Genomic DNA, 142513 nt, shown 5'->3' with positions numbered 1-142513 from the left:
ATGAGCGCCACTCTGGGCCATCTCATCTGAATCCTGCTCTGTTGAGATAAAACAGGGCTTTGTACTAAGGACATGGAGAGGTGACTGCACTACAAGGAGGAAAGCAGGGCAAAGGTGGGAAAAGGTAGGAAAAGGAATGAAAGAAGAAAGGAGTAGGAAAAGAAGAAGAAGGCAAAAAAAAAGAAAAAAAGAGTTCCTAGAAGCCAGATCAGGTCGTGTTGAGCTTTGAGCATCCTTGGGGGGGGGAACTTACCTGAGTGTGTTAATCTAACTGACTGTCACACCATCCCCTAATGTAAATTATTCGCACTTAGGAATTCTGCATGATTTTTTACTTGAGATGGAAACAAAACTTGGGACCTGTGGTATTGAAAAATAAGGATCTAAAGAAGAGTTTCATGGCTGGTCTCAGTGGCTGATCTGTGGGCAGCCAACAGGCAAATGAACCTAGAAGGGCTTGAAATTAGTGAATTTGGCCCATCCTGAGCAGCTGGGAGTAAGCAGCCCTCTTGCTTTTTAGGCTAAGGCCCTCTGTCATAAAAACAGGATGGCTGAGCAAGTACAGAGACCTGGTAAAACTCTAGCTTCATTAATAAACATCCAGACCCAGAAGCAAAACTCAGGGTCCAGTGTTTGTTGTCCTCCCCCTTTCAGAAGCACAGCCTGGGCTGAAGTTTCTTGCTCATGATGGGTTTCCCAAGCCCTCCTGCTTCTGGCCCAGAGCATGGGTCTCCTCAGAGCCCCCAGTTCACACTATTACCGTTGTCATTTCTTTAACCAGACATAGGCATATGTGACATTTTACAAATATTGGTAGGGTCACCCTTTTGCCGAGTCCCTTACGTATATAGCATGCAGGCATGGGGCAATACAAAACGGAAAAGGGGCTCATGAAAACTAGAGATGGAAAAGAATTATGAGGTCCCATCTGTTCCCTTTTTCTCCTGGCATATGCTTATAAACTAAAGTATCTTTACTAGGGTTTTGCCTACTTTTAAATACTCCAGCTAGCAGGACTTACATGTCCCATGGGAGGCTTTTCCATCACCCAGTGCCTTTCAGACCCTCAGTACCCAGAACGGCAGACAGGTGCCTCATGAGACCTTCTCCATCACCCCACCCCGTGTCAGACCTGAAGAGGGCATGCATGCTCAAAAGCTTGTCTGATTTGTTACTACTTGAGCTATATCAGCCCGAAAAAGGCCATGGCATCACTCTAACACTCAGAAGCATTTCAGTACCATTCTGTTCCATTTCAGGTAACTATTTTGTTTCAGGGAGTGCTAGCAGGAGTGGTTTTCCCAGGAAGCTAATGAATTCTTACACCTGTCATTAGTAACACCATGCCACCATACTATGTGAGCCACCAGGGTCCTCCATTGACATCAGGCTGTGCCCACCACTCTTTCATGCATGGTGATTCACCACGCATGCCTGACCACCCACACGTTGGCAACCTCTGTCTTTAAGAGTCCAGTTCAGATTTTCTTACTGCTATGTCGTGTATGCTTTCTTGTTTTGTTCCTTACTGCACCCCCACAATACTTTCCTTGTACTTGTGAATAATTGCAGGCTGTGCTCTCCCTTGGTTGCTGCCTAGCCAAGCTAGGTACTCTTCCCACGCATACTCTTTCCTCAAAATAAAACCCTCTTGCCCCAATCCAGGGGCATTGCTATTGCTCTTCAGCTTCTCCCTTATAGTTTGTTCTTGTCTCTGTGGAAATCAGGTATTTACGATGAGCTCGCTAGGCAAAAAGGCCATTCTGGAGATCTTTAAATTGAATCTGTCCTTGTCCTGCTTTGTGAGCTGATGCCTTAGAGTTTGAGAGCCTGGGGTTGAAGTAAGAATATTTTTCTTGCCTTGTTGGTTAAATAAGACTTGGGAAAGCTCTGAGAAATTATTTGAAGGAGGAGTCACTCTTGGCATAGAGGAGGCTGGGATGGTCACAGTCTTTTAGGATAGCTGGGCTAAGTGTACAGGTGGAAACTGAGATGCAGGATGAGGAGGCAGGGTTGTGGGAAAAAATTGAGTTTGGCTGGAAACCAAAAAAAAAAGAAAAAAAATAGCGGAGGGTACGTTCCCTCCACTGAAGGGAAGGGAAGCCTTATGGCTCACAGACTGGCTAGTAGGACTCTTGGAAATGCGGACAGGTGATAACAGGCTGTAGGGAACTCCGTTCTCGTGAGAGAAATCTGCCACCTCTCCCAGTTAAGCCAGTGGGAAAAGAACCATTATCTAAAGAGCAAGAACAGTGAGCTCTGTTTGATGAAGGTCCATCATGGGTGTCATCTCAAGACAAATGCCACCAGCACTGTTAATTACCTATGCAAACACAGTGGCTTATATTCTTATACTTGAATGAATAAAATTAATCTCTCAGATGTACCATCTAAATAAAAATGTCATTTATTTTCTACAGCAGCTAAGGTTAGAGTGTTTATGGATGTCCAGGAGCAATGAAGATGAGGTCATATTTCTTTCAGTATCTCTTGATTTTTGGGAACTTAACTATGGTCTCCCAAATCAAAATGTTCTGCACTCTGTTCCTGAGGATATGGTCATGTAATCCACAACAATTAAGCCAAAACAGAGAAATCAACTACTCAAAATTTGTCACAGAAACCAAACATGCCAGTTTTCTTGTACTCCTGTGTTACATCGTTATGGGATATTGATTTCCATTATTGTGTATTTCAGAAAATTCCCTGAGTAACGCTCTGGTGATTTGCTCCAAACTGGGCTTCTCGGTTGTCTTTTGGCAGGCGGGAGAAAGAAACACAGCTTGCTTGTCAAGCAAAGCCCTGTCAGCCCAACAGACCAAATTCAGCCCATTGTCCAGTTCCTGTTCCTCTTGCAGTATCTCTGAGGTGGAATTGAGCCCATATTTGTATTTGTTTACTAATCAGGTGGGATTTGGAATCATTTGCTTAAAAATACCATATCACATGCTACCACCTCTTGACATGGTACTCTGGTGACAAAACACTGCAGCAATAATGTTGCCCTCCAGCCTTGAGGATAATGAATACTCAGTTCTGCTGGGAGATAGATGCACTGGTAATTAGCAAATGTTTGAACATGCTTCCACCCTGCCAACCTACACCCAACTTGATGCCAACTTAAAAAAAATACCCTTCTCACTAGGGCATACATCTATGCTTGCTGCTGGTGAGGTGCCCTGAAGCATCTCTTGCTGTGTGATCAATGTTGGTAAAGCCGTGGTCCCTCTCTTGGGCTCCATCAATTGGTACAACCGGGGAAAGGCTGTGGAGAGCAGGGAAGTTTGGTATGAGCCCCTGGTGGACTCTTAACAGAACCAGAACCACCAATTCTGTCACCTCTCTGTGAAGCCAGAAATTATTTGGGAGGTTTTGGGCCTGTCATCCCAGAAAAAAATGTCATGGGAGCTGGTCTTGAGTACTGAAGTTGCTTAAACACCAAACACTCATCAGCCTCTTCCCTCTGCAAGAGAACAGGAAGAGAAGAGTCTCAAGGCAGGCTGGGTCTGTGCCACACATTTCTGGATAACACAGGCCATATCCTTTATTTCCCCATGACCCCTCTGGCAGGAAAATCCAGAGAGGAAAATCTGAACCACAGAACAACTTGCTCTTGATTTCAAGGGAGCAGAATTTTACCCCCAGGCTGAGAAGTGGACGGGGACACTGATGTTTTGGGGGTTCTTTGTGCTGTGTAATACAGGTCATAGAACATTCCTTGGCTCCTTCTGCTTTTCAACTAGTACTCTACTTAATAAAACAAATTTTATCTGAAACAGTACTAGTCTTTAGACATGACACTGCTCTAATGGTCCTGGAATTCAGCACTTTCTGAATGCCTGATCCATTTCCCATTCATTTCAAGAATCACACACATGATAGTTAGACTCTCAGCCTTCTTAGACACTAATTAGCAACACTAATCCAGTGTCACTGGCTTATACTCAGAGAAGTGCAGGACGTTTTCCTGATGAAAGACTAAGGTTGAGTAGAATAACCAGTGTGGTCAAGTGGATTACATTAGACTTGATCAGACTGCTGTGAGAGGACTTGTCATGCTACCTTTTCAGTTTTTTCATTGCAAATCAAGAGTAACTTTCTGGCTGCAGAAAAATTCCACGTGACTTTTCAGAGGGGTAGCTGAGAATAGCAGATGACTTTGTGCCTTCATCTTCCTTGAAGGTATCTAGGAAAAAATGCTTTCAGGGGTGCAGTTCACCATCACCAACCTCTTCCTGGCTTTCTGATTCGTTTTCCTTCTATGCTTACTTAAGGATAGGTAAATGAAGCTGTCTTTTGGTAGAAGTGATTCAGAGAATAAATCAGGAAAATTGGAAATTCTGAAAATAAAGATGTGGGTTGTAGGCCATCCTGGGGATGTGCAGAACTATTCTCTGAATTCACTAATGTTCACGGTTTGTGTTCTTCACTCAGGTTTGGATTGCTCTGTCAACTAGGGTAAAGGTCAGTCTAAGAAGCAACCTTAGATATCACTGTAGGTAATATCCTGTTTTGAACATTTCAGGAAACCCCAGGAAAGGGGTTCAGGAAAGGATGATCCTCATTTTCCTATTTAAACTAGTTATGCTTAAATTTAGTGAATAGGTGCTGTCAGTTACTGAATTTTCAAGGTGTCCACTGTTTCTGAGAGCGATATTCAAACTCACCTGAGTCAATATGTTTTCAACGTGAACAATTTTCCTCACCTGGCAATGTTCTCATAGTGAAGGTATCATCCACACGGTGCCCACCATTCTTGACAGCATCCTGGGAAAGTATCCCCAGGGACCAGCTCCCATGTGCTGAGGTGTGATTGCGTATGCGTCTGTAAAAGGACGATGGTAAGGAGAAAGATGAGTTATCTATCTAGCAGGAGTCTTGGTGCCACTGGCACACCTGGAGTGAGATTTGTCTCAGTTAACTTCTTATGTCCCCACTTCATCTGAGATAGTTCTTTCTCTCTCTCTTTACTCTCACTGGAGAAAAGGAGACATTATGGTGGTGCGACTCATCTAGCCTTTTTTAGACATTTGTGGTAGGGTGAGGTGAAGTCCCTGCCAGAAGGATCTGTTTCTCCCCATTAAAGGGAGCCCAGACTGATGACCGCAGATGGAGATGCTCAGCACTGATCACATAAATTCCAGCCCTGGCTTCCAGAAGACGCCTGTGTAGTCACAGACGTAGGTCTGGCCTTCTCCTCAGTTGAGCTTCTGCTCCTTGCACCCTTGCTTCTCCACTCTGGGCCTGCTCATTTTCAAATCAGTTCATATTAAAAATGCATTTCTAATTCTCCAACTGACAGCAGCAGAAAAACGGTCCCCAGGACCATTGCCGTGAGAATTCAGAGACCAAAATACTGGTCTCATTTTGGTATCTCCCTACAGAGCGATGGTCCAAGCCCCAGTTTTTTTCCCAGACACTGTTGGGATCTCAGTCCAATCACTTGTTCTACAATTCCAAGATCCCTTTATGATTTATTTGGTTACTTGGCATTTCCACAGGACACTCCAGCAGGTGGAGGCACCCAGTTGTTGTAGGTGGTGTACAGACGTAGGAGTTTCTGCTGTGAAGGATTTCAGGCAGTTTTACTCCTGCCAGTCGCCTCCAGGCTAGTGACAGCGTGTCTGGTCAGACAACCCATGGGTCCTCAGAGGTGAGGTGCCGGTGAGGCGGCTTCTCTGGCTCCATCCCTCAGTGTGCAGATCCCGAGCGGGGTGACCCGAGCACAGCAGCGGTCCTCTTGGTGGCATGGAGCTAGTGCAGGAGCTCTCAGATTATACCCGCTCCGGCCTCGGCAGGGTGAGGAGCTCTGATCTCTGGACCCCTTAGAGAGACACCTTGTTCAGCCTGACCAGTTGCAGGGGGGGTTAGCTGTTGCAGGGGCAGAAGTGCGTAAAAACGCATTTACCGCACTTCCGCGGGCTTTCCCTTGGATTTGACCTGGTATTTTTATACTTTTCTCCTCTTTCCAGATCTCTCCCAGCCTCACTCCCCACCCTCAGAGCAAGACAGACTTGCAGGCAGTGTAAATGATCACTGCTCCATCCAAACAGGTCCCTCAGAAATCACACCAGCTGTGGACCCGCTCCCATCTCTCCCTCTTCCCTTTCTCTCTCCTGATCTCTTTGCTTCTTTGTCTCCCCTCTCCCCACTTTTTCTCTCTTTGTCTTTTTTTTCCCCTTTCCCTCATGATCTCCCTCCGCCTGTGTCTCTCAGTCCCTCTCCCCGGCTCACTCTCTCTGGAGACAGGTCTAGTGGCCTGGTTGCCATCTGCTGCCTGGTTGTTGGGGGTTTTTTGTTGGTTTTTTTTTTTTTTTTGGTGAGTGCGTGCACGTATGCGCGCGCGCGCGGGTGCACGTGGGGTTTTTTTTATGAGGTTGAGATCAGATGGCATCTAATCGATCGTCATGGTCTCCATGGTTACCCGGGTGACAGAGTAGTTGGGAGAGACGCATACTCCAGCCTGGGGCTGTCAGACCATTCCTGAGAGAAATAATAAATAAAAAAAAAGAAAGAAAGAAAGAAAAAAATCAAACCTCTTCCATCACATTTTACGCATTTACATCTTCCTCAGATCTAGGAAAACGTAGCCCGTGCTTCTGTTTTACACTGTTACCCCTTGACTTGGTTCCAGGAAGAACAAAGCAGACTCGTTTTCCTCTCTGCGCGGCGCAAGCACAAAGGTGAAGCACATCTTTGGGAAAGCAGGAGAAGCTCCCCTTTCCCCTTTCGCTTCTCTGAAAGGTTTGATTTTTTTACCTTCCCCCCCCTCCCCCCCCCCCCCACTGGTCACTGTTGTAACCATAATGATTATTTTTATTCTTCTAAATTGGATGGTTAGTCTCCTGAATTGGCTAAAGGCAACAGTATCCTCGGGGAAAAGAACTGCGATCTATTAGTATAAGCAGCATCTTTTTCTCCCTGGCCTCAGCCCCTAACACTAGACCATCTTTAGCCCTCATTGTGACAGATCAATCAATCTGTCTATGACTCCTGTTTGGAAGCAAGTGGAGTGTGATGCTAAGGATGAATTATAGAATTAGGTGAGTTTTTCGTCTTTAAAAGCAGATTGAGTTGGGCACGGCAACATCTCTGACCATGACAATTAGCGTGTCAGGGTCATAGGAACTGAAACGGCACAGCGCAGAATATGATCCTGCATGAATCGGGGGAGGAGGAGGAGGAAGAGGATGCTGCATTTCAGGCAATATCATTGTGGCAGCCGCCCCCCAGTAATCCAGGAATTTCACAAAGTTTGCCTACAGTGCACCACCCAGGTATACAGAGCCCTGCCTCGTTCCCTGCCAGCCGTATTCTGGCTGGGCAGACGTGAATTAGTCTTTGATTTGACCTCAGCACGGCCCCCAGAAGGCAGTGAGGTTACGTCTTCTGTCTTCTGGCTGCAGCTACAGCGTTAATGCTCATCAAAGCTCATCCGCTGTAGTGCTGTGGCTGGTGCTGCCCTGGCGGCGTTCCCGCTCGTGGTAGCACCCGGGGCTTTGGAAACGTCAAGTGTAAACACAGGCAAAGGGAGCTAATAGCATCAATGCACACGGCTGCCATGGGCTGAGAGGCTGGTGACCCAGCAGAGCTCTCCAGAGACCTAGAAGTGCTGACTTACCGCTGCTAACTATGAAAGGCATCAGATCAGAGCATCCCTGGACAACATCCACACCTGCAAGGAAAGGTGAGGCTGGGTGTGAGACGATACAGCGGGAAATGTGATGGGGCAGGAGGAGGCAGGGTGACATGTCAGGGGCTCTCCTCACCTTTGGAGAGGGGAGCAGCTTGCAGGGGGCTGTTTCAAGCTCACACCAGCTCAGAGCTCTGCACTAGCTGGCTGCTAAGGCTCTGAGAGAAGCAAGGGATTGTGAAGACGGGCTTTGTAGCCGAATCAGGTACTTCTTCCTCCCATGGGGACAGCAAACAGAGCTTTCGGTGTGGAAGGATGTGGTGTTTGTGCCACAAAAGCCCTCTCCCCAGTCTTGAAAAATATGTCACACAACCTCCCTCCACCCCAGTAAAAAGTGTCTTGATTAGAAATATTTCCTCATTTGTAGGCAGCCAGGGGTGATGTTTCAGTGTATCCTACTTTAAAAAAAAAAAATCTGTGATCCCGTCTATTTGAATTCTGATTCTGCTCCCTCCAAGCAGCGTAACATCGCTGTTTCTAACTGGCAGGGTGGGAAATCCTCTGCTCTTCAATATTCCCTAATGTTAAATACCATGGGCCTCCTAGATTTTCATACTGTACAAACACAAACTAATTAAAGTCGTACAAACACATCCCAGGCAGAGAATGAGAATCTGTTCACTTGAGGGAAGACCACTGGCTTCCCGTCCCAGTGAAAGCTCCCTCTCAGTTTACATTGTTCTTTTTGCAAGGAATAATTTACGGTAAAGCCGGTTTCCACTGAAACAGCAGACGTGCACACGGAGAGGAAAAAAAAAATGTAAACACAACAGCATCTTTGTGAATGCAGCAAGGTGCTGGTGCCTGCCTCTGCGTGCTCCATAATATATTAATACACACTGGCTGGCCAATCCCACTGGAGCATTCAATCATGCCATATTATAATAGAATTTAATGGAGTTGACAGCTAAGACCTAGTTGCTGGAGACATGCGAAAGACCTTTGCAACGAGGATCTACAATTAATAAAGGAAAGGGCCATAGATTTTTGGAGAACCTCATAAAAAAGTAAAATATCGACATTGATCACGGCATGCGAGGATATTAGACACGTAAATCTAGCTATTGCCTTTATTTATTTATTTGCACATCTTTAATATTATAGGCACAGGTTTCCCCGAGGCCAAAATGCAATTTCTCTCTCCATTTCTCAGCAGGAGCTTTTCATCTCCCTATTCACCAGGTTTTGAATTGCACATTTAATAAGCGATAAAGAATTCCTGTCTCTTTTCCTTGGGCTTTTAGCCCACAGTTTTCCCCTCCCTTCTGTTTTGTGATGGAAACAATGATCCCCTTTACCTGGCAGTGGGTTCCTTGGGGATGTGGGGGCTGTGCAAGAAGGGATCTGGAGCCCACGGGGAGTGTCTGGACTCGAGTGTCTGCCGATGTGCTTTGTGTGCCAGGATGAACTGGGGAAGGCAAAGAGTGCGTGGGACCAGCATAAAAAGAGGGAGAAAGGGTCTCCAACGCTGTAAACGTGGTTCCCCCAGTCTCCCTCCTCAGAAGTTTTTGGCAGGAGGAAGAGCTTATGGCTTCACTGCCTTCATCCTGCTGTCTGGGGAGAGAAGTCTTCACCCTTCGTGGAATATTTGTAGTAATTTTAAAGAATCGATCCTGTGGGTAAACTGCATCCACCTCTATCCTCTGCCCTGACAGAGGTGGCAAAAAACTTGTCACCCTCCAGCGGGGAGCATTGCTGGACTCCAACAGGCTCAAATCTCTCTGGATTTTCCTGGCTGTGCACGGTTAGCACACTCCTGAATCAGGGATGCTGTTTGACTCCTCGCCTCGGGGAAGTTCAGAACCGGATTTTCAAAAGTATTTAGGTGTGAACTGGTACCTGGTGGGATATTTAGAAACACCTAGGCTCCTCACTGGCCATGGGTGCTGTAGCACTCAGGCACCTGATGTTTACAGTCCCCGTAAATGTCCTGTAGCGCAGAAAAGCCCCTCACAGACTGACAGGCTTGAGCTCCTTCTGACTTCAGTTTTACACCACTGCAAGCCCACTCATCTCACTGGGCTTCCTCCTAACTCACACCAATGGACCATGAGGTCAGGATCAGACCCCAGTGAGCCCAAGCCCCCGGCAGTGTAAAGGTCTGGTTTCCAGCCGTGCGGCCTCAGGAGCTGGAGTTTGTGGCGTTCAGCTCACATCACAGCCGTTTGGAGCAGACGGGAAAAAATTTGAGGGGCCAAATCTATCCCTGGTTTAGGACTGTAGAGACTGATGGGGTTATAAGAGGGATGACTTTAGCGTCCTGTTTAGAAATGAAAGGCAACTGAATGGGTACCTTGTAAGCTGGTGAGGTACAACAGCAAAAATGGGACTGAATAATTAGATATTTCAGTTTTAAGACCAGCTGCAGTAGGTTACTTTCTTGTCAGGTAAATCAACCTTGTTTTTCTTTCACTTACCTATGTACAGACACGTTTCCCCAGGATAGGTGATGTCTTGTTTGGAACAAAAGAGGCCATTTGTCCATATCACAGCAACCGCGACTGCACGGTGTCATCTCACGCTCTCCTCCAGTAAATTGAGTTTGTCAGTGCTCAGCCACACAGCTGAGTGGAGTGCTGCGTGATGCCTCACCTCTCCTGGGAGAGAGAAGTTGGCATAAGCCATATCGTAATGGGATCCAGAAACAAAGAAGCGTGAATGAAGTGCTAATTGCATTCATAAAGACATTAACAAAGGAATTAAAATGGCAGAAGCTTCCTTTCCCCCTCAAGATTCATATAAACAACCAAAAATATATTAATAATCACTGAAGTTTACACTATTTTGAAGGGATTATACAGAGACAGGACATCAGGGTTTGGAAAGACCATTTATTTCAAGGGTTTTTTTAATTGGATTCTGTATCAGAGATGAGACACTTTACTGCTTCTGTTTATCCAAACTTGCTCTTTTCTTTCTGTCTTTTCTCCTATCCTTGTGCTTCCTCCAAAGAACAAAAGACTGTTCCTCATTCTCCCCCCAAAATTGTAAATTTTCCTAAAAAAAAAATAATAATCCCAAACCAAAATTACCCCAGAAGTTTGGCTAATGACACAATGGAAATTTCCTGTGTAAAATAGCCTGAAACATCCTGCCTAATTTTTTTAAGCTCATTCAGTTCTGCTTACTTTTTCCTGGAAAAAGGAAAAAAAGACACGCTTTCCGGTTTTTCCTCACTTGGTTTCTACACGATTTCATCGTTCCATTACTAAACCCCAGCACCGTGTCGTTATTTGCATTGCTAATACTGAGGGAAAACATTTCCGTGTTAAAAATCTCTCCAGTCAATGGGGTCTTTTTCCCCCCATGAGAATATTACTGTTAGTCTTAAGCTTAGAAAGAGCTTGTTTCACAGACCCTAAATTTTGAGGCTACTTTAACTTGCTTGTATCAGCAAAATGGCAGCTCTTTACTTTTTAGACTACTTGGCTGTATTTATCGCACCTCCCCGCCTCTTGCGCTCGCCTTCTTTCTGCCTGCTGACGTGGGCGTCGTGCTAGCGACAGCTACAGCTAAAGCCAGCTAAACATTTTTGTTCCGTTCGCCAATTTTCAGTCACTCACAACTTTCTAAAACGTTGATGCTGGGGACTGCAGCCTGCCAGTTCCTCGTGACCACTCAAAGGTGGATTTATCCGGGAAAGATGAGCCCAAGCCATGCAGCAGTTCGGTAGGAGATATTGCTATCACCTCGGTGACTAGCGGGACGAGGCTGAGAGGTGGCAGGAAAGCATCGCTTAGGGAGAAGAGGACTCTTAAGCTACACGAGGAGGTTGCCAGCCTCCTGCCCCTCGGCTTGCTCCATCCCCAAGCTGCGGTTCAGGACTCGGTGGGTCGCAGGATGGGTGTTTTTAGCTCTGCGGGCAAGAAGGTGGGGAGAGGGAGGGAGCACAAGCTGGGGAGATGGGATGTGCCACAAGTATCCGAAGGGATGAGGCTCAGATCTTCATGCATGTGGGAGCATGGGGATGGGGTCTCAGGTGGGGGTTGTGACAGGAGGGTGGGAAAGCCTGGGCCAAGGGGAAAGGGTTGTGTAAGGTGGGACAGGGTAGGCTGAGGGGGGAGAGGGGCAAAATCCCTCCAGCACGCTCCTGCCATCAGGAAGAGGGTCTTCTCCAAGCCATGTTGAGACGCGAGCAAACTAGGGAATCCTTACCCACAAACATTGTGAAGGAAGAAAGAGAAGAGAGCAAAGCCCTTTGTACTGCATGGAGTATGGCAGAGAGACTACGCACCTGCCTAATACCCCAATCCCTCTGAAAGAGCTGAAACACCCGGGGAAGCGTCCTTGGTTCAAGAGCACACCTCAGCTCTTCCCGTGAAAAACGGATTTGGGTTAGCGAGGACAATGAGGAATGTCTCAGTCCTTGCTTCCCCACTTTTGCTTTCCTTCTCTACTCTCAGGCACACCAAGATCTTCCAGACATGAACCCACAGCCCGTCCTTTCTCTTTTGCACCTTCTCTGCCCCCAAGAATGTCCCGCAAGCACCTCAGTGTGAATCCCATCCCTGGTGCTCCCCTGGCACTACCGCACCACTCCAAGAACTCCTGAAGCTGCGAGCTAAAAGCATCAGGGCAGGAGTGATGAGAAGAGACAGGACGAAGGAGCAATGCTCCTGCATTAAATGCAAAAACTAACATTAAAGCAATTTTCCGTGTTGCAGACAGCTATAGGAAAACTGGTTACCAGTTTGCAGCAGTAGGATTTCTCAGGTGATGTTGGGAGTGAGCACGGGGCTCAGCTGCCCTTCTCATCTCAGTATCCCCAGCTCAGGAAGGAAACATGCCCTGGCTGTCACTTAAGTGCAGGTGAATGAAGAGCAAGGGTAGCCTCAGCCCAGGTCTTGTTTCCGAATAAATGAAATGTGTATCTTCCACATGGTCAGCTGGGAGGGAGGAGGGAGAAGCCCATCTCAGGAGTGATGGCAGGTGCTGCTGAGCTATTTCCATTTTCCAGCTCTGCAACCTCCGGGACCTCTTTAATCCAAACCACCCGCCAAGCTCCATTCCCTGGCACTGAAGATCAGCCAGTGTTTTTGGATTCATTTTTAAGGCTGTCTTTAATTTTTTGAAGTATCTTGCCGGTGGATTGTTGGTCCCACCTGTGACTCAAGAAGAGATTTGCAAATCTCATTCTCACTTTTTCAGTCATTTAAAGGGACACATCACGCCAAGAATTTAGGCTCTGCTTCTAATAGAGGGAACGTGGGGGTAAAGGCATATGAAAAGAAAACCAGGAGGTACAGAAATGCTTTGGAGGATTTGTTAGAAATGAAAACATTCTTTATTTGATTTCTGCGTTCCCTGGGGCAGTGAGGGGAACCCATATGCAGTTGCATTGAAGTAATGTATGAGAATCAGAGAGCGAATTTGACAAGAAGCTCCGCCAAACTCACCTAGAAGCTTAGCAAAGTGCAAAATGTAAACCTAGCAGAGTAAAGAGTGGCATAGCTCAGGGGCAGGATTTCACTTACCACGTTTTAAGGCATTAGTAACAGGAACAGAGATAGGAAATCACAGAAGCTACACCCCAGCATGATTTTGCTTGGGGGTTATGTTCCACACTGTTGACAGCTATTGATAGATGTCAAAGGTAGATGAAAGTAATTTTTTTAGTCAATCATGCAATTTTTTAGTCAATCGTCCTGCTTCATGAGCAGATATGCACACACATACACATGGACGCACGTGCACGGCTACTGGTCCAAGTGCTTTTTGGTGTCTAGCTTGCTGAAATGCTTTCAATTAGGGTTTGGAAAAGGTTGACTCAGTCAGCCTATGTGACACTTGCCAAATACAAAATTAGTTTTAGTCATTGCTGTTTTCCTTCCAAAAAAACAAAGCCCCACTCTCCCTTTCTCTCTTTCCCTTATATTAAGTGGAGAGTATTTCTCAGATAGGTGTTTAGCTGATTTTTAATGTCATGGAAACGTCATCTGCAAATTCGTTAGAAACTCTGTAGTAAAGCAGCCTAGTAAAACAGATGATTAATATTGGTAAGCTCCTAATTTGCATATTAATTAGTCTCTGTACTCAACTAATTAAAACGGGGCTGCCTGTTTGTAGACTTTCTGAATTCCAGATTGTTGCTATTGCTCCCATGTAAGTGCATTTAGCACAGCTAAGGCAGGCCATTGATATTACAAACCAGCCACCCCAAGCAGCAGTAGCAACATTTTAAGGCATTTGAGGCCGTACGGGAGGTACTTTCAGCGTTTTCTTCAAAAAACCAAGACTGATGCTTGAAATGGCGGGATGTAATGACTAAGCAGTGCTCCTGCTTCCCTGTTATGCTCTCGAGGAGCAGGACAACTGCAGAAACCAGCCAAATCCAAGGCCAGAGGGAGAACATTGCAGGACACAAACAAGGCTGAGCTGCCCTTAAGCCTTGGGGTACTTGCTTTTGTCCAGACATGCAGCCCAAAATCAAAGCTCAGGCTAATGACTCGAGACATGAAAATTCAAGGTTAATTCTGACCTCTGTTGCTCTGGCAGACCTCTGTTCAGCCTTCCCAGGTTGGGCGTGGAACTGGGACATGGAGTCCCCTACACGTCCGCCAGCGTTGCACTTGCAACCCCACCTCATGCCCCCCCCCCCCCCCACCCCAGTGCAGAGATTTCATGGAGACCAGGCACCGGCTGAACTTTGATAGGTAAAGAGCTGCTCTCCCCCCATTTCCCTGCTGGCACTGGCTGGGTAGATGGATTACAAAGAAACTCCTCTGTCGGTTCCTTGCCTTCAAGCTTTAGCACTCAAAATGCAGCCCTCCCATCACACGCAAAGTCCTCCTCAATCACAGAGCCAGCCAGGGCTGCCCTTTCCAACAGGATCCTGCCTCCTCTTCCCTTTGCCTGGCTGAGGACACACCATTGCCCCCTCTTCCATCCCGGCCACGAGGCAGCCCCTTCATGTGCTTCTCAGCCAACACACCTGCTGGTGGCCATGACTCTCCCCCGTCCTCCTACCACCCCTTCTAGCTCCTCCTGCTGTTCTTGCTTCTGGACCTGCTTCTTGGCTCTTTTCCTTCTCGTTCCCCTCCCCATGCACCTGTTTTTTGTTCCTCCCAGCTGTTAGCATTCCCCACTTTGCCATCCCCACAGTAGCGCAGGATTCCTGTAGAAATTCGGGAACTGAGGATAAAACACCCTAGGCTGAGAGGCACCGGATGAGTGTGTATTTACTGCCATAAAATCTTTTGCACGGCAGTGACAAGTAGGTTTTCTCAAACTGTCTGTGCACAGAGAGTTTTTCCTCACCCTAGCTGCCAATAGCAGTTTGACAGGTTTTATTATACTCCATTATTCACAACAAGCCAGGTCGCTGTGCCATATGCTGTCCAGTCCTGCTAAAGCTAACCATGTGCCCATGTTGGCTGCAAACCAAGGCTGGTTAAAACCTGCTCCTTTTTTGCATGCTATTTGTTTTGAAAGAACTAGAGACAGGGGCTTCGGGTCAGGCGCTGCCGTGTGTCTTTATTGCACGGCTCTGCTCACCCTCAGCAGCCCAAAAGCCAATTCAATTGGAAAATCGGGGGTCCTGGTGTGGTTTGGACCTGAGGTTCTTCTAGAAACCTGCCCTGGCCTGGGGCTGATGCAGTTCAAGACAGGAGGAGAGACTTAAATCTCTCTGGGGCCACTGGTGAATTCAACCTGGAGTACAGCTTTTGAGATGATTTCATGCGCTGCGTAGTAGGACACACAGCAAGGAACAGTGCAATGTTCCTGAAACTAAACCTCTGCTTCACTGGCAACAGCTGTTTTAGAGGCATTGCTGCTACAGCAGGCGTTGTACCTGCGTGTGGCTGGACGGACTTCCTAGGACATCCTCCATACTCCAGCTGCCTCCAAGCCTGCACTCACTGCTCCATGGCCCATGGCATCTTGCTATTGCCTCCTTTTTAGCTGTTTTTGTTGCTCTGTTTTGTTTGAATGTTTGCTGACTTGCCATACCCTGCAATTACCAGTGTACAGCCCCGTCTAGAAAGAACGTTTATTAGTTTGCCAGACTTTGAATCCCTCTGTTACCCATTGTTTCTGCTGTTGCTGTTCTCAGGGGTACAATTTTCTTCCTCTTGCCACATCCATTTTGCTGCTCCTTCTTGCTGCTCCCACAGCTTTTTCTTCCCAACTCTCCTATGTCAGGCAAGCTGATGGCAGAGGCTACTCATAAGTGTTCCCATTTCTGGACATAGCGCTTGTTTCTTTGGGTGTGCTGTCTGCTGCTTCTCTTCCATTGCCTTTGGTGGTGTTTACCCCTCTCTCCTGAGACTGCAGCTACCTCAGCACTTACATCTCACGGCAGCTCAAATTGTTGCCTGCCACGCACCCTTTGTGTGACTACTCGATAGCTGAAGCAGACCTACTTCTGAGCGCAGTCTCAGACTCTTTTGCTGTAGTGGTGGCCTGCTGATTTTTATAGTCTTTTCAACGGTTCTGCGTCCCGCACATCATTCCTGCCATGGGTTGCAGGAAACTACTTCTTAGGTGAAGAAGTGTTGCTCTTCTGGCCAAGTCTTTACACTGGGAGATTCTGTTGCACGACGAGGTTGTCCTGTGATGGTCTGGCTTGGCATGCATCCCTTTCTACTCCCTTTGCTTTTGTCGTCTGTTGCTTGGCTGCTTCTGCTACTGACTATCTTCCCAAAGATTGCTGTGTTCAAAAGGGACAGCAGCTGGAGCAGAGGTTCCCAATTAGTGCTAATTAGTCATGTCCTGCAGTGCCCTCTGCTCTGTTGTGTGAGTAAGTTGGGTCTGGTATGCCAGCCCTTGCAAAACTCACTGTCAACTTCCTGATCACAGTCCTTGCTTGAGTAACTTCTCTTGATCCTGTCACTGAACAGTGAACAGCCCCTCTGGCCCTTTCTATAGATGGATTGGGTTTTTTAAATCTATGTAGAGTCTCTTCCTGTTACTAGTCGCTATACTCTTCATTCGATTCACACATCTCCCAGGCATGGCCATCCTGGATCAGATGAAATGTACTTCAAGCCCAGTGTCCTGCCTCCAGCAGTGGCCAGCAGCAGCTGGCTAGGGAAGAATGTATAAGCCAAGATAAACAGAGAGGGACCTTTTCCAGTGTCACTAGTTTAAGGATCGCTTAAATAAAAGTCCCAGAAATCATAGCATTTCAAGTTTGATTCCTTCCACATGGTTTCCTTTCAAAAGTCTTTTTGCAACTCCCTGGCTATTCTCACGCTGTTTTACTGGTTATGTCTACACACTTTTGGGAAATGCGCAATGTGGCGCATTGCCCTCACCATGCTCCATGCATGTACATCACCAGCCTGTGACTCCTCTGATCGCGCTGCTGTAAGGATATTCCAACCTTGGGCCACCTACGATTCCCAGGGACCCTTTGTAAGGACCAAACAGAGGTCTCATCTGCCCAACACTGTCCATGGGGTATCACTGTGACGGTACGTAGGGATCATGGTGGCAGTCTCAGGCTGGAAACAGCGTGTCTCCCATTGTCCACACTGAAAGCAGATGCTGCTTAGGTGTGTGCTGATGAGGAAAGTTTGATTTTAAGTTTACATCCAGATTTGCACTTGAAATACAGTAGATGTATTCACTATGTGTGGCTCAATTCAAGGCCTTGTACACTTCTTAGTGGTGTAGGCCGAATCTATTTGTGCCTTCTTATAAGTTCCTGGATTTCCATCACATCCTTAATGTATCTCAGTTTCTAAGGGACTGGCCATTTGCAGAAGTTATCATTTTAACACTGTATGATCATGAACTCTAGGTATGCCTGTGGCAGACTGCATACTTCTTTTTCACTATACAGCCAGGGCTTGTCTTGCCACTGGCTTTTCCTCTTCATGTTGTCATAAAAAGTCTATAGATGCAGATCTGTTCTTCACTGTTTGCTGGCTTGACAGTCAAGGCCAGCAGAAATCTATATTTCAGTAGTCTCACAGGTGGCACAAAGGGGTCAATATCTAACTGTATCTTAGCCTGGCAGGGCTTTCACCTCCTCGTAACATTTTGCTACAGTGCTGGGTAAGATTTACAATAACCTCTTCATCCTTGCACATGGTAAGGATGTTCTGGCATTCCACAATGATCCTATATCATAAACTAAGCAATAGCATCCCTTGTTTCCTGAGGTTTTCAAGCTGAAAAGTTGAACTACTCGCTACTTGAAAAGGGTGTTTCTAGGTGCTATTAAGACCTGAGGGCACCAATTGACTTTAATTGCCCTGCCCAGCCTTTATTAGGCTCTCCACCAACACACCCCCTTGCCCAAGGACTCCATATAAGCTCAGGGCACAGGTGCTTGGGTTTAGCCTGAGCTCTGCCTCATCCTGCCTTACTGGCTGGTTTTCAAGGCTGGACACCAGACCTATGTTGTAAGCAGCTTTGTTCCAAGTCCTGGCTTTGACCCTATCTCCTGCTGCTCTCGATGGGGTTCTCTGACCTGACACATCGCTTCACCTTGTCTGGGATTGTCAGTGGACTTGTCATGGCTCTGCCCTGCTCAGGTACTGTGAGACTGTTGGGGAAGGTGCTGTCCTGCCTGTGCTGGTCACCCTCAGCTCCCTGCCTGTCCTCCCTTGCAGAGTAGCCCTTATCACGCTGCTCCTGGACAGGTGTCATATTGGTACTGTCTGGTCAAATTCATGGCAATAAAAAGCAGTCAGTTTTCTGGTTGTTGTCAGGAGAAATGGCCCAATGTTGTTGTGGTAGATCCGGAGAGACAACGAAGTCATCATGCCTATAACCTTCAGGGAGATGTTGGCACCCAGATAAGCTTGCTTTAGTATGCTGCACACATTGATACCAAAATTCTTCCCACTGTTACGGTTTTGCTCCTGACTTTTCTAAGGCATGGTTGTGGCTTCCTTTGAATCCTTCCTGAGAGCAGGATGTGTTTAACTGTTTCGAGCACGTAATAGGTTGCCATTTCTTGTACGGAATAATGCATTTCCCACAACGAATTGCATTTGCCCGGCACTGGCCAAGGCATATCATCAGCACACGGATGTATTTCTCCCAGCTCATTTTCCTGCTTATCATTTTTGTTCGTATTACACGGCAGCTGGGTCTGCAGTCCAGCAGAAATCAAATTGGTCATTGATCTTAGAGCAGAGTTACTACAATGGTAGCTGAATGGCAGTCTTCAGAGATGTGCCTAGCATGTGTGAATCTCCCTGGCTCTGCTATCACATTACAGAAATCCTCTTCACTGGAAGTCTGTGTCAGGTACCTTACCATCCATTACACAGCTGTGCTTTCCTTCTGCAGAAGATACCCCACTGGGAGGTGAAATGATGCTGTTTCTCCAACTCCTTCCACACTTGCTCATGACCTGTATGTTATCCTCCTTGTCTCTTGAATTGTTTCTGTGGGGCGTGCACTCGATTATGATTTATTAGTCGGCTTTCCTGCTTCATGAAAACTGTTAGCTCTGGCAAATACACTTGTTCTACTGTTCTGTAGCAGCCATTGTTTTGATGCTGTCTTTGGCTTGGTTCAGCAGCCCTTGCTATTCTTTCCCTATGCCTGGGTCTGTGTCTCTGGACAAACTGGACTTAGTTCAGAGGTGGGAATGCTTGCAGTGATCTCAGTGAGTCTCAGTGTCAGTTTTGTTGTTGTTGTTGCTTTAAGTATATGTTTCTTCTTCTGTGTATGTTTCTTCTGCATTATATTTATATAAGCACCGATACATTGTAACTTTCCCAAAAGCAGCTCTCTGAACTCCAATTTCCCTGGGGTCACCCTATTCACCAAATACATTGCAGGCTTCCCTATATCATGTGGGTGTGGGGGTGTTTACCCACAAGAAAGGGGTAGCTCTAACTTTTGTGTCCATGTGCCCCTTGACCAAAGGTGTTGGCACCAAAGCACAAACACTGCCTTGCAGGCTTGGGCGCACCATTTTGAGACTGGAAACGGAGCATCCCTGCACCGTTTCTGCAAGTTACTTTCCTTCCATGTAAGTCTCATTTTTGCTGTGGATCTCGCAGGGCAGCAGGCAGTCATCCTTTTCCATAGTGCAACATGCTCACTGGGTAAGATCCAGAAAGGGCTCCATCTATAAAAGAGAAGAAGTCTCCTTAGGGATGAAGATGTCTTTTTACAATGATGTGGCAGCCAGCATTAAAATACATACGTGTATACTGACTTACCAGTTCCCCCAATATTTCCTCCCCGCTTTGACACAGACTGCTACATCAGAAAAGATGCCTTTTGTTGGATCCTCAAAATCGCTTCAAATGAGGCCCAAGGAACTGTGAACCCTGAGCCCCAAACAATAGGTGGATAGGTTTCAAAGGCTGGAGTCTCCACTTGGTTTAGTAGTTACTTTGTTAGTGCCAAGCAGATGTGTGTGCAAATCCCTCCTGCTGGAAGCAATGTTTTTGATCCCTGATATCCAAGTTATCCGCTGGTGGAAGGAGTCAACAGCCTGGGTCTAATAATGAATTATTGTTACCCATTTCTTCTTTGTTCCCTGGGTCCTCTCCGAGGTGAACCGATGGCTTTGGTATATTATTTGACAAACAGAAATAAGATGTTGGCAGCTTCTGGAAGACATCCTAGGCTACAGAAACTGAAATCTTCAACCTCTGCCCCTCAAAGACAGCCCCTGAGGATGAATGCTGCAGCGTGTTTTTGTAACAGGATCTGAAGATGAACTTGCTTATTAACAGATCATCAAAATGTGCCCTGAAACCTACTGATGCCTGACTTTTATCTGACCATAAATGCTGCCCCTCTTGCCCAGCCCTGGGAAGCAGCTTGTGAGAAGTGGCATGACTGACTTTCCCTGCTTACCCATCTGACACGGTGCACTTGCGTGAGCAGCACCACCAAAAGCTTCCAGGGGATTCTCGGCATGTGGCACCTCTTCTAGGCCAGAAGGAACCTTCTGTCGTGGCTGGTGTGACTCCAGAGTGGCAATTTGGACTCGGGGGCTGCTACCTCACCTCTGTTCTGCTTTGACAAGCAACGTTTACAGGATGTACGAGTCTCACACGTAGGTCAAGTGCCTTTGTTTAGATATTCAACACGCTTCTTCCAACTGCCTGGCAAAAGGAACGTGTTTGGAGGTGTAAATAATTTTGACAATTCAAGTGTTGTGTGTTAATACACTGATCAAAATGCTGAGAATTTTCAGGTCTGGGTGCATCTGTTCATCTCTGTGATCTTGTTAAGACGTAAGCCCTCATAGCCTGGGAGGCACTGAGGAAATGTTGCAGGATTTCTCTGTCTGGCAGGATTCTTTTCCAGTATTAACTAGTGCTGGATCTTCACCTAGAAAAATTCCTGTCAGGGTCTTAAGCACTAAACAGAGACCTCAGCAGCTCAGTGTTAAACCAAATGAGACCTAAAAGGCCAGAAGTGCCTCCACACTGTTTCCCAGCATCAGCACCGAAAAACGGCCAAAGCTGACAAACATTCATCAACACGACTAAATGAATGCAAGGAGTTAAGACAATGCTAAAAGAAGGAGCAGAGTCTTGGGGCCAATCTGCAGAGCTACTGTTGCTCAGGTGAGGTTTGGGTCGGTTCCCTGCCTATGCTACCGATTCTTTGGATAAAGCTGGGCACTTCTGAGGCTAATGGGAGGTTTCCTTCTGTCTGCCAGGAGCTTGGCTTTAAACTGTCACTGCCTTTTCTTCCCTACTTAGGAAATAAGGATAGTTCTGCTCGCTAGGGAAGCTCTCTTTGGGCTTGCACAGCCTAGGATGTAACAAAAAAGCTCGATCTCCCGGCCTGGGTGCAGTGCGTCTTGCCTATCAAGAAATGTCCCTGGGAATAAACACTTCTGGTGAGTTGCTACACTTCATTCTTAACAAAGCAGAACAATTTGCATTACAAGGCAGTTGTTTTAGAACACAATGGGTGAAATCTGGAGCTTGACACTTGGCTTTCGCTCGGTCTGTCTTCTGTGGGAATATTGCCAGCCAAAGAACTGACTGAAGACAGTGTAAGATGCAGTAGCACTAACAGTGCCTTTCTACGGTGCTATTTGTCCAGAGACTTCAGAGTATATTTATTAACTAAGGTAAAGCTCAGGGAAGTCAGCTGAAATCTTTGAAATGACCTTAAGTAGGTTTTGGATCAGTGCCAATATAAGGAAATATGCAGGTTCTGGAAAATCCTGGCATGTAGGCAAGGAGAATAATCTATTATTTTCTCTCTTTTTTTGGGGGGGTGGGTGGGGTGGAGACACAGAGGTGAAACAGCTTGTCTTGTGCTGCTTGGATAATCTGAGATTGACATTAGGTGAATACATATATTTTTAGGAAGTACTGTCCATGGGGTGAGGATGTTCAGTTGATGTGAAATGGGCTAAACTTCAAAGTGCAAATTAAATCACTTCAAGAAACTTTTCGATCTCAAAAAAATCCCAAAGCCTCATACAGATTTGGTATAGCATGAATTAAGGGCAAACTTCTTTTAATTGAATCCAAAAAGCTCCCTTGACTATTCTCTCTTCCATTTCTGCCTTCCCCCTCCTTTGGTGTCTGTGTAGCTGTTATGTATTATTTACAGATAACTGGAAATGGAATATAAACTCATTCAATGAGCCCAACTGGAACTCCAATGAAATCAGCAATTAATGAGTGTATACTTAAAACAGTCTCGCTTAGTGGCAATAACGATGGATGGATGGGGTGGCAGCAGGCACGTTCTGGCATGTGGGGTGAAAATACCTTAGGCTATCCAAATCTGACCCCAGCTTTTCCTGGTTTAGGGAAATCTTGATCCCCAACCTAAAACCTAGGAACTGACTTCCTCAGGTGCTGTGGTTTTTGCACAGGACTGACCTGGCTTTGATCACAGCTCTCAATTGACAAGTGTCTATTGACTTTCAAATAGCTGAAAAACTAGATCCCCATCCGAATTAGTGTGGTCCCTCTTTTTGTATTGGGAATATAACTTAACTAGTGGTCAAGATGGGCCAGAACATGCCAGAAGGGAACATAGGACTCTGCTCAGACTAGGAAAATCACAGCAGGTTTTGAAGAAGGGGCTGTTCAGTTCTACCTCAAGTGCTGCGTTCCCTTTCCCAGGAGCTGTATCATCCATGCTGGCTGATGGCTAGTTCTTTCCTCCCCATGGTCAAATCTGGGGGCCCCACCTCTTGACTGTTTGCTTGTAAGTCTAGCAGCACGTTCCTGCCAAAAAAAAGACTCTCCATTTCCATTTTGACTTTTTCCCTTTCAGTTTACATAGACATATATGCAATTTTTTTCACTTAACTTCTTTCTGCTGCTTTCTTTATTAGCAAATACTAAACTATAGACAAGTTTGGGTTGCAGTCCATATGGCACATATGATAAAGTCGTTCCAAGTGGCACTGTGGACTAATCACTTCCCAACTATGCTGCACTCATGAGGAGCAAAGGCAGCTCTGCCTGTATTCTTAGCAAATCTTCCCTTGCTTTTATTGGCAATGCTTCTGTTTTGGCAGCAACCTGTCAAGTTTAGAGCTGGCAACCACAGTTTTTTTTCACATTCTCAGATGAAACGTAGGCAACATGTTTTCTATGAAAACACCCTTCCTACTCTTCATTAGTGCTTCCAACATTATTGTTCTTCATACAGAAAGCAAATATTGGTAGCTTTCCCTCTCCCACCACTGTCACTTGAACTGACAGGGAGTTTTTGACTAGGAAAAATTATCCAGTGAAGAAATAACAAGCAAAGTCCTTCTCAGCAAGCCCAGAATGGCCGAGTCTGTTATACAAGTGAACGTCAAGGTTAAGAGTTGTAAGTTGGTTTTGAATGAGCTGGTAGGTCCACACTGTGCCATGTAAAGATACTTGATTCGTGGTACTGGAAATGCTATGGTGTGGTAGCATCACTGCACCACGCTCTGGTCATGTCCCATGCATCTCTTTCAGCTCCACAAACACATTATATGGGAAGCAAAGCAAGCCAAGTCCAAGAAGTCAGGTTTCTTTTTTTCACCAAGTATAAAAAAAACATGGCATGCATCTGAGGGCATCGACCAGATCAGCATTCTCTTTGCTTGAGCAATGAGCTTGTCCCTGCAATCCCTCTTTAAATCTCTTCTGGCTTCCTGTGCATCTCACAAATTATTTAAAATCCAAATCCCTGTTGAGACCTTATTTTATCCTCCTAAACCTCTGTTGTCCTACTGTGTCTACCCTTATTGGGATTTTTCTACCGTTGGCCCCCTCCCTGCAGGAAGGTTGCCAGCCCAGAGCATGCTGTGCTCTGGTCCTTCCTCATCAAATATCATATTTGTTTCTCTGTTCACTACACTCCCACTTTGCAACAAGACCAGGGATAGTAGTAGTCTATTTCACAGCTAAATGTGGAAAAATACCTCTTAACATCTTCCAGCACCGTTGCTGACTCCCTGTGCACCTTGTAAATCAGTTTAGCTCATGGCCTCCATTTCCCTAAGCCTCCTACACTGATTTCTGAATTCCTGCTCCACTCTACCCCTTAGGAGACCTGGTAATCTAGGGTGGGATTCGGTTCCCCATACCCCCACACAAGGATTTTAAAAATAAACTGTGAGGCAGTGAGGAAGTTAGTCTCTGCTGAGAAGCTTGGAGTGTTTTTTCTTGCTCACCCTGGGGTTAGGATGGATATCCCAGCCCCAGTGAAGAGTAACGCAGTTGTTCACACTTGTGCTTCCTTTATCCATCCTAATGGAGCCTCTGCCCCCTCGACACAACTCACTTCAGTGACTGCAATCATTAAAGGCGTTGGAAATAGGGTCTGAGACTCATGCAAACTCCTGCCTCAGGTGTCATGACCAACGAACCGATCAAAAATGCCAGCTCCTCTTAGAATGCCATCCCTGAATTCATACCCGATGGCAGATCTGTCACACAGTAGCCAAACATGTTAATACAGCTGAAGCCTTTAGGTGCACTCGTACCCTCAAAACTCAGCGGAGTTGCTGTCATCCTCCAACTGTTCAGTGGCCTAGATGAAATTAGTTAGCAGTCTAAATGCAGCTGCTAATAAAGATACTGTCTTTCCGCCTCAGAAAAAGCACCAGCTCCCTTTGCTACCACATGTCCTCTTTGGCAGTTCGAGTCAACGAGGAGCTAAGTGATGAAGAATGAACCCAGTCTCCAAGAGGAGGCCCCAGGCCCCGAGTGACAGCAGTGGCAACAGCAGAAGGGACATTCTCTATCGCTGCTGCCTGCTGGGGCCTGGAGTTGACGTCGGTTCCTACTAACGTTGCTTGTCACCAGAATCCGATAGAGCCGCTTGTGCGAACTGTCTCTTGCTCGGGAAACTTCTTCCCTTGGCTCCACACAGGTCTCCTGGAGATGGGTCTGGGGGTGGATGGGCAGAGCGATCCCTGGAAGAACTGCAGGGTCTGGGGTCAGCTGACAAGCACAGCTTGTGGCTGTCCACATTTTTGGGGGACGGCATGTGTATCCTACCTTCTCTGCTTGCTACTATCAGAAAGAATTCATCCGTGGAAAAGCAAACTCGGTTGGATAGACTATTCTCAAAATCCAGAGCTCCTAGAAGGAGGAAATGGAGCAGAAGCACTGCCTGCAACCTTCACTGAGACGTCTATAGATATGAAGGCTCGAATTCAACACCACCGCCACCTTTGGCAGCAAAAGTGCTCTCTACCTTTCATTTAGAGCAACAGTCCTAAATCGGATTGCTCCAACTGGCCAGCTCTGGGCTGAGCAAAGTGGTTTGGGAGCTGGTTACAGAAAATCACACATCTGAGAACCTTTTATGCACTTTCTCCCTGTGTTTCCAGCTAAGGAGCTTTCCCTGGGAAGTTCTTCCTTTGTGCGCTGTCCCAGAAGAATAGTGGGAGATCGAACAGTGCCCACCAAAGTTTATAAAACTACAAGTGGTATGGAGGATGTGAACTCTCCTCCGTTTCACCAAACGAAGAACACGGTGTTGGCAGGTGGTGGGTTTCAGGACAACAAAAGTTTTGTGTTTTGTGCTCTTTCACAAAACACGCAGTTACATGGTGGAAATCCTTGCCGCAGGGCACAGTGAACAAAAGAGTTGGTAGGACTTCCAAAGGGGATTGGGCAAGGCAGAAAACCTGTCCAGACCTACTAAGCATAAAGGCATCAGCTGTGGCTGAAGCAGCCACATGTTGCAAGAAGACTGGGAAAGGCGGCTGGGAAGTCTTGGGGTGTGCTTTCCCTCTTCCCTTCATATCCGCAACTGGTCGGTGGTGGAGAGAGTACTGGTCTTTGGTCAGACCCAGTACAGCTACTTTTAGATGAAGTGCATGCAATGGTACTCTAAGGGTTAACAGGACTAGGTAGATCCTAGAATGAGCTCATTTCAAAGTCAGATAGCCTACCCTGGCTGAATTAAGATCTCCCTTTCCTTTATCATACAAATCCAGAAAGACCAGAAATTTGGTTGCCTCTTGCTGAATGTATTTTAAATTCCTCTAGAAATCACTGTACCACTGTACCAGAAGAGCATGTATTTTTAATGTGGAGACATCCTTCTCTTCTTGGAGGACAAAAGGTGACTCTCAGATTTCAGCATCGTCCAGATTTTCTAAAAAGTCTTTGAATTTGCCGCACAAGACTTGGGTTCTACCATTTCAGTTTTCTGGAAGGATTTCCCCCATTCGGCCTAAGCTAACTCAAATTTGCTTCTGTGCTATAGGCTTAAATAGGTATAAAACCACTGCATGCATTTACATCCAGAAATTCAACTGTGTGATTCAGACTTGGAATCGCCACATTCTCTCTCTGCCCCTCTCCCAGGTTCTGCCACCATAAACAAATTTTGCAGCTATTCTGTACCTGTTATGGCAATTTAAAACTCCCCAGCAGTCTGGAAAATGTGACCATCACGGCCAAGTCGAGTAAGTCAATCCTCTAAGAGCAGCTGCTTCTCTCACCTCTGGTAGAAAAATGTTTTTTTGGCTTTCATTGTATATTATAGCTCCATGCCTGTATAGCGTGGTACGGTGATGGGTGCAATGATTGATAGTAACAGCAATTAAGAGCTACATCTTTACAAGTCTGGATGGCAAATTTGCGTATCTTTTGCCAGAAACATCCGACGAGACTGCCTTCATATTCTGAGGGAGATTAATCCAGGCTACGGCATTCAAACCCAGATTTCAGGCACGCCAGCGTGGTCGTATTTGAATAGCATAGTTAAGCAGCAAGACACGCAGGTTCTTGCAATGCCCGGCTCGACTCCTGCTTCGGGAGACGCGCCGAGGGGACCGATGCTCGAATGCCTCTCTGCCCAAGCAGTTTGCAACCTGCTTTTGCAGGCGATTAAATAAAACGCACGGCGACCTGGAGTTCCTCCCCGTTTCTTTTTCTTAACTTCAAGGCTGAACTCAAGCACATGCAGAAAACGTGCCGGCTGAAGGAGAAAAAAAACCCTACCACAGCATTACGGGGAGATTGACACAAGGCCGGGGGCCTGCTCCTGCTGTCGGCCCGGGCTCCGAGGACTGAGCCAGACCCAGGCTCCGAGGATTGAGCCCGACCCCGGCTCCGACCCCGACCCCGGCCCCGGCCCCGCGGCAGCGCTCGGCCGCTCCCTGCTGGCCCCGGCCGGCGCCGCAGGCACTCTTTGTTCCCAGCGCGGAAAAGAACCAGACACAACCGTTTATTTATTTATGGAGGGTTTTTTGGTGTCTGTGCGGTTTGTTTGGGTTTGGTTTTTTCTTTTTTTTTTTCCCTCCGGTTCTGAAAAGTGATTTCGGCATCTTTCTCCATTCTTTTGCCTCTCTCGCCTTTGTTCCGTCCGCGTCGGGCGAGTGTTGTGGGGCTCCTGGGGAGACTTGCCCTCACCTCAGAGGGGCACGCTTTGCTTTTCCTCCCAGCCGGTTCTTTTTCCAGCATTGTGGATTGCTGAGGATGGTGAGCAGGAACATGAGAAGCTGTGCCCTGGACAAAAAAAAAACAAAACCAAAAAGGACGCTAATCCTGCCCAGCTGAGTTGCAAAGCCCTATCTTAGGAATTACTTCAATGGTTAAGCTCAACTTTCATGTCTCAGTGATTTAAGCTTGTGCCAAAGCTGGTTTTAACTACATAGTAAAAAAGAGGTGAGACCAAAGTGTTTCCTTCCCAGGCTCGCCAAACGGCTACTAATGCTCAGACTGTGAGCGGTAGGACAGCCAGCCTTGGTACAGATCTGACCTTCTCCAAAATTCCCATGTAGCCACCTTGTTTCTTTGTACAGCCAGCTGAACGTTTTGACCCCAGCTGGATGTCCATCCTGTTGCAGTGGTTTGCAGGTTGTCCTGAACAAAATGTACGGGAAGGTCCTGGCTGAGACCTCCAGGCTTTCTGAGGTCCATAGCATATAGGCAGTCAAGCATCTTTCCTGCTGTCGGGGCACTGTAATATCAGCTATCGCACCGTTTGCACTTTCACATCCAGGATACATAACAGCCCCTGCCATTGCCTCTGCTGGAGAAACCCCATATAGTCCAAATCCACTCCATTTGAAAGCCTTCCTCAGGGCCTCTTTCTACCTGAGTGCCTATGGAAATCTGCCAGTACATATTAGCTGTAACGGGCAGTTCAGTGCCAGCGTATTTATCTCATTTATATTGTACCATTTACACTCAGTGGCAAAACCCATTGTCTCCATGTTTTCTGCATCCAGCTAACTTGTGTATTCATTTGGATTCACGTGACTGTCTCCCTGTTTCACTGTCCCTCATTTCTCTCATTGACTCCTGTCTTGCACCAGACCTTAAATCTCCGAGGCAACAATCAACCTGTTTGCTGGAGAAATGCCCTACTACTACCTATAGAAAACCTCTCTGTGGCATCCTTATTATTGACATAACGAGTATCCCCTACCTCCCACGTCCAGAGCTAAAAATGCAGAATCCTATCACCCATGGATGCTTTCTCTTTTTTCGTGCAGAAGCGTAAGGTATGTCTACGCAGTTCAGTAGATCATACTTCAGATAGCCCTGAGCTAGTGCCAGCCAGTGCCTGGCAGTCCCTATAGCACAGTCTGTGCCAACCCATTAGGTCAGACAAACAGGACCTCGTGACGCTTTGTATGTCCCTGCCACAGTGCTCTTAGGTCTTCAAACTTCTGCTAATTTTGACTGTGAGCTTCTACCTGACGCTCAGCAGCACCTGTCTGACGTCTGGCTGTCTTCACACCTTCATTTCTGAGGTGTTGTCCTAAGTTATCTCACTTCTTTTGCAAAGGCAAGACAGGACCAAAAGCCTTGCTTTGCAGTTTGGAGTTGCTGTTGAAGGACAAGTTACTCGTGATAACGTTCAGCAGCAGCGATTAAGAAATTTGATGGGGGACAAACATACTGAGCAGAATACCAGTACTGCACTACCTGGCACACCTGGGGTAGGAATAGGTGCTGAAATCCATGCGGTTGTCCTTGCTAAGGTCTTTTTGCGTTTTGAGGGCATTGTGAGGAAGCTACCACCTGCCAAGTGCCCCCTCTGCCTCCAAATCCAGAGTGCTGTTGCTTCTGCCAGACAAGCCACCTGTAAGTGCTTCTGTGGGATCTTCGGCAGTCTCCAGAGCGAGCGACACAGTGCAAACAAGTCTTCTGTACACTGGTGATAGGGCAGAGAACGAAGGGTATAAATGTCAAGATTATGAGCACTACTCCAGCCAAATGATGACTGCTTGGAAAGAAAAGAGCCTAGGAAGAACACATGGGTTCTCTCAAAGGCAGTGCGGCACAGCTTCGAGAGAACCATTTTGAGATACAAGCACTCAGCTTTATGTTCAACATTGTTAGCTCTGTCTCAGTCACAATGGCCAATCCTGCCTCTTAGGACTACATTGTTTTTCTTATTTATTTATTTTTTTTTTACATCTAATTTTTTAGTATGTTTAAGCACAAAAGTGTGGTTTGTTACCTCCTTTGCTCAGCCTGAAACCCCCGAAGGTGTCTGTGGTGAAACCAGAGCTCCCACCCCAGGGTAGACACTGCAGGTAATGTCTAAGTGATGGGAAACCGAGCAGGATCAGGACAGGAGTTACAGATGCCGTTGGCCAAGAAGGGTGTTGGATGCAGATGTGCGCCTTGGGACATGACCAGGGGAGACACCTTGAGAGCAACTCTCCACTGTCAGAGGTACGTGATGTGTGAGGAAGCTCAGATCCCTCTGGAACCTGAACTGGAGCGGGTTTGCAACAGACAACCGTCCATCTAGCAAGAGATGGGGAATCAGCTTGTAACATCATTCACAGTACAGCCAGAAATTCAGCAGCCCCAAGCCTCATCTAAAATTGAAAAGTGCCTCCAAAGGAACTGTTTGTTGCTTTGTTTGTAAAAAGTGCAAACGGCACATCAGAGAAGCAAAAATGCCTTGGTGGATTGTTTGGCTGAACACTTGGTCAGGGTATATTGTAATGAGCCATATGCTAGCTTTGCATAGTATTATGGGGTAAGCCAGCTGCAACGTGCAGCTGATTAGTCTGGTTGGAAAAATCTTCATTTTCCGTAACAGGAGGCCAGCAAAGGCAAGCATTCTGGCAGGTACCATCAACCCCTCTGACTGCTCCTGTCATCTTGCTGTGGATCAGATGAAGCTAAGAGAGCAAGAGAACCTCTGCTTTATTTCCATCCTAAAGGAGGGACCCTCCCTTAGCCCTAGGCTTGTTTAATAGTAACTGGTTTTATGAACCATAACCCTTTTATATTTTTATGGAAGAGGTTTCCACCACCTCTTCCCGCAGCTGCCATGCTCATTGCCTCAGTCAGAGCTCAGTCGTTCACCATTCTGCATGCAGCTCAGCTGATGTGGTGAAAAACCTCCTGTGAGTTAAGGGGATGGAGGTCAGGAGGGGATGGGAACCTGAGGAAGTGCGAGATCACAAAAGTGGCTGTGCAACAAGAAAGCAAATGTCCTTTTTGACCCAAATCCCACCTCCTGCTGTGGCCAAAAGCTGATGCCTAGGCAGGAGTATAAGAAGAGAGGGTAAGTATTTCCTCCAGATATCAGCTTTGAACAATTTGTCTCTCAGGGACTTTGCGGAGCCAGAGGTGTTTCCTCTTTGTATTAGATAAACCTTGGTGGACTTTCCTTCTGTGTACCTATCGAGCCTTCATTTGAACCTTCTTGACCTTCTGGCATCCACAGCAGCCTGGGCTAAGGAGTTTCACAGCTTAATCACAACATCCACTGGCGGAGGAGCTGAAAGTTCCTCCATCGGGAACAGATCTTCTTTAGATCTCAGCTGTGCTAAGTGCTGAATCAACAATTTGTGTGGCCACCCTTTGAATGGGCCAGAAATCCCCACCTAGAAAGTGGGAACATCAATAGTTCTTTTAAGGTCTTTTTTCAAACTACTGTTGGTTGCGTTTCCAAGGCAAAATTAACAGCCATGTCAGAATCTACTACAAATGAATACAACAAATCCGGAAACACAATGCCAATGAACCAGAATGAGTTTTTAGCTCTAAGATATCTGATTTAACTTTTTTTTTTGAGAGACGAACTTAGCTTAGGGTTATCCCTTTGCATTTACATATATCCAGTGCTTCGAATGCTTTGGGTCATCATTACATACAGGCAGAAAGGGGCTGAACATATATGGAACTATTATTTCAGAAAAGCTGAAAAAGAAGCCATACAGCTGTCTCAGATTTGGGGTGCCCACGTGAATATGACATGTAAGCCTCTAAAGACCAACAAAACCATGAAGATGTAGTAATGGGGGGGGGAGCGGTGTGGGAAAACCTAGGGGATACCATATTTATATCTGAGTAAGAAGCCTGAATTGCTCTCATTAAAAGAAAAATTCCCCACAGACAGGATTGTTAAGACTATTCTTATTTGACATGGTTATTAATGAGGAGGAGGAGGGAACAAATTACACATTAATGAACTTCACAGACAATAATACTCTGGGAAGATCTGAAGGCTCCAGTGAGGACAGATCATTGGCCAAGTGGAGTGCAACGCTATCATTATGTTGACAAAATGCTGAAACTTCTGAACAACGTATCCAATCCTTTCCAAAACCACTGACCTCACGGGGCAGACACCTTGCATTGTCAGTGAAAATCAGGAAGACAAAAAAGCCTGTTTTCCTCTAAATTCACCGCCTGGCCATTGCAGAACTTGACATGAGGTGACCTGCATGTCTGGGGTTTAGGGTGATGGTGAATGGGTATTTTACTTCACCCAGCCCGTTCTTCCTCTCCACCCTCTATGCTCTACCTGGGTTCCTTGCTTCATGCTTCTGGCCAGTGTCCCATGGATATGCTCCCACCGAGAACCATCCTTCAGGTGTCCTCCTAGACACCCCCCCCCCCTTTCTGCCAACACTCGGGTTTCACTGCAAAAAATGAAAAGCCAAATCCCTACTAAAATCAGGCATTTTGGTGGTGTGACCAAAATCTGTGAGGTGTAGAATGAAGTGGGAATACGAGAGGCTCAGTCATAGCTGAGACATGCAAACTACAGAATCATAAAATGGTTGAGGTTGGAAGTGACCTCTGGACATCATCCAGTCCAACCACTCTGCTCACGCAGGGTCAGCTAGAGCACGTCGTCCAGGACCATGTCCAGTTGGGTGTTGAATGTCTCCACAGATGGACACTCCATAACCTGTCTAGGCAACCTGTTCCAGTGTTTGACCACCCTCACAGTAAAACACAAATAATAAATAAATAAAATTATTGTATTCAGATTAAGTTCCATGTTTTTTTTAATTTGTGCCCATTGCCTCTTGTCCTGTTGGTAGGCACCACTGGGAAGAGCCTGGGCTCCTCTTCATTCCCTCCCATCAGGTATTTATACACACTGGGAAGTTCTTCCCGGAGCCTTCTCTGCTGCAGGTTGAAGAGTCCCGGCTCTCTCAGCCTCTCCTCACATGACAGATGCTCCAGTCCCTTCACCATCTTCACGGTCTTCTGCCGGACTCTGTTTGGGAAGCACCAGCACCAGAGGAGATGGCTCCCCGCCAGCTCTTTTCCCCCGGCGTAGGACATCGCTGCGTGGTATGGACACGCCTAAAGCCAACCCGGTGACTTTGGGACAGTCAGGACTGAAGGCTGCCGGAGTTGGAGGTTTTATCTCAGCAGAGCCGCGGCAGGAGCAGAGCAAGGGCACCGTCTGGAAGGCAGCACCATGCGGAGGTGAATACAGCAGAGAGCTCCCAGTTCTAACTGCTGCCCACGCACCAGGCAGAGCCTGTAGCTTGGGTGGCTGTAAGGAAGCAAGGAACATTGGAGGGAAAACTCCCAGGCAGGGGTGCTGGAGGTCCCAAGTGAGACGGAGGAGAGCGGTTTGGGAGGCAGTGCCCTCCTGACAGGGAGCAAGCACCGTGACAGTGCTGCCTCTAATTCTGCTCACCTTGGCTCCAGAGTCGAGGAAGGGCTGAGAGTTGACAGCAAAGGCAATAGCCCTCCCTGCTGCTGGGCAAGCTGGAATAAAGCCACGGTTGCCATAGAGTGCGGCTGAACCGCCTGGGAGGGTGCAGGGGAGAGGACCGTAGAGCGTCCTGAGCAGCAGGACACCTCCTCTGCATCTTAGCCGAGTAACAGAATGAGACAAGTGCGGTTGGGTGAACGCCAGAAAGGTCCTGACATTTCAGAAATCCTTTGCTGTTTTGCCTTTAATCAATCTGTACTAAGCCTCAAATGTGAAAAGAAGTGCTTAGGGCAAAGGTGAATTTCATATTAAGAGTAAATTGCTCTGACGCTTGTCAATTTGCCGAGACTTTTACAGCAAGGAAATGGTTATTATTTCCCAGGCTCCTGCCATGGTCCTAAAGGTCACACCTCATGACACAACTCTCTTCCTTTCTCTCGAGCTGTTGTTCATACAAGAAAAGCCACAAGCATAAAGATGTTGCTGCTGCTTTTTGGTACCTGGTAAAAAAGTCTCAACAATCTAGGTTGTTTCATGTTCTTGGAGCTTTATTGTAAAGGCGGAATGAAAATGGACTGTGAAAAGCTCATTGCCACTTTACATGAATATTATTATTTCACACATGTATTAATCTCCCTCCCCTTCACGTTCCTTCACAAACCAGCCCCATTACTTCTAAGTGAGAACTTCTACCACACGTTCACAATGAAGGCTCTCTGAATAAATGGCAAATACTTTTCATAAAACACACTACAACTACAGTTTTATGAAGACTGCTGTAATGGAGAGAGGCATGTCCTCACTGGGCATTAAATCAAGAACAGCAAGATTTGTGTAGGTCCAGAACTGAACTCTAGAGGCACCTACACCAAAGTCTCACACCAAATTTGCTTTTTTTCAACTACCAGCAGATACGCTATGAAGTATAATTACAGAATATTCCACAGCTGAGGTATGTCAGCATTTAGGGGTCCTGCATGAATTGACAGAGTTTAAGCAGGGTGTGCTATGTGGGTACAGCTTCCCAGGCACAGGGCTGACGCTGTTCAATGAAGGTGCAAACCCACCGAGCCCAGACTGTAACTTAGCTGTGCTCTTCTGACGAAACTGGATCAGAGCTAAGCTGCTGCATGGAGAATGCCACAAAACCCAGAACCACCTCGCTAGCGTGGACCCACAGCAGCCTTCTGGCCAAGCCTGTTGGGGCTAGCACGTTGCCTTGGTCTAACCAAGGGTCCAGGGGCAATACCTCTTTCCCCCTCCCCTTCCAAACTATGACCAGAGCTGCTGCACCTCATGAGGAACACCACCCCCTCTGCCTAGCACCCACCTCCCCAGTCCTGCGCCCGCTCGCTGCGAGCGACCCAGCCGCCCAAGGCACCTCCACGCTGCTTCCCTGACACCCCGCACAGATCCCTCACAGACCCCCTCAAGTCCTCTCACCCCCCCCCCCCCAACTCATGCCCCCCTCACAGATCCCCAGCAGTGCTGTCACAGATCCCTCACAGACCCCCTGAAGTCCTCTCACACACACACCCCCCCACCCCCTCACCCCCCCCCACGCCCCCCTCCCTAACCCCTCACAGACCCCAGCAGTGCTGTCTCACACCCCTCACAGACCCCTCACAGACCCCCTCAAATCCTCTCACACACAGCCCCCCTCACGGCCCCCTCCCTAACCCCTCACAGACCCCCAGCAGTGCTGTCTCACACCCCTCACAGACCCCTCACACACCTCAAGTCCTCTCACACACCCCCCCACCTCACGCCCCCCTTGCTAACCCCTCACAGACCCTCCGCAGTGCTGTCACACACCCCTCACAGACCCCCTCACACCCCACCTCACGTCCCACTCACAGACCCTCCGCAGTGCTGTCACGGACCCCTCACAGACCCCTCACACACCCCTCGCAAACCTCCTCAAGTCCTCTCACCCCCTCCCCCCCCCCCAGACCCCTCGCAGACCCCTCTCTTCCCCGCTGACGGCCAATGACAACCAGAGGAACGGACGAGCCCCCCTCCCGCCCAATTCCCCCCCGCTATTTAAACCGGGAAGATGCGCGTGCGCCGGCGCTCGTTAACGGCACCACGCCGGCCGCTGCGTTTCCGCTTCCCTGGCGGGCGCGCCCTCCCCGGGCGGGCCCCTCCCCGGCGCCTGCGCATGAGCGCCGCCTCGCGCCTCCCGCCCTTTCCTCCTTCTCCTCCTCCTTCTCCTCATCTTCCTCCTCCTCATCCTCCTCGGCGAGGGCCCGGCCGTTGCTCCCCGCCCCGGGCCGGGGATGCGCTGCTCGGCGGTCCCTCGTAGGAGCTACTCGGCGGGCGGGGAGAGGGATGGAGGTGGAGGAGGCGTTCCCGCTGGTGGGGCAGATGGGGCCCTACCAGGTGTATCTGTGCGTCCTGCTGGCCGTGCTCCTCCAGGTGAGAGGCCGCCTCCCCTCCCGTCCCTTTTCCCAAGTTCTGTGAGGGAAGCAATGCCGGGAGGGGTGTGTGTGTGTGTGTGTGTGCGCCCACCCCGGAGTGTGGGTGCTGTGGGCGGTTGTCCCCTCAGGTGGTTGGGTGGAGGTGCCTGGTGTGAAGGTTGAGGTCTTCTGCTGGGGGCTGTAAATTGGTTTTCTGCTCTGGGTTTAGCCTTGCGGCAGTTTGCTGTGCTCCTTGGGGCAAAGGTGACCCCCCGTCCAAAGGCGGAGCGAACTTCTGTGGGGTGAATTTGGGGCAGATGGCTTGATGAGATCTGAGAAGTTGTGCCTTGTGTCGCTCGGTGAGCAAATTGGGAGTATGCGGTTTGTCAGGTGGAGGGCTGGTTGAGGTGAAGTTAAACGGGGATTTCCACGCGCTGCACTGGAAGACAGTGACTTCTGTTCAGAGACTCTGCTGGGAGTCCTACACAGCCTACAGTTAATGGCCCAGGCTAGTGATCTCTAGGTTGTTTGTGGTGGAAATGTTTGAAAAGCTGCAGCTGGTCACTGATACCTCTGTGTGCAGAAGCTCTCATCAAATCAGCTGAGAGGCCATGACTGCTTATGGTACTTTGATTTGCCTTAACTCTTAGAACGTAGGGGCAATGTCTCTACATTAGGTATTTGGATGAGGCTCTACATTTGCAGCAAGGGAGATTTAGGTTAGATATTAGGAAAAATTTCTTTACTGAGAGGGTTGTCAGACATTGGAATAGGCTGCCCAGGGAAGTGGTTGAGTCGCCACCCCTGGAGGTATTCAAAAAGCAAGTAGACGGGGTACTCAGAACATGGTTTAGTGGGCATGGATGATGGTTGGACTCGATGATCTTGAAGGTCTTTTCCAACCTAAATGATTCTATGATTTTGGGTAGTCAGGTTTGTATTCTGTGATACAAACCTGCAACTCTCATGTTTTGTGATGAAAATGGAGTCCAAAGTAACAGTGGAGTGCTATAATACCATTCAGAGACTGCATGACCAAGTGATGTGTTTTGTAATGAGGTTTGTAGTCTTTAGCTCCAGCTTTGCTTCATCTTTGTGCCTATTCCTATGGGGGTGGGGAGGGGAGATGAGGACAATGTGCAGCTTCACAGTTAGACCTAGGCATATAGTTTGAATCTGGCAGAACTTTGGTTTACTCCATGTTAATGCTTCAAAAACTTAATTGTAGTGAATTCAGCTAGGCTGACAAATTCTGGCTTATGGCCATTGTGGAAACTTACCAGCTGCAGGAGGGAAGAGGGGAACTTAAGTGTCCTCCTGGGTCTGCTGGCCACTATTTTGTGGTAATCAAGAACTTCCAGTCATGAGCCATGAGACCGAAGATGTCTTCTCCTGGCAGCTAGGGGAATGACAGAAGTATTAAGAAGCTTTGTGAGATGACCAAAGACAATTCAGATGCCTAGTCCTGTCAGTTGGGAATTCTGTACTTGGTTGCAAAGCTATTTAGCTGATTAATCCTTTAAAATTGGATATTGCTTAGAGCTTGTTCTACTGGCTGACTGGCTGGAAAATTTGTATGCTCGCTGAAGACGACGGATTAAGGAAGCAATAGTTATTTTTTCTTCCAGTGCTGGTCATGTTCTGGAATGAACTGCAACGATGACAAGTGCTCTGTATTCCCTGAGTTTTAAGTAGTATGGGTCAGCTGTTCTGTAATGCTTTTGTTTGTTTGTTTTCTTTTTAATGGATTAACTTGCATTTCTCATGGGTGAAGTAAACAGAACGATCTTTACAAATCCTGGAACTAATTCAGAGTAACTAAAGAAAAAGAGTACCAGGTTTGCAGCTCTGTGTTTTTTTTTCTTCTCATGTTTTCTTAGTTCTTGAACTTCACCAGTGAGCATCATCCCCTGACTGATATATTTTCTTTGCTTCAGATCATGCAGGCGCAGGAGTTTGTAAAGGATTTAGATGTGAAGCTTGTTGTCTTTCAGTCTGTGAATAGATTTAGACTTACACAACTGGTTACTGCTTGGGTGGTTGATTGCTCTCTGTGTTCCTTTATTGGTGCCAAGATACATAATGTGTCACTGGGATGTGCAAGAGCAAGACTGAAGGCAGGTTCCACAACTGGTGTTAAGTCTTTTGTCTGGTTTATCATCAGTCTTTGGAGGATGGACCCAAAGGTAAGTAATGTATCTGATGTGTGTGATGTAGAATTAGGTAGTCATGGGCTCCTTTAGTGGATTAGATGCAGCCAGACACTGCAGAATGAGAAGTCCTGTTAGTCTATGTCACTGGCTTTGCCATGGACTCGTTATTCCATTTTATTGCTTATTTCCCTGTCCCTTCCTATGTGCTCCCTCAGTTGGCTTGTATTTTCACATAGGCCTATTGGTATAAAAAAAATATTCCTATGTTCTTAAAGATAAGAATACCACATGGGTGAAACCTATTTTTGTCTTTGATCTGTCAAGTCCTTTCATCTCTGATGCTAATGTACTGAGCTTAAACTTTCTGCTTTCCCTGCCCTGTAAGATTCCCAGCAGATGTTCTTGCTTTCCTTGTAGGCTTTTTTCTTTATGTCTGTGGGAGAAGTAAGACTTCTAAGTCCCTGTGGTTCTCAAGAAAGCAGTTACAGTGTGTGTCAAATGTGTGCAGCCACTTAGGTGGAAGGGTGGTTTCAAATGAGGCATGAATACAAACATAAAAAGTAGGGGCCCAAATGTTTACTTCTTGAGGTAAGCTGCTTATTCCCACAGCTTTTTGTGCATTGTATCTTACTCGGAACGTGCTTATGCTAAAGGATGGTGTTGCTTTCCTTGTAGAAGTGATGAAGGCTTTTAGAGTAGTTGCATCACTGAATATAATTCCTTGTTCTGATATAGCTTATTCCTGCTTGGGAAGGCTAACTAGGTGGGTGTAAGTATGTAAACTAATCACATGGAAAGATATGCTGCTACTTATTTAGCTAAGAATATTTCTACCTGAAAGTTGGTGTAACTTATAAGTGAAGACCAATCCTAACCATTTGCTCCAGTTGGGTGGGAGGAATCTTTTAAGGGAAAAAAAGGTAGTTCTTTGGTTGCATGTTACATTTCACTTCAATGATTTGGATGCTAACCAATACTCCTTGGTCCTTTAATGGCCTGTAAATAAAACATAGCTGCCAGAAGAATCAGAAATATAGTCAAGACCCAGTGTGGTTGGTCTGTCTGTAATTACTCCTTTCAGATCCTTAACTGTTCCTTAAAAGAAACAATCACTTATCTTTTCTGATATTACAGTTATAACTTTGAAAACATAATGTCTGCATCAGCTGCAGTCATGCTATATTCTGCAGAAAACATGAAATAACAATGCTGAGTTGTGACATGCTTCATTAGCAGTGGGGTCCTTAACTCTCGGATATAACACAGAAGTCTAGATTCTAATAACTGCTTACTCACTGATTAATTTTAAGTAGCTAACTTACTACCATTTTTTCCAAAAATAATCCTGAATGGAGGGGGTCATGAATACCTTATCAGCTGCCTACATCTCCATCTTCTCTCAAAATTATGCTGTGTCTTAATCCAAACCAGTGCATCATCCATATAGCTAAGCTTTAAATTTATGCTTGTATGCAGGGGAAAAGTATGGTCAGAGCAAACTTGAGGTGGAGAAGAAACATGAGCTGTAGCTTTTAGACCTTCCCTTCTTTAGCTGCATCTGAACTACAAAATACATGTAGTTGAGCTCATATTTAGGTGGTTCTGAGTGTCTTTCACAATTGCTAGGTCTTCTTGCTCTTCTAATGATTACTACATTTGCTCTGACTCTGAAACCACATGTTCTGTGTGTATCCATATAACACATCTAGTCAGCTTTTGCAATTTAACTTACAAGGCTGACTTCAGTTTCTGTGCAGTTTAGTCCTAGAAGATGCCTGTTCAATGTGCTGTTGTAAAGACCTTAACAGAATTATTGCTGATGGGCATAGCAAGAAGCATGAGTTTTGGGAGAAGCACGGAGAAGTAGATAATCTGAAGGCCCAGTAACGGAGGGAAGGCAGCAGATTGTTCTGCCTATTTAAAAAAAACCAACAACAAACCGAAAAAATGAAACTTCTTCTAAAATAGTGAAGGTTACATGCTGTGTAGAGTGCAGTGCTCTGGGGCTCTTTAGCTGTGGCTGAATGCCTTGCTTTTGCGATGTCTTTTTAACAACTGGGAGTGGAAGGTGCCTGGGAGGCACTGTGTCAGTGGTGATTGGCATCTTTATATGGAATGTGGGTAAAACATGGGGAGATATTTTCATATTAATAACAATAACTTTTTTGTTACATTGAATATTTTGTGCAATGGGATGGTATTTGGATTCAGTGGAAGCTGAAGCAATCCCATCTTCTACTATTAATCAAGATGGCTTTAAGCCTGGCAAACTGTTGAAACAATCCATCTAGCCAGTCTGTCCTCTGAGCACCTTCAGAAGATGAGCCTGGGAGTTCACAGGCATAATTCTACTGGACAGGATGGATTAAGAATATTTGTATTATGACACATCATCTCCCTTTCCTTCTTCCCTGCCCACGTGTACACGCAGTCTCTAACTTCCCGTGTTTTGTAGGCAATAAATTACCTGTATTTTTCCAGTAGCAAACCACATCATCAAGGCTCTCCTCACTGACACTTCCTCCATTTTAGAGACTCTCATTTCCTTTTCTCTCAGGTGATAGAACTTGCAGATGTGTAATTGAACTCAGAATAATTGTTTCCAACTTGCACATGGTTGTTCCTCTTTATTTCTGACCCAAATAAAGTTTTGTGCTCTCAAGTGCCTTTTTTTGTTTAACTGGTGTAGTTAATATATGTACTTCTATTTATAGGTAATGTAGTGCTTCATGTCCATTGTTTGTGTTAAATAAAACCTCTGCTTGCTTTTTTGCAGGTACCAGCCCGGTGGGACTGAAGTCCCTCTGGAGCAATAGCATCTGTTTTCTAGGTCTTGTCTGTTTACAATATGATCTCTAAGTTTGGGACTTAACCTGGTTAAACATTTGTGTTTGTGTTCACTGGTCATTTTCCTAATCCTGGTGGGTTTGTTGGGGAAAGGGTGTTACGATTATTTGCCTTGTAAGGCACAATGAAGCTTTTGAGATCCTCAGGTTAAGAAAGCTGAAGAGAATTGTATGTATAGCTTATTCCAGCTTTCTGTTTGTGGTATGCTGTTCAGTTATTGGTGTCTTAAAGAATAGAGAGAGAAAGACCAGAGCTCTTCAATCTCTTTCGATTTGCAGACCTCCTACAGGTGTCCCACTGAAGATGTGGAATCCTTGTGCAGTAAATTTAAGACTGCTGACAGCATTGTGTTTCTTAATGATTTTTCCCAGAACATTAAGAAGTAATTTGGGGACTTCTGCGGTCTGTAGGCTGTAAGTTGATTGGTTGCTGATTTAGCAAGTTCCACCACAAAATTAGAAAACTGTTCTTTCAGTTGTGGACCATGATGTTGCTCTGAAATAGCAGTAAACCCAAGATTTTTTTTTTAAATTAAAAAAACCCCAAACCAACCAAACAACAAAACACAAGTAGATCCAATTGCTTATCCTCAGGCAAGTCCTTAAAATGAATAAATGAATGAAAGCAGCTTATACATATGTCAGCAGTGTCTTTTAGTGTGGATACTCAAATAGCAGAAGCTTCTGAAGTAATCAGTGTATGCTTTTATTGCATCTTTTTACCAAGTTAACTGCTTTAGTCATTTGGTAGTGAGGAAGTCCAGGCACAGCCTAGAATGAGCTCTTCTCATAGTCTTAGCAGAACTCCCTCTGCGAGACCAAAGATGCTTACCCAGTGTTCTTTGGCAGTGTCCCAAACCAGTGTGCTAAGGTGTGAACTTTGATCTCTTATGCTGGCTGTGACTCAGATGTGTTGATAGCCAAAGCAGGCTGGAAGATATGGAGAAAAAGAGGGACAAAGATGAAATGCAGACAAAAGAATAATCATGCTTCTGTGTTTCTTTTTTTTTTTTACCAGCAGCTGCTGACTTTTTCTTCATGTTATCCTGTAAGGCTATTGAGATGGTTTGTAGTATATTCATATACTGGAATAGGAACTTCTGGCACTTTTTTGTTCTCCTGTAAGTCCTTCACATAAGAAGAATGGAGTGGCACTTCTGATGTGGTATTGATGAAACTGTATAGCTGGTGTTCAGCTGAGGAGTCTTGGCATTTGATTGCACGCTAATGTAATTTAACTTTCTTGAATATTCCTGTTCAAGCACAGGTAGTATTTATAGTGCTTTTTCATTAATTTTGGTTCTTGTTTATTGGCTTGGTGCTCTAACGTACCAGTGTGTGAGCATTTTTGGCAGAGAGGAACTGGAAGTTTATGTGTAGGTATTTTAATAAGGCACGTAAGCTTTCTGTCTGCCTTCTGTTTTTAAAGGTATAAAAATAATACTTCCAGCTTCGTTATTCATGTTGAGAGGCCTGTCAACCTATGATGTGAAGGTGACTTCATTTCCCTTGCTCAGGGTGATCCAGTCGTAGCAGTGGCAAGTCCTGTCGCAGCCCTTTTATATGAGTATGTGCTAGATAAGTATGTTTGCCTCTAAGTGTTGCACATAGTCCAGCATACTACAAAAATGCAAATGCTTTAGGCTATACTGCCTGAAGTGGTTCTGGACTTGTTTTCAGTCTACCAGCATGCAGTCAGCTGCTCTGCCAGCTCTTTAAACATATAGTAAAACTTCTGTTAATTTCTGCCACTGAACTTGATGCTTTGTAGGGCAAGGCTGTGAGTCTTTTTCTCTGGGTGGTGTACTTAGTAATGTGCCAGAAGCATTGTAGCACCTGGCTACATTGTAGGTCTCTAGCAAATTCCAGATCTCTATAGTACCATGTGCATTGCCTGTACCTCTTAACGTTATTTTGAAGAAAAAAAACCCGTACTTGTGGTCATTTTTAATGTTTCTGTGGTAGGTAGCACGCTAGGTGTTAATTTATTCAAGAGCCTGGTATACCACCATAGAGGAATCCTACTGAACTCTTTTCAATCCTGTAAATTGTTTCATCTGTCCCAGAGCAAACTGTGTAGATAATTGTCTTGCAAGATTTTGCTTCAATACAAAGCTGACAGCTGACTTAACAGCAAGCTCATTATCTCTATCTGTAGCACTGTGGAGAAATCCAGCTTGCAGGAAGTAATAGCAGCCTGTCTCTTGATGGTAAGTTTTCTTATTTGTGTATTCTGGTATTTGGGAGAATGGGGTGGTGGAAGAGGTAGAAGAATCTTGTGCTGTTGACACAATTTAATGACGTATGCATACTCACAGAGTTAAATTCACTCATGTGATCTTGTGTGAAGAATATTGTTTTGTTCTTGGAGAACACTTTGTGGAACTTTGTCTTGGCTTTCCTTTCTCACCCTCTGCATTCCACCTGCTGCTTTGCTCTCAGTTACAAGCAGACTGACAAGCAGTCTTGGGTTCACTGACAATAACTGAGAAATCTCAAATGGTATCAATTTACCTAGAAATACTGGATCTCTAGAATGGTACTAGTGACAAAAGTGCAGAGCTGAAACTACTTCCCTAAGTTTTGCTGATAAAGATCACTTCTGCTTGTGGGCAGAAAAAGGGTAGATTTATTTTTCTCATGATAGACTACAAAATAATTATTAAAGCAACTTGAGCTGAGGAGGTGAGAGCCTAGGTATGTATCCTGCAGCCCTATCACCAACGCTATCACCAGTTTTGTCATCATTAGGTAGGCAGGAGTACAGGTACAAGGTGTGTGCAGGGTTCCCATGGCCCTGTCAGGCAGAGGTGTGCACACAGGAGTTGGCTCTTTGGACCACCTTTGCAGAAAACCTGTGTAATGAAGTTATTTGCTCTTGAGACTCAAACGTTTGCCTGTGCTGACGGGAAGTAAAGCAGGCCCTGTCTGTGTGTGTGTGCTGTTTGGTGGCAGCAGTTGCTTGACTAATCTGCACATGTGCTGCCTGGCTGGTCTGAGCAGAAGGAGCACCAAACCTCTACTGATGCCATTGCCTGCCGAAATGATACTGAGCATGAAACAGTTGATGTGTGTGTTTGGATGTTTGGAACAGAGAAGAAGGGGAAGCTAGGGGGATGTTTTCCACAAACCTGTAGGAAATGAGGCTCTGAGAGTTGCGGTTTGATGTACAGTGTTAGATTTCAGTGTTGAAGAATTCTAGGATAAAGCTGTGTATGGGCTTGGGCAGACTTTGGACCTTTTTCTGTGGATTCTGGAGGCCTACACTGTAAGGTTGAACACCTCTGAATTGGGTAGGTTTCTCAGTTTCTCTACAGAAGTCCTAAGTTCTTTCAAAATATGTGTTGACTTTCTCATTGCACAGATAATAATCAACAGTGGTTACATTCTTCATGGGGAATATTTCCTATCAGAGTGGGGCTGGGTTTAAGTGTCTGAGAGGTGACATTGTGTTCTGCCCATGATGGGTCTTCGCTTTGTAACTACAACATAGCCTTTCCTTCTGTCTTAAGGTATTCTCTCATTGCGCTACCAAGAGGGGGAAGATACTTTGCTAGAAGAGTGTGTTGTTAGCAGCAGGTAAAAATTTTGCAGCAGAAAGATGTTTTAGGGCTTTCCCACACAAGACTTGGGGGGGGGGGGGGAATCATGTGACTTTAAAGGCAGATCACCCTTTTGAAATAACTTGGAGCAGATGAGATCATCAGACTTTCAAAAATAAGGTGGCCCTCCAGCTTTTCAGCTGCTTGTCATGGGTTCAGGAAAAAAATAACTCTAATCCTAAAATGTTACCATCTCTTAACTGTAGGCTTCTGCCAGAGCCAGGTTCTTCCTTAATTTCTATCTTTCCTCAAGGTGTAGTTTTAATGTTTCTGTGTTTGAAAGGTCAGCAGTTAGTGGCTTACTCATTATTTTGTTCAGCAGTGAATGCTTCAGCTGATACTTGTCTAGAATAATCAGGCTGGTTGTGTTGCTAATGAGCTGATTAAAAAGGTTGAAAGCACTTCCTAGTAGAATTTAAGTATTGTTTTTGTTTTTCATTTGTGCTTCATAATGGGTAAATTATGAGGTCTAAAAGAGTTTCTTAAATTATTTTTGTGTAGTTTCATTACACATAAATGTAACTGTTTAAGTTCTTCCTCTCCCTCCCTTGCTAGTCTTATTAGAGATTCTACATTTTTCTTGGTGTTATTTTCATAATAAATTACTTCCAACAAAACTGGTCAAGACATTCCAGATATTTCTATTAATACTAACTTTAAAATGTCAATTTTAGCTTAATTTCAAAATCTGTTAATGAAATAGCTATAAATGGCTGACTAAAACTCCTTCTACTTACCAGAGAAAGCGAAAGTTTACAGGTTATTAGCATGTTGCCTTTTAATAAAGTTCCTTACACCATGGACTTCTAATCTAGACAACTATAAAATTTTAACCTAAACCAAACTAACAAAACTCTCAGCATTTCATCATCAGTGACTATGAGCTGCTGCCTCCTCCCCCTGTGCTTGGTGTTCATCTTGATTAATACAGATCAGTGCAGGGAATTTGGTGGGGAACTGTTAACATCCATGCAGAGCCAATTAAAAATCTTTAATGAATAGAAGGTATACATTAAATGACATAAATTTGACTTGACTTGCGCTATATGGGTTGTAGAACAAGTGAAAAATTAAATGCTTTGCTTGCCATGGTGTGTATAAAGTAGCCATTTTATACCTTATAAAGTTGTTTTATATAATATTTCTATTCTAATTTGGTAGCATTTTATATTGATTACCAGCCCACACAACTATGATTGCTAAGTGCAAGCATTTTGAATTCTTAGAGGGGGAATCTCCAGATTCATTAACAGAAACCCCTGCCTTTTATTTGAATGTTAAAAACTGTATTCTGAATGTCTTTAAGTTTGCACTTCATATTTAAGACTACTTCTAGAAAATATTTCTGGTCTTCAGAAGTATAAATTTTGGGGGGTGTTTTGTGAGTGTTGGTTTTGTTTTGATTTTGGAATGAAATGAAGAAGGTTTACCATGCCTGTTAGCCAAAGTACAAGGCAGATGATCACTAGGAAAAACAGTCTTGTGGCAGCAGTGACTCCAGTGAACTTAAGTATAGAACAATACTATTTGATAACATAAAACATGTCTCCATCTTCATACATTTTTCTCATTCAACAGATCAATTGAAAGTGTTTCTATCTTTGTTATATCCTTGCTTGCTGCAGCCACTAGGATGCTTAAGGCTGGATTTTTTTATTGAAAAAATATCTGTAGTGTTTCTTTGTGTGCCTGCAATCACTTATTTTTTGATTTAGTTTTCTGTAGCTGGGGTGTGTTTCACCTACAGCAAAAATGAAAAGTGTTATGCTTTCTTTCTCTAAACTAAATGCCTTGAGGATTTCATTTCCTGAACTACTTCAAAAATATGTTTATTATTTCACAAGACAAAAGCGAAGATGTTATCACTTAGTCCTGACATGGATTGTCTGAGAGAGTTGGAATACAGGGATGCACCACAGATCGTGACCTGTAATTCTCATTTCTCAGTAATTTCAAACTGTTCTCGAGAGTACTGTATCCATACAGCCCTAGCAACATGGCCACTCATCTTTGTAACGCCTCTTTACCCATGTAATCTTAGTCATTGCCTTCTTTTGCAGACAAAGTCTTTTACTTTCACCATTATCTATCTAGAAGTTGTTATTTAGTTTAAATAATAACATACTTAACAGATTGTGTTTTTCTTCCAAATTCCTTTTGACATTCAATAATTCTATATTAAAAAATGGGAAGAGAATGATTTTTTTGAAATATTTACCTTCTGCCACTACAGTAGCAGTTGATGATGTAGAATGCAAAAAGGAGCTGATGGAAAGGACATACTTTCAGGTAATAACTCGGGGGTCTCTGTGTTAATTTAGTAGTAATTCTCATTCAGACCTGGGTGTAACTCTGCTCAGCTGTTGAACAGAATAGGATTATGTGGTGTTGCTTGCATGGGAATTCAGAGGTCCTCAGACATTTTTTTTGTGCCCATCTATGGTCTTCCCAGTTTTGAGAATTATTTATATAGCAGCTTTCTGAGAGAACACGCTTCCTGCTGGTACATTTTTCCCAAGAACATACGGAGGAGGTGCTGGGAGCAGAGCAGGGGCTGTATTCAGGAGGTAGCTCAAGTGGGGTTTGAGGATCGGAGTGGCATGGCTGAGGGTTTTTTTAATGGAGGTAGTAGTAGCCAGGAGAAGCAACAGAATTTTTTGTCAGGAGCTACTGTCCTGAGTTACTGTTCTTCAGTGAGGGCTTGTGACAAGAGGCATTGTTATTTGGGGTGGGGTGGGGGGTGTCTTTGTGTTGTTGCCGGCAACTCCTTTTGTCTCAGAAGATGTTCTCATCTGTCTTCTGTTGCTGAACTCGTGGCACTTCTTCTATGTTCAGACAGGTCTAAAACCACTGGGTTTTAAGATGGAGTTGTAATGTAGCCTGTCAAAGCAGTGGCCTGTGAATGTTCTTCTGAGCAAGCAGCAGTGACCCAGCTCTAGACCAGGCTTGAAATGTCTGGGTTTCCAGCAGTTGTATTTATTCTTTCCTAAACAAAGCCAGCTGTTAATTGTGGTATTTAGAGCTTGTGTGTCTGTATAAATGTGTAGATATCTAAAAAATGCATATGTATGTTCACATGTGTACCTTTATCTTTTTTTTTAAGAGTAAAACAGGTTCACAGAAGATTAAAAAATAGGAAAGAATTGATTTTGGTGAAACTGGGAAAGATTAGATATGAAACAGTGAGGAGGAAATTTATTCCAAATATCCAAGTAGAAGAATGAACAACACAGGTGGAAGGAGGGGATATAGTAGAATAATATACTTGCATTAATGGATAGTTTTATTTTGTCTCCTTAGTGTTACTAACAACTTTTCATGCATCTAGGAGGTGTACTTACTATGTGTGAGAGTTGGGGGGCCTCTGACTGAGGGAAGGGTGTCAGGAGAGGAACTTTTTTCTCTCAAATAATCAACATATCGAAAGTGCAAGAACCACCGTCTTGAAGTTATGGTTCTTTAGCGTGTGATATTTGGTAGATGGGAGCTATACATGGCATCTTGTAGTGGTAGAAGGTGAATATAAAATATGAGTATTTTTTAATACTGATTTGATTCGGCTGCAGAGGAAACATTGCTTGGATGTATGTTTAGCATCTTTGTTTTTGTCTTTCATGCCAGCTCTATGTGGCCACTGAAGCCATCCTCATCGCATTGGTGGGCGCAACTCCTCCTTACCACTGGGATCTCCAAGAACTCTCAGCTAATCGGAGCCATAGCAACCAGTCAGTGAGTGAGCAGAGAGCTTTTGGGGAATGGCTTCTGACTGCCAATGGCAGTGAGGTGCATAAGCACATACACTTCAGCAGCAGCTTCACATCAATAGTCTCAGAGGTAAGTCTGAAATGTGCTTCGTTGCCTTGTGTTGAGTAATAAATCTTATTGGGTTGGTTGCAGAGGCCTGGTTATACTGCTTTTTTCTTCCATACCAATGCATGTTTTGATTAGCAAATGAAACAGGTGCTGCCTCCAGGTAGGGAACAGGTAATCTATTCATATCTTTACTGGCAAGAAAAATAGCTTTTTTTATGCAGATCTTGACCAAACTTCTGCTCCAAAACTTCTAACCTTCTTCATGTGGAAGTTATATATTGGATCCTGTAGCCTGGTTCCACAACGGAGCTGGAATCATGCTATTTGTTGTACTAATGTACTCAAAATCCTTTATGGACTCTGACCTCTTTCTGGCCACCTCTTGTGATTCCCTTGCTAAGGTCAAATGCATGTAGTGCATCCATCATGCAGTTAGCAAGCAGTGGAGGAACTAGAGAGGAACTGGCTTCTGCAGTCTTTGCAACTCCAGGTATGAGGGAAGACATGGGCAGTAGGGAGTCAGGTGGACAAAGCAACTCTCTGTTCTATCCCAAAACAACTTTTAGCTTTATTGGTGTGGTGGTGTGGCCTCTGTGTTCTCTAAGTGTCTTCTTTCATGGTCTAGCCACAGTCCCTACAGAAATGATTCCAGACTCTGCACTGTGCAACACCTGCTCTTCCTGGGGCTTTCAGAATCTGTTAATGTCAGATTCTTCTGTGGAAGAGCCCTATCTGAGTGCATCTGTTACAAGACCTGAATTTAGAGCTGTACAGTTGAGTGAAGTGTAGTACCACTTGATAATTCATGGCTATTGTCTGGAGGCATTAATGCTATCTGAATTAGCCCTGTAAAGCACTTTATTGGTTATAAGCATATTAATAAAATCTGCCAGCTTTGGAATAGTACCAAACAGTTGTGTACAACAGGCATTGCTTCTTATTCTGGTAATAAAGAGGATATGAGTACTTCTGCCACTATTTAAATTAAAATCGTAATGGATGGTGGATTTTCTTTTTAGCATAATTTAAAGCTCAGTAAGGTTTTCAAACTGTCTCTGTGTTTTTCTTTTCTGCTTTTTAATTTTTCCAATATTCTTTTATTCTTTTAAACTTGACAAGTCAGATGTGTGTGGAGCCTAGCGATGTTTTAGGACATAAATTTTATAAAGATTCTTAAGCATTTTAGTTGAATGAATATGAAATGCAGGTAAAGAACAAAGTTTACTTAAAGTACAAAACTGAAAAAAAAAAATCCCAAGTTAACTTGTGTAGATTCTGCTTTGTAGTTCTTTAACATACTTCTCAGTAAAGGCCCATGTGTATAAAAGTCTTGTTACCTCTCCCGTTTCCCACTGTTAAAATAGTTTTTTTCAAAATTTTAGCTGAATGTGTGGTATATTTGGAAGTTGAGTTATGTGCTAAATATAAAGATGTTAGTGAGATCACACTTATTGGGGTATATCTCGTCACTATCTAATTTCATTACTGATGTGTAAAGAAGCTTTTTCTGTATTTGAGGAGGAGTAATGCTTAACTTGTGGCATCATTTACTAATAATATGACCATTGCAAATTTACACTGGAAAATATTCTAATGTAAAAAGCTTGATTTATGAATATCAAGCATATACATGTAATATGCTTTATGTGGAAGCCCTTTAGAGGCCGCCTTAGCTGTTGAGATTAATTTGCAGAACAAATTTTGCTTTGCAACCAAATTATCCCTTAATCCCTGAATGATTCAGAAGGCATCTAATGTCACTGAGTTTCAGTGTTGGCAGTTTCTTTAATGTTTATACCAAAAGTTAGGGCATGATTCTTGTAGCTTGTATAAAACAAACTGACCATGTTATTTCAAGACAAAATTAATCTCATATGCTGTTATTATACAAATGTATTTTTCTGGGAATTGTTTTTAAAATCTAGAGAAGCTTCAAAAACTGATTTGTTGTCACATGGTTAGTTTTAGAATTGAATTTTGCTAGTCTTGTTGCTTTATGGGCACATTACCTACTGTATCAGTAAACACCTCATCATTAAAGTGACAATTCAAAATGAAGCATATACTGAGAGTAAGCAAGTTATGTTCTTGGAGCTTCTGAATGATTTTGTTTTGTTAGCTCCCTAATCTTGGTGAGGTTTAATTGCATGGCTCTGTTCTCATGGTGAGGTAGTTTATAACTGAGCTTTGAAATAATATAAGCTTTGCTAGAAAGGATATCTAATGGGATTTTGGTAGAGGAAGAGAAGATTATGAGGAGAAGATTAGAGTGTTATTGCAGGGATAATGACATAATCACCAGCTTACCAGCACAGGAAGAAAAGTTGGGTATCACTAAAAGGAAACATTATCTCAGGGTGCAAGAGGAGTAGAAAATTGAAGAACAGAAGATGTGGAGTTTTTAAAATAGAAAAGGAAATCACTTTTGAACAGTGAGAACGTGGCATATTTTCATTCTACAGTTTTGTGGGGGAAAGACTCTCCTGTCAGGTTCAACCTGAGACGTTAATTCTGTAAGAAGCAAACATATGAAGATCAGGTTTGTATTTGGAATTGGGAAGAACTGGAAATGACACAAATTACACTGTGAAAAATATGAGTATTTGCAATACCAGAAAACCTGTCTAATGCTACCAAAGTGTTTCTCAGTGACAAGACAGTTCATAAGGAGGAACATATGCAGGGTTATCTTTGGACGTAAACCGCAATTTTTATTTTTGCGTAGTGTGCCCACACACTGGGGCAACATAGGTCAGGAGGTAGGACTGAGTGTATTTATGCTAGTAGATTTATGTGAGAAAAGGCAATAAAAGGGAGAGTGGGAGAAGGCTGCAAAAATTACAATATTCTGAGGGATCTGTCCTTGGTTTCAGAATCAAAGACTGCATGCGATTTGGAGGAACTGCGTAATTGGTTAGTACCACCTGGTGAGTCAGAGACAGCAGTTTTGTTTTGGTGACTGTCTGATGCCTGACTGAACGTGATGCTTAGGAGATTTATGCAAAGTTTGATTTTCCTTAAAGTATGCTATCCTCCTCCAACTATTAGCTGTTGGTGAACTGCTGAACTGTTTGGATTCTGGTTAATTAGCCTTTTCTTTTTTTTTCCTCCATCCAGTGGTTTTTAATTGGCAACACATCATACAAAGTCAGTGCTGCCAGTTCTTTCTACTTCAGTGGTGTGTTTGTGGGAGCAATCTCCTTTGGCCAGCTCTCAGATCGGTTTGGGAGGAAGAAAGTCTATCTCACAGGTAAACTCTGCCATCTAACAAAATGAATGAAGTGGAGGTGTTGTGTCTCTGAAGATCTGTGGCAAGAGCCCGGTTTCTGCTGAGAGCTTGATATGCAGCAGTGAATCATGTGCTGTGATTTTTTTAATTATTTTTTTTGTCCTTCTGGTATACTTCAGGAATAGAAGTAGGGACAAGAAATTAATATTTGACTATTCAATCACCATCTGAATATCTGGGAGGTGTTCTGGATTTAGGAATCATACCATAAGGACTTACACTCATGCATGTCATGCTCATGGGATCTCCATGTGTTGCAATTAATATTCCTAGTAACCTGCTAGGAATTTGTTGCACACTTTATCTCCTGTCAGCATGACTTATATTTTTATGTATTTGTGATCCTTATCGTGTTTTAAAGCTCACAAGCTTTTTCACTGTCCCCAGATCAGACAACACTTGGAACTTCAAATTTTGTGTATGTATTTATGAAGTTGTCTGTCAATGGATGAGCATGTAGAATTAAAAAATGGATTATTTTTTTAAAGTAACAACCTCATTCAAAGCAGACAAAGGTGGGCCTGCTATGCAGTGCAAAGTCCCCATGTACTGTCCCTGGTAACATTTCTCTTCTCTAGTTTGTATAGACTATTTTCTAAGAATGAGGGGAGATACCCAGTTCTCTTTAATATCTTCATCAATGATCTGGACGAGGGGATTGAGTGTACCCTCAGTGAGTTTGAGATGACACCAAGTTGGGGAGGTAGTATTGATCTGCTTGAGGGTAGGAAGGCTTTACAGAGGGATCTGGACAGGCTGGATCAACGGGCCAAGGATAACCGTATGAGGTTCAACAAGGCCAAGTGCCGGGTCCTGCACTTGGGTCACAACAACCCCATGCAGCACTACGGGCTTGGGGAAGAGTGGCTGGAAAGCTGCCCGGCAGAGAAAGACGTGGGGGTGCTGGTTGGCAGCCAGCTGAATATGAGCTGGCAGTGTGCCCAGGTGGCCAAGAAGGCCAATGGCATCCTGGCCTGCATCAGAAAGTGTGGCCAGCAGGAGCAGGGAGGTGATTGTTCCCCTATACTGGGCACTGGTGAGGCTGCACCTTGAGTCCTGTGTTCAGTTTGGGGGCCCTCGCTACAGGGAAGATGTTGAGGTGCTAGAGCATGTCCAGAGAAGGGCAACGAAGCTGGTGAGTGACCTGGAGCACAAATCTTATGAGGAGCTGCTGAGGGAACTGGGGTGTTTAACCTGGAGAAAAGGAGGCTGAAGGGAGACCTTACTGCTCTCTACAACTACCTGAAAGGAGGGTGTAGTGAGGTGGGTGCTGGTCTCTTAGTGATAGGACAAGAGGAAATGGTCTCAAGTTGTGCCAGGGGAGGTTTAGATTGGATATTGGAAAAAATTTCTTTACTGAAAGGGTTGTCAGGCATTAGAACAGGCTGCCCAGGGAAGTGGTTGAGTCACCATCCCTGGAGATATCTAAAAGATGTGTAGATGTGGTCTTAGGGACATGGTTTAGGGGGCATGGTTGACTGTTGGACTCAGTCTTAAAGGTCTTTTCCAACCTAAACGATTCTATGATTCTATTTAATCATATGATTTAATCTGTGGCTTCTGTATGGGGTTAAATATCAAGCCATCTTAACTGGAGCCAGACAGTAATTCTGAGTATATGAAAAAATTGTCTGCCGTGAACTGAATTTGAAGGTTTGGTACTGCAAATTATGTATCAGAAACCACTCCTTTTGTCTCCCCTTTTATGATACTGACTTTAAGTACTTAAATTTCTGCTCAAACCTGTGTTGTAGTTGTTGAGTGTGATTGCTTGGGACAGATACCACTGAACATCAAGTAAAGATACTGATAAATGCTTCTGTTTTAACTGAAGTACTCTTCTGAAATGAAACCTTTGGCCTTGTTTTCCAGGTTTTGCTCTTGACATCTTGTTTGCCATTGCAAATGGATTTTCACCCTCGTATGAATTCTTTGCCATCTCTCGCTTCTTGGTAGGGATGATGAATGGTGGGATGTCACTGGTGGCCTTTGTTCTACTGAATGAGTGTGTGGGTACTGCCTACTGGGCATTAGCAGGTAAAGTTTGAGTGCCAGTGTCTTTATCGTCAGAATTTATAAATTTCAGTCTCGTACTGCTTGACACACCACAGCTAACACCATAGCAGTTGTGAATTTAACTGCTTGAGCATCTGTGTGACCACAGTCTTTGAGCCTGGCTTTGTTTAATACAAACCTTAGGCAAGCACAGTAGATGGCTTGGGGCCATTCAGTTTTCTGCATCACTCAAGTTGACAAAGGTCCTGTTGAAACATCCCCTGTGAATGTTACGCAGCTAACTACTAATCCAAGGTTCATGATTGCTGAGCTCTATCCATTGGAATTTTGGACTCTGCTAAACAGAGCTTAGTGTTTGTGTGCTAAATATCAATTCTTTCATTCCTGGCAGTTCTTCAAAAGAAATCAAAAGTGGTTTTATATAATGGGAAAATGAGACAACTGTTGTTCGTGTTTAAAAAAAAAAAAAAAAAATAAATTGTCCCATGTGGTAATCAACCTTAGAATTTAGAACAAAAGATCCAGACACTCTTAACTGTCTTGGTTGCTAGTGTTGAAGCTGTCTTTCAGACGTGCCTATAAATTGTACTGTTAACAGCTCTGGGGCCTGACTTATCCAGTCTGTGACAAGTGCCAAAGAAGGGCTATGCTGAGACTGTTTTAAAACAGAGTATCTTGCAAATCATGAACTACAAATGAATACTATACATTCCTAAAAATACCAGTTTTTCAATGGTTTGTAGTATTTATTTTTACACATAGAAAGCTAAAAAATTTATATTTGTAATTGTAAGACTTAATTGTTTATGGGGCTTTGGACTTGTATTGATCTTTGCAATTAGATGTAATACTTCTGTCCTGCATGGGTAAAGGACAGACTATTCTTTCATTGAATAGCTGTGGTTTTGCCTGTATCGCTCAGTGAATTTTTCTTAATGAAGTGTTAGTTTTTGTCTGATCCCATGTGTTGAGATTTAATGTCCCTTAAAGGTGTCATAATGTTTTGTTTTGTTTTTTAATTGTATGTTAGGATCTATTGGTGGCTTGTTCTTTGCTGTGGGAATTGCCCAGTATGCTTTATTAGGGTACTTCATTCGTTCCTGGAGAACTCTGGCTGTTGTGGTTAACCTGGAAGGAACAATCGTCTTTCTTCTCTCTCTGTAAGTTATTTTTCAAACTGAGTTTCATCAAGAAAGATGTCAAAAATAAGAAAGAAAGAAAAAAAACCCCAACCCCAAAACCCCAATGAGCAAACCAAACTAAGTCAAGGTGCCTTTGTAGGATGGCATTAAATGGTGTAACTAAGGTACCTCTACCACCCCATGCTCTGTGCTTTCTTTAAATAGCAGTGCTGCAGTATTTGAAAATGTAAGTATACATTGTATTGTATATGCATTATTACTGTAGATGGGAACAGTCTCTAGAATGGCGTAGAAGCCCATCCTGGTCTTTAACTGATATACGTAGATGATCTAAACTGTTGTCTGGTATGATACAAGACACTGTCTATACATGTTGAAAGATACAAAAATGTTTTTGTGGTTATGTGATAACATGATGTTTCTCTTACAATTGTGCTTACACAGAAGGAACAACATCAAAATTGCTTGCATATAAGTCTTAAAGGTGACATGCAAAAGAAAAAATGGGCAGCTTCCTTTTATTTTTCAAATGTGATTAGGAAAGAATAGGAAGAAGGCTGCTTTATTAAGTGTCATGGTTTAACCCCAGCCAGCAACTAAGCACCATGCAGCCACACACTCACTTCCCCCCTTCCCAGTGGGATGGGAAAAAAAACAGGGAAAAGAAATAAAACTCATGGGTTGAGATAAGAATGGTTTAATAGAACAGAAAAGAAGAAACTAATAATGGTAACACTAATAAAATGACAACAGTAATAATAAAAGGATTGGAATATACAAATGATGCACAGTGCAATTGCTTACTACCTGCCGATTGATGCTCAGTTAGTCCCTGAGTGGCGATCCCCCCTGCCCCCACTCCCCCGGTTTACATACTGGGCATGACATCCCATGGTATGGAATACCCCAGTAGCCACTTTGGGTCAGCTGCCCTGGCCGTGTCCCCTCCCAACTTCTTGTGCCCCTCCAGCCTTCTTGCTGGCTGGGCATCAGAAGCTGAAAAATCCTTGAGTTTTTAGATTAAACATTACTTAGCAACAACTGAAAACATTAGTGTTATCACCATTCTTCTCATACCTAGCTCAAAAACATAGCACTGTACCAGCTACTAGGAAGACAATTAACTCTATCCCAGCTGAAACCAGGACATTAAGATAGTAGGGGTTTTGTGTTTGTGGACTTCAGCACTGAAAGCTATATGATGCAGTGTGCTCTTCTTGCATACTTCCTGACAGCAAAATCTCAGTAACTTAAAAGAAGAAAATAACTTCAGCTGCTGTTCAAACTTAAGGCTTTTTTTCCTTCTGACATCTATTTAACTTCAGTAACTAACTTTATTCAAAAAGTTCTTTGCTAAAGAGTCAACACATCCTTTTGAAGGAAGCATCAGAACTCAGGGAGAGGTCTTAGAGGCTGTTCATGAGGTGGAAGGCAGAGGTGACACTTCTGATATTTCAAAACTTAATGGCGTTTGGGGCCTTTGGAGAAAAATTTTAGCTTTCAGATCAATATGTACAAGTTTTTGAAGTGCTTTGTGCTTGGCACTTCAGAGCTGTGTTCAGAGGCCTATCTTACTGTAAGAAAAGATATTTTTTATTTCAAATTTCACACTGCCTCCTTCCCACATTGCTTAAAAATTACTCTGTGCAGAAAATGCTACCAGATTTATTTTATTATGGGGAAGAAAACATGTTCCTTTCTAAGCTCTTTTTTTATAAAAGCATAGAATCACTTCCTTTAAATTTAAAGGAAAAATGTCACTTCTGGTCAGAGGCAAAAATCTTAAAAAGCTTCTGGCAAAAGACTGAAGTTTAAATTAGTTCTGGGAATCTGAAAGTAATAGAAGATTTGTTTTTTACGCTGTGTTGGCATTATAGGCCTACCAAATGAACAGTACACATGGGGAGCAAGAGCATGACCTTTGCACAGCCTCTGTCTTTCCGTCTGCAGGAGAGCATTTGGGGAAAAAGTTGGAAAATGAGGAATGGAAGACAACTAGTTGGTGTTACAAAAACATCCTGTGTTACCTTTAGTAATATGGTGCATCCTTAATTCTGAATTCTCTGAAGACAGGGTCCTAATGATACTGCAACTTGTAGTATTGTGTATGTATGTGTGTGTATTTATGTATGTACTCTGTAATTTCTTGGTATCTAAATTACATGTGGCTTACGTTCCCTTTCCTTTCAAAATGCTTTGCCTCTGTTTAGTAAGTGAATTTTATACCTGAAGGGTTGTTTGAGAAATTTTGTTATACTGAAGTGTATTTCAGCCTTATTTTCATAGACAAGTCCAACCTCATAGAAAAGAAAAGCCCTAAAGCTGCCTGTTTATGTATGTGTGTTTTTCAGATTCATTCCAGAGTCTCCCCGCTGGCTTTATTCACAAGGCCGGCTGAATGAAGCAGAAGATGCCCTCTACCTCATTGCAAAGAGGAACCGCAAGCAGAAGTGCACTTTTTCATTAAAACTCCCAGCAGAGAGGAGCTCCAGAGAGGCGGGCAGCTTCTTGGATCTGTTCCGATATAAGATTCTCTTGGGACGCACCTTGATCATGATGTTTACCTGGTACTTGAAATACTTTGTAGGCCCAGCGGTGCTACTACTGTTGCCTCTTTTTAAGTCTTTGAGAGAACATGTTGCTGATAATTGGCTCATCCTGCAGATAGTACTTTGTCTCAGCCTCTATTATTAGGGACACTACCTAAAAATGATCCTTGTATTATATTTCCTTAATGCATTTCTAACATGAAGCCATTTTTACAGTCTAGTTCTGAGGTGTGTTACCTTTGCATTTGTCGTGCTTTTTGAGTCTCAAAATAGTTCAGAACTACTTCTTCCTTTCTGACCCTCAAAGGCTGCTGAGATTAGTCATGCTGTCCTCTTCTTTGGCCCAGTGCTGTGTCAGTACTTTCAGTCACATGGATTATTCTTTGTTTTCTGTGTAAGGAGCCCATTAGCAGGTGGGTGGTCTACCTTGTCTAATGAGTGTGTTTATTTTCTTAAGAGAAGGTGCTGCCAGTGCTAGCTAGTAAGGAGCAGGAACCCACGATGCTACCTCTAGTCACTAGCAGAAATTTAATGCCAAAAGTGCCTGTTTTGTTTCAGATAGTTCTGCTAGCCCTGAGTCTTTTGCTGCTACTTTGAAATAAACCTTATATATGATGTAGTACATGAGTCCTCTGGAGTTACTGTTCATACAGTTGCTTTTATAATGCACATATTTGGGGAAGATGTATTGATTAAGAAAAAAACAAATGGCATTATTTTGTCAGCAGACAACATAGAGCTGTTTTCCTGTTGCTTTTCCAAATGCTTATTGCAGAATAGTCTTTTTTTTCCTGTTCCTTAAATGAGAACTGCTGATTTCCTGCAGAATGAATTAGTGACCTGTTCCTTTCCCCTCTGTAAAGATGACATCCAGTCAGGGTTACAAAAGAAAAGTAAAAAATCAGAATTGGAGAGTGAATAAAACTGGACCAGGGTGTAGAAATTAAAAGAAAGTGGAAGTGTCTGAACTGTTTGAGAAAGGGTTTGCACATAATTGGAAAAGTATGGATGAAAGTGAAACCTGGTAAAACCAAAAAGGACAAAGACATCATTCCTCAAGTCAAATAATAGAATCATGATCATATTTTAACTTTATTCTGGTTTATGCACATTCTTCTTAAGTGTATTCTTAAGTTTAACTGAGTTGTAAGTCTGGAATTGGGTCTGTGGAGAGACAAAATGGTTTACTTGCCTAGAAAGCATCATGCACTTGTAGAGAAACATTTTAGACCTGTCTTCTGCAACACTAAATATAGTTTATAGTGTATTGTGCCAGACCAGTGCTGTGATTTGGCAGGCAAAGCAGCAGCTCTGATTTTACTCTTTTTCTGTCTTTTGCAGGTTTGTGTGCAGTTTGGTTTACTATGGTCTTACTCTTAATGTGGGTGACTTGGGTGGAAGTATTTATGCCAATTTAGCCCTTTCAGGGCTGATAGAAATCCCAGCATACCCAATATGTATTTACTTGATTAACCAAAAATGGTAAGTATGAAATTTATTTACCCATTCAGGGTTTTGTTTTGTGACAATTTTTCTCAAAGATAAGTTTCCTGTACATTGCATCTCCTAGCTTCTCTCTGTCGTGTGGGGCTTCCTTCTTCAGTTTGAAAGTGCCATTGATATAGCTTTATTTCAAGTAACAGTTTAACTTGTTCTCAGTAGCTCACTTCATTGATGAGCCATTTCAATTTGGCTCAGAGTTGAGGCTGAGCTCCTGGATCAGTAGAACCTAGCTGTGCTGACTCCATGCTAACACAAGATGGCGTTCTTCCCACCTCTGTCTTGTAATCCCCATTCTCACTGTTATGTCAAAACTATTGCAACTAAATTCAGCTGAAGCTATCGTGTGGTTTTTGTGTAATAGTTGCTGTGCGCACTAGTGTGTGAGCAGAGTTGTTGATTCAGATATTTAGCCTTTTCGTGAGCCATGATACTCTGGACAATGTCTTTCACTTTTTGTAGAATTCACCTCCCAATCTCTTCTCTACGTGTCTCCTGAGGAGCTTTACAAATGTGCACACACAGCGGGAAGCAAATCAAAAATCCTAGAAATTGTCAGCCACTGCATAAAGGCTTCTTGGTGCTCATTTTAAGAGTGCAATAGAAACTTGTTTAAAAAGTGTGAGAGGAAGTGTTTGTGGGAGATGACATTCAGAATTTCCAACTGCAAATAAAGAGACAACGTGAATTTAGAGGACTCATTGCTCTGCAAACTACAGATCTAATGCAGAATAAAGCTTTGTTATCCTTGCACATCAGGTTTGGTCGGAAGCGAACATTGAGTGCATTTCTGTTCCTGGGAGGATTGGCTTGTCTTATTGTCATGTTTCTTCCTAAAAAGAAAGGTAAATATTTCCTCTTGTTTCTGGAGTATGTGATAAAAATTGGTAAATACAGTATCCTACAGCCTAAGAATTTGATGGTTGCCAGTAGGTTACACTCATGCCGTGTGTGAGTCTCAATTTTTGAAGCCAGAGAAGCTAACTTGCAAAAAAGATAAGCAGCAGCCTTCCTAAAATCTTAAGGAAATCTTGTTAGAAAGGTTTGGATTTCAACTTTTGTCTTTGGATTCTGCCCTTTACTTCTGATCATATCAGTCGCTCCTTTCCAGGGTTTCTGACTTAATTCCAAAGAATCATGTTTCTTGGGGTATCTCATTAGCCAAATGATATGTCAGTGTAAGTAGTACCCATGCAACTTGTATGTATCTCTCCAAGTAAAAGACCAATGTCAAAAGATCCTAAGAATTGAATATTGGGGCAAGTTTTCATCTTTTCCTCACTGTTCTGTAATGTTCAAGACTGGTGTGATTTGTGGTATTAGTAATGTGGCCACATAACTTCTAGTTCAGAGAGCAGTCTGAAAGCCTTCTGAAGCAAGGGGTCTTTAAGAAATGTGAAACGAAATGTCTTTTTTGTAAAGGGACACTAACATTCATTTCTTCATTTTTCAATGTTTTTCAAAACAATAGAAACAAAATTGCAAAGTGAGCAATTTTTCCTTTTAAAACTAGCTACGTAAATTCATCTCAGCTTGTTAAGATTTGTGTGTATAACACGTGTCATAAGGAGAGAAAATGCTTCAAATGTTTGAAGCATGATTCAAAAATATTAAATATTTATGATGAGAGAGTGCATAAACTGTTCTAGATGGCAATGAGTCTAATAGGCAAAACTTTCTTTAAAGGGCTGAAATCAAGTTTCCAGAAATATTCCAGATGCTAGACCCTGGGCACTCAGAGATATTCTGGTTAGGCTGGTACCAATCATCAAGTAGTTTTTGCGTATCAGTCGAAGTACAGTGTGAAAAGAAACATATTTTCGGAGTCTAGAACTGTGAGACCCCAGGAAATCAGCTGTGCTGAACTGCCAAAGTCAGCCAGGAGGCAAGTGCCCTGGGAAGCAAAATGGCTAACTGGCCAGAAGAAAGCACCTGTCTCTACTGAGCATGATTTGTTCAAAGCTGTAATGGCTTATGCTGTAGCCTGCCTTGGTAGGCATTTAATGCATGTTCTGATGTGCCTGGTATAAGTGAATAAGCACTGGCTGTTCAGACAAAACTGAGCTGGGTGTGATATTTGGTATGGTTCTTTACAGCATCTTATTGTCTTTTGGTTTTCTTCTAAAGTAATAATGTTAGAAGCATGTTATCATACTATGGAATGGACACTGAATAGGGCTCTTTTTAGTAAAACAACGTTGCTCACTTTTGAAAAATGTATCTGTTATTCTATTCTTAGACTACTTCTAAGTTCAGTATTTCATTAGTGGTAGACTCGGAAAATGTTGAGTTTTAGTTTCAGCTTTTACTATGTTTCTAGGATTTTTATCTTACGTATCTAAAATTTGATATTCTAGTAGAGCCTTAATGTAGGATTTCAATGCTTTAAAGATGTCACTTACTGGAACACCAAGGACAAGGAAAGGAAAACTCAGTTTCTCTTTTTTCTGGTATTGAGCAATAGTTCCATTCTGTAGTCTCTGGGACTGTGTAGTCATTTAACCCAGTCTTTTTCTATTAGATTATATTTAATAGAATGGAAACAATTTTGGGCTAGTTGGCAAGTCTGCTGTGAATTTGAAATCCATTTTTTCAGTGTGTTATATGGAGAGTTTTTCTCTTTGTACAAATTTGATTGCACAGATAAAAGTAATAAATCTGTAGACACAGAATATAAATTATGTTGGATGATTTCTGCCATTGCTGCCTAAAAGAAAGCTCCTTGGATTCTCTTGAGTTCTGAGAGTTCTCCTGAAGGTACAGATCACCTCTGACAGATACTGTCCTTTAATAGAAGAACACTTGGCTGCCATAGCAGATTCTTCAGTAGATTCCTTTTTACTCCATACTGTTGTGTGATTGAAATGATTACAGAGATGTATTTGAGTGCTCAAAAGCCTTATAAGGGTCACATTTTCTTTATCAGATACTGGAGTGTTCGCAGTGGTGAATAGTCGCTCTCTGTCTTTGCTGGGGAAACTGACAATCAGTGCTGCATTTAACATTGTCTACATCTACACATCAGAACTTTATCCCACAGTGATCAGGTAACACAAGTTAATTTTAAGGTCTTCATTTTTCTGGTTCTCTTACCTAATCACATTTTACTACCTTTTTTTCTATTAACTGTACCTTTTCATTTGAGATTTTCAGTTATGTATAATGACTATCAGTAGTTCTATATGCAAAACTTCTTCCTTTATCCTCTTCTCACTTCCTCCTCCCTCAAATTTGCAGTGTTTTCTTCAGACTAACCATATTCTTTATATAACAGTAAAATAGTCCTTTGGTTGCTTGGTATACCCACAGCCTCTCTCCACTAATGAGGATAACAATAGTATTGCTGATATTTCTTTAATGAGTGATATCTGTAACTTTTTCAGTGCTTTACAAGCCAGACAACTCTATTAAACATTCACACTTGCTTAACCAGCAACATGAAGATGACTGGTCAATAAGCTTTGTAAAAGTAACTTAATGCTTCATAGGCTATATGTAAGCAACAGTAAAGTTTCACTCACTAGAGGCAGAAGTACCTTGTGCTTGTGCTGACAGAGCAGACAAAAGCATCTATCATATGGGTCCAATTTTTAGTAGATATTTTAACCAGGTGTTATTGTTGATGATCAGCCACCAGTGAAACTATACTGTGGTGTTTTTCATGGGTGGGCAAATGTGATGATACATAGGATTTGGATAAAGGAACTTAGCCAAAGTTTCAGGCAGAGACAAGATGCATTAACTGAAATTGCACGTTCTTTGCCTCTCTATATGTGTGTGTATGTTGGAATTCTGAATCTGCGGGGTTTTTTGCTTCTCTTTAAGCACAAAGTGTATGTTTTAATTCCTGTCATGCGATGCTTTCAGTTATATTTGACTTCTTTCTTCCAGTTGATGTTGTCAGGATCATGACTGAGGGGTGTTTTTTCCTTGCTCATTGGCACTTTTCAAGTCATAATTTCTCCTATGCAAATGTCACTGATTAATGATTTTTTCTTAGGAATGTTGGAATGGGTGCCTGCTCCATGTTTTCCCGTGTTGGTGGAATCATTGCTCCTTTCGTCCCTTCATTGGTTAGTTTGAACTTCTCACTATTATATATGTTTTTTTGTGACTCTGTGTCAGAGGCTTATCGAAGTGGAAATACTTTGGATAAGTTATGTATATAAACTAAGATATGCGAGTTTCATGTCCTAACAGTATTGTGGTAGGCCAAAGGCATTGCAATATATTCTGTGTGATTAGACAAAAACTCAACATTATTTAGTTTGGGTGTTTTAAGCCCTGTAAGAATTTTGGGACTTAGCTTGTGGACTTTAGCAATATAGTATTTTCAAAATACCAAGATGGTGATACCCAATTTTAAGCCAGAAGCAAGTAATAGCAAAAACCCCACATGGTTAAAAGATCTACTGCATCAAGATAAAGCATATGGGCTTAATAACTAGTGTTTCTGAGAATAAATAAGTTTTACCATCAGTGCATTTCACTGAATATCCATGGATTATAATTATCAGCAAAGTGGTTCATCTTTCAATGAATGAAGATGATGATGTGGACACCTGATATACTGGCAAGGTTTTTGAACACAAACTTCACAGCAGTCTGTCAAGCAAAGAAAAATTCTGAAGAACGAAACATGGGGATGATACTGTTATTTTCCTCTATGTTCATAGTCTTATGTGTATGCAGGTAAAAGAGTGTGCCAGTTTTCCACACAAACTGCTTGCTGAGGTCAAGTGACAATTCCTTTAATGTGACAGATTTCACCTGGAATAACTTTCCTGTCTGCCATTTGCCATCTTGTTAGGTCAGGCAGAAGGGCAGCAAAAGGGCAGGTGAGCACAGTGAGCCTTTTAATCTGCAGAATGAAACATGGGGTAGGTGAGAGTATGAGCACCTCAGGGGTACAACAGGCAAAGCCAAGACTGGTGCAGGTCTTCCAGGCAGATGTTATAGGCAGCTTTTACGTAGCAGTTGGGGCATCCATTATGTTGCATCTGGCAGAGATTTGGCACTGCAGGACACACAAAACTTGGATCATCATGTTTGAAGGGGTCCCATGAAAGTGAAAATAGCTCTGGTTAAATAACAAATGAACTTTGATTTGAGGAAAGAATGAACTATTTTTGTGTTGTGGAATTTCTTCAACTATTTTAATGCATTTTTTCAGTATCTTTTGTCTGGGGATCTTATAAAAAGGGTAGGAATAGGAAAAGTTGCTGAACTAAGATGAAATGTTGCTCTTGTATTTGATCACAGCCTCTTACTTTCTCAATTTAGAATTGCTCTTTACTATACAAAGTGAGTTTTTGAAACAAAGAGCTAAATTCTTGCCTTTTTTTAAGTGAGCCTGTTTTACTGGTTGTCTGAAAATGAATGTACACATTTTGAAGCTATGTTGTAGATGACTTGTATTTTTGCACACACCTTTCCCCAGTGTAGTTTTGCTTGTAACAAGCTATGTGAAAACAGGGACAGACATCAAAGGAGGAGTATAAACATTGTTTAGGCTGTTGGGGTGATAACAGGAAGGCCAAAGCTCAGTTGAAGGTAAAACTAGCACAGAGCATAAACAGGGATTCCATCTGCTAAAGGAAATTTAGAGAAAATGTTTAGCAAGTTGTTGAATGAGATGGACATCCTATTGGCAAATGAGATTGGAATAAGCTGAAATACTTAACACTTTTGCTTTAGTCTTCATAGGCAAAGCCTGATCCCAAGACTCTGTGCATATCAGCACAGTTGAGGAAGCAGAGGGCCAGCAAACAGTGGAGGAGTAATAGGTTCAAGAACACTTAAAGCTGAAAGCTCTCCATTCCATGGAATAGGATTCCCTAAGAGGTGATGAAAGAGCTGGCTATGATAGTGAGGCAAGTGTCCATCACCTGTGACAAACCATTTTTGTAGAGACAGGTCACTGGTAACTGTGGGGAAAAAAAAAAGCCGATGCTATGTGCATCTTTAAGATCAGAAAGTGGATCCGGGAAGTTACAGGCTAAGCACCTCAAACTCAGTCTCTGAGACATGACCTCTCAGTCTGTTTCTGAGCATGTGAAAGCCAAGGAGGTAATCAGGATCAGTGTACATGCATTTACAAAGGGCAATTCATTCTCAGCCAGTTTGATTTGACAGTCAGCTATTTCATTGCAGAAGGTGATATGGATGAGGAGAGGGAGGAGAGCAGAAAAGGGGTTTGTAAAGCTTTTGACACTGTCCCACAGCATTCTTGATTGGAAGCTGAGGAAGTGTGTCCTGCATGAAGGGAATACTGGATTTGAATGTTGCATGGACCACCAGGCTCAAAGGTATAGTGACAGGCTCAGTATTTGGTGGCTGGTGACAAGTGGAAGATAAGACAGAATACATCCTCCTCGTATTTCTAGAGGATGGAAAGTAAGAAGGAGTGATTGGCACACCACATGGTAGATCCTGAGTCCAGTGGGACCTTTTGGGCCAACAGAAGTCCCATGAAGGCCAACAAGAAGAGTAAAATTCTGTTTCTGGTGTGGACCAATTACATGGTCAGTACAGGCTGGGAAACAACTGGCTGAGTAGCAGCCTTGCTGGAAGAGATCAAGGTACGACAGAGGATGGCAAGTTAAATGGGAGCTAGCAGTATCCTCTCATCACAAATGGGGAAACTTCACACTGAGCTACATCAGGCCAAATTCAGTATGTGGCCCACAGATTAAGCACCCTCCTATTCTAGAGGGATGTTGAAAAATCTGGGGAGGGCCCAGTGGAAGGGTAACCAAGATGGTCACGGGCCTAGAGCACATGGCTTGAGATGAAAGCTTGAGGGAATATTGTACCTCTGATCTTCCCAGCAGCATGGAACAGTTCAGCAGGGGTCAATGGCCACAAGTTTTGGCTTGGGTGTTAGATAGGAAATTTGGAAAATATTCTTTTTGAGAGGCTTAATGCAGCCCTGGAACAGTCTACTCAGAGGGGGAATCTCCATCCTTGGAGCTTTTTCAATACTTGGTTACACAAAACTATGATTGATCCAGTCTAGTGCTGGCTGTAGTTGTGCATGGAGTAGGTGATTGGCCTAGATGACCTCAGGAAATGTCTTCTAACCAGTGTGTCTGTGATTGTGATATCTCTTCCCTACTACAAAGTGATGTTGCATTTGTGAAAAAGTATATATGTTATGGACAAGAACTGAGTATAAATTCAGCAGGCATTTCTTTTTAATGTCCATCCCCAAAATCTGTGTGAATCTTATAGTATTGACAAGATGCAACTGACAATAGTGAGTAAAAAAGACCGGTAGGACTGGTAACCTTTTATACTAAATATGAACACAAACACTTGCCACATGGAATGGTTGTAAAGGTTAAGTGCTTTAATATGCAGTATGAACTAGAGGGAACTAATCTCAACCTAACTCTCTGTTCTTTTTTCCAGAAATCCGTACAGTGGTCTCTGCCTTATATTGTGTTTGGAGCAACTGGTCTTTTGTCTGGGCTCTTGAGTTTATTGTTGCCAGAGACCTTAAACAGCCCTTTGCTAGAAACTATTTCAGACCTGCAGGTATGCTCGTACTGGAGACTGGGTGATGAAGCGATGTCATTGCAAGCCCTAGATGGCTCACAGGTATATTCATTTTTTTTCCTAGTACTATTCTGTTGTGTTTATTTCAGCTGTCAGCTTGAATATGCCACTCTAAATAGATTAGGATAGTGATTCTTGGCCTGTGGAGGATAGGCCCCAAGGAGATACAGAAGATAGCTTAGTAACCTTAACATCATGTCTAAAATGTTGTCTGGAAATGCAGGCTGAAACATAGCTGGGTTAATTCATCCCTTCCAGGCCAAAAGCTTACTATCTTTTCCTTTGGAATAAAGGACTCGGTGGTGTCTGTGCCTCTCTAATCTTTACGATGGATCGCTGCAGCATGCTTCTTGCAAAGCTGGCCATTGAAGTTCGAGAAGCCTTAGATATTAAAGAAAACAGAAGCCTGTTTGTGAAGGGCTGCTCTCAAAGGCAGCACACTGTATTTCTGCCCTGACCTGCACTGGCTGTTCTGCAATGTCAATTATTAGGTCTATCCTAGAGAGTCTTTAAGTGGGTTGAAGCTAGACTAACCTCTGAGATCTGTCCCACTGCTGATTCTGGGAAATGACTTTTGTTGAAAACTTTGGAACTACAAAACTCCTAGACATAAGTTTAAATGTGGTAGCAGGATGTTTTTCAGTGAGGTTTCCTTAAATGTTGGTTTTTTCATGTTGTTTTATACTTTGTTTTGTCAAACTCCTGGACACCTCTTGAGGTGTGTACAGCTTAGTCATGTGGAGGTTTTTTTTTTTACATGGCTGCTCCTCTGTGAATGGAATGGGATTAGAGAAAAGTAGCTAGAGAGCTGGAAGTGAGTGTTTGAATTTGGGTAAGGTTTTAATGTTTAAATCCTGGTCCCAAAATTTTAGGTATTGATGGACTAATAAAAATTGAGTAAGTGGTCAGAAGACTTGAAGGGCAACTCAAACAAAAAAATGTTAGTTGTCCCATCAGGCTGGGATGAGACAGGATCCTTATAACATCTTTTACTTGCATTTGATTAATTTTTGGTCAAGCAGTCTGAGATTCACAGGTAGTCATAAACTTATTTTTACAGAAATCAGGAAGCAGAGTAACATTTATTTCTAGAATGAGAACAGTTGCTTCCTTTCAAAGGCTTCAACACGTTGCCTTGTTTACCAATTTTAGCTGTAATAATTCTTGACAGGACAGCACAGTTTAGTGACAAAAACACCCTTGAAGAAAGCTTGAAAGAGGCAGCCCTGTAACAATTAATTTTATACTTTAGCTACTTTACATGCACATTTTATAAACATTTTTAACCATACTGGATAATGTGTTATGGCACCACATTCTTGCTGATTACACAAATCCATCATATACATTTACCTCAAGTTTACACCAGCTGTTATTTTGGTAATTACATCATTATTGCATCTTAACTGTGCAGATGGTTTATTAACAAAAAACAATTCTAGCCAACAGTGCAGGTGTTACAACTTAGACGGGGCAAGTCACAGTTTTATTTTCCTTTGTAACCAAGTAAGGTCAGTGTTGCCCTTTGAGGAGACAAGTATTGTTTGTCTATCAGTATTTGCACAACTTGGTTTGCTTATGTCAAGCGCCTTCTCAAGTTTAAATCTTCCCTGCTTGCACTTCTGCAGGCTTCTTAAAAATCTCAACCTGAACAGGATCTGCAAAATAAAAAAAATTATTTGAGAATGTTCTTCAGGAACCCTTTTCCCCAGATGGATTAAAATTATTGAATCCAAATGGAAAAAAGTCATTGGTTCAGGGCTGATGTAATCACATCTTCACTGAAGTTATGGATCTGGAATGTCTGTGACATATTAGGGCTTTATTTTAAAGCTCATAAAGAAAGCGCTGATAAAATGAAAAGCTGCTAAACATTAACCCTATTTGACAGGGCCATGGAGAGGTCTTAGAAAGCTGCTGTAAGAAAGATGTAGAATTTATTTGGCATACCCTGAATTTCGCCCTGTGGAATCCATTGTCCTCTTGTACCACTTTAAAGATACCATGCATTCTGGTTGCCCAGAATAGAGGTTTTGTCTCTGTTAACATACATGAATGTGATATTCAAGTTGGACAGCATCCAGTGATAGCCTGACTTTCCTCAAATAATTTTAGAAATCCAGAAAAAAGCATAACATGATTCCCTTTATATTTTCTGACAGGTCTTAGTGCTCAAACTGCTTGAAATTCCTTTGCAGTTAACGCACGTCGCTGTAGCAAAACTCCTCTGAAGACAGATCTAAAGCTACAGATTTTGCTTGCATGGTACTGTCAGTCAGGAACATGATTTCCATTTCTCTGTTTTTCACCTTCTCTCTCACCCTTCTTTGCATATGACTAGGCAGGCAGAAGTCTTAGGGTGGATGCAGGCATACTGGGGGAAAAAAATCCTAAATACTCAAACTAAATGGAGTTCATATTAGTAAGAGAATCTTTTTTAACTGGAATGATTTGTATCAGTTCCATGGAAAAATGCTATAGTGGCCAAATAAAAATCAATTAGCTGTAATAGCTGACTTTAGTTTGGGTATATGATATAAGTTATGTTGTTAAAAGGACTCTGGCTGGAGTAGTTATGCCTATAATAGGGTGTTTGCTTTCTGAACACATGAAGTGGTAAATTTTTTCCCTTTTCCATAACACCTTTAATTAGTGTTGCAGGGGGATCTTTTTAATTGAAAACTTGTATAGGAAAATGCCCATGCTACACATGGAGAAATAATAGTTCAGGATGGAGAAGCTTTTACCTGATCAAGTAACCTGTGTGTTCTGAGCCTGTTTGCGGTAGCTCACTACTGAGTAGGGACCTTAGACTTAAATTAAGAAAGCTGAGTAGATTATCACTTCAGAACTGTTCTAGCTGGTCTCTCTCCTGCATGTATTTTCTAGTGTACTGATGGAGCAGAGAAGGTCCATCCACTAGAAGTCTCTCTTTTAAAGAACCAAGGACACACAGAAATCTTAATTCACATAAAGTCTTTTACGAAGTTTTAATACAGTGATTTGACCTGTCTCTTCTTACTTTTTCCTCTACCAGCATTCCAACACAAGTGTAATGGTTCATGCTTGCTTATTTTGAGATTGATGTAGTGGCTTCTGCACTAACCAATGATTTCATTTTTGTTTCTAGTCTGGAGACAAAGACAGTTCTGCAGGGAGTGGAAGTGAAGATGAGGAGTTTTATGATGCTGATGAAGAGACTCATATGATCAAGTAATGAAAAGAAGAAACACTGGCCTTTTTTATGCCTTTTCTTGTCTTACAGCTGGACCGACTGGATGAGTACTGGGGACCTCACCTGTCAGGGAATGTATTTGGGCAAGTGCTTGTGTTTTTCCTGACTTAGGAGAGGGGTTTGAGTACTGTTCAGACTAATTATGCCACTGATGCTCTCCATATGAGACAGCTGTTCAAATTCTTCTGGTTCAGAATGACAGTGTATGGACTGCATTTGAAGCCAGGTGAGACAGCAAGGGTGGGATCACGTATTGCTGAAGCCTAGGAAATTACTTGGGCTTAGACAGATTTGGACAGCTCATCAATGCACATGCTTGTATTTTATTTTCAAGGTGGTTGATTTTGATTCAGTGCAAATTGATAAACTGGAAAACATCCACTGTTCTTTTTCTGTAGAGTGAAAGTGGTCACGATGTGCTGTGTGCTACTCCAGTGGGAACAAATTCCTGAAACCGTATGTTAAAATGGTTTCTGTGTATTGAATAGGGGAAAGGCAACTATGAACATAAGGTTTCTCTATCTGCACATAGACATCTGTATAAAGTTATAGGGTGCAGCTGGTTAGTCATGTGCATTAACTTAGTGATAATGGGAGGCCAGGAGGAGGGACTACAGAAAAGAACCATAAGCCTGCAGACTTAAAGGGCATTACTGATTTTTTTCCCTTCTTTTCATCCACTGAGCATTTTCTTGGGCTGTCTTAAGCATACATTTGCCACATATTCCCCGCATCTCAGCACTGCTGTTTATAGCTTTGCCTACTTTTACCTTGTCCTCACTTTGCCATAAATATTGAAGCTCCACAACTTCTCTGTGCAGTGAAATAATTATGTGAAGGATATAGTTTCATGGGTGGGACATAGGTGAGGTATTTATCACATACTGTGTGTGTGAGGTGTGTGTTAGAATATATAGCTCATTTTTGTGGACCTATCTGTGTCTTTATTTCTGGAAGAAACTTAACTCTGAAGTGGTAAGAGCAACTATGGGTTGCTGTTACATTTTGGGAGTTATTGCCAGGAAGCTGCTAGTATTTATTTTAAAATCTTGTGTGTAAATAAAGTTCTCATTTAAAAAAAAAGAAAAAGGCAAACCTCTTTGAGACAGAATTTGGTGACCTGTTTCTTAACCAGGTGCTTGTTCAAGCACTTGGTTACTTGACCGTGTTGAAGACAACTTCACTCTCCTGATCACACTGAACTTTCTGTAAGTGCTTCGTTAGAGGGATTTAGAATCTTGAAATATGAAACATGAACATATGAAATGTTCCAGCTACAAAGATGAGGCCTTACAAGGATTCCGTTTTCTTGATTACATTGTCATCTTCATCCTCTAACCTGTGGCATTCTATTTAAGATTGATTTCTATAAAATGTTTGTTAGTCTTTATACTTGGAGATCCTAGCAAAGTGCCGCACAATGGCAGCAAGTATATTGTTAGGCTTGCTAGCCGTTTTTGTGGATGTTAAAGTAAAAAAACTGGATAAAAAAAACCAACCAAACAAAAAAAAAAAAACCAAAAAACCCTAAAAGTTGACTGCTGAGTAGTTTCTGGATAAACTGGGAAGCTCCTTTGCTCTGAAAGGAAAGTAAACAACATCAGAAGTTTGCAGCTAGCTGCTTGAACTTTGTTCACTGGGAACTGTAATGCTGAACGAAGGGCAGCTACCCGGGCTGGTGCAGCGGGCAGCCCAGAAACTGCAGATTCACACATGCAGTACTCCCACTTGGCCTGGATCAAGTCCAGGCATTGACTGTGAGCAAAGTTGGAAACTTCAGTCCCTATGGACAATGTGTCAGTATTGTTGTGATTTTCATCTGTGTTAAGAGCTTCACTAGAAGAATTCCAGCCTGCAGTCTTCACTTGGTTTTATCCAGACTGTTGAGTAGTTGTTGTAGATGTGGCAGGGCACTTTTAAATGCAGCCAGGTAGTCTTTCTCCCTTATTTGGCCCTTCTGTTTGCAAGAAAATTGCTCCAAATAAGGTACTCAAAAAGGTTGAATCTATTTGTTCAAAGAATTTTTTTAGTTTTGCATTCACATTTTGAATTATGGACAGCTGGAACACTGACTTTTTGTTGCTGATGGCTTCTAAATAAATAAAACCTGTTTGCTTAGAAACCTGTTTGGTAAGCCTGATGGTATTAACAGGCTGCCAAGACCCAACAGGTTCTCTTAGGTGTTTGCTGCCTCTGTCCCTCTTTGGATGGTAGGTTGAATAAGTCACCTGAGAGGCAGACAGGAACTGTTAGCCTTCCTTTCTCCATAGTTTTCCTGTCATTATCTGCTACTGGCAGCCCTGGTCATGCCATGGGACACCTCAGCATAATTTTCATTAGAACAGTAGGATGCTGTAATGATTCAGGTGGAGGAGATCACTCTCTGCAGGACCTGAGCTGCATTTTGTGACAGTCTTCAACTAGGCTCAGTTAATAAATCTCAGTGTTTAGGCAGTAAGCTTGCCCTGAGGAGCTACTGGAGAGCAGAGGCTAATACAGTACTAGACATATCACAGTTTATGACATCCTGTAATGTCTGAGACCCAACATCCTTGCTTTAGTTGAGTGAAGTATGACAACCTTACCCACATTTTTTGCTAGAGTAGCTTTGTATACGAAGCAGCCTATACTGTTAGTTGGTTTTTGTGTTGTGCAGGCACTAGGATACCTACCTCCAAGATGGGAACTCCATCCCCGGATTCCTTTGGTTTTGTAGCTGTCATTTTTTTCAGCCAGCTCACTTAGTGGGGTTATGCTAGAGATGAGAGAGGCTTTCCCATGGTGCTCATTAGTCAGATCTTAATACTGTCTCAGGTGAGGTATGTTTAGGATTTTGCTATCTGGGGACCTCACAAGTGATACTTGAATACAGCTAGGAGTGAAGGAGAGTGACAGGTCATGTAAGACAGCGTGGAGGAGAATCAGCTGGAGGGAGTCGAAAGAATAGAGGATTCAACAGAAACACTTTAGGGCAAGGGTAAGTGAAAAGTAGCCGTTGGGCGGAAATACCCTTCTAGCTGCTTGTGTTGACTTCAAACTTCTTTCAGAGCTAGCATTGGCTCTAGGATGTCTTATTGGGGACACCAGTTTCATGATTTCCTTTTTAATGTCAGCTTTGTTCAGCACTACCACTTCAGTGATGAAATATTTCTTTTGATTCCTATAAAATGTGGAACGCTTCAGTTTTCTTTTGGACTTAGCTTTTCTATGAAATGGCATGTCACTGAAATCATTAAAATTTGTAAAGCCCCGTTTTGGAGAATGCTGTATAACTGGTCATCACTTAATTTGCCTTTAGAAAGATAGGAAGATGAGACTTATTTGACGCATTTTTGTCACTCAACTTCTTGTAAAGTGATACTTCAGCCTTCTAAAAGGATTTTACTACCTGGCTATTCTTGATAGGCTGAAGAGACTAGAATAGGGAAGTGATTTGACAAGTTTATTTTTTAAATGACTTCCCCTGAAAACAAAGCTAGTGCTCCCCATTTAGGAATTGGGGAAGTGCTGTTCAGAGACTCCGTGACACACCAGAAACTTAGAAGTTCTGTGTTAAAGGAGGGCCACAGGTGACTTGGTGTTCAGGTCAGGGTGCTGAGTGAAGACCATGTCCACACCTCTCCAGAGACACCTAATTAACACGCAGCAGGTTGTAGGTAGTTGCCACCTTTGTTACAGTCAAGGCTTTAAGGATTGCAGCCATGTGTTCCTCTGCTCACAGTGCATAATCCAGGCCAGGGTTTCCAGACTGTATGGGTGTACAGAGGCTAGCAGAATATCCTTTGCAGAACCATGGGGAATGCAGTTAAGCTGTACATTTTCCAGCCTATTTCACCTAAGTGTATAAAAGCCATTTGCAAGAGAATGTTTTTATTGTACTAGGAAAAGGGGAAAGCGAGGAACAAACCTACTTTTCCTAGAGTGCGTTAATGGAAACATTAGAGCTAAAACTCTTGTTCCTGAGTCTTCCGCATAATCACTGAATGCAGATTTGGTTAGTATTTTGTTTTAGCTGAAGGATGGTGTGCTATGTATACTGTTTCCCACCCTGTTAGAGCTTTGATCATGCTCTTTGACGCAGCTGAATCTAGGCATCTGCGCATGCAAGTTGTGAGCCTTGCAGTAAGTATGTCAGAAAAGCCCGAGAGCGGTGCTGTCGTTTGATGGTGGAAGTTAGTCTGGCCTGACACATTTAATGCCTCCGCCAGAAATGTCTATGTTCAGCTGTTTACCAAATGGGAGACTTAGGGTATAGTTGTATTTTGAGTCTTGTTGCTTGTATCTTACTACGAGATATATTAAGTGGAAGAAAGATATGTACATAAGAAAACCTGTGACAGATCTAACTGTAGAATTGGAGGGTGAACAAACTTATACAGAATCTTTTCCATGCTATGTATTTTTAATGCCTTGTCCAGTCTATTGTAGCCTTCACATTTTCCAGGTGCTACTGTTATTTAAGTCTAATAGAGCTGGATAAAACTTTCACCCTAATAGTCTGAATTTACTGAACTCTCTCATGTTATTTTTGGTACTACTTGCTGTTTCTGTCATTCTGAAAAAAGCTCCTGTATTGCCTAATGGGGACCAGGTTTTTCTGTTCTATTTTAAAGTGCCTGTTATACAAAAGTTGTCTTTAATTTCCTTGGTCAACTTGATACAGGACTGTGTGTAAAGTAACATCATGGAATTGGATTATATAAGTGCCAAAGACAGTTTTTGCTGGAAAGCAATGGTCCAAAACTAGTTCTAGCTGCATTCATTTGGAATTCTTCCATGCAACCTGCTAAAACTGGTATTTACAAGCATCTCCAGAGCTTTAGGGGACAGAAAGAGAGTTACTTTTGCTTGTCTTTCATTGCTCAGTTCACTTAAGTAGCTTTTGTTTCTGGGAAACCAAAGAACTTAAATGAAGGATTTAAGATAAAGTGTAGGTTTTGTAGAACATGCAGAATTTATACCGTGTAGCCATTATAGAGAAATCTGCAGAGTCTGTTTTCTTCTGAGTTGGAAGTGTCAAAGCTTACTCTTAAGACTGATAAAACCTGGTTAAAAACTGCACATTGAAATTTGTTAGTTCATTCATCAGCCTTACAAATGAGCATTGCTAATAACAGCTTGCCTGGAGCTTCAGAGGATCTAGCAGATTTCTATAAAATGCACAGTCTGTTTGAGGTATTACTAAATAATAATGTCTAGAGTTTAAATCCCTATTGCAAGTAGAATTCACTGCAAGTCAGCCCTATCATGGCTGCTTGTTTGTCAGTCAGTAAATAGGCAGATGGCTAAATGTTTATGCAGCAAGAGCTGGCTGCCCCCAGAAGAATGGTTTAAAAGAAATAATCTTTCTCCAGTGTGTATGCAGAATGAAGCAGGACTGTGGGGTGTCAGGGTCCTCTCATACAGCAAGCTTATAGAAGGGAGTATGTTTAAATAAGTACTTGCCCATCCTTATTTACAAAAGGTTTGTAGAGGAAGCAGATCTTTAGCATGCATGTTACTGCCTCCCTCCAACACATCTGAGGTGCTCATATTATACCTGCTTTGTCAGGGGGCAGGCAGAAAGCATGGCAGTAAGAAAACCTTTGCCAATATTGAAAGTTATATTTACTTAAAGATGTCCGATGAGAGTTATCTGGCACATCTGTGTTCAAACAAAATGTTTTTAAATGATGGAAACTTGATTGAGAGACAGGCATTTCTCATGTTAGTTTGTCGGGAAAAAAAAATCAGTGTTGCAGACACTGAAAATTGTTATAGAGCAGAAAACTGCTGGGCAATTTGTGATAAAAATTTATTGTGGTTGTGATTTTACATATGCTTCTAAAAGACTGGTTTCATGTATTTGATCTTTGTCATTCCCCAAAGTCTAATCCAAACTTTATTTTGTTCTTGTTAAAAGTTGAGTAAGTCGCGTAGAAATTGGAAGCATATTTTTCATATTGATACTTTTATTGCACTACCTTTCCTTCCTGAATCTAATAATACTTTGATTTTTTAAGCTACCTCTTTATGTTGCGCTTTCTTGTCAATTTTGTATTTAATTGATTTTTTTAAGAAACTACAAAATATTTCCTTCTTTTATTTATGTGGCAATCCATAACTTAAAGACCACAAGTCTTCCTTCTGTTTTTTAAGTTTTTCTTAAAGGCATTTTAAATTTAAAGACTTGAGCTTTTGAAGGAGCATCATAATTACACACTTAGAACATGGATTTTCCTGTGTGTACTGTTTGCTTTTAGAAGGGCCAGAAGCCCTTAATTTTATACTAACCTCGGTTGAGGATGTGACTTTTTGGGGGCAATGAAAAGTTTTGAGTTGGGAAATTTTAATCCATTTAATTTATTGCCAATTAAAGAGCTTCTAGTTACTAGGTTTGGTGTTGAAAGAAAAAATAAAGCATGTAGGGAAAACACTGCTGCTTTTTTCCAGACACCACTTTTCCCTCTCTTCCCCGATGCCATCCTCCACCCCATGGTGGTCTCCAGTTCTTTGGCTGCATGTTATATGCTCAGTCCCTTCAGCAAGGCAACAACAGGCAGCACAGGAGATTGGGATCAGTCTGTTGTGCTTGCTGTTCTTTCACTGCTCCTTGTTTCTTACTCAGCTGCTCTTGTGTGGGTTTTTTTCACCAACTGCAGTCCCTCTGGCATTGTAGCTCCTTCTGAGTCTACTCTCAGCCTCTGCTCAGGCTATGATTTTCCTTTGGCGTTTCTCCTGCTCAGCTGCCTCTCCTTTCGGTTCCTCTTGTGCTGGCATGGTCTTCTCCTTTTTTCCTCCTACTGCTATAGCACTGTAATCTTTTTCTTGGCATTTACTGCCCTTTCTTAAACATGCTTTTGCAGAAGTGCCAGGAACTCCTCTGACAGCGTTGCAGTGCAGTGGGTCAGTCCCCACTGTGCCCAAGAGGCAATGGACACTAACTGAAACACAGGAGGATCCATCTGAACGTAGGGAAGCACTTTTTTACGGTGAGGGTGATGGAGCACTGGCACGGGTTGCCTGGAGAGGTTGTGGAGTCTCCATGCGTGGAGATATTCAAAAGCCATCTGGACATAGTCCTGAGCAGCCTGCTTTAGTAGGTGGCCCTGCTTGAGCAGGGGGCTTGGATCAGATGGCCTCCAGAGGTCCTTTCCGACCTCAACTGTTACATGATTTCTGAGCTGGCTGGAACCGGCACAGGGCAGTCCTGGGCTTCTTCCCGCACAAGGCACCCTGCAGCCCCAAAACCCTGACAGTTACGCTCAATATGTGACTGTACAGGGTTTTTTTTGCAAATCAAGTCCTTGCAGTTTGAGCTGACAGTTTTTGTGAGTGGTAGTTGGTACTGCATTCCCTTTCTGTGTTACTGTTGTCTTAGGTCAAGTAAATGAAACTCCTAAGGATATAATCAGACATTTATAGCAGCGTTCTGTGTCTGGTTACATTTGCATCCCTGCTGATTTCAGAAGACAGAACTTAGATCTCCACTTGACCAGAGGAGCAGCCAAAGGGGTAAACTACTTTCTGTTCAACCCTGCATCATCATGAAAACAAATCTTCGTATAGTCTCTATGTCCTGTAGACTTGGTATTGTTTCCTCATGCCAGTTTAATTTGAACCAACAATCAAAAGTCCTTGCCAGTTGAGAGTTGAGTAACAGGAAAGTGGGCATAGGGGGGAATAGAGTCACTGTGTCAAACAAAAATCAAGTTGTATATAGTTGGTGTGTGTATTTTTAAATATTTAATTTGGATTACTTGAATACTGAGTGTTATGAGCCTTCCTGTGTAAAAAAAATACTTCCTGTATTAGTGTGCTGTTGTTAACTCAGAGTTGTACTGCTGAAAAGTCTGTTTTTAGAATACTTGATCTAAGAAGTGGCAACTAAAGACAGCATAAGCTTTTCCACAATAGACCTTTTATGGTGGTATATTCATATGTTCTGTGAACAGCTGTTGGATCCATCTTTTTAAGATGTTCTTTACCATAGGTGAGGGGCCATAACAAATGTTGAAATATTCAGAATAATTGCACTTACCTATTCTGTTTTCTTAATGTATTTCCTATGCATACTGCCTTACCTGTATGTACTGTATTTCATTGGAGGTACAAAAGGTTAATATCAGGTTCTTAATTTATAAAATGTAAACGAGTTTTAAAAATAATTCTGTAATACATATTTTCCAGTGATATCTGTCTTCTAAGAGAGGGTGATGGTGGTAAGGCCAGGTGAATTTAGTCAAAAGTTAATATTGGTGGTCTTTACATTCTCACTTAATTTCTGAATGATTTTGATCATTTGAAATATATTTTTTCTTTTAAGATTTTTTGTAGAGGCTAACCTATGTTAGTAAGCCAACTTTTAGATGATTTGTAACAGCTCTGATACTGCCTCTGACTCATACAGTTCATATAATGTCTTTGTAACTTATTTTGTGCCTTTTCTTCCCCTGACACAATCTCTCAATAAAAACAAGCTCTTTTGCAACACTGCAAACCTATTTTATTGTACTGATTTTTTTACTTGCCTGACCCTTTTGTTTTGTTTTCTGGAGGGGGCTGAAGCTCTCATAATAGAATAGATATTTATAACGGACTCTGCAGAAGAAAATTGACAAGGTGGAAAGCAGGTCATTTTGGAATGGCAGTGCTACAAAGCGCCTGGGAAACTGGGACTGTCAGTACTAATCAATATATTCCACCATATCTATCACAAATCATTTTTAACAAAAACCGGCACCAGTGGAATGTGAGAATCAATTTACTACTGGCTTCAGTTGTGCTGATTGATGTTGAAAGACTGGAAACACTTTGGGGGGGTTTAGCATGGCAAAATGTCTGTGGTGGTGTTACTAACATTTGTACTGGGGGAGTTCCCACGAACACTGGTTGGCACTTAACACCCCTTCTTTAAAGTGCTATGCAAATGCACAAAAACAGTCCCTGTCCTCAGGGCTTGTGCCTAAACATCTTGGCAGGGAATGGCAGAATTTGAACATTTGTCTTCATTACCTGGAAATGAGGTGATGAATAGCTTGACTGGGTTTCCTGTCCCCTGTCCAGTGACAAAATATTGTCTGAATCTGAAAAAAGTGACTGTGGGAAATAGGGATCAGTGCTCTATTTTAAACTGCTTTCATACCTCTGTATATGCTTTTTAAAAAAATATATATATTCTCCTTGAATAGCTAGTCCCTTGAGCAGATGCCAGAGCACTTCATCTATCAGTATTTTAAAGTGTACATACTAAAGATGATAGGTGCTCTACATGATAGATAATATTACCAGACCTTGTGTTATGTTGCATTTTTCTCTTCCTCAACATGGAGCTAAGAGCAGTAATCCAGCCAGACTCCCTATTTGTGCTTCCTGGGCACAAACCACTGCGAAAGTCATCCTTTGCCCTTCTATTGCTTGCTGTGAAAGAAAAATGCAACCATCTTAAGTATCTTTTCTGAGATGCTTTCTAGAGTCTCCTGAACCTTTCAACAGTGCGTTTTGAAGTCTTTTGAACTCAAATGTTTTAATCAGCAGCCTTTCCAGAATGAGCAATTAGAATATAGGAAGCATATACCAGCATCCAAAATAACTTGTATTGTTCATCCCTTAATCTAAAGTTACTAGACAAAGGTTATCTTTTCTTTCTGATCCTGAGAGCCTTACTGTTATTTTTGGTACTTGAGATACTTAGGATTTTACTGTAGTTCTTACTTTTGCTGCTGTTTCACCATGGAGGTGATGATTGAAGGCCAACTTTTTAGAGGCATCCAGTTACGTGCTCAGCGTAGTTCTACCCATAGCCACTCAAATTTGTTGTTCCCTCCTCTCTAATATGTTTCAATTCCATGCTGCAGGGGACTGCTGGCCTGAGAGACTTTGATGGGTGTCATCTACGTGAGGACAAGGAGCGCTTCTGTGAGCTGCCACTGGGTCTGGCAGTATGGTCTGCCATACCCAAGGGCTGATTTACATTGACACACCTCTCTTGATACGGTGTTAACTTGGGCTGCTCTTAAATGCAGCTTTGCTTGCCTACGCTTTGTCTGGGAACTGGCTGTATCTTGCTGTAACTGGAGCCTGTTTGCCTACCGAGCCGTTGCGTTACATACGCTCTTTGTGGAAAAACAGGGTGAGACGCCAAGAGTGGAGGAAGGGGCCGCAGATTACGTATGGGAAGGACTGTGGTTCACATGGCTGTGAGATTTATTTTTTTAGTCAGCTTTAACTTTTGCTTAGTTGCGATGCTTCTGCTGTCAGTAATTTTTCACACTGACAAGAGGAAGGCACCTCTGGAAGTCATTAAATGGGAACTAAATGTGGAACTAAAGTGCCATCCCTTGAAAGCAGGGACGTTTCGAGAAATGTGCTTGTCCCTTGCCACTAACAGCCAGTACTGGCGTTGAGGTGGCAGTAGTAAGCATTGCCTGCAAGCAGCTCTCAGGCAAAATTACTCGCTTCTTCCAAACTGCACCAGCCTCAAATTTAACTGAAGTTACCTTGCTTCTACTGGGCATATAAAACTATTTCCAAGCAGTGCGCTTCTGAGAGACACTCAACTCTCCCTTTTCCAGCATTTTCATCTTGCAGCTCGTTGGTTACACAGAAAGACAAATACTTGTTGTCAAATTCTCACTGTCTTGGTGAATAAAGGTCTCTAATCCTGACCTATTACTTATTTAAGAGCACTTTCAATGAACAATCCTTGCTGCAGGGAGGAGGGGGAGACCCTCAACTTATTGATCAAACTTGGTAACAGCAGGTAATATAATGCCATACTTGGAAAAGTGGTTCTTGGGTGACTTATTCTTGCCATTTATTTTTCTAGTAAAGATCACAAAGATGCAACGGAACAGATTTACCTCTGTCCTGGGGAGGGAAGAGGTAATAGGCACCAGAAAAATTGTAGCATGCTTTTTGATCGATCTCATTTTCCCTTCCACGCTTCTGCCACCGAAAGGTAGCTAAAATGTGACAATCCTGCAATCTCTTCTGCATCTAAAAGTGGGCAATTTTGTTCATTTCTCTGCACTTTGTATAATCCATGCAGCAGCTTGGCAAAACTACAATGGGGAATGTCATGAGGGCTCACTGAAGGGAAGGCTGAGTGAGCTGTGCAGATGGGATTACTTGGAAGTTTGCAAGTTCAGAAACAATTAAAAACCTAGTTCAGCTTTATTTTAATTCGGCTATGGTTTGAGCCATGGACCAGATCCCAAAGCTGGAGTGCTCTTATATGGGGGAGTGGGGTGGGTTTTTTTGGGTTTGGGTGGTTTTTTTTCAGGATTGTTGTTAGCTCTCAGATGCTGCATCTTGCAATATGAGACCCGGATCCCTAACTTGTTTTCCAGCTGCTGTGCTTACCAGCTGTGCCAGGACAAGGTGATGCCTTTGCTAATGTCATGATGGAGCTGTTGCTGCATGTGCTTAACATGGGCAGAGAAACCAGTATAAGCAGCAAAAAGGCACTTTGTGCAAGTAAAAACTACTGTTAAAGGAAGTGGTTCAATATACGGTAATTCTCTCAATCAACTGCTGCTTGTTCCAAGAGCTCCTGCAGAGCTTTGTCACCTCCCAAAGCTATTAGTAGCACTTGGATTTGGTAGAAATCCTCTACCTCATTTTGGGTAGCGGGTGCACCAAATAGTAGAGGCCAAATCCTATCAATTGACTGGCAGTTTCTCCCTCTTCCCCAAATATGAGGTGCTATCTTCCAAACTCTGGGTTTCAAGTAGAAGCTGTTAGAAGAAATATTCTGTCTACAGTTAGATCGAGGAGCCAAACGCAGGTCAGGGCAGAGCTCCCTTGTGTGACAGGAGGGCAGCAGGGCTCCAACCTTCAGCATGCCTGTACTGCTTTTTGTGAAGATCTGCCCTGCCAGCTTGAGCCTGCACTGCTGATTTTTTTTTTTTTTTTTTTTTATGGTTCTGGTTTCCTGCTCTGCCATCACCCTTGTTTTTCTGTAATAGTGGAAGTGGCTACTTGTACTTCACACACTGTTTTTTCTCCTGTGATTTTAAAGCTGCATCAAGGCACCTCGCCAGCTGTTGTATATCCTGACCCATGGATACGCTTGCAGTGGGTACCAAATACCCACCCTGCTGTATATTGGTTCTTAAACAACAGTGAGAGTCTTGTGCTTACACAGACCCTGTTCTGTTTGGGTCAAGCTCTCTTTCTGGTTGGTTTGATATTCACATTGAAATGTTTGATTAATACCTTGTTAAAGGAAGTGGAGAAAAATCCTCTCAAGCATCTGCAAGTCCTGTCAACGCATACAGTGCCAATGCAGTGATTAGGACAGAACCTTTGAATACTACAGCTGAAATCGTTGCCAGCTCTGGGTAAGTCACTTTTTCTCACCAAAGTTTGTTGCTTTCTTAAACCCTCCACCCTCACTTCCATCTATAAAACGGAGCCAGTGTGAATTTACCAGTTATGTTCAGTATTTATAATGATCACCATTATAAATAATCACGCCGGGCAGGGTGCATCTCTGTTAAAGTTGGCATGAAGATGTCGTAGAGAAACTGAAAATTCCTAGGAAATTGCTTTTTAATGCTTTGATGCTTGCATGGTACATAGAGAGGGTGAGCTTTTGGGATGGCGTGGCTTTCAGAAACGGTATACGCAAGGGCAGGAGAAAGCAGTGCTTGCATAGTGACCTTTTCCCAGGGGTATTGGGTTGTTTGAGAGTCTGTTACCTTCTCCAAAGTTTTGAATTATGCCTGTGGCCATTTGATGTTTTTATCTACTAGCCTTTGGTTTGTTAGAGAGCAGCGAATGGAGTAGAAGTTTGCTCAGATGAGATCTTTGTTGTCCCAGACAGCAGGAACTGGACTGAACATCCCTGCGCTCCTATGAACGCTGTTCCGCTTCCTCTTCCCTTCTGACCCAAATTCACCGTGGTGGAAAAGCAGCCCTGCCTTCTCCTACCAGACAACTGGTAGCTTTATTCACCTCGTTTCCCTTCCTAAATACAGACACACACACACATCTGCCTGCCCTCCCCTCCCTCCGTGAAAGCCCAAGGTGCAAAGAGATGGCTTGCGCCTTCACGCGCTAGCCTGGCCAAGCACCTTATTCTGCGTATTCCCGGTGCTTTTATTGCAGGATTGTTTCTCCTCCCTCCCTCCTCCTTTCAGTGCCCTGTATCTGCATTTAACTAGTTCTAGCCCTAAATATCTACCCTGTGTCCTATCACTGCCTGGAGCAGATGCAGCGCAAATGATTGACCCTCTCCCTTTGGCAATTTGGCTTTGACTGCACAAAACAGCCAATAAAGTGGAAACAGCTGGGCAGCTGATTATGGAGATTAGCTTGAAGCTGTACAGTTTTATGGTCTAAGATAGAGGAGGAAGTGTTTGCTCGAAGAATGCAATTGCATTCCTCCTTTCTCCTGCTGCCTGCTCTTGACGAGTTTTTAGAAATCCCTGACGAAAAGAATAGCATATGTATTTGCCAGACGCAGCTTGGACTGGAGGCTGTTAGCTCATTTGCCAGTGACTGAAGCTGGAGTGTGTAGCAATGCAGGGTCATGATCTGATCTGTCTAGAAGTTCTCTGAAAAGACTTGACTGAAGCCTCTGTTGAAATTCTCAGGCAAGGCTGGTTCTCACTAGTTTGTCTGCTGAATCTCTTGATCTGCTTTGTGATACATATATCATACTTCTAATGAAGAGCATCTCTTTTCTCCCTTCTCCCGGTGCTCTCGTTCTTGTCTGTATAGTAATTCTTCCCTCATAGCAATTGTTTCTCTCCGGGCCCTTGCGCTATAGAGTCTCAATGATTCTCTCCTCCCCTCCTTTCCTCCCACCCAAAACATGCAGCTCTCTTGCCCTTTCCTCGTGGTTTTCTTGAGACACTTCTACAGATATACTGACAAAACCTTCCTTTATCCACATTGCTTCTTCAGCTTCTCCTTTCCGGCCTCTCCCTGATGCCATGTTAGCCTCAGAACACAACACAGTGTCCAAGTGGACATATCCTGGGGATCACCTATTAGTTGTAAGTTTGATATCTGTTACCTGTGTGTGTGAGACGACACAAGCCGAGAAGTTTGATCAGACAGCTTTTACAGTAGATTGGCCATACGGCTAACCAAGATTGTACAAAACCACAGCTGTTTTAATATGCTTCAAGCTCTTGCAGAATGTGGTTGTCCAGCCCTCTGCACCCTTTTTTTTCTTTTCTTTTTTTTTTTTTTTTTTTTTTTTTTCCAATCTCACTCCCCTCCACTAGAAATGTATCTCCTAGCACTTGGAAGTAGCTCCCAAGGACCAGGCTCTTTGGGTCTGGAGACCCTTCTCAACTGCTTGCTGAAGCTGACCTATTCATTCTGCAATAATTATATTTTCTAGTTCTGGCTCCGAGGAACACTTGTATGTTTTTTACTAGTCAGTCACTGGATGAAGCATATAAACAGGGATGCCAGTCTGAGTCTTCTCTCTCCCAAGTGAGTTTGTGCTAGAGTGACTATTCTCACTTAGCACTGTTGATTTATTCAATTTGCTTCAAACTGCCGTATACTTAAGCAATAAGTTCTGAATCGGATCAATTTGGACACAGCAGCAAAGTGTAAAAATAATACAGGCTAACATTGTTTGTGCTCTGGAGGGCAGCCACAGAAAAAATACCAGCTCCTGGAAATGCTGTGGTCCAGTCTGATTCAGCCTCTGGTATAGACAGAGCATCATTGCAAGCATGCTTCTTGTTTTGGCTCCTGTAAATCTCAGCTGTGGTCTGTCTCTCCCAGAGTTACTGTGCTTCTAGATTTAAAGTCCTTTTCTTGACAGCTGAAAATAATCAGTCTACCAAGAGCCAAGCAAATCTATGCTGAGATCAAAAATGAGGCAGCTTTTTCTCACCTGCCAAGGCTTCCAGTGCTAAATGTTTTTCCAGTTGCACTGTGCTCTGCCAAACACCGTGTTTTCTCCAGATGCCGTTCTTCTAACCATGTGTTTAAATCCGTGAGAGCTTCTTGGTATTGAGTATTTCCTTTCTGGCATTCAGGCCATTTACCTAGGCATATAAACAAAAGTGCTGGAAGGCTCCTGGTTTTATGAATGTTGGCCACAGGTAGTTTTTTAAGATGATGGGACATCCTGATTGAAACAATAGATCAGCAGTAGTTTAGTGATGGATAAAACATAGTGACAGAGGAAGAATACCCCTTGCAGATGCTTGGAAATGGCCTAGCGGAATACCTTATGTTTAAATCACGATGCACTGAATTTGTACTATTTCAGTGAACTTCCAGAGGACAATACATGGCTTTAGAACTCAAAATGCCAGTTTTCCTGCCCAACATCTCAGTCAACTCTCCTGGGAGCCTTAGGGCTGATGCAGCTACGACTCCCACCTTCCTGGCCCCCTGCCACCCTCTGAGCTGACCATTATGAACTTGGAAATTTCCAGACTCTCTGAACAGCTCACCACAGTGGGTGCCAGTGATCTTGGCAATACTAGAAGCCCTGCTATATGGTTTATGTTTGCTGCCCAGTGGCTTGCTTCTTTACACCAGCTGCAAAACTGACTGGATTCTTGTGAACTTGCTGGTTGAGGCTGGTCGGTGCTGAGTAGCAGCATCATAACCTCAGCATTTTCAGAATTTCCTGCATTCTCAGCTAGTGATGCTGGAGTGATCACTTTCTTTGGACATGTTACGCTGCAGCCTGAAAAGACGCAAGTTGTAAATAATTTGGGGTTTCAAAACACTTCCCAGGTTAAGAGAACTCATTTCTAGCGAAAGCTATCTGCCTTTTTCTGATATGTCCGGTCTGGCCACGAATGGAAAAAAGATATCAGGGTTGATAAACTACTGGACCTGATCCAATGCTGTGCTTTGTTTGGAGAGGATATAAACCTTTAACTTACTTGATATGAAGTGCAGGCCCAAGGCTAACGTGAAAACGTGTGGCAGCGAGAACAAGCAGCATAGGCATTTGGAGCATTTTTGAGCCTGCCAAGTATTGATCGGTGAGGGGTGGGAATGAGTGGAGAAGCATTTCAATTTGGCATCCATATGTGATTCTGATGCTGTCACAGTGAATTAGCAGCACTTTCTTTTCCCTGTAGTCCATCCCAGGCTTTTGTCATTGAAGCATCCCCTTTGCCCGTATCTACTTGTTAAAAGACAAAGTGAATAAAACCCAAATAAATTCACAGAAGTTGTGCCCCCAAAAAGCCTGATTATGTTATGCTAGTATCTTCTGAATGGAGACTGAACAGTACTGAACCATCACTGCTGAAGTCTGTTGCAGCATAAATGGTACAGGGGATTCAAGCTACAATTACTCATTTTGTACAGTCACTTAATCCACTAATGGGGAGAAATGGGGCAACAGTTTAAGAAGGCAAGAGAACTGTCAGAGATTATTAAATCTACTGGGATGATTTGTTTTGGTAGTCTCTCTTGACCCAAGTACATGCTTCAGCTAATGCAACAGACTTAATGCCTCTGGTAATTAGAGCAAGAAGTGATGGGTCATCATTAGAAACTGCAAATTAAGGGTTGTATTTCATCTGGAAGGCAGCATCTTCAATGTGGCTTATTTGTTGCCACTGCAGATCATCTGTGAGTCACAAGTGGTACATTGGACTGACTCATTTGTGTGATTTAGTGGAGGCTTTTTAATACATGCTTACTGTTCCGTATGAGTAGTTTTTCTAAATAGTTGCCAAACAGAAAAAGCCACGATATTGGACTTCCCCATACAGTTAATACTACTGCTCTTATTTACATGATGTTGGTGATTGTTTTATTGTTGTGCAGTTCACAGTTCAGATTATTTTTTGATTGTAGGTTTGAAATATATTTGTCATATCTATGAAACTGAAGAGTGAAGAAAGGAAAGCCAGGCAAGCATGGAAAGCATCAGTAATTGGCAGCTTCAGAAGATACAAGAGCCGATCTAATACCATTCAAGGTCTATATTCACAGAATACTTTTGTGTGGGTTTCGCAGATCCACAATCATATTCAGTTCTGGATATTGACAAAAGCATGAATGAAGATGATATATCAGATTTTGCAGATTCTTCCCACTTTGGGTCTATGTCCTCTTTTCTCTCTGCGGATGCTCCTCTCTCTGCACTCCCCTTTCTCTGTGTTCTTCCCTTCTGATGCAGGTTTCTCCTGCAGTAGTATTCCCTCCTCACACATGGCCATCTGCCTCTACTTTTCTCCCGTGTTCTGTGCTATCTGGTCCTCATGGAACAAGCGAGAGTCCTTGTGATGTCTGTTTTCCTCACTGAGGTCAAGACGGGCTGCTGTCTCCCATACCACCGTGCTGGTTTTGCCTTTATAGAAGGGCCTATTGCCACTCTAACCTGTACTGTATTTTGCTGTTGGTGTAAGGACCTTTATCGGTTGCAGTATTTTCTGTTGGTCAAATAGTTCTCTTCTCATCCTGTAAGCAGCGTAATAAAATCCACAGGCACTCGGTGCAAGTTGTCCATCTGCTCTTATCTCCTGCATCCAGTTCTTATAACTGTTCTTCTCCTTCTTTCTTTCTTTGGATTCATTGAAGTCCAAGGAAATTACAAAGCAGCAAATTCTTACAGCTGGAGCAAGGAGTTCTCGGGGTTGAGAAAAGCCTGTGTTTGATGTTACTTTTGATACTGGATTTCTTGTTGCTTTTTCCTCTGCCACCTCCCCTTGCACCTCCTTAACAGTGATGATAAGGGAGAGTTATTTATTCTCTTCAGATGGCAGGAGCAGGTAGAAACCGTTGCTCAGATCCTTGGACTTCAGCATAAACTCGGACTTGAACTTAAATATTCTTGAACATAAACCAAAAAGATGGTCCTTGTCCAAGACTTTATGCCACCTTCCCTCACTATGAGGAGGGGGAGCTGGGCACATCCAGACCCTCTTGGGGAAGTACTTTCCAATAGAAAAGGATTATAAACATAAGGTGTGTTATTGTATACACAAAAAATGACCAAAACCACTCCATCTGTCTGCCAGCACCTGTGACTGGACAGCTGTCACGAGGAGAGGCCAGTAAGTCTTGACGTGAGCAAGAATGAGGTACGGTTCCCTAAAAATTGGGGGGGTGCTCATCTCTTTCAGTGCCCGACTCCCGTGGAAGCTGGTTTGGGAAATAAATGCCTCCGTGTCTTTGTGAAGGAGCCCTCAAGTCCCTCAGCAAAAAAGACACAGGCACAGAGAGCCTGGGAGGCACAGAGAAAGGTTTGATTTGTAGATTCTGGGGAATCAGATGTCCTGCAGGTATTGGTACTCCACTAACGTACTTAGCATTTGATTGTTAATCAGGAACGTCGTGAAGGATAACTAGCGACATCAGTGCCTGCCCTGAGGTAGCACCCAGTGCCTACCCAAGTGCTGCCTTTTGCCAGCTGCTGTAGAAGTAATAAATCAGTCAAGGGATGTCAAAGTTCAGCTTCCAGGGGGAAATAATGATTTTACTCAAGTGGACTGTGCCTTCCTTAATAAGGGACACTTAGCAGCGTGGGATCTCATCTCTGTACTCCGTCACTCCCTTCCATGTGCCGGTGTACCCTTTTTTTCTAAAAGCCACCAACCCTCGCTGGATCAATGAGGCCTGATCAATTGTTTTTCCCTCTGAATTATCCATATGGGGTTGTTAGCTGAGCTGCTGGCAGAAAACGAGAGACAGCTTTCTGTCTGTTTACTGTAAAGAAAGCAAAGCAAACTACAGGAGGGGACAGGCTGCAGGATATTTACTGTCAATACAGCCGGAGAGAGAGGAGATATAAGGAGAGGGGAGGAGAGGGGAGCAGAGGCTGCAGACTGCAACCCAAATGAATGATCCGAGTGTAAAAAATACCCATGCAGTTTCAGACAGAAAGTGGGTGGATTGAAGTCAACGAGGGATAGCTGAGGGTGTTTAACAAATGGTTTAGTGAAGGGCTAGTGAGGCGGGAAAGTACTTGTGGCACACAGAATAATAATGCTGTGCACGGGCATACTGAATCTGCAGTGCAATCTGAAGGGCGCTTCCAGATCTGCCCTGAGACAGAGCAGTAGCTGGGATATTTTTGTGTGCGCCTGCATGCAAGACCCATCATTTACAAGTAATAAGATGAATAATAATGATTGAACTCAGAATATAGTACTTGGAGCTAGTTTTCCAAAGCAGCTGGATGTCACCATTGTAAACTCAGACCAGGAAAAAAAAAAAAAATCTAAAAAAAATAGGCATACTTCCTTGCTTCTCTCTCCTCTTCTTTATCCACAGAGGAATTAGGTGACCTGAGCTTCACAGGGCAAGAAGGCTCTGAGCAGCTTGCTCCGAGTATCCCTCTACTTCCAGAGGCAGGTGAACGAGTGAAGAGTGAATTCACACTTCAGAGAGCAGCGAAGACCATCTTGCCATGAAACCATTCACAGATGAAGATGTAGAAATCTACATCCAGAGCAAGGTAAGGCTTTATCTGTCCAGATTTTCTGTCTCCCACACTAGGTGTTGATTCTGAAGGGTGCCAAACTTGACAGTTAGTTGCTCGCCTGCTGTCTTCATTTCTGAGACAAGACTGGGTGAAGTTTCATGAGAACTGTATTTCTAATGAGATTTCTAGGTTTCTGCTGCAGAATGTTATCAGGGATCTGAGCTGGTAGCCCAATTTTCCAAGGTGCTTGTCCTCTTCTCCTTCAGATGTCCTGAATTTTTGCTCTGGATCTGGAATTCCCGATCTGAGACTAGCTGTAATTGCCAGCATATAATCTAAGGAAAGGTCCTTGCCCTCTCCCTGTCCAGTGGTCTTGGCTTGACAGAAACAAGACCGAAACCACACCAGGGGCTGCCTCTAAGAAAGATGCATGTAGGTACTAGAGAGAGAGGAGAGAGACAGATATGGTTAGAATTCGCCCATCAGTCTGTCACCTCAGCTAAGGATACTTCTCTATATAGCATGATTAAAATAACATGCCTTATTAGCACATGCGGGCTGGAACCACGTTTTCTATTTTATGAGATGTTCCAGCACTCCTTTCCCCCCCCCCCCCCATTATGAAATGAAGTAAACCAGAATAAAATCATCAATGAAACAATACTGTTTAATAAAAGCAACTCTAAGTGAGCCGTAACATTTTTTAAAGCTGACGTGTTTCGTCACAGTACTTAGGTAGGTCCTGTTTTATAGTCCGCTTTCCCCAACAAAATGCAAGACACCAAAGTGAAAAATCATTTCAAAATGGAAAACTGTAAAGCTTTCTGTTCTGTAAAGGAAGAAATATTCTGGTACCATGAAGGGGCTGGTAAGAAAGGTTTGTTTTCTCTATGGAAATGTTTTGGTGACAAGTAGGTGTATTTCTTTGAGAACTTTTCGTTTTCAGCCATGCAGTGTTGTGCACCGGAAAATCATTCCATGAGAATCTGTTCAGTAAGCTATAATAGCGAACACTTCTCTGAAGGTTTCTAAAGCGGAGCTACAAAGGAGGGAACAGAGGGAAGCCATGCACAGGAAGATGCTCATATGACAGCCATAAGTACAGGGAACAGAAGCGGAGTGCAGTCAAGCGAGGCTCATAGTTGCCAATATTTTAGGTTTTACAGAAAGTCTGTTTTCTAGCAGCCCTCCAGCTCTGATGGATTCCTAGTTTCTGCCTACTCCTGAGCCTCCTGTCCAAGTGAGGCTGCCTAACCTTCAGGCAGCCCCAGTGCTGCTTGTCAAATGCTGCTTGTTTTTGAAAATAAGTCAACCACCTGGTGCAATGAATCTCTGTGATACCAAAGATTTCTTCCCTAAGCCGCTCAGCAAAGGAAAAACTCAAGTGCATATGGAGTTGATGTGACTGGGTAAATAAGAACAAACATGAATGTTCTTAGCAATCCCCAGTAAATCCCAGTCCTGCGTTTTTCCTCCATAATAAACCTTAACTGACCTTGTTGTTCTGGTTTTGTGCATTTGTTTTGGCATGATTTCCAAAGTTAAGACCTGGTAAGGGGGGTGCCAGTAGGTAGTAGAAGCGGCTCTCCAACAAAGAGCTTATTCTGTGTCTTCTCCCAACATGTCTGTGCTGGTGCTAAAGACATCTTAGATAAATGCCTTGGCTCTTCAGAAGCTGCATTCACTCACTCATGTTCTGTCTTCTGATTTTTATGCCTTCCCTTCGGTAGGAAGGTTATATTTTCCAATAGCACGATTAGAGAGCTAATTATGGTTACCGACAGTTAGGACCGTCTGTCACGTGCCCTTTGTTCTTTGATCCCTGCCCCAGCGATGAGGAGTACATGCAGAAAGAGGCGTTTAGTCGTACCTTCCTTAATAGGTTCTTTGAGAGTCTATACTCTCCTAAAGATTTCATGACAACTGCTGTAGCCTAGCCAGTAGGTGATGAAGGCACAATTAAATAAGGCCAGGCTGGGTTGGATGGATTCTCCCAGGATACTGGAGCTGGCAGAAAGTGTTTCTAGCAGGTGGCCCTTAGAGAGAACATAGCGTGAGCAATCCGTACAGAGGCACTCTTAGATCTCCGTTTGAGCTGACCCACAGCGATTGTGTACTTTCAACAGAAAAAAGTCTGCTTTTTGTGTCTAAAAGCTCTTAGAAGTGGGCAACTTTCTCTACCGCTCATACCTTTTGCTTGTTTGAGAAACCATTAGGTATCTTGCTGAGCAAGTCAAGTTTATTGGACTGCTCTGAGGATTTCTTCTGGATGAGCAAAAAACACGGTGGAAGAAATAGCTAGAGCTGTAGGTGGAGAAGTGCTGTAAATGAAAGCTGAGATGAGGTGAAAATTAACATGGACTAAAATTTTCCAGTGTAAATTTTGTTTAAAAAAAAAAAAAAAAAAAAAAAAGGTATAGGTAAGCTAGCTAAAACTGGTCTCGGAGGACAAGGATGAATTGGAATGAGGAGGAGGAGGGCGAATTACTAGGGAAATTAAAGGGTATTATATAAACGTAAGGGACTATGTGTTATTAGCATAGCAAAGAATCAGGATGTCAAGGGTAGATGAGAGCCCAGCAAAGGGAATAATATGATACTACAGTCTGATGTATTTCCCACTTCCAAAAACTATTCAGGCTTAGTAAAAATACTGTTAATTTTGTTGGCTGGTGGGGGAGGTATTCAAACTCTGCTCATCTTCAAGCTCAGTGTTAGTCAATTGCTATTCATTGGTTAACTGCTCTTAGACAAGCACTAGTCCTTTTTAGTCCACTGTATGGTCTGGTGTTGTGAAGAAGTGAATCTTTTTTGTCACCTCCCAGGGCTTGGGGACACATTTCAACACATTTGAGTGTGTTGTCTGACAGGTCAACATGTGACATAAAGGTGTCCAAAAGGACTTTTCATGAAGACCTTGTCAGTGGTATTTTCTAAAAGGGAGAAGAGTGTTATTTAGGTGCTGAAGAAGATGCTAAGCAAGCAGGACACAGGAGTTTTAGAATAGAATCACAGAACGGTTTAGGTTGAAAGGGACCCTTAAAGATCATCTAATGCAACCTCCCTGCTGTGGGCAGTGACATCTCTCCTTAGGTCAGGTTGCTCAAAGCCCCATCCAACCTGACTTTTGGTGTTTACCAGCTCTGTCTCACGGTAAGTTGGTTGTAACACACAGGGAATGATAAATTTTATTCCCGGTGCAGCACAAGCACAAATGTTTCAGGGTGCTTTAGGTTGATTCTGTTTCCCACCAGAGGCAGAGACTGCACTTACCTGTAATATGAAGTGTCTTTCTTGGAACTGACAGGTAGAACAGCGACATTATCTGGTTTCCAAAGCAGTGGAGGAGGTGCAGAAAATCATCCAGCAGCTGACCACAGAAATCAGCTCTAAGGCCACACGATTCCAGGCTATCTCCAACTCTGGCATTCACAATGAGAATATTAAGGTATGAACAAGAACTCTAATATACTCTCTGGCAGCTTGTAGGCAATCAGTAAGTGATTTCTCCGTTGCGCAAGTGTTTGTACGGACAGGTACTTCACCCAAAACGCCACAGACAACGTGTTGACACTTCACTGTGGAAATTCTAGTGACCGACTGGGTCATAGGCACATACTCGTGGACATCTTACAACTAGAGGAGCATCAGAGAGGGCTGGGTAAATCAGGCAGAGCCTCTTTTTACAGCTGCTGCTTTTACAAAGAGCGTCTACTGCCAGAGCTGTCAATCTGCAAGCAGAAGCCAAAGCTCTTTGGGAGACAGAAAGAAAAAACTTGTACAGCAGTAACATAAGAAGGCAAAAATGCTCATGCTTTCATGAGCTATGACTCATATTTTTCACAGGTGGAAAACCTGACACCTCGCTAAAAAAAGAAAAAAAAAAATAAATCAAAAATCCTTCTTCCGCTATGAACATTAGAAAGCTTCTTCAGAAAAATATGGTTTTTCTTGGTCATGGATTGGAACTTCTTTTTTACTGGGAAGATATATGTTTATTAGTGGGAGAAGTTAAACGCCTCCCCATTTTAGACCATCAAATACCAAAATGATAATGTCCTGTCCCAGCTGTAACAGGAGAAGACTGGTTATTTCCTATGACTACTTAACACAATAATAACTAGAGTAAGGGTATAAGAAACAATCATAGTAGTGGCAACTTCGGATGAAAATGATCTTTTTCATCTGAACTCGTTTACATACTCTAGCTATGTCAACCCTTATACTGAAATGCAGCCAGTTATGAAAGCAAACGCGTCAAAGCATGAGGCAACTTTTGCAGCTGTCTGGGATTGAAAGGGAAGAACTCTGTGTATCAAGCTGCTGGAAGGCTATGGAGGTGGAGGCAGAATACAACCGTCCCGTCTGAAACGTGGCTATTGCTCTGGGGGCAAACACATTCAGATTTATAACTTTTTTGGAATTTCACGTACCCCAGGGCTTGTGGTCTGGCCAATAGGACTGACCACGGTGATGTAAAACAGTGCCACATCCTGGTGTACGTGTTCCTTAGTGCCGTGGTCTGCCATCCGCCTCTCGTACTGGAACAAACCTGCTCGGCTAATGAGGTCTGACAGGAGCAGGGTCAGGGTAAAATTGGTGTTCTGGAAAACAAAGCAGAACAACTCCAAGGCGATCTATTCTGAGCAGTAATTTGGTATTACGGTAGGCTGATCTGAACAACTTCTGCTGAAAAGAAATCCTCGGAATGTGTTTTCTTAAAAAGTGGCAGATTTGTTATTCATACTTGACCGAACCCAGTGCTATAAATCTGTGGAAGTCACACTGGGAGGGCCTGGCTAACTTTGTCCTGTACATATGAGTCAGCAAGGAATGGGTTAATAAGAAATTTATTTATTTTTTTTTGGCTTGGGCTCTTCTGCTTCCAAAAAATAGAACCTTTAATATCATTGCTGACATAACTCAACCTAGAGGAGACTTGTGTCAAGGGAAAGCCAATGTATTAACTCTTCTGTGTTTAATTTTGCAACATCTTTTTTTCTGTCAATTAAATTTAGAGTGACTTTTCAGAACTTTCAGCTTTTGGTTAAAAGGAATTAATTTAACACGATGAGGGGGTCTAGATTTGTTGAGAAGCTACAAGTGTCCTTCTAAATATGCAGGGCTGAGTGGGGAATACCTAAGAAAAGTCTCTAGATATTCCATGTTTTTCTGTAACCCAGGGGACAAAAAGCCAGAATCTCTACTAAAAAACTTGAAATAAAATTCAGATGGACATAAGTGGAATATTTTCTTTTTAAAACGTTTAAGTGTTTGTTTTAGTTGCGGCCCACCCTTTTTGCAGCTGTAAACTGTGCAGGGCTGATGCAAAAGCTGTGGAGGCTTCAGTAAGGTGTAATGAGCAGGTTAGCATCCAGACTAATTATTAGTACAGCACTGCCCAATGGCATTGCCAAGTGTTTAACTCTGTAATCTGGGGAGGGGGGGAATCCTTCAACAAATAGGCTCAAAGGAAGCTTGCAGCTTTGCTCTGTGAATGAATGACCTGGCACATGCTTTCTTTCTGTTCTGTGTACTTCTTGTTTTCCTTTCTGCTTCTCTCAGGATCAGCCAGCTTTACTGGCCAAGTGGTCCGCTATGCTTCGGGGGAAGCGCCCGTTCCACCCATCCATCCAGGTACAAAGCCTCCCTGCCACCCGGTGCCTGCCGGTCCGTATGCCTCCTTCCTCCTCGCCCACCCTCTTCTTCAGACAACTCTATCCCCCTCACCGATCCTCCCATGACTATTTCATCCTCCCTGCAAGAAACTTGCTTTTTTTTGCTGAAAGCGTAAATATTTTATTTCGAACCTAGCGCTTCTGCCTCCCGGGGTTATCCTGGCCAGGATCACAAGAATAAGGCTATATTTAATTGGCCCAGCATACTGCAGGCAGGTTTTTAATATAGCAGAATTGGCCATAAGTTACACACCCCAGAATGTGAGGCTCTTGTTCAAGCCTGCGACTCGCTGGGGCCCGTGGTCTGGACGTGGCGCGTAAGACCATCGTGTGAAAGACCATAGGTGTTGGACTGGGATTTGTTTAGGACACCAGCTGCCCAGCTCTGCAGTGCCGTCCCCAGCCTTGTGATTTTGGGTGGTTCCTGGTAAGCCCCAGGTAGAGGAGCCTTGTGACTTGTATGTGAAGGCACTCGCCTAACACCTGCAGCTCTTCCGTTTAAAATCTGTTGGGTGCCAGTACGTACAAGTCAGCGTCTTGGTACGGGAAGAAATGGTTGTTTATCTGCCAATGTGGTCGAGGCAGTGAGGTGAGCAGTAACTGCATGACAGCCGTTGTATTTTTTCCTTACGGAGCCTAGCGCTTCGTTCCCGAGCTGCTCACAGGGTTTCTCACCCTCACCAAACCTGACTCGTGCAGGTCAGCTTGGTCCGCAGTGTCATCCTTGCAGTATCCTCCTGCCTTTAGGTGGTTTGTATCTGACAAAAGAAGGGCTTTCTGGTGTTTCCTTTGCCATTTCTGTGCTTCTGGCTGGCCATCTTTTGTATTTCAAATTCGCTTGCCAGGGAGCAGAGAAAACCGGCCGTCACACGGCTGGAGACCGGCACGGAGCTGAAATGGGGGTCCCAGACCCACGGGCAGAAAGTGTGAGTAGAAGCTCCAGAAAGGCTGCTGAGGACCATCAAAGCCTGTTAGTGCCCTCAGGACCCTGGCACCTCTGCAGCAATATTTTAAATGAGCTGAGCTACCGGGAAGGCCACCAGAATGTTTTGGGTTATTACAGGAGAGTGACAAGGGCGTTTCAGTCACCTCGAGGTAACCACCTTGCAACAACAACCACCACTTCATGTCCTGCTCGTGCAGCAGCTTCACCTTATTAATGCCAATGTAAATTAGGCTTGGTAGCAAGCTTCTGAGTCAACGTGGTAAGTCTGAAGGAGTTTGAACGCCCTCTCTGAATACCTGGAGCCACGATTGCCAAATGCTTCCAAACCAGTGTTTGGAGACGTCTGGCTATGCCTCGGGCCAGTAGGAGGTTTCATGGTATTTGTGTCACCACATTCACTCTTTGCAAATACTGGTTCAGCGCTGGTTTTGTTGGAAAATGGTCATTCCCGAAGTGAGGCCAATTATTGTCTCGCAAACAAGCCTGCTCGTGGGTTTGTTATCCATCGGTTACCGTTTCCACCCTTGCGCTGTTTCTGGCTTCTGCTCAGCGGGAGATGCAGTTTCCTACAGTATGGCTGGCCAAGACCTGGGTTCATTTCTGAGAATGCCACTGCCTGTGGTAGGCTCAGGCATGTCACTTGCCTCACGTCTCTGTCTCTTAAAGGGCAGTCACGTGGAGTGAAACGCTTGTAAAATGAATGGGCCGTAGCCTTGTTTTACTAAAGCCTGTAGCGGACTTTGAAAGAGGTCGGAAAAGTGCACTTTTTGCCACAGTTATTACTACTATTGAGCTCTAGGCTTATCTCTAGTAACTATTCTGAGGTCATAACTTGCACTATTTTATTTCCCTTTACTGGATCTCAAAACATGCCCTCTGATGCTTTCCTGCTCCTTGGAAGCTGCTAGTTATTACATCTCATGCAATTGCAGGCTAGAAATAACAAGGAATGGGCGAAACCATAGCAGGTGTCGTGGCAAATCAGTCAGTGCACTTTTGTCTTCTATGGGCCGTGGCTGTCACATCAGGCTCCTCCCAAGACAATTTTCTTTTAGTCTCTGTGCCTCCAAAGTAACCCTCGGACGGGCATGGAAGAGGTCCTGGCTGTATTCAATCGCTCCTGCCGTGCCATGGCTTTTCCTTCTCTCCAAAGCCCACGGTTTTACCCATTACTTCCTTAACCCTCTTTTTCCTTACTTCAGGCTCGCTCGTGGATCTGCCTTTGTCTCCTCTCTCAATCTCTCTGCACTCTCCTAGGTCTTAGCACCCAGCCAGTTCCTCATCACAGTCCCTCTGCGTGGCCTGGCCGGGTACAGGGAATGCCAGGTCCGGCACTGGCGTTATTACACCGTGCACGGAGCCAAGCTCCTCTCCTCCGTACGGGACCCCGAGGAATTGCATCAGTGGCTAGAGGTGGAGCAGTTCTCAAAAAGCCTTCAGCAGTGGCATGAAACGGATGTGAACATCGAAGGCGATCTGGTTCCAGCCAAAGTGCTTCTCGTCTTCCGGGAGCTGGTGGAGAAGTCGATTATCTCCTGTAACCTCTCCAGTGAGTTTAGTGGGGACAGGTATAACGGGACTGTCTGTCTTCTGCAGCTGAGAGAGGGAACCATCACACGCACAGACTGTTTGTTTGACTCACGCGGTCAGAAGTTAAAAAACCAACAAACCCCTCCAAAATCAGGGAGCCTTTAGCCCATTGCAGTCATGACGTAGACCCGCACTGAAGACAGAGTTAAGTAGTTCTTGGGCTCTTCATACCCAAGGTGTTGCTCCTTTCTTAGGAATTTGGGTAGGGTCTGCAGCAACATCACCCTCACGGTTCAACCAAGGTGCAACCCAGATTTTCGGAACATTTAGGAATTCGTTTGGGAAAAATCTTTTTCTGCTACAGCACCTGCAATATATCTAGACTATCAAGGAAAATTGGACACAGGGAAGGTGCATAAGTTGGAGGAGAAAGTGCCTGAAGATGTGTATAGGGCAAGCATGGGGTGGTGGGAACTAAGTAGAAGGACTTCTACTTAAGCAAAGTCTGTCGGACAAATGCTCTTTTCCCCAGCGTCCAGGTTACTCCAGTGCTGTTCAGCAGAACTGGACTCGGGAAATTTGCTTTCGGTTACGGTGCTGATCCCTCTGTGAGCAACCCAAACTGCCTGTTTATTTCCTGAGGCTACTCATACTAGAAGCGCTGATCACTGACATAACGCAATCAGTGGTGCATGTAACATGCCTATATAGCTACAACATCTGTAGCAAGACGCTGGCTGAACAGTGATCCTCATGCTTAATTCTTAGCATCCTAGAGGCGTGTTATAGACTTCAGCTAATGAACACTTGGCTTGGTCCAAGCTAAATAGTCTGTGCCCATCTTTTCACATTAAGGTACTGTGACATGATCAAATCTGGACTGTGGTGCCTCTTCTCATAGCAGGTTTCCAGGATGACTTTACTCAGCAGCAGCCTAATATGGGTCTTCTGTATTCCAGAGAAATTGGAGCCATTTCCACTCATCTGATTGCACTCTGAATTTTAGTCACAGCAGAAAACATGTTAAAGTTAAGCTCAGCTAGGTCATTGCATCCTTCCAGGAAATACTTGTTATCATAGAAATGATCACAGGTTGAAAGATGAAAGCTTGGAAGGTTGAAATTTCACCGTTGCGGCTCACAGAAAAGATCAGGTGGAATGGGCTTGCACCTGAGACTTTACTTACGTGAAAATCATTGTGTCGAAGTGAAAACCTGCCATGTTGTCTAGTAGCAGGACATCAGGTTGTTGAGCCAGGAGAGGTACTTCCATGGGACCCAGGGAGTGATGTTTGGGCTGATGATTCTGATGCCTTTTTTGTAAGGCCCGCTGGGAGGAGACGAGCTAAGATGAAGTCAGGAGGAGTAATTACCATTTTTGTTTGTTTCTGGGAAGAATGAACTTCCTTCATCCCACAGTACAGCTAAAGCTACAGAAAAAAATTCCCTGATTTCATTGCTTCCCTGTTTTTTAATTCTGGGAGCTCCAGCTCAAAGAATTAGTTTTTGAGGTGTCTTGCTTTTCATTAGCGGAAAAATAGGTAGCACAATTGCAACGCTTTTGGAAAAATAGGTAGCCCAGTTGTAATGCTTTTGGAAACGCTGAGAACATATTTGCATGCTGACACAGTGGTTGTTCTAATGCTTTTCAGCTGCTGCGTATCCCTGCTGAGGGCTTGGGAGCAGTGCAGTTCCTGGTTTGGCTCAGCAGGGAAACAACATGCAGATTTTACTGAGGGTTATAAAGTTCTGGTTGAGATGGACTCCACTATTTGCAAGGTAATTCAACCCTGTGCTTTCTGGAGGAGATGCTAAATTGCCATTGGGAGTAGGCAGGTGTTTCCTCTGTGAGGGCAGAAGAGGTTGCCATCCCAAATGTTCATCACTGTCCCTACAAATCTGTTGTGCGGGCTCCGTGTGGAATTGCACCCTAGCCCGTGCCAATCAAAATGAGGTGGGTTAACACGCTGCTTTTTAAACTGCTTATGGTAACCTGCTCCGTCTTTTACTTCAGTGGGTTAGAGCATGATCATGCAATTGGCTCAGATGGCAAAGCTGAAGGAACAGTCATCCTGCCAGAGTGACAGGGAGAGCTGGGGACAGAAACTTCTTCCGTGAACGCAGCTGGACCAACAGGAAACCTCTCACCAGGTCCATTAGTTGCAGCTTTCATTCCTTTCTGCTCTCTTAGAGCACGTTGTTCCTGGAGATGAGCAACTCTTCTTTCCCTGAGGAAACTTCTTTCCTCCAAATCACCATGGAAGTAACTTTTTGAGACTCGGCAGCCCTGGTGAGGCAAGCAGTTAGCCCTTTTTGGATGACTGCTCTGCACAACAGGTCCTAAATTCTTGCGTTGTCTTCTGTGCAAGCGCATCTCCAGAAGCGAAACTTAGAGATATCCCACAAAACATTCTGAATGACTGGCAAGGGTAAGTCATTTGGTCTGCTTACGGGTTCTCTGAAGGAATAAGGACATCTTTAGATATGAAGCATTCATCTGGTCCCCTCCAATCGGCAGTGATCTCCTTATACTGTACCATTAGAAATGTTAGGTTGCACCGGTTGTCTACCTGTATTTTTAAGCAGCTGGTCCTGGGATTTAACAGGACCCACAAAGGAAAACAAAAGCATGGTAATTGAGCATAAAATTGAGACCTTAGTTGTTCCTTCATCTTCTTCCTGTTCTCATTCTCCAGGGTAGATTTAGATGATAAGTCTTTTTCTTGTATTCTGCTTATGGCATTGAAGAGAAAGCGTTAAGACAGACCAATAGAACTGCAAGACCCTAGACAGGCTCTTGCTTGGCTTGTGGAAAAGGACATTTTCATCTTTATTGTCTTTTCTTGTTCCTTCACAGGTAAAGTGACAGTGCTGGAGAGCTTCAGCTCAGTGGTCCGGGTGGCTGTGGAGACATCAGAATCCCAGGTCGAGGTGGAGCTGGTCCCTGCTGTGGAGATTCCGACTTGCTGGCCCGAGAAAGCCCGGTGGCCTCGTTGCCTTAAGCGTTGGCCTTCCCAGGAAAAAGTGCAGTGCATCAAGGTGAACAGTGTGAAAAGCGCTATTAAGTCTGTGCTGGAATTTACCTCACAGGTGTCTGACAGTGGTTTCCCGAATGGAGGACTGCACGGTGATGCAGGCAACGGTACAGTTGGAAGGCGTATTCTCTAGAGAAGTGACATTTCGAAGTATTCTGTCAAATTTTACTGGGATTTTTTTTTCCTCCTTACAGTGGTGAATTCTATGGAAGAAAAACTGAGTTAACTGTTTATTGCACGAGTCTCTCACACACAGCTCTGCCTGTGTAGCTCAGTTGCTGACAGGCATCGTTCTTGCTGTTCTGCTCTGCCTCCTGTAAGCCTTCTGCAAATGGGCTGCTATCTTGCAGTTTTCCCTCCGGCCTAATCCCGTCTTCTCCTACAATGCTCGTGGCTGGATTCTGGCACTCCAGCTCAACCCAGTTGCTATGTTCGTGCAGGTCCCGTTCCGCCTCCCGGTCCCGCTCCCCTCCCATGCACGACCCGCTGCTCCGTGGCAAAGTGCCTGCAGAGCTGCACCTCTGCTGTGGTAGCACAGCTGGTACTGTACCTGATGGCTCTGGAGCTGGGTCTCCTGGGAGTAACTGCTATCAGCACACCAGGAAACAAAACAAATTGCGTGTTTGTTTGACTAAGAATTAGGATGGGAGCATGACTCGTGTTTGCTGCCTCTGCTAACCCTGGTTAGAATACAGTTTGAGAGACGTCACACATCCTTTTTGTAGCATCTCTCTGCACTGCTCAGAGAATTTTGCCTCTGATCTGGTGTCACGCTTCCCCTTTTGTCCACAGTCGCTTGGTTTCGACCTTTTGGCCCGCTCCAATTATCACTGGCAGTTGTGTTTCTCCCGCGCTGAGCGTATACTCATGGAAGGACTTGATGAAGATGGTGGTTGTCGCATGAAGTGCTTCAGGGTCATGAGGCAGATGAAGGAAGATGTCTGGTGTGCTGGAAATAAACCTGTCATCACAGCTTATCACCTTCAGGTAGGCATCACCATGACACCAAGATACGGTTTCAGTATCTGTTGCAGTGGCTTCCGTCCAGTAATGTCAAAATATCATGGCGTAAATCACTGTAGCATCTATGTAACGTCTAAGGTAACTGTCAAAACTGCAGTACTATTTCATTGCTTTACAGTGGCAAGAAGTTCAGTAAATATATATGCCAAACTTCAATAAGAAACTAAAGCCTGTAGGAACATAGTGATTGCAGCAACATAAACAACGTGAAGAGTTGAGGCCCCTGCTCTGTTTTGACTTCACATGGGCATTGTAATATTGTCTTTAATAGCATGGTTGCCTCCTGCTTCTTGACCATCCCAGCCATCCGTATCCATCTGTTTGTCTGGAGGAAAATTGTGCATTTGTCTTTGTGGATATCCACCAAGCAAAATTCTCTTAGGTGAGCCTTATTTCATGAACGAGGTGCAAACTACAGTTCTGGTGTTGTTTCGCCTGGGGTGGGAAAGGAAGAAAGAGATAAAGGGGTGGTAGCATCCTCCATGCATGTACTTCAGGGTTCAAGATGGCTTCAAACAACATTTGTGAAGAAGAGACAGAAGGCTCTGCTGTGACCGTGTCCCCACATCTGACAGCTGCAGACACTGGTGGACCACAGGCAGCACCATTTATCAGATGGTAGAGCAATCCTGTTTTCTGGGCCTCCATCCTCCTGGAGCTGCCAGGGAGAGGCTCTTCTTCTCATCCCTTGAAGCCTCAAGCCACTAGGCTTCCACAGTAGTTACTGATCTTTTGGTGTCTAAAACCAGATCAATGCCAAGATTTCCCCTAAAGAAAAGGTTGCAACTATCAAGTGCTATTATAGTCATGGGACTCATCTAAGTCATGACGGAGTCAAAAAAGAGTTGAGGAGGCTGTTTATAGCTTAGCAGAATGCAAAAATTCTCAGTGCCTGTGAAAACAACCTGGTAGGAAAACTGTTTTAGGTAGGAGAAAGTGAAAAACCATTTAACCATTAGTAACGATCTCTTTCTGTGGCTGAAGGAGAAGGAGGTGCATGAAGTGCTGTTGCACAGACTCTTGATCAAAATAAAAAGCTCTTTAGAAGCTCTTCAGTTCTTTACTGTAACTGTACTTCAGGCTTTTACTGCAAGAGAGGATTAGTTTACCAGACAGAAGGAATGCTTCAACATTACTTACTTTTTAAAAAAAAAAAAAAAAAAAAAAAAAAAAAAAAGGAGAGAGAGAAACAGTCAGTGGATAAACCAGCAGTTGAGCAGAGACTTAGTGTTAGGTTTCTTCACATTATCAGGTTTCCCCTGCCAGAGGTATCCAACAATTACGATTAAGCAAGACTCCATATGAAAAAGATCCTCTGTGACAGAGGAAATCCTTCCCCCAGAAGCTGTGAAAGCCTTAGAGGACTGAGTAAGCACACTCATTATGCTTAACTCCGTAAGAATGAAGTTCAAGATTGGGAAGTCCAAAAAGACCTAGGTACATTTTGAAAGCCAATTCTATGCCTCCGGTAGACAGCTGGCAGTTAGGGACAGATGGATCAGTAAATGCTGGGGATAGATCACCTGATGGAAGAGCAGCACTATTTTCCTTGCCTCCAGAAACTTTGTTGCGTTTGCTGCTCGTGGATCTTGCCGAAGTAGTTTTAGTGTGAGGAAAGGTAACTAACTGCTCTGCAAGCCTCCAAGGAGTAGCTCTCGCAGAGTTACAGCTTGAATTCCTCGCTATGGCTTTTGTTCCCCAGCAACGTTTAAAAAAAGGTCTTTGTGGTTATTGCAGCTGTGAACAAAAAATTGTTCACATTTGAAAAGCTGCCCGAGAAGAAATTTGCCAGCGATACAACTATTGCAAGGCCTACTGCAGGAAAAAAAACAAACCAGGCAATCCAGAAAAGTGTGGCTTATTTTGATGAGGTCCTACCTCTGAAGAAACAGAGGAGTCAAAGGCTGCAGTTTGGCCACATCTCACAGCATCTGTGGGTCTCTTTTGGGCCGCTGAATCTGCAAAATAAAATTGGGATTCAGAGGCCAGTAAGGAACTTAGCAGACTTATTGAACCCAAGATGGGTGACTTTGTACTTTAAAAACTGATTTCAGGTTGACCAAAGCAGTCAGTATGACTTTTTTAGTACAGTAAGTGTAAGTACCTTGAGAAAATTCTTCTCAGTCATGAGCAAGTCTGAAAAATGCAACATGGGCCTGTAGAAGTAATACTGTAAGAGCAATAATCATATGCATTTTGTTATTTTAACTATAGATTTCTCAAATGTTACGTTACATAAAATAAACATGGGGGAACATAGCACTTGCTGTATTACATATCAGAAAAAAAACAGGCTGCACTTGACCAAAAAGCATGGCCTGCACCTGCAATAGTTGCTTGGAATCTCAGTCTGGGATGCAGGTCTGTGTACATCTTCAGCACAAACACAGCTGAAGCTAACAAATAATTACGTTAGTCTGGTTATTCTTCTCTTAGCACCTACCGGCTTCTACGCTTGTATAATAGGCCATTTTCTACACCCTAAAGTGCCTGGCATTTCTACAGAGGCTCCTGCTGGAGGATGGAAAATAGGCTAAGGTTATTTTAGCAAGACCATTTTTCTTGGGCTCCCGGCCCAGTCGACGGAGAAGGAGAGAACCTAACCAGGCACGTCAGAGTTGCTCTGCCTGATCCCCGCAGGAGGCTTTCGTTGCGAGCCCTCCATCGCAGAAACGTTAGCACGGGGAGATAGCAGCGCGAGTCTTTCTGGTTTCCAAAGCTGTCAGCCACTTACCAGCACTAAAACTGCCTTAGTAAGCTGTGTGAGCCCTCAACAGAACCTCTAACACCTCTCCTCTCCCATCTGCTTCTTGCAGACAGTGCTATTCTGGACGTGTGAAAAATACCCACGCACCAAGGATTGGCGCTGCTTCCCCGAAGCCTTTCTGAGGCTGGTACAGAAGCTGCACAAGTGTGTAAGCCAGCACTTCCTCAAGCATTACTTTGTCAAGAACACCAATCTGCTCAAATATGCCAACACCAGTGACCTGGACCTGGTGGCCAGCAAGCTCGCGGTCTTCTTGGAGGACCCCGTCTTCTGCCTGGACTGAGGCAGGAAAAGGTCTACTCACCCCAAACCCGAGCTGATCCCCCGCCTCCTCTCCCCGCCTGTGGTTGTTCTTCGTGTCCTTCCAGTAGATGTTGCAGCTGGCTTTGTAAGACAGTTGGCACATGCAGCGTGAAAGAGAAGCGTCAAGCTGGCGGCAGTGGGCGGTGAAAACTGATGGGAGGTATCGCTTGATGCCCAGCTGATCTAATTTGCTTTCAACAGTGACAGCCTTCCTGGAAGCTACAGCCAGTGAAACCCAACTTTCTGTGTCAGTCAGAGCAGGCAACTGCCTCGTTCTCCGTCTCCGGTCTTGTGGCACCTAAGCAGAAAGATGGTGCAAAGAAGTCTCGCTCGGCTGCCTCCCCGCTGTGTAACCTAGCACATCTATTGTTGCCGCTTCCCCCTTTCTCACAAAGGACAGCGGGTTTCATTCCCTGCTTACCTCACAGGCCAGCTCTGCAGGAGAGCAGAGGAACGTTTCTGAAGTGTACTGAAGCTGGAAGCTTTCTCAGAGGCACTTTGATGCCTCTCCCTCCAATTAAATGGGATCCCGCTCCACTACGAAGATAACCGTGCTGCTCCTGTTGAAATAGCTCAAGGGAAGCAAGAGGAGGAACGGTGGTTTTTGCCTCCTCCTCCTTTTATTCTCCTCCACTTCCATTTTTCTTCCAGTTGCTTCAAATATGGGGGTTTTCGTGTTTGCCTTTGCCAGTTGTGTTAGTGCCATGCAACCAGGGGGCTTTGCCAGAGCCGAGTTCGCTCCCACCCCTGGCTCCATCCAGCAGGCTGGAGGCGGAGCAGGTCTTTCCCTAGTTGTTAGCACCCACATATTTTTGGGGTGGTATACAGAAGGAGAATATTTTTCAAAAGCTGTTAGCTCCAAAACCCCCAGTCCTTTTAATATTATGGATGTTTAAAAAGAAAATCGGTTTTAGTGTTTTAAAAGAACAGAGTTCTAGAATGAGTATAAAGAATGTTGGTCTTAATGTTATTAAATCACTGAAACTAAACCAAAGTGGGCTGCTTTTTTTTTTTTTTTTTTTTTTCCCCCCTCACACCTGCACAGGAATGTAAATAAGTATCTCCTTTGCCAAGGGAGGTGGCAGAGAGAGGATTTGCAGCCCATATTCCAGGGAGCTGCTGCAGTGGATGGCCTGCAAGATGACCATCCGTGGCAACGCATCTCCCCCTTGTGTCAAACTGTGGTCTAACCACGCATCTTCAGCACAGCCTCCGCTTTCTGGCTTGATTTTGCATGCTGGAGTATGTTCACAAGTCCATGGGGAGAGATGGGATTTATCCCAGAGTACTGAAGGAGCTAGGGGATGTTATGGCAAGACATCGATCATCTGCCAAAGGTCTTGGGGGTCCAGGATGGTCCCTGCTGACTGGAAGCTCACCGGTGTTATTCCAATTTACAAGAAGGATGTGAGGAAAGAGCCCAGGGAGCTACAGACCTGTTAGTCTAACCTCTGCTCCTGGAGAAATTATGGAGAAGATTATACTGGGTACTATCGAAAGGCATTTAAAGAACAATGCAGTCGTCAGGCACAGTCAACGTGGGTTCACAAAGGGAAAGTCCTGTTCAATTCATTTGATATCCTTCTGTGTTAGGGTCACCTGCCTAATGGATGAAGGGAAGGCGGTGGACGTAGTTTTTCTGGATTTTAGTAAGGCTTTTGATACTGTCCCTCACAGCATCCTTCTGGACAAGCTGTCCAGCTGTGGGATGAGCAGGTTGACGGTGTGCTGGGTGAAGAACTGACCGAAGGGCAGAGCTCAAGGGGTTGTAGTGAACGGGGCTACGTCTGGCTGGTGACCGGTCACCAGCAGTGTTCCTCAGGGTTCAATTCTAGGGCCAGTTCTGTTCAACGTATTTATCACCGATCTGGATGGAGGAGTTGAATGCACCATTAGCAAGTTTGCTGATGGTACCGAACTGGGAGATGCTGTTGACTCTCTGGAGGGACAAGAGGCCTCGCAGAGGGATCTAGATAGATTGCAGCATTGGGCTATCATTAACGGAATGAAATTTAACAAGTCCAAATGCCGGATTCTGCACCTGGGACGGTGTAACGCCGGGCACAAGTGTAAATTGGGAGAGGAGTGGCTGGAGAGCAGCTCTTCAGAAAGGGATCTGGGGGGGTTGCTGGTCGACAGCAGGCTCAATGCGAGCCAGCAGCGTGTGCCCTGGGAGCCAAAAGGGCAACCTGCACCCTGGGGGGCATCAACCACAGCCCGACCAGCCGCTCCAGAGGGGACGATCCCGCTGTATGCGGCGTTGGTGCGGCCTCAGTGCCGTTCTGGGCCGCGCAGTTTAAGAAGGACGTGAAGGTCCTTGAATGCGTCCAGAGGAAGGCAACAAAGCTGGTGAGAGGGCTGGAAGGCATGTCCTCTGAGGAGCGGCTGAGGACTCTGGGCTTGTCGAGTTTGGAGGAGAGGAGGCTGAGGGGTGACCTCATGGCACTCTACAGCTTCCCGGGGAGGGGGAGTGGAGAGGGAGGTGCCGAGCTCTTCTGCCTGGGATCCAGGGGTAGGACTCGTGGGAATGGTTCAAAGCTGCGCCGGGGGAGGTTTGGACTGGACATCAGGAAGCATTTCTGTACCGAGAGGGTGGTCAGACACTGGAATAGGCTTCCTGGAGAGGTGGTCGATGCCCCGGGCCTGTCAGTGTTTGGGAGGCATTTGGACAATGCTCTTGACAACACGCTTTAACTCCTGGTCAGTCCTGAAGTGGTCAGGCAGTTGGATTAGATGATCGTTGTAGGTCTCTTCCAACTGAAATAGTCTATTCTGTTGTATCTGCTTCCTTGTCCTTCACCCAAGTGTAGGAGGAGGCTTTCTTCTACAGTTAATTCTTTGGCAGAGAAGAATATGGCTCAGGCAGGATCCCAACTGTGTGGTCATTCTTGTAGTGGCCTCCTGCAGACCTGACCCCACCACGAACCCGGTGCCCTCTTTGCTCAGGACCTGGAAATACCCTTCAAGTCGCCTTTCCACATGGGTAACCACGTTGCGCGGAACCATTTTGAACAGGTAACTTCTCTTGCTAAGCCTTTGTTCCCCGGGCTGGTTTCTAAATGGGGCAGAAGTGGCAGTTTCGTGATGACAACCCCCCGTTAAAGCGTGGCTTTCCTGTTTCCGATGAGCAGGGCTGTTTCGGTAAAGAGCAAAGAAATGCCAATCTGCCGAGCAGAGTCCGCCAGCTGTGACAATGAAGTAATGTCTCCCGTTCTGTCTTGGTTTTGTCTTGTGGCTGAAGGGCTAGCTTCTGAAGTTGGAGGAGGCCAAAAGCGGTTCGAAAGGACAGCGAAAAGTGTTCAGGGCTCTTAATCCCAAGTTTGATATTTTACTGCTCTGATGCGCGATCCTTTCGGGATTTAGTTCTGGCTGTTGAAGATTTTATCTCCCTTTGTAGCCGGGGGAAAAGCGTTTCAGTGGTGATATCTTAACTTGGCTGCAGCTGCCTATCAAAGTCCTCAGTCGCTGCGGTTCACAGCCTGCTCGCTGCAAAGTGAAATCGTGGGTATATACCGTGTGCTGCGGAACCACGAGGTGGAAGGTATGGCTGCTCTGCCAGGGCGCAAACTCTCACAGCCAGGAATGAATCAGCAAAGCCAGTAAGTGAGCACAGAATGATGGACCCCTGCTTTAAGCCAACTCTGACATCTTTTTTTCCTCTCTTTTCTTGTTGATACACAGGCAAATGCATCAGCTAGCATATGCTGCCGCGGGAAATATCATTGTGACCATAATAAAACTAAAGATCTGCCCTGGAAGGCACGTTGCTGTTGACCACAAAGGCAGAGGAATCATCCCCGGCTTTTTCTCCAGGGCAGCAAGACATGACACAGCTGGCCACTAGCAAACAGTGAGGGAAAAGGCTTTGAAGGAAGAATCTTACGTGTTCATTGAAGTGGTTGAATAAAAGAATTTATTCCACCTCGGAGACAGGTGGGCGGAATACTACATACTATCTTGTATCATCTAGTGCAGGTCTGGTGGGGGGTGGTGGTGGCGTGGTTGTGAGGCAGTTTTTTGCGGTGGTGGGAGAGTTGTGCAGGAGGTGTCTGATAAAAAAAAACCTTGCCAAATATACTTGTTGCATTTCTCAGCACAGTAAACTTTCTGCAAATAGCTTTGCACTTACACGTCCAGCCTGATTGCAAAATTATGCCCTTGTCCCAAGGTTTTCCTCCAGGAAAGGATATCACACTGTGTTTTGCCCACAGAGTAAGTTTTACGTTTCATATTTTTAATTTTCCTGTAAAAAAAATTGAGCATCTTGACAAATACAGACTTTCTTGAAGCACATTAAATTTAATCAAATGCTCTATCTTTGTTCAGAATGTCTGGAAGGAATGAGCATTCATCCTCCCTCTCTTTTTAATTGCTTTCATGAGTCTTTGCTCTATCAAGGAAGGAAGGGGAATTCTTGACTTTCATAATTTCTTTATGGTTGGCTGTGACTTTTTGCTTACCTCTCAGTTTTGCTTGCTCTCCTCAGCTGAATTATTGTCTTTAAAACAAGAAAGGGCAAACAGTAGCCAAAAGGGAACTGTTTTGCATGCACGTGAAGCACAGCACTCAAGAACCACAGACATTCCCAAAGCATTCCCGAGCAAAAGAGGGAGAAATTTAAATGCATATTTGTGACGAGACACGGGGTTCAATGAGCGTTTACCGAAATCCTGCGTTCAGGAGGTATGAAACAGCAGCTCTGAGAGAAATTTCGGCTGACTCACGGCTGAGCTCTTGGCCGCCGTGGCCTTTGCACAAAGTGCCAACACTCGGGCTGAGTGCGAACTGTATTTTTCAAGGTATTTGAAAGGCAGCTTGTTCAAGGTAGCTTGTCGCTAGCTGCTGGGTGGGCAGGAGAGGCGTGGAATGATCCTCACTGTCGTTCCACGGGCTGGAGCCTTGAGTGGGACGAGGGATGCTGAGATGGCTCACGGTGGGTGCTCAGGGTCTCCTTACAGCTATGGGACATTCTCAGCCCTCAGCGCAGGCATTAGTGCTCCATCTATCAGAAACTTCGATTTGAAGTGTGTTGCTCTGTTCCCATATAAAACCTTACAAAATTCGTGATGTTTTAGTCCTTGTACATTGTCTGCCTTTAAGTCACTAGAGGGCAATGTCTCTCCGAAACACGCACACGGAGCCGGGATCTCACTTGCGCTTAAAATCAGCATCTTGTTAGTTATCATTGAACTGACACAAATGAACTGGATTAATTTAATGCTAAATTCTATTGCCAAAAAGGCGAGAAGGAAGGAGACCATGGGAGAGCTTTTTAATAAATAGCAAGACTCTGGTAAAAAAAGACTCTAAACTCCGGGAACCGCTCCAAGAGCCAGAATATGGATTTATTGCTTTCTGCAGCAAAAGATGGGCTGGCGGTAATTCCCAACAGGCTTGATTTGGGAAGAGCACCGACAAGCAAAGTGCAGGCAGGGTTCTGGGAAGGAGGGAACTTGCGGGAATAGCCACCACCCTGCTCCATCAGAGCATGTCTCCTGTCCTCTCTCCGTGGGGAGGGACTCCCACGTGTTCCTGCGTCCCAAGCACCTCTGTCTCCCTCTTTTTCTCCTTCTACCCCCCACAAAAGAGAGATTTTCTCTGAACAGGTTTTCTGATGCCACCCCTTTGGCTCTGGTGGGAATGGTCGTTTCTGAGCGCGCATCATCTCTCCTTCATGTCGTGGGACCCAGGTGGACACAGAGGCCGTTACAGACCATCGACCTCCTGTTTATGCTCCATCTTTAGTTTGGAGTGATGCCCAGCAATGAAGTTGGAGTACCTTGCAAACTATGTTCCCAGTGGGAGCAGCTCAGCCCCTTCTGAGCGAAACTGGGACGTGGACAGTGATAGATAAGATAACAGGCTAATTCTGCCTTCACACGAAATATTTTTCTCCTTACCGATGCTAGGATTGCTGGTTTGGAGGATAAACATATTTTTTATTATTATTTCTGCTCCCCTCCAGGACTCTTATCTGAGGCCCTTGCAATGTTGCATGAGACAGTGACACAGCACCAGTGCTCAAAACATGGTAAGAGATCCCACTCACCCTATTGAGCCAACCTTTGCCGTCGCTGTAGGAGGTAGCATATGTATTTTAGCCTGTTCTGACGCAAGCCGTTGTTGCAAAAAGAAATTGAGAACGCTTTCATCATGATGCAGGTATTTGTCAGTTCTGCTCCAAGCAACGCCTTTGGTCTGAGAGAAAGGACAGGATCAGAGCCTGGCTTTGAAAGCAGCTCCTGGATAGGTGATGAGGAATGCACAGATGCTACCAGAGGCCAGGCCTGTGGGGAGTGCAGAATGTATTTTCCACAGGAAAGATTCTCTAATTTACCCTTAGCATCCTCACAAATAGAAATTACAAGGAAATGCATCAAGGAAAGAATTAATCAGATTGAAAGGCTTTGTAGTAATTAGAAAAAAGAATGGCGTCTTCTCAGGCTCCCCTGGGTGGTGGTAATTACCAGCTGCACAACTGTGGTTTGTGCAACTTAAAGTTTTCTGGATTAAAAAAGCTAAATATCTTCTTGCTTCCTTTCTTAGAGAAGCCACCCATGGAATCAGCAGCTACGCAGGCCAACAGCTCCGAGAAAAGCGCATCGAGCCTCCTTCAGCCTGGCAGGGCATCACTTTACGCGGGGTGGTCCAGAGCCTGGTCCCAAGCCGTGGCTCAGTTGCATCTGGCCCGTTGCATTTTTGCTGTTGCCTTGGAGGCGATGGGTACCATTTGTTATCCAGCAACCCAAACCCCTTCTGTCGCAACTGCTGGCAGCCTTAGATCCGTCTGCTTCTGCTCCGCATCCCAGCGGCAAAGGCCAGGTCATAGTCCCTTCTGGTGCCAATATTGTCACTCACGTGGCTGGGGGGCAAGGTTGCGTGTGCTGTAACTCAAGGGGGCTAGGTAACGCTTTCCAGGAAAGGAGTTTTATTAGTTCAAGAGAGCTTATGAAAGTCCAATTCTCAAGCTAGTAATGAAGAAGAAAATGCAGCTCAGGGAAAGAAATAAAAAAATCCCTCGCAAAAAGAATTTTTAAGGAAATTAACATCAAGCGGTGAATTCCTGGGATCGCCTTTTAAAAGGGTAAGGACACGGGGCTGGGAGGGATCTCATCAGCCGTGAAATCCATCCGCCGCTCTTTCTGGGCCTTCCCCCCTAAATGAACAGAGAGCTCTTTTAAAGGTAGTTAGACACTTTGCTCCTGGCTCCTCGGGCCGGCAGACTGTTTCGGACCCACACAGATCATTAGGAGCTTTCTTTGAACTTTCAGCCTAAATGTGTTCACAGCCAGCACTGTCTGGTTTCATACCAGTCCAGACTCAAGCTGCTGTTCTCACCTCCGTAGGGTTTGCTGTCCATGCAACTATCACAAGGGTAATCATAAGCTCCCTCGGCTTTAGTGGAGCACGACTAGATTTGCCAAACCCTTTGGTCTCTTTTTCTCTGAAAAAAACTCTGTTCTAGTCCTGCTCTGCATCTTTTCCAAGTGTAACTCATCTCAGCTTGGATAACCAGGGTGGTTTGCAGCATTCCAGATGGGGTCTCATCAGTGCCTCCTGTAACGGCACATCACGTAGGTAGTACTAATCCACGCAGCACGTACCCTGTGCTGAAGAGGAAAGCACACCCGAGGGTCAAATTCCCTTAAAAACTAACTGCAGCTTCCAAGGAGGAGCGACTACCGTCAACGACGTCCTTTGGCAAACCAGGTTAGGCCGGTTGAAAGGCTTGCCACGGTCTGGTTGTCTTGGAAGTGAACCGAATTCCCAAGGCTGTGAGCCAACAGATTCATCATCTCCGTGAGACCTGAGCTCAGGCCAGGATCAATGAGGCTGTTTCAGCCTGTCCCTCGCTCCCCTCCCCAGTCGACAGCCGGCTCTGGGCCGTGTTTCTCCCCCACTTCTTCCCCTCGAGTCAGTGGTAGACACCGTCCCTCCTTATAACACAAATCCAGCTTTTCACCGCTAAGCCGAAGAGTTTGGCTGTTTTCTAGCTGTGTCATTAAAATACCATAGGCTGGAGAGGCAACAGATCAGTGACCAGAGCTAATAGCAGCAAAAAGGATTAAATGAACAATAGGTCTTGAGCGTAATTTATGAATGCCATTAGCTGCTGAGAGGGAATTACATTATGGCTGCAGTTCTGAGGGGGAAGGGTGGGTCTTATCTAGGCAGGAAGAAAAAAAAATGTGCCTGACTGCATTGGGATTAACAAACAACGATATCGATTCGCCACGTGATACGTTTTGGGCTGTTATGTTTAGATCAGATGTAATAACATCTGAACCAAAACAAACTGTATTTTGTCTCTCTCGTGTTCAGACCCCCACGGCCAGCGAACGTTGTGTTCGTATCTCACGGCCGCCGGTCACGCAGCATCCGCCGCCCTGCCTGGTAAAGCGCAGTTTCTCCATCAAAACTCTCGCAGAAAGGCAGGATTTCTTCTGTTCTCTAAAAGGCGTGACATGAGTTGCACGAGCGTTTCCTTGCAGCCTGTGCACCACGTCCCGGGGATGGGACTGAGCAAGCAATGCCTTTGTTCGCAGTGTCTCCTCCGCCTTTCGTTTGATAGCCGACGCGGTATCTCATTAAACTGCTTAGCTTGGCAGCTGGGACCATTTGTTACAGTGTGATATGAAGGCTCGTAATCAGATTAAACCTCGGGATCGCATTGTGGAGGGAGAGATTAGACTGGAGAATAAAGAGAAAGTTTAATTTTGTGTGACAGTATAGAGTTGCCTCTACCTGGGGCGGCGAGGGGGGCAGAAAGCGATTGTGGAGGCTCGAGCTGGGGACGATTTGTTTCGCTGGTTCCCGGCTCGGTTTTGAGCAGAAGGGTTTTAGCACCCACTTTGAAATACGGGGTGGCTCTGCAGCCACCAGCCCCTCACGGGGCTGGTTCGCTCTGCTTTGCTTCCCAAATGAGGACTCGAATAGAGGGAAGGAAAACCCCGGGGTATAAACGATGCCAGAAGCCCAAGTTGCATGTGTGCAGAAGCACGGTACTCCTGGGAGGGGGATGCCTTTGGCACTAACTACTTAGTTCTCATTATCTCTGTGCTGGAGACCCAGGTCCTTGAGCTGAACGGCTGGTCCCCAGCTCCTTCCCACCCCGGTGCATTTAGCACAGCATCCTATAAGGCCTCCAGAAGTCTGGGGGCAGGAGCCACCCTCCAAAAGTCAGCAGGAGCCCCGCAGTGTGAATAGAGCAGCTAGGAGGTCTTCTGCGAGCTCCTCTGAGCAGATCTGGCTAGTATTAAAAGTAGCAATAAGAGAAAAAGTTGGCAGGTTGGGAAAGCAACGTGCAGATGAATTTCTGGCATCTTGACCGCCAGAGAGAAATGTCATCGTGGGGCAAAGCAGCCCCGGTCTCTGTCCTCAGCCCATTTAACAGGCAGGTCTCACGGAGAGACCCCAGCTACCACCAACTTCAGAAACAAACTCAGACCTCTGCAGCTCTCTCCGTGGGTATTGCAATGGGCAGCAGGTATCCCAAACCCTGCCAAAAGGATTTTTTTAAAATGTTGGCTGCCATAGTGCCGCTCAGGAATCTCTGTCCTGTTTTCTCTCCTTTAGGCAGCAGACGATTAAAGCCAACTGGGGGGCAAAATCTGTAGAGAGAACTGCTTTGGCTCGGGGGAGCTCCAGCTTCAGAGGAGATGCATGCATTCGCCTGATCACGCGCACATCTCATCGTCACCAGTGAAACCAGTGGGAACGTAGAAATATACCCACTTTCAGAAATGGTGACTAGGCTGAGTCCTATCCCAAATGAAGTAAACAGCTGTCAAAAAAAGCGGAGATAAAAATGGGTGTATAACTTTGTTTTAAAACTGTACCTAAAACCATTGTAAGCTCTGTTCCCACACTCCCTGTTACTTGTCCTGGAGATACACTTAATGAATAATATATTCTCTCATCAGCTTGATCTTTAGCTCAGATATTGTACCCTCTTCCTCCTCCTTTGTCTGCTCTCTGTTCCCTAGAGACTAAGTACTTTAGGGCAGGAGCCTGGCACAAAAAGATCTTCGGTTTCATTGTGCTTTCTGAAACTTAACACAATGCAAACCCCCAGAAAACCTCAGAGTAATGAAGGAGATCCTGATCGAAACAGCTGGAAAGCCGCCAGAGCCTTTCCAGCCACCCGAGACAACTTCTGGGGTGATGAGGAGGCACTTGGCGGGGGGAAGCAGATGGACGAGAAACTCGCACCCCGCTCCTCGCGAGTGCTACGGCCCCGCAGATCGCTAACGACATCCCCTGGTTTGGGATGATGAAGTGCCAGCACGCAGGGGATGGCAGTGCCAGATGCTCAGTATATGGCTTCGGGGAACTCGCATCCACCATTAACAACCCAAAAAAAAGACGGCAACAGACTGTCTTCCCCTCCTGGCGCCTGACAGAAACTGAGAAAGGGCACTTGCACAACGGGAAAGCATAAATCTAGCCGTGACACTCTTTAACCTTGCAGCAGGATGGGGGGGGATGCTCGGTGCCCCCCGGGACCTCCGCGTAGCACGTTGACTTTGAGCAAGCTCCTGGCCCCACAAAGAGCCGGGAAAGCTGCTCCGGAGGCAGACCCCTTCGGCAGCGCTTGGAGGGTTTTTTTGGCTCAACCCACAGCGATGGTGGGAGCGGAGCAGGGGAAAGAAATCCCGCTCCGGCTGGCCGAACCCACCTTGGGTGTAGCGGTGGTCCGAGGCAGCGCTGCGTGGGGCGAAAGCAGCTTTGTACCTTCAGGAGCTGCTCCTTCTGGGGTACCACACGCTCCCGAAAGCATCCCTGATGATAAAAGAGGCTGCTCTCAGCAAAGGCATCTCGGGTCTTGCTGAAGATTTTAATAAGCGATGACGACCGTATGCAATATGCATACAATATACATTATATAATATATGTACCAATCTAGCCAGACCTAGGCTGTGTTTTCCTCCTATAGGTACACGGGTAACATATACTCGGGGCAGAGCCCAAGCTCTCTCTGCCTGAACCGAAGACGGTTGGCCCGGTAAGCACGATGCAAAGCGTCGCTGCCGAGATGAGGAGACCAACCCATCAAATGTTGTCCTCCTGTCGCCCTGGTGACTTTGTGAGATAAGGTAGCCTGTGCCCAGGCACTGTCCTTGCATTAAAGGCTCTCAAAGGCAGCGATCCCGCTAAAGCCCCCACGGAGAGCGGCCCCAGTGTTGGTTATGCCTCTTGGAGATGCTGCAACACAAGAACTGATTTGAAAATGGCTTCAGTTATGTTCCTCCAGGCACTGGCAGAAGGGAATCCGAGGCACAGCGGTGAGACTTCAGAACTGATAAAGTCAAACCCCGCCATACACGTTGGACTTGGGGCCTGTGACAAGGGGACAGGAACACCTGAAAACACCAGTACCAACCCTCTAGCAAATTAAAGTACTTCAAGAGCGGTTAAAAAAACCCCCAAAACAAGAGCAAAGACCTGAGAGGATCCCTGCCCTGCCTGCTGCAGGGATTTAACTTTCCCCTTTTACACGGGAAACCACAGCAAAGGCCACTCTTGGTGTTCTCAAATTGAATCTCTTTGAACCTTCGGCCTACAATCAAAACAAGAAAACAATGCTTCAACAAAGAGTCGCTGTTTACATCCGAAATATATGTAATTTACAAAAAACATGCTAGCATCCGAACCCAGCGTCTGCTCGCTGAGCTCTGCGTAACACGTGGTAAGTGAGCAGGAGGGCACTGGGGTCTGGGGTGTTTTGCTCAATAGGAAACATCTCAGAAAACAAATAGAAATTTTGACTATACTCGGTGGTTAAAATACAGTCTGGGAGAGCCCTAATACACGTTTCTGGTTTACCCTGTGTCCAGGGCACTGCAGGCATAGGTCTTTGAGAGGCTGCTTGGGTACCTACAAACTTGCTGTGCTAAGCCCACGCTGAAATTTCACACAAAACTCGGAGGAACGAACAGGCCCGTCCTTTTCTCCGTTCGCAGAGAGACTGACCTGGTCTGCGAGCAATAATAATGGAAAACTATAGTATGTGCCAAAGTCTAGGGCTTAATAGACAGAAGTACTAATGTCAGCCCAGCAAGAGTCTTGTAATGCTGACAGCAGAGCTATGTGGGAACAGTATGTAGGTTCTTACCTACATACAGTGGACAACAGCTCAATCTAAACATCTGTCTGTAAGGGGCCGCAATTCAAACTTAGCTTTTATTGATTTTTCGGGGTTTTTTTCCCCCTGGTGATCTGCTCTTACGAGCTGGAAAAGCCCTTTTAAAAAAAACCTGGTCAAATGAAATGCAGGTGCTGGAGTCTCATTTGAAACACTTGTGATGTCAGACACACGGTAGTGCTTTGAAAGAAGATGACCATTAAAATCACCTGGACTCCCTCTTTTTCTTCTTTCCATTTCCCTTCAATTTATCACCACAAAAGCACCTTCAGACCCTCTCTTTTGCCTGGGCAAGGCATGAACGCGCTGTGAGCATCAGCCTACCTCCGAGAGCCTGCGAGAACTGGGTAAGCCTTGAGCTGGGTTTAGCAGGACTTTTAAGGTGGGTGGAAACTGTAGTTTCACCTTCCAAACACGGCCATTTGGCACAGGCAGTGCTGTGCAGCGTTTTGGGAGGGAGCCGTGACTGCGGTGTTGCATATTCCACGCTTCTCCTTATTCGTGTTTCGAATTCGGAGCGAAAGGGTGGCCGGTGGCTTGTCCGAGGGGATGCAGCAGAGGGTGGGAGAATCTCCCGGTTCTCCCAGCCCTCTGACCCGACTCCTTAGCGTGTGCTGAGCTGAGAAAGTCATCTGTGACTGTATGACTGCTCCTGTATACAGAAAAGCTGCTGCTAGGGATGCTGTGTTGTTTTTCTCTCTGTTGTTATTTGATATTCTTAATGGTATGGTTTCCTTCTGCTTGTTTGTTTAAATCCGTCTTGATGGTTACAGAGCCATCTCTTGCCAAATTGCGGCGCTCTGTCCGCAACGTTCCTTGTGTGTTGAATGTAAATCGCTTTCATTAGTTTCAATAGTTCCTGGCTGCAAATGCAAGATTGCCATGAGGAGAGCATTATATATACGCTGCTGCCCTGCCCTCTGGTCCTGCAACAGGGCAGGAGTGACTGGAAAAAAAATGGTATTTCTCAGACTGACCAGAAATAGCGGTATTTGCAGTAATTCTGTTTCTCTAGCCTGGGCGGGAAGCTATAGGAATATCCAGACCGCTCTCACTACCTGCCCAGAAACACAGTGGCAGCGTGGGAATGGATGTTATCGCGCTTACGTGCTGCGGGGAGGCAATACTCCTCTGCCCCCCCCCCCCCGATCCATCCAGCTCCGGTGAAATCTCTGCCATGGGCTGCCTGCCTCGGCTCCGCAAAACCACCGGGCTCCTAATGCTGTATTTGGGGGTAGTTTCTGCGCTCCTCCGGGTGGAGGGGGACCTCCCTGTATTTATTTTTTCCCCCATCAAGGGCAGGGCATCGCTCTGGCCCTGTGGCCGGCCGCTGGGTGCTCTGGTGTCCATGAGGGTGACGGTGGGTGTGCAGGTCCTGCAGTTCAAGCTCAGCCTTCCCCGCTCGCCTCCTCTTCCTCCGCTCCTTGAGCTTGGGGTCTGGCGTGTACGAGCTGGGGAGATGCCCTAAAACCCGCGTGTGGCCCACCAAAGTGCCGCAGCACGATTCCTCCCACCTCTTCCCCCTCGGAGAGCCGTCAGCGCTGGGGAGAAGGGCTCCAGTTTGCCTCGGGTTTGCTCTCCCTTGTGCCCCACGTCTCTTTGGGGTTGGGGAACGAGGTGCTGCCGAGGCTCCTACTCTGTTTAATTCTATGTGCGTGCATGCCCTTACCCGCCCCTGGCTCCCCAAACCCTGCGCCCGTGGTCTTTTTGCCCCCTCATCCTTCGGCTGCAGAGCCGTACCGTGTTGCCGGAGGGAGGCTGGGAAGGAGGTTAACGGGAGAAGCTTTCTGGCACTTAAGTGGCTTTAATACTGAAAAGGTTTTTCTGACAAAGAGGGGTCGGTGGCGCACAGAAAGGTGTCGGGGAGGGCTGTGAGGATGCTCCAAGGGATGCAGAGGGAGCCCCCCCCCCCTTTTTTTTTTTTTTTCCCCACCACCAATCCCTCTGGCAGCAAGGTCCCGCAGCATCTTCCCCCACTGGCTCTCGCATCAGGGGGGCTGAGGGCTGCTTGAAAATAGCAGTCCGTGCACAGGTAAGCTTCCTTCTTTCCCCCATAACCTTCTTCTTTCCCCCAAAAAAACCTGATGCGGGGAACGCAGTCCTCGGGGAAAGCGTACCGTTGGGAAAAAGCTACGTTTGTGGGGAGCGGCAGAAGGAGTTGGGGCAGGTAGAGCTGATCCTCCGTCCCACTACTTTAAGCAGAGGGCTCCTGGATTCAGGGTAATCCAGCATCGAAGCCATCCCTGCCAAAGCAGTAGGGCAGCTGCCCAAAAGTAAAAACCTGCCCTCCCTGGGCAGAAGTCACAGCTGAGCGTGTCTTACACCCCTGGCCTGAATTTGCCCTCGCAGTCAGGTTGCTTCACACTTGGGCAGCTCCACCAAAAAAAAAACCCCCTCCTGAAAAAGTTTCTCATGCATTTTAATTTCATCTGAAGGTTGCCTGCCCCGTTGCCCCTCCTCGGCCCCAGCCTGGGCCAAGAACATCACGTACCTGCTGGTGGGTGGTGCGTGTCAGCGCCTTCGCCGCGCTGGTGCGTTCCTCCAGCCGACGCCAAGAGTCGTCCTCCCCCTGCCCCCCCTCCCTTAAAATGAGTGTGCGAGATTTATTGGGCAATGGAAACTTTCCATTCCAAGTGACTCAAGTTACGCTGGAAACCGAAATATTTAAATATTTCTCAGCAGACTTTTACGCAGCTCCTTCCTGTTCTTTCTCTCCGGAAGAGGTTTCAAACCCGCAGATGAGCTTGGGGGGGGGGCCATAAGTTGCCCCCCCTCCTTTTCTCAGTCTGAGCACTGCAACCCCCCGGGAGCCAGAGCAGGCACTTCGGAAGCAATCGCTAGTCCTAACATCAGACTTTTGGCTTGCTAACACCAGGATGGCAGCGTGTGCCTCCTTAACGGCAGCGCTGCGCGCCGGTGATCGGATCCACCGGGTCCAAATTCCTTCCCACCCGTCGGGTGCTGTGCCAGCCTGAAGGAAAGTCCATGCCGTGAGGGTAGCTGGCGTAGGGGGGACCCTGTGTTACTTAGCACGGTGCTTCTGCCCTCCCGCTCTGTTTTGGGGTGCCCCTGGGCTCCCCTGACCCCACGTAGCAGTCTGATAAAGTCGGGGTGATGCCGTGTGAAAATGGTAGGTAGCACCGTGATATCTGCTTTGGGCCTCATCCATCTCAAAGAGCTTTATAGAGCTCAAACTCTATAAATGGAGTTATTGCAGAGTAGGGGAAAAGCACTTGCTCTTTACTCCACACACGGTGTTCCTTCGGCAGAGTAAATAACATGCGAATGCTACTTGCATCCAAATTAATTGCTGAGCAAGGGCATGCCCCGTGCCAGCAAGTCAACCCAACCCCGAGCGACGTGACTTTTGAAGGCAAAAAGAGCGGAGGGCTGTTGCTGTGACTCCCCGCTGGCCCTCGGCCCTGGGTTGCTGCTCCCCTGGAGTGTCCCCCGTCACCGATTTCCCCCTCCCTACCACCAGCCCCCAAAACCTGCAGCAGCCCCTGGGCGCAGCTGAGAAGGGCCGATCCCAGCGGGGATGCTTTTCCTCCCGCGCATCCTTGCAGCCCAACGAGCCAGCCCTGCTTGGCGTGCAAGGTGATGGAGCGTGGGAAAAACGATTTCGGGGGGGACCCAGCCCTTATGGGTGTCTCCTACTCGAAGGAGTAGCAGTGAAAAGCGTTCTCCCCTGTTCCAGCTGGCTGCTGGCGGGGAGACGGGGATCTCTTATGAGGGTGCTGGTGGGTCCCCGGTACGCGCGTCTGCTGTCCCACGAGGTGGACGTGTCCCCGTAGCACGGCCGGGCGCTTTTAGCTGCGGTCCCGGGGATGGCAGAGGATGAACGCGGCCCCGTTAGAGGCAGCGGGGTGAGGATGGTCTGCGCAGCGCCGGCGGCCGAGTCAACCGCAGGGAGCCCAAAGCGTTTGGCCTCACGCTGGTGCGACCAAATGACTCGCGTCACCCCGGTTTTCCGAAGAATAACAGGCGGCGTTGGCAAGCCGGGGTGAGGCTGAGTCATTCTGGCTGGAGAGGGTGTAAGCCAAGCGCAAGGGACCATCTCGGATGAGGAACGCTGCCGCGGTCAAATCCGGATAGCCGTGGGCTGGGTGGGAGCAGGAGCGGGGGCCGGGGCCGTGCCGCAGCGGTATCCGCGTCGGATCAGCGCGCTGCCTCTTGCAGCGCGGCTGGAGACTTGGCTCTGAACGAGAGGTTAAAATAATCCCTCCCTGTCCTTCGGGGGGGGGGGGGGGGGGAGGACTGGATTTCCACTATGAGCTACATCGGCTCGGATAGGAGATTTCCGACTGAAGCGCTGCTCTGCCGCGGTTCTGCGGGGCGATGGAGGGAGCAAGTCGCGACTGGTTTTCCCACTTCCCCCTCTCCCCGCTTCCCAGTTTTAGCACCGCGCGTACCGTTTGCCGTCTTCCCCTTAGCCTGCACCCAGACCTTTTTCTGCATCCCGCTGGGGTTTTGTTTGTGTTACCTGCAGGGAAACTTTTACATGTGGGCAGTTTCCCTCTTTATAGTGATAATTTAAAACAAACAAACAACCCCAAGCCTTTTCAATTTGTACTGTTTTGTACATCAAACCTACCTGTATCAACAATCGCAATGATTTGTAAATCGCTTCTATGGTTTTCATGTCAAATATTACTTCTCAAAGCCTGAAAAGAGAAGATGAGAGACCTCGGTCTTCATCTTAATCTTGAGGTTTCCGTCACGTTTTCTGCTCAGGTGGCTGCACTGGGCAGCACTGACAAGCACTCACAGTTAGTAGGTATTCCCAGTAAAGCTCCACAGCTTGGAGCCATGTAATTATGGAAAACACCACATTTTCATTTAAAAATAATAAAGTATCTTTCCAGGCCTGGGGGGGGGGGGGGGGGGGAAGTGTGAAAAATGAGCCTACAAGCCTCACATTTCTCAAACTAAGCAGCAAATAAAACCCCTACAGATTCCTTTTTTTTTTTTTTTTTAAGAAAAAAAACCCAAAACCTTGGCTTATTTTTAGCTATCTTCATGACACTTGAAATCCTCACATATGATTTTTTTTTTATTACTCCTCCCCCACCTCCCCCCCACCCCCCCAAAAAAGGCATAAAAAAAAAAAAAAAAAGCCGAGGAGCTGGCAATAAAAAGGCAGCCATTAATCCACCCATCAAGCGGTTCTGAAAATATAACCTGTGGCAATGTAGCTGAGATGGATGGTGGTGCCGGGCTGGCTGTGTACATAGCCAGGGAGGAGCTTTCTATGTTTGAAAGGCTAATATGGTGGTTAGAGCAGAAAATAAGACAAGTGAGTCTGTTAATTAGGAATAGAAAGCCTCAGTCCCTGCAGCTCTGGTACACATCACGCTTTCTTCCAGCCCCTGGCTTCCTCTCCACCCTGGTTATTTCATCTTTCTTGTTTGTCTTGTATTTGATTATGAGGTCTTGGAGCAAAGGCTTTCTTGTCCCAGGGCAGCAGGGCAGTCAGCGGTAATATCCTTTCCCACTCTGCAGATCCCTAAAAGCATTACTCGGGGATGCCCATAATAAGTGACAATAACTCTTGCAAGTTCTCAATGTTAGGCGAGATGCCTTTGACCTCAGGATGCCATTTAATAGCAAAAGATTATCCGGTGCCGGTGTTAGCAACCAGAAGATAACGTTTCTTTGAGGTATCGACTTCCAAAATTTTCCTGTACCCAGTGTCATAGTGATGTTCTGCTTGAGCAGCCTTGAAAAAGCCAAAATATTTGACCTTCAAGATTTCAAAATCAATGACTTTTGTAACTTGTGGCTCCTTGTGGGACTAAAGGAGTAATACCAAAATTTGGGACAGCAAACGCTGCTGTGTCGTTTTTGGCCTGGTATTCGAAGCAGGAAGTGCCCAAGGTCTCAGGAAGCCAGTTTCCACAAATCCAGCCTAATTTTGGCAAATTCAGGAGGCTTGGAAATGACAGCCGGCTCTTACATGACCTTAATCACGTGGAAGCGGGAGGGTGGGAAGAAGTCTGCTTCTAGCGTATTTGAGGGTTTCCTCATTGCTGACAAACGGCCCAAGTTTTGCAGAACAAACGCTGCACACATCTGTCCCAGATGTTGTTTAGCAGTCAGAGATGCTAAACCTGGGGGCTCTGCGTGCGGTACCCGCCTGCACCGCTGCTGCGTGCGAGTCTCGCCAGCACCGTTCAAGGTGATGGTGTTTTCCCACGTCGGGTATCGCTGGTTGGCCTTACCTAGTGCTCAGAAAGGTGTTTTTTCTTTGTAGGCTAGCAAGGCCTGTTCCCCTGCTCTGGTGAGACAGGGAAAGGTTGTTTTGGGCTCAGCCAGCAAAAGAAAAGGCTGGACTGGGGATATTCTTGGAGAACGGGGTGGGAGGGGGTATCTCCCCATCGCACGCTCACTGTAACGCTCCCGAAGGCTGCGATGGACTACAAAAAACGGTAATTCCCTGGGGCGACGATGATCTGTACCGCACTCACTCCGGCTGCTTTGTGTTGCTGCACAGCTGAGAAACCATCCTGCAGCCATCGGGTGGTTTTCCATCGCGGGTCCATTATACTTAATACCAGCCATCTGTAAAGCTCTCTGTTCCACCTGCAGCTTTAAGATATCTCTTCTCCTTAATAATTCAGTGCACAATAAAGATTTGGCTCCTTTCAGCTGGGACTTTTCCTCCCAAGCAGAGGTCTCTCGGGGTGGTAATGCTGCCCTTTTCCTCCAGGATGGGTTTGCCTCGGCAGATATCGGAGGCAGAAATGCAGCTTTCCCCTCAGCGCTGGAGACCTGCCGTCCCCACCTAAACCTCCCTGAAAAAAAGCCAGTTTTAGCAAAGCTGTAGCCCTCCAGGTTTGCTCTCCTGCCGTGATTGTTAGTGGAATCCAACGTGGGGCATCCCGGGGCTTCCCAACCAACAGCTTCCTACGGCTGGTGGTGCTGAGCTGATTTATCATTTGTAATTCTCTCTATCCCATGACTGCTCCCAGCTGTACCGGTGCCCGGAGTAAAAGAGCCTGTTGTTCCCTGTGAGGGCTATAATCTTGCCAGGTATATCGTTTCCTCATTAAGGGAGGGCTGCTTATCTCCTAACCTGCAGTAGATATTGCAACATGCCCTTGGTTACGTCTCCGTCCAACGGTACAAAGCAGCCGGGACCGGAGCGTGGACGCTCCTTCCCTGCGGCTGGCCGAGGGCTGGGGGGTCCGCGTACCCCCTGCGCCGGCATTCTGCCCTGAAACGCGGTCGTCTGAGGGAATTTCATTAGATTGCCAGAAACGAGCAGAAGGCACGGGGAGTTAAGTGGGTGGTTAAGGAAGAAAAATGTAGTGAGTTGGGGGTTTGTTTTTTTTTTAGCCTTCTCCCGTGGGCAGTGAAGATGCCCCATCTTGCTGCTGTACCTGAGAGCACTCGCTGCTGCCGGCATCCCTCTCCTGACTTTTAGCCTTGGCTGCACTGATACATTATCTTTTTTTTTTTTTTTAAATTTCTCTTAAATTAACTGCTAGCCATATGTGAGGAAAGACCAGAAATAAGCTGAAAATCCAAGCTGCCCACCAGCTGATGTGAGCAGGAGCCTGGGACAAGGCTCCTCCGCACGGCTGCAAGGCTCTCCGTGTGGCTTCGCTGCTTTTACCGAATCCCCGTGAGCATCAGGAGTGCTGCAGGAGGGGGAGGAAAAAAACCCACCCACCCTTAAATTACCATGCCAGCCAAAGGAAAAAGGCCAAATCCTGCAGCCCTCGTCGCCGGTGGGCCTTACGGGCTGCTCTGCAGGCACGGCTCATCTGCCAGGCATCGCAGCCGGTCCTCGCCGGCCCTCCTGCCTGCCCGGTGCGCAACCGCGTTTGTGACTTCTGCTGCGGGAGTTTGTCATTGGGGAACGTGTGCAAGGCGGGGTATTTTCCAGAAAGCGAGACAGAAACGTTGACATCTTCCAGGACCCCCCCGCCTTAGTCATCAGCTGAGAGAGCTGGCTCGTTTTTACTTGTTTTGAGGGCTGTCCCTGCCTCTGTGCTTTTTCCTCTCTTTCTTCACCCCGGCACAGCCGCTGCCTTGCCTCCCTGCTCATACGAACGTCGCCAACGTTGCCAGAGCGGCTCTGACGGCTTGCGTGGCACGTGCCATCCATCCCTCCCAGCTACATCTCCAGAAATCTTGCCAGTCCCTCTTCCCCAGGATTTCTCACCCGGCCTCTCTCCGCATCCCCTAATTTGGTCCATCAGGGTCCTCCATGCTCTCCAAGCTGCCACGCCTCCCCCGCCCTTTGCTGGTGCTTTCGGATGCTTAGTCCCGCCATGCCTTCGCTGCAGCATCCCTCCCTCCTCATCCTCCCCACCGCAGGCAAGGCGAGGAAGCCTCCTGCTGCGGGCTGGTGCGTGATGCAGTGGCCAGCATCGTCGTCTTGGGGACAGAGTTTCAACCACGGCTCTGCGGAGGTTATTTACAAGCTAGGTCATGCAGTCCCCGCCGCTCTTTTCTCTGCGAGGGAGGGATGAAATATTACTCCTGTTTGAAACGGCCTTAATTGCTCACCCCGCGTTTTTCTGAAATCGGAGTATTTTTGCCTCGCATCTGCCTTTTTCCAACCCGCTGCAGCCCTCTCCTTTCAGCTGAGCCCTGGTACGCCTCTGTGCCCCCCCACCCTCGACCCCCATTAGCCCCGGAGAAGCAGCAGCCTAAAGGACACCCTCGCCTTTTCTTGTCTCGGAGGGTGAATTTGAGAGCTGTGACGCTTCTCCAGCTCGGTGGCTTGCAGCTCCACAGGAACCCAGGTGTTCCCTTACGGAGCAGGCTTATCTCGGGATCTTTTCCATGAGAGCAGTACATAGGCAGCGAGAAGGAGGGCTGTACCCTCGGCCTTTTCCAAAAGCCCTTTCGCTCCCCTCCGCGTTCCCTGCTCCTCCTCCACCCCATCCCTCCGTCTCTGCTCTCGGCCAACGTGATTCCAGCCGACTTGGGCGCACGCGGCTTGGATGCACGTGTCGGTCCTGTTTACCGCGATAAAAAGAGCCGGTGGAGGGGGATGTACAAATGCAAGCAGAGATGCAGGCAGGCGCTGGAAGGCGGACGCGGGGAGAGGCACGCAAGTGTAATCGAGCAGAAAAATACAGCTGCATGTAGATATATGCATGGAGCCGCTAGGCAACCTGAGCAATTAAGAGCGAGACACGCACGGGGGGCTAACGGAGAGATTGCAAACGTGGGTGCACGTGTGCAGGCAGGCACGTGGGGACAGGACACCTGCGAATTCCTAGGAAGAGACAGACGTAGCCAAGCAGAGAAATACCAGGCTGGTAGAGAGGGATAAGGACGGGAAGAGTCGCAGCGGCACGTGGGGAGGGGAAGCGGCAGGAGCCGCAGCGCAGGCGTGTGCCACGGCCCCTTTTCCCAAGGGACGGGGTGAGCGGCTGGATGAGTCCAGCCTCTTCCCAAATCGCTGGCCGGATCCAGACTGTAGACAGCAGCTGCTTTCAGCGCCGGGACCCACCCGGAGCAGTCGTGCTCGTTTACAGACAGTTTCCTGCCCTTGGCTGCCTTACAAAACCTTGCAGCGAAAATTACGGTGAAAGAAGTGGGTTTTTTGAATCTTGAATGCTGACCTGTACGAGCCCAAACCCGACGGCCCAGAAATGTGGGCTTGTTAATGCCTCCTTGCATAATGAGGAGAGAAAGTAAAATCCTTACTCGGTCGGGAAATTTGGAGGCTGTCTCCCAGCTGGAGGACTTGCTTGGCAGCTCCAGCCTCTTGCTATAGACTTGACCCGACTAATACTTTTCCTCTTGGCTCCTTGATCTCCCCGACCCATCTCCCCTCCCTCTTCCAAGAAGGAGAAGGAGAAAGTCCCAGTCTCCAATGAGAAGGTTTATGGAGTCCCCTTGGAACAGGAGCTCCAGACCAAGTGAGAGCTGCGACCGGGGTTGCCCAGAGGTGCCATGCCCGGCGCTCGCCTTGCACTCTTCCTCCTCCTCCTCCTCCTCTTCTTGCTGCTCTGGCACCGCCGATGGGAAACCAAATCCCCGTCGCTCGCTCTGAGCCACCAGGGTCTGCTCGTGGTCGCTTCCTGGAGACAATGGCTCTATTCCTTGGACCAGTGGACGGCTTTTGGCACGGGAGCCAAATCAGTGAATGGAAACATCCTCCCTGCAAGCCGCGGTGACATCCTGCTATTGTTGGCACCCCTTGGCAGGTTTGTTCAGCTGCTTTGTACCAGTTGACATCTCCGGGCTTTCATCAGTGCGTCGGTATCGCCGTAAGGCACATGGGCTTCCTGACCTAGTGCCCAAGGAAAGCCCTCTTCTCCTGTTTACGGTCAGGATGCGAAAGTAAAGGAAGTTGAAACTCTACTCAGGAATCCACTCCAGGCTTTAATCACTGCTGTCACTGCTAGAAGAAGTGGGGAATGTTGAAAAATAATCACCGTGCTGTGTAATAGGATGCAGATGTTCAGGTTGTGATCTATCCAGACACCGTGACCTCCTGGCTACTGGAAGAAAAGCCCTAATCAAAACTCTGGAGCTGAAAAAAATTGCTCCCGCAAGCCTGCAAGAAATCAGAAAGAGCTTTGTGTGTGATCAGTAGATGCACAGTGGTTCTGACCAGGAATTTGGTTGGGGTAGGACGGATCTCTCTGTCGACAGCACGGGAGAGCCACGGTGGTCTCTCCTTTTATTGCCACCACTGCCTGCGGGGACAGGACCAAATCGCTGCCCGGTCCTGGAGTTCACCCCCGATCTCAGCCATAAACGTGCACTGATGCTATCTAGGGGATATGGGGGAGGGGGGGGCAGAATTCGTTTGCAAGCTGCTGGGGCATCCCTGGTCACAAACAAAGGGGTGGAGGTGACGTTCCCGCGGTGGCGGGTCCCTTCTCCCCCACGCAGCCCACCTCTGGGCACAGCATAGGGCAGCCCGGGTTAACCACAGCTGGAGCTGGTTTGGAAAGGCCCCTGGCAAGTCGAGAAAATTAAAATTATGAGTGTCTCGTAAGCTGCAGGGTATTAATCTATGTACATGCACTTGTATACATACAATATGTGTACACCCACACCTCCCTGCGGAGGGGTGTGGATTGAAGAAGCCCTTTCCTTTCCGTGCACGGTGGCTGCGTTCGTCCCGTGTTGCTCTTTCCCACACTGGAGCCGGCTGTCTGGGAATTGCCAGGGCGGCTTTGGGAAGAGCAGAGGAGGAAACTGCCCTTCTACAGACCATCACGGTCCTGCCATGCCCTTGGGAGGCAAAATTGTGCAGATCTCGCAGTGAGCCTTCCTCCAGCCCTCGGCACTCCTGGTGGCATCTCCACTGGCCATCTCGGCTGCGGGCAGGGCAGCGCTGCTCTCCGAGGAGGAAGAGGAGGTAGAGAGATGAGGGGATCGGGACTCGCTTCCACATCTTCCCGCGGTAGCCAAGTTCCCAGTAATGACCGATGCACTGGCCAAAAATACCAGCCAAGCAGCACAGACGCTCTCCCCCTCTGTACACATGTTGTCGGCACAGACGGCTCTGGCAAGTCCAAAAATAGCAAAGTTAGATAAATACAGAGAAAAGAGTTTACAAATTTCCGAGAGAGTGACAAACAGCAGTGCTCGCTAAGGAGGGGAGCTTTTTTTAGCCCAAAAGCTTTTTCTTTCTGCAGATTGTTTCCCCACACAGAATAAAAGATAATCTACTTTTAGAGCAAAGCGACCTGAAACTTGAAGACTGTTTGACTGACAGAAAGCGATGCTGGGGGCTGCGCTGCAGCAGAGAGAAAATTTGTGGCAAATACACGCCTGCAAGGCAGAGAACAGCCTGACCCTCGAGTTTTCTTTTTCACAGCTCCATCGCTTTCTGCGCGCTGAACGCCTGAGCGAGTGGCTATTTAGGAAGCACATAGGAAAAGAAATACGTAATCTAACTGGAGCAGGGAACCAAGATGCCTGCTTTTTCTCCCAGCTCTGCTGAAAGCTTCCTGCGTGAGCTGGATAAATCACCTTGCTTTGACGTACCTGCATGGATACAGATCATGGTACCGACTCCACTGGAGGCCGCGAGCCACATTCACCTGCCATTTAAAGCCCGCAGCACCTGGAAAACCTTCACACACTGCAACTAGACTATTTTTAAATCAGTATTTTTGGTCATATCTGATCCTCGTGCCGTATTTAATGCGGATGAGGGAAACGCGTGGCCGTACGTTGCCCGCTGCGGATGCGCCATCCTCTGCCAGCGCTCCCAGAGGGCACAGGGATGCAGCTGAGGTTGGGGTGAGAGGGGCTGGACTCCATCCTCGTTTTACTGACAAGTAGGCACCGGGTGCTTGCAAACACCCCAGCAGAGAAGCCGAAACTCCTTCCCGAGTTCCTGTGCTGTGTCGGTGGCGGGGATGCTGGGACCGCCAGCCACTGCAGCGGGCACAGGGGAGCCCGCGGGACGCTCGCCTGGCTGAGCTGCGGCTTGGCTTTCAAACCAGGCTGGATGCACTGGGTGTACCGGAGACCCTGCCGGTGCCCCTTTCTGAAAGGAGCATTGTTATTTCACGGAAATGACCTTTGGAGTCTAAATGTCTTTATTTAAAATGAAACAAAACCAACCTTAACCGCTCTTTAAGCAAAAACAAATTGGCTGTTATTGCTGCACAGCTCTAAATATGCTGCGGTAATCTTCCACCTTCTCTCTCTGACAGGTCAGTCAATACATGGTGCTGCCTTAACTCATCACTAGCACCGCTCCCACGCAGGTGAGAATGGCAGGGAAACAGGCAGGTCTCCTCCCATGCCTTGTATTTAACTTCCCTTCAGAAAAAAGATCTTAAAATGACCAGAAGGAGAGGAAAGCAGTTGTGTTAGTTTAAAACTGTTGAGCAGGAAGCAAAAACCGCGGCAAGCCTGAAGTGTATGATTTTGTGTTTTTAAAAAACCCACTGTTGTCTCGCTAGGGCTCTCGTCTTTCTTCTTGTCCTGCCATGAGTTGCTGGTTTTTTTCAAACATCTCCCTTTGCTTCACTCCAGTGGAAGGTCGCAGGAGCTCTGCTTCATCCGCCTCCTGGCTGGGCAGCGAAAATGAACTATAAAAAGCAAATTTGGAAATCAGTTGCTCTGGCTGCACTGCTCGCTCGCTTTCTTTTTAGAGCATCTAACTCTTTGCTTGGACCTTTATGTCCAGAGAGAGCGAAGCACAAAGAGTTTCCCAGCCAAACTTTGTGGTAGCAAAGAAGGTGTGTGCTCCTATTCCTTCTCCGCCTCCCTCCTCTCATACGGCCCCAGCCAAACACGGTTCGTGTTAAAAGTTTCTGACCCTTATGCAGTATTTTTTGAGCCTTTCCAAGCCAAAACCAGAGACTTTGTTTCCAAACAGACTTGAATTTTCCACTGGGGGCTGGATAATCGCAGTGCAGAGGAGGACGCTAAAACCAGAGCTTGTGCTCTGGAGTCGCATGTGTCTGTAAGCATCCCTCATCTGGGAAAATCCCAGAAGCCTGACGAAGGGCGCGTTGCCGCGGTCAAACAACCTGCTGCCTTGAGGACGTTGGTATTTGAGAGGCTATTTTAGGAGGCGGGAGCGGGGCTGACCTGGGGAGGGGGCTCTGGCATGGCCGTGCAGTCGCAAGGGCAAGCACGAAGCACCACCGGACACCTCGTCCCGGCGCTGGAGAGCAAAGCCCGGGGTACCCCGGAGGAAATCTCCGTGGATACTGCCGGCGTCTTTCCTCGGAGCTTTTGGCATCCTGGGGGTGCAAGTCGAGGAAGGGGGCTCTGCGGAGGGGCAAAGAGCAGGCGACGGATTTCTGCACCAGCCTGCGTCCGTGGCAGAAGGAGACTTCCCAGCCCGGGCAGACACGCTGTCTCCTCTCTCTAATTGCAGCCTTGCGCAGGGCTCGCATGTCCCAGAGCGGGAGCTGGCTCCTTCCCCTCCATCGCATTGTCTCTTCCCACAGCCCGGCTCCCATGGGGCTCACAGCTTTTCCTCTCCGGCTCCCAGCCCAGCTCTGCCTCACCCCTCACATCTCAGCGTAGCATCGTCTCCTCTCCTTTCCCCCTCTTCTTCATCCAGATTTTAATTTTTTTTTTTTTTTTTTTTTTTTAGCCTTAGCGTCCTCCCTTACACTGTCTTTTGCACAAAAGTTCAAAAAGCAGCGGGGTTGCACCAGGGAGATGCAAAGGTGGGCTGCCCGCTCCGGAGGCTTCCCTCCATCCCCTTCACCTTGTCATTTGTGCTGCTGGGACGCGGAGGTCCCGACCGTGCCTGCCTGGTGGGGATGAGAGATCCCGGAGCCTGGCCAGACAATAGTGACACTGTGCCGGAGAAAGCGGCTCTGTCCGGCTGCTGCCGTGCTCCGCATCCACCGAGCACACGTGGGAGGGGAAGGGCGTCCCTCCGCTCCCCCGTGCACTGCTCACCGGGCAAAATCGGGGAGAAGATGGAGGGATCGATGCCCAAGACTGGCATCATCCCGCTCCCCTGGGTGCTGCAAAGGCTGGTGCTGCTTTGCAGGGTCTAGGGTGGCTCTGCGTTCACTGGGCGCTGGCTGGGTCGGAGCTTGGATCATCGCTCTGCTCCCAGGAGAACCTCAGGTGGATCCCTTGGACCGTGCTGGTGCTTTGTGATCCCCACGAGGCATTGAGGCTGCCCGGGCCAGCGGCACGGCTGGGTCCCTGCGGCTCCACGTTGGCGCGTCCCGGTCCCGCGCTAGGACTGTGCACAGGACCGTGAGACGCACCAGCTCGGGGGTCTCTGAGGCAGCCACGTGCTACGTGGGTTGGGAAGATCTGCAGTTTGTCCCTGTGTCCTTTGCCTGGGTGGCAGCGGAGGGGACAGTGGCATTGGGGCCATCAGACAGACCTTCTCCACATCCTGGCTGTGTTCTGACATCACTGCTGGGCTGGTATAAAAAGTGGCTTTCTCAGCCCTCTCCTCATCCATTAGCACCTCACAAAGCAATGAGTTACCCTAAGGGAGTGATTGCAGCATCAAAATAACAGGCGCGTAGGCATTCCCAGCTGTGTGCCTCACCTAGAGAAAGAAAAGGCAGCTCCTTCCAGGCTCGCCAGTGCGTTGCCTGCCGTAATCAAAGGGGAAGAAATCACAACTTGCTTCCTTCTGAGCTGTCCCTAAAGTGTAGTTTGTGCTGAGGCAGAGGCAGCCTTGAAAAGAGACTTTCCCATCAAAGCTATAAACTCCCTTTGAACCTCGGCTTGGGAAACATTCAGATTTCTTTTCCTTCCCTGAAGGTACCTACCATAAAAAGCAGAGTTCACCGCTTCACAGCTCGGGGCCGTAACACAGTACGGGCATTTTAGACTCTCGAGGGTTGGTGCCACGCTTTGTTAAGCTGGGGCCTTTCCTAAGCACCGGCCCTCTCGCTCTGGCTTGGCCAGGGAAGCGGTGGGTTGGTTTGATGGCATCCAGGAGAAGATACGCTGCTTGGTTATTGTAGGGCAGCTCCAGATTGTGCAGACGGCTGACTTGTAGGTGCAGGTTTATTATCGCAGGCTCGCTCTCGAGCGTCGCTGTGTGCCTGCTCGTTTAGCACATGACGGTGACGGCCTGATGATGGCTGAATCACTGATACTGATCTCCCACATCTTCCTCTTTCCTTCCCACCTCCTGAAGGCCACCACAAGTCTCATTTGGAGAAGGAGGAAACACCAAGGGCTCCACGAGCCCACGGCAAGGGACGAAGGGGCTGTTTTGGTTTCCCTGTGTGCCCTAATTCCTTCCACGCACGTGTGTGCACATGCAAGTCACGGGCACCATCCCTATTAAAAAGCCTCCTCTGCGAGCTTTCTTTGAGCTTTTAGAAGAGAACACCTCCTTTGCTTCAATTCATGCATTGAATTAAAGATGGGTCTTCCTGCTTTTCCCTTGCAGGCACTAGGAGACCAGGCTGGGAATTAGGGACCAGGAGGAATCGGGGGGGGGTTCCTGGGGGTCCCGTCCCATCCATGGGGGCTGCGGTGGAGCCACCCCCATACAGCCGTGGGCGCGCAGAGAAGCTCGCTCGTGCGGGGCGAGCATGGCTCCTACCGGGACATCCCAGGGCCAGTCCTTCCTTCATCCTCATCAAAACGGGTCCAGATCCAGCTGGCTTCCCGGCAGCAGAGTTAGGAAGGGCCCGAGCAACCATCAGGCTGCGAGCCAGTCACTTTGTGACGGCGCAAAGCCTGGTTCCTCGGCTCCAGAGAACCCTCCGTCTGGGACAAAAGCCCCGAAACAATGGCCCGGCTTCCCAGCGGCCGGTGACCCAAAGGATGCCGCGTGCTGAGGCAGTCAAGCACGCAAGGATTAATGACGGCTGGAGGAAGCCGCTCTCCAGCCACACCGCCGTGGGATTCGGCAATACAATAGCCAGAAGGAGCACACGGGCTCCTCGGCTTTTTCTCAGGGCCTAGGTAAATAATCCCCTTCCACGGGAGCTGTATGGATTCCCATAATGCTGAATAGCAAAAGCAGTTCCCAGGCTTATGGTTAATAATCATTGTTTCCCAGGCCACATAATTATTATTTTGACTGTCAGGAACCTGGGAGAGAGAAAGCGCAGACACAATATTTTCCCAATCAGCTCATGAAGAGCAATTTAATTCCGCTTAAAAGGAGCCAGCTGCGAAACAGTAAGCACAGCCTGACCTTCAGGGAAGGAGCACGGCCAGTGCCCGCGCTCCTGTGGACCCACCACCCGTGCGCTAGCGAGAACTCGGAGCTGACGGCACGTGACAAAAACCACATCTCATGAATTTGTCTCCGGGTCTCGGAGACAAAGCAAAAATGCTCTGGAAATCGCTGCAGGGCAGAGCGAAGCGGGGAGGGAGGAAGGAAGGAATGTGCTCAACCTGGCAGGAGAAAAGCACGGCAGCTTCTGTGCAAGGGCTAGGAAGAAGCAGGGCGCGGGGCTTCTTTCTGCAGCCAAGATGCAAATATTTTGCATGGCTCACGCAGGAGAAAGCAGCAGGCGGCGGATGGGCGTTCGTTCGCGGGCGAGCTGGGAGCCGGGTCTCTCCGGCTGAGGGTGGGAAGGCAGCTACGGGGACTTTGAGCAAGGAGAAAAGGAGGATGGGAATCCCAGCAGCTCTGACATGGGTAAAGGTGCAGAGCGCCAGTTAGATCACGCTTCTTGGTTACCAGCAAATTAATTTGCATGGCTGGAGAAAAACGACGCTGTGGGCAAAATCCTGCCTTTACAGGTTGGGGCAATTACCCTGGCAGCAGGGGTGGGACCAGGCTCAGACATCACCCATCGGGAGATGGGGCGGCTCGAGCCCGTACGGTCCCAACCGCGCAGCGACGCACGCGCCGGCGAGCCCGTGCAAAGAAACGGGATGCGTGCCCTGCCGCTCACGCGTGCCAGAGCCGGCCTGCCGCAGCCAAACCCTGCCCTCGGGAGCAGCCGGAGCTCCGGCTGGCGGAGAAGCCGGCTCCACGGCACGGCGGGTTTGCCAGGGCAATGCGCGGCGAGGTTTGCGGGCTGCGCGTCGCCCAGCTTTGCCTGGGGCGGGGGTCTCCGGCGTTTGCACGCTTCCCCGGCTGGGGTGGCACTGGGAGAGGGAAGATGCGATGCAATTCGGTGAACACGTTGCTGGCTTGACGGCTTTGGACGCCCAAAGGTGATGCTTGAAACACGTGCAGGGCGAACGGCGTCTATGCGGGTGTCCTGTCTGGTGGCTTTTTGGGCTCGGACAGGTCTGGCTCGCTCCGTTTTCCGGCAGTGCTGTCACCTTGTTGTCCGGATCCGTCCACGTTTCGTGGCAGGGATGGTTTGGGACAACAACAGCCAGGAGGGAGAGAGTCGCTTGAGTGGATTTGTCCATCTCCTCTCTCCCAGGCTTCTTGGGGGACACAGGGGGGGGTTCGGAGCCTCTCACCTGTATCTCCTTTCACATCCCTCTGCCAAAAGGGTTTCGCTTCCTGGATATTGTGTAACCGGTTTCCAGTGCCAGCATCAATTTTGGCTGCTCGGGTTACAAGAGGATTGCAAGAGCCATCTGAAATAAAGGAGCAGCGTTTAAAGGGGCACGGCCGCAGCCCCAGAGGGTCTGCTTGTAGCAGCACGGCTGCAAAATCTGCCGGCTAAATGCAAAAACTGGTACGTGCTGGGCTTACAGAGGAATCCACGTTCTCGGCGAGTTAAAGCAAGATCAGGAAAGGTTACTTTTAGCAGGTTTGAGGGGTAGGCAACTGAGGCAGGCTACATGCAAGCAGCAGGGCGTAAGCGTAACCTCCTCCCCCGGTGTTGGGACCCATGTGCTTTTGGCTGCGGTCCCATGTCAAGGCGGTTCATGGTGACTGTTCTCGGAGCCATGCTATGGAGGGAAGAAACGTTGACTTTTTCTGCTTCGAGGTCTGAGTAAATGGTTCTCCAGCTTCAGGACTTTTCTTGCAAGCAAGCGCACGATTGCTCTGAAGCCTCTGGGAGTTGCGATTCCCTCGGCCCCTGCAGCTTTGCCAGCAAAAGGGGAGCCAAGTTCAGGGGTCTGCCTTGTGCCCGTGGCCAGGGCGGTAACGTCGCCAGACAAATGCAGAAAAATAAATGCCTTTTCCCTGGATCCAGTTTTAGGGGAGATCAGTCATCATGGGTCCCGTGGGTGAGATTCTGGCTCGAAAGGGAATCTTCTCCAAATAGACCTTCTCCAGGGACTTTCCTGGCATGGTGTCCTCTGCAAACTTTTCTCTGCGGACAGCGATACCATCGTGGAAACGGGCAGTTGAAGTTGCCGGACTGTTGGAGCGGAGCACGGATAACCCGTGTGCTCCAGCTCTCCGGCCGCACGGGGATGGAGGGAGGCAGGGGATGTGGGAGACCTGCCGGTAGGGAATGGCGAAGCAGATTGCCCGACGGATGGACACATCGCGTCCCTGAGCCCCACGCTGCCTGTACAGCCCTCGGGAAGGTAAAGGACGGCCAAGGTGGTGGCAAAGCAACCTTCCCCCGTGTTTGCAGGACAGGAGCTGTCTGGACCGCTCGCTCCTTGGCCGTTCAGCTGAGGCAGCCAGAAGAGGGGCCGCGTCAGACCAGTTGGCAAGGGCCGGGTTTCTTTAGGGGGGGTAGATACTGATGACATTCAGCTTCTGCCAAAGACGGTTCGGAGGTGGTGCCGCAGGAGACGGGCACCTTCTGTGTGGTTCGAGCTTTGAGCAATGGGTTTGTGGATGCTTCACAAAGACGCCCGGCCCCTCTGAGCAGGCAGAAGCTGCTCCCAGCAACACAGACGACAATAACATTCCTGTTGCCTTCAATTGCTGTTGTATTTGAGCCATTGTATCTGTTGACAATACGCTGTGGGGAGAGTTGAGGCGCTTCCAAAAATGTGTCTTCAGAGCCAGCCTATGAGTGATATAACTCTTTGGTACCCTGTTGAGGCACCAGTGCGAACATCAGCTCAGCACCCTGGGTGACAGTGGGATGCCGGAGAGAAAGCGAGTCTGGGGGGGATAAAAGACAGAAGAGGGGGTGAGTGGAAGGATGGAGACTATAACCCAGGCCTTCTTGCTTTCCTCTCTCTGACAGTGCTCCCCTCCGGTAGTACTTATGGCGAGAGAACCTGTTTATATTTTTTTTCTGTTCTGTTTCTCCCTTTGGACTTGATAGGAAAAAAAAAAAAAAAAAAAAAGGCAGCGGATGCAATGGAAAAATGAAGTGAGAACAGCAATGCTCCCAGGTCACCCTCTTTTTCCTTTCCACTGCGCCTGCCAAGCACAACCCGTTTCGGTCTCTGCTAACAATGCTCCGTGCTGCACTACAGCGTGCTCCAGCCCCCCAGGGCATGAGCTGAAACAGAAACTCCTGGCAGCCCCCAGGGAATTGCAGGGGTGAGGAGCTCGTCAGGAGGCTTTTACCCTGAGTCCAAAGCTGTGGGGATGTCACCGGGCGTGGGACATGCGTGTCAGGGTACTTTGTGAGGGTTGCAAATGGCCTAGGAAGACACCACGGCTAGCGTCTGAGCAGACACCCAGCTACTCCTCTGAGTGCGTGAGAAATGGCGTGGCTGTTATGATGAGGTTGTTGACAAGCCCTGGTGGGTTTATAGACCAGTCTGTCGTTGTTAATCAAAAAGATGTATTTTTTTTTTTTTTTTTCCCCTTTGCCTGTCCACAGTCCTCTCGACTCTGAACTGCTTGCTTTTTGGTCTGTCCCGAAGAAGAGCTTCAAAATACAAAATGCTCTCTGGAAGCATAATCTAAGGTAGAGGCCCAGGCAATATCACCTTTGGATGCCTGAACCCTTGCACTTGGTTTTAAAGAGATTAAATCTGAACTCTCTTCAGCAAAGTGACCTTTGGCCTGTGGTCTGCAGACCCCCTATTTCTGAAAGGTCCATGAAAGGTAATTAAGGAGAGCAAGCCTTTTGCTTGCCAGTTTAAATTTGCTATATGGGGCCTGCATCTTCAAAGGGAGAAAATCTTGTGAAGATCTATAATCAGAAAGGTTGAAAGGCACCGGTCCAAGAAGCTGGAGGCACTTACGGGAGAGATGGCTGTGCTGGCTGTGGTGTATCTTTTTGTTCTGAAGGAGAAGTTTTGCCTGCTTTTAGAAAGCACTGCAGGACCTGGTTCCTCCCACAGCCCTCCCTTAAGCATTAGCTATGGAGTAAATGGAGAATTTTTTTCCTTCCCTGAATGTGTCTATTTCCTTCCTAAATAAACCATGGATGAGTCTGTTGGGGTTTTTTTACGGAAGAAACACAAACCAGTAGGGATCTTACAAAGCTTTTAATAGCTGCATTTGGTCCCTGGGTAGTATGAGGATTGGTGAAATCACTGAACACAGAACAGGAAAGGAGCTTGGGATCGCCTAACCCATCCTCCTCTCCAAGGCAGAATTAATTAAACCTAGCCCATGCCTGACAGATGTTTTTTGACATGTCTTTAACAGCCCTCCAATCCTCCAGCCTACTCAGGAAGTGATTCACTCACCTTATTATTTAGAGATGGTTCATGGTGCTGACCTGGATCTTTTTACCGTGTTTTAGGCACGTGAGTTTGACTTTTCCCCAGTGGGAAAAGCGAACGGGTTATTCCCTTGCCTTCTGCAGCGACCTTTCACATGTTTGAAGCCTATTACCGTGGCTCCTCTCAGTCTCCTCTGGACTGGAATAAAACACAAGCCGTGCTTTCCAGACCTTCCATCACAGTCGGGGTGGGGGGCTGTGATGGGAAAGCAGCTGGGCAACCCTTTGTGCAATTCTTCCGCTGTCTGTGATGGTGATGATACAGAGGGAGTGGATAAAACTAGGGTAGGTGGAATGCCACCCGTGCTCTGTAGTCACAGAGCTCAGCTGAGAGAAATTCACGTGCATCAGCACCAAGATGCCTTTTTGCAAACAATCCAAAGGCCCGAAGCTATGATTCTGCAAAACTCCCCTCATCCTCATGAGTCACAGGACAAAGGAGCTGCTGGATTTGGACTCTGTTACCTGGTCTGTACCCTCTTCTGATATGAACCCTGTGATCTCCTCTGCTCTGACTCCTACCTCTTACACCACTGAGCTTCCAGGAAGGCTTGGACTGAGACTCAAACACCCACTCTGCGTGGGCAAGTTCAGACACAGGTTTTTGCAAGCAGGTCTTTGCTTCACCCGTGGACAATTTTCATCTGGATGGTTTGCCTCCAGCCCCATCTGTTGTTGTGGCCTCACACATACAGCTCGTGGCTTGTTCTCTACCTCCTACTCCTCGGCCTGCCAAAGTCCCGTCCCTGTTGCAAATACCATAGCCCTGAAGCAACCAGGTACAGTGCTCCACTCATGTTATAGGAAAATCCATCCTTTTCATCCACAGAGAACTAGAATGGCATTTAACTCTCTTCTGAGTCAGCGCCACTCTTGAAGCTAATGAAATGTCAGGATTTGGTCCACGGTTTCTGCAAGGCTCTCATACGGTAAACCTAGGCTGATCCCTCCTATGTAGGTGAGGCCAAGCTTTGTTTACAGCAGGACATTGCTCCATTGCTAACCTATTGCACGGACACACTTTCTATCTCTAGTGTTATTGTCTAACCCTCCTACACTTCAGACCCGGTGTCACCCCACCAGTGTTGCAGTGGAGCGCAATATTGTCTCGCTGTATTCAGCAAGACAAAATCATGTTTGCAGGTAACATTTCAACAGCTCTTCTTAACCAGCCTGAAGCCTGGGGCATGTTTAAGGCGTTTAGCTGAGTGTAGATAGCTTCATTTTGGCACGCTGACGGGACCTAACACTGTGGCCCCGTCCTCCAAGGGTTTCCCCTTAGCTGCAGCGCAGCGTCACAGCATCCTTTCTGCCACCATATGGACATACCTATGCCATGCCTTCCGCTTCTCCCGCGGCCAGGACCGTGGCTTGTATCACCTACACGTGCTTGTACTGGTATCCTCCTCTTCGTGCACTCAGAAAGGGGAAGTTCTGCCTGTAGAAGGCCCTGGAAAGCCAGTATGAATCCCCTGCGCTGGGGCTATTGCTGGGATACAGTTGTCATTGCACAGTAGACCCTTGTAATTCCCCCCAGCAAGTACTCGTACAAGCTTTCAAGAGCAGGTACGCGCTTTTCACAACCAGAGCAATCACGTGCTGCAAATCAAGGTGTACTTCATGTCGGCGGTTGGGTGCCCCCTCCCGATGGCAGTTTTGGGTTGGTCACTGGGACACGTGGGGACCGCGCCATGTCCTCGCCAACCGGCCTCTGATAGCTCTGCCTTTCTGTGCTCGGCGCTGAACGGCTTCGCCTCCATCCCCAGAGCAGCTCTTTCACGGGTCTTTGGAGCTGTGGTCGACCGCACAGGTCCCCGCTCAGGCTGCATGCAAAAGAAACGTCCTCGAAACCATAAATGATCAGGTACTACTTCTATTGAGGGCACAACTGGGAGTCCCTGCCCTGAGACGAGAGTTTTCCAGTGGAGATCTGTGCTAACAGACATCTCTGTGCAAACTCCTGTGCCGGGTCTGCTTTCCGCCTGGGGTCTGAACGAGTCACGTCTTGGCTGCAGAAATGCAGTTGGTGATACAAACTGTCCTAATGCATACAGACCAAACACTGCCTGTTTTCTTGGGTTCCCGGCTCCAAATGATGATTTTTGAAGTCCCTGGCAAAATTTATTCTGAATTTGTACTCTAAAAGGGCAGAAACCGTTCATGCATTTCCTTAGTGCAGAAAAGGCGGAAAAATTCTTGGATGGTGACCTACCATTTCAGAGGGTTTCTTACACTGAAAGCCAGGTCTGATGCTTGCTTAGCTGCTCTGAGCAGTGTGAAAATACTGTATTATGTGGTTGTCAGAAAACCATGATGAGGCTTGTCCACTTGGGAAATTTTACTGACATAACTTCATTGACTGTATGAATTATGCTGGTGTAGCTAAACAGATGATAGATATGACCACATATTATATGTCATTCCTGAGCTAACAATACCGTGCAAAGAACATGTTGTGGGCAATACCCTGTTTTGATGTCTCTGGCTTGCGTAGACAGCGGCTTCCTCAGACTGCAGTCAATTCCCAAGATTGCACAAAGGTTATGGACTGCCTCCAAGCTTCCAGTTGGGGACCACTGTTGTGTGTAGGGGTATAGTAATAGCTGAACTATATAATTACTTCTGATCACATTCACATCAGGGGCTTTAGGACCAGGCCTTCGCTACATCTGCTATCAGTTAAGGCTGTGAAGAAGTGTGATCTTTTGCTTACTGAGCTATGTCAGCAAGTCCCTGCTGTCTTGTACATGGAGGAGTTGAAATAAACTACAACTGGTAGTTAGTGTAAAGCCCCGCGTGTTTTCCTGTACCATATAGCAGTGAGCTACCTTGAGAAGGAGTTTCTTAATATAGACCTTGCAAGAGAGCAGCCAGCCAAGAGAGTTTTGCAGCTAGCAGCCTGCAATCAGCCTCACCAAGCACCTGCATGAAGAAAGGATAAGGGTTTTGTGGTCCGAAGGGCAGCAGGGGCAGGTCCCAAAGCAACCGAGTCCTGCAAAGCCCAAGCAGGGCTCAGATCCATGCAGCGAGCTGTTTGATAGCAAAGCCTAACGACTCTTCACGTCCTGCCTGGTCCTCTCTGTCCACGGACACCCTGCCAGCTTCACCAGTTGATGGGGGAAGCGGGCTCCCAGCAAAGAGAAGCGAGGTAGCCGTCTTCCACACCACCCAGTCCCACGTCACTTAGCCTGACCAGCTCCATCTGGACACCGTCAGCTCCAGAGATGGGCAAGACGCAAACACAACTAACGTAGAAATGTAAGACATCTTTTTATTTTTTTTATTTTTTTTTTTTTTTGCTGCAAGGAACAAGTAGAAGACTCCGGTCTTTTACGTTCCCTTATGCAAGAGGGCTGATTAGCAAAGGGCAAAGCTGGGAGGCTGCGTGCCTCAGGTGTAACCGAGATCCACGTTATGCTAACGAGGAGCTTTGCTACACACGGTGCCGTTTGTTATGCCGCTGTTTGGCCAGGCTCCTGCTGCTCAGCCGGTCACGCAACAACCGCTCGCTCTCATTAATGCTAGATTGGGTTCCTGCCGCCGCTCTCCCGCTGCTTTTAATCATGTGGCCACTGGCCAAGGACTGCTGGGGAAAACCCTACCTCTTATGTTGGGTGTCAGCTGATTCTAACTAAAGCATATAGCTCTTGGGATGGGGGGGGGGGCATAAAGGAAAACAGCAGAAATGGGGACAATTAGTGGGAGAAAGAGGATGAAGGTCAGAGGGTTAAAGTGCAAGAACAGGGAGCCGGGAGGGGACACAGAGCAGAGTCCCACCGTTTGTGCCCACCTCTCCCTGCGAGCATCCAAAGTGTGGGGAGAGAAATAGTTACTGTGGTCACCCCTCTCCATCCTCCTCCTCCTCCTGGGGCTGCAGGGCCAAGGGCCAAGAGGAGACTGCCAAGGTCTTGTGACACGGTGGGGCCTCAGGTGGAGAGGGTGTGAGTAGAAAAGTGGGGAGAAAAACATGTAGCCATTGGGATGGGAGACGGGATGGGGCATGTTGGGTGCATGTGTGCCAGGGTGTCTGTCATGCTGCAGAAGGGATTTGCGTCCGGGGACCCATAAACCATGCTTGTGCCCGCTGCTTCCGTGGGGTGTCAAGTTGGCTTGTGGAGCGAGCGGTCCTGCTGGTGTCCTTCAGCATCTTCTGAGTGAAAGGGCTGACTCCATTTAGGGGTTGGGAAAAGGGAGCAAGTGGAGTCCAACCACTTGTAGTGCAGAAAGGCTCTGATCTTGGTGACACCTTGGTGACCATCTGCACACGAGAGGTGGAGGAGAGACTGACCAAGAAAAACAAAAGCTGTACATGGAAGCAAAACAAAAAGAAGAATTCATTCACTACTTTCCATCGGCAGGCAGATGTCCAGCCACGTCCTGGGAAGCAGGGCTTCTGTACACATAGTGTTTGCTTGGGAAGACAAACTCCATAACCATGAACGCCCCTCCTTCCTCCTTTTCCTGAGCTTTTGTTGCTGAGTATGATATATAGTATAGTCATACAGTATAGAATGTCCCTTTGGTCAGTTTGGGTCAGCTGTCCTGGCTGTCCCCTTCCAACCTTTTGTCCACCCCCAGCCTACTTACTTGTGGGGTACAGGGAGGAGAGAGACAAAGCCTTGACACTGTGCAAGCGTTGTTCAGCAGTAGCCAAAACAGTGCTGTGCTATCAATGCTGTTTTAGCCACAAACGCAAAGCACAGCATCATACAGGCTTCTGTGAAGAAAGTTAACTTCGTATAACTCTGTCCCAGACAGATCCAGGACAGACAGTAGGCATATCTTGTCTCTTTTGTACACACACTTGCAATCACCTTTTGGGTTTTTTTGGCACGCTTTTGCCATCTCACTTGGACCTGGGTCTGCCTCCCCAGTGATACCCATTTCTTAAATGCCGTCATGTCAGCTCCATCATGTGTACAATGAACCATTCTCTGATGTCCTCAACAACCTCGGGAGTGCTCCCGCTCAGAGATGCCCATTTCCCTCGTGCGTGCTACCACAAACACCGGCAAATGAGCCATTACACACATTTGTGCTCATACGCACCCATTCGTTCCTACCACAAATACAGCTCGAACACAAATCTGAACCTCGGCGCTGGCAAGCTACTTAGCAAGCTGAAGTCTTAACATAAACTAGACTGACTGCACTGGTGAGCAGCGCTTACAGCAAAAATCTCGTGATCTTCCCTTCTGGCTTCCCATCCAGATAATTCTGGCAGCCTGGGAGTCATGTTAGGTCAAGAGATGTAGAAGTCTGAACTAGCTGCAGCCGCCTCCAACGGCTCTGGAAGGATCTTTGTCTTTGTTTGGTTTTGATCCTGCTTTAATAGGCAAGAGTAACTGGTTTAAGGAAGCATGCAGAGTCCCTGGGAAACCCACTGCTAGAGCAGACGCTTGGCTTTGTCCGGCGCCCGGGCACCTCATGCAGAATGGGGACTTTGTGTTTGCTTTTAGAAGATAACTAATTCATATAGGAGGTTCATGAATATTCAGCTTGTGCTTAGGGTTGGGAGAACAAACCCTAAAACAAAGAGGCAAATTCTTTTACCCTTCATTTGGGGGAATGCAGTTTTCAGCCTACGGGCTGCGAGTAGCCTGCGGTCCCTGTCTGTCACAGTAGGATCCATTAATGACCCATTCCAAGCCTGTGCGTGCATGGCTTGTGAAAAACGGATGCGGTCAGCAAGGGCTTGGATTTAATGCTTCTGGATGAAGGAGAATTTTGGAGGTGAGTCCAAGAGCAG

General features: G+C 45.9%; 2 protein-coding genes across 4 annotated transcripts; both read left to right on the top strand.

Moving 5' to 3' along the window:
• The first annotated feature begins 35200 nt into the window (after positions 1–35200).
• Positions 35201–77564, top strand: SLC22A15 (solute carrier family 22 member 15). 2 transcript variants are annotated; one of them, XM_049824754.1, is made up of 12 exons: positions 35201–35395; positions 47599–47811; positions 50908–51040; positions 52952–53116; positions 54126–54255; positions 56589–56804; positions 58128–58268; positions 59046–59131; positions 61213–61333; positions 62287–62359; positions 65700–65888; positions 68977–77564. In XM_049824754.1, exons 1-12 carry the CDS (start codon positions 35309–35311, stop codon positions 69061–69063), a joined length of 1641 nt encoding a protein of 546 aa, XP_049680711.1. In that variant the 5' UTR covers positions 35201–35308; the 3' UTR covers positions 69064–77564. The 2 variants fall into 2 exon arrangements, with proteins under 2 accessions (XP_049680711.1, XP_049680712.1); XM_049824755.1 differs by lacking the exon at positions 35201–35395 and adding an exon at positions 42471–42585.
• Positions 77565–85877: 8313 nt separating this feature from the next.
• On the top strand, positions 85878–104640 carry MAB21L3 (mab-21 like 3). 2 transcript variants are annotated; one of them, XM_049824564.1, is made up of 9 exons: positions 85878–85987; positions 87030–87092; positions 88285–88468; positions 91743–91883; positions 94001–94072; positions 96317–96608; positions 99446–99627; positions 100416–100610; positions 103463–104640. In XM_049824564.1, the coding sequence occupies exons 3-9, from the start codon at positions 88421–88423 to the stop codon at positions 103694–103696; spliced, it is 1164 nt and encodes a 387-aa protein (XP_049680521.1). In that variant the 5' UTR covers positions 85878–85987; positions 87030–87092; positions 88285–88420; the 3' UTR covers positions 103697–104640. The 2 variants fall into 2 exon arrangements, with proteins under 2 accessions (XP_049680521.1, XP_049680522.1); XM_049824565.1 differs by lacking the exons at positions 85878–85987; positions 87030–87092 and adding an exon at positions 87639–88120.
• The last annotated feature ends 37873 nt before the right edge of the window (positions 104641–142513 follow it).

The sequence above is a fragment of the Accipiter gentilis genome, chromosome 21, assembly GCF_929443795.1.
Source record: "Accipiter gentilis chromosome 21, bAccGen1.1, whole genome shotgun sequence".
Classification (NCBI taxonomy): domain Eukaryota; kingdom Metazoa; phylum Chordata; class Aves; order Accipitriformes; family Accipitridae; genus Astur; species Astur gentilis.
The sequence above is the reverse complement of the archived record's forward strand: the minus strand, read 5'-3'. Positions and strand labels throughout refer to the sequence as shown.

Bases quoted from the DNA above. Each gene is read 5' to 3' on its own strand.
- SLC22A15 (XM_049824754.1), top strand. From the start codon at position 35,309: ATGGAGGTGGAGGAGGCGTTCCCGCTGGTGGGGCAGATGGGGCCCTAC. The intron at 51,041-52,951 runs GTAAACTCTGCC...CTTGTTTTCCAG, and splicing joins GAAGAAAGTCTATCTCACAG to GTTTTGCTCTTGACATCTTG. The intron at 53,117-54,125 runs GTAAAGTTTGAG...ATTGTATGTTAG, and splicing joins TGCCTACTGGGCATTAGCAG to GATCTATTGGTGGCTTGTTC.
- MAB21L3 (XM_049824564.1), top strand. From the start codon at position 88,421: ATGAAACCATTCACAGATGAAGATGTAGAAATCTACATCCAGAGCAAG. The intron at 99,628-100,415 runs GTGAACAGTGTG...TTTTGTCCACAG, and splicing joins AAAAAGTGCAGTGCATCAAG to TCGCTTGGTTTCGACCTTTT. The intron at 100,611-103,462 runs GTAGGCATCACC...TGCTTCTTGCAG, and splicing joins TCACAGCTTATCACCTTCAG to ACAGTGCTATTCTGGACGTG.